The sequence below is a fragment of the Dendropsophus ebraccatus genome, chromosome 3, assembly GCF_027789765.1.
Source record: "Dendropsophus ebraccatus isolate aDenEbr1 chromosome 3, aDenEbr1.pat, whole genome shotgun sequence".
Classification (NCBI taxonomy): Eukaryota; Metazoa; Chordata; class Amphibia; order Anura; family Hylidae; genus Dendropsophus; species Dendropsophus ebraccatus.
In genome coordinates, this window is record NC_091456.1 from 80,201,740 (window position 1) to 80,323,635 (window position 121,896).

General features: G+C 42.2%; 1 protein-coding gene across 3 annotated transcripts; it reads right to left on the reverse strand.

Moving 5' to 3' along the window:
* Positions 1-23,197: 23,197 nt before the first annotated feature.
* LOC138785775 (atrial natriuretic peptide receptor 2-like) lies at positions 23,198-118,002 on the reverse strand. 3 transcript variants are annotated; one of them, XM_069962088.1, is made up of 25 exons: positions 117,673-118,002; positions 107,603-107,769; positions 103,586-103,603; positions 102,830-102,935; positions 100,665-100,797; positions 94,525-94,648; positions 94,329-94,433; positions 92,637-92,739; positions 91,184-91,329; positions 90,690-90,762; positions 85,204-85,333; positions 80,443-80,529; positions 80,141-80,284; positions 75,500-75,621; positions 71,396-71,525; positions 68,967-69,015; positions 60,507-60,608; positions 57,573-57,692; positions 43,661-43,754; positions 42,277-42,364; positions 34,809-34,948; positions 33,927-34,079; positions 32,542-32,640; positions 31,202-31,293; positions 23,198-23,820 (listed from the first exon to the last, which is right to left on the reverse strand). In XM_069962088.1, exons 1-25 carry the CDS (start codon positions 117,854-117,856, stop codon positions 23,659-23,661), a joined length of 2,871 nt encoding a protein of 956 aa, XP_069818189.1. In that variant the 5' UTR covers positions 117,857-118,002; the 3' UTR covers positions 23,198-23,658. The 3 variants fall into 3 exon arrangements, with proteins under 3 accessions (XP_069818189.1, XP_069818190.1, XP_069818191.1); XM_069962089.1 differs by lacking the exon at positions 103,586-103,603; XM_069962090.1 differs by lacking the exons at positions 102,830-102,935; positions 103,586-103,603; positions 107,603-107,769; positions 117,673-118,002 and adding an exon at positions 102,282-102,360.
* Positions 118,003-121,896: the final 3,894 nt, after the last annotated feature.

Consider the following 121,896-nt stretch of genomic DNA (forward strand, 5'->3'; position numbering starts at 1 on the left):
AGAGGAAGGACCGCCTGGAAAACTGGGATACAGCCTATGGCAACTCTCATTGCCGAGAGTTCGGGTTCTTACAAACCCGAACCTCGGCAGGTTTGGACCATCCCTAGCCATGATACGGTTGTGCCCTTAGGCTGGGTTCACACTACGTATATTTCAGTCAGTATTGTGGTCCTCATATTGGAACCAAAACCAGGAGTGGATTGAAAACACAGAAAGGCTCTGTTCACACAATGTTGTAATTGAGTGGATAGCCGCCATGTAATGGCAAATATTTGCTGTTATTTTAAAACAACGGCTGTTATATTGAAATAATGGCAGTTATTTACTGTTATATGGCGGCCATCCACTCAATTTCAACATTGTGTGAACAGATCCTTTCTGTGTTTTTAACCCCTTAGTGACCGCCGATACGGCTTTCTACGGCGGTCACTAATGGGCCTTATTCTGCTGCCATCAGCTTTTTACGGCGATGGCATAGAATAAGATTGCGGGGCCGGGACGGCCCCCACCCCATCCCCCCGGCTACCGGAGGTAGCTGAGGGGTTGGGGCAGTGTGTGGGGTCCGTCCCGGCCCCCCCCCTTACCGACGATCGCCGCTATTAACGTTATAGCGGCGGCCGTCGGTAAAGAGGATTACCGGTGCCGCCGCCGCCTTTCATCTCCCCCCGCTGTGAATCTACGGCGGGGGGAGATGAAATAAGTGTATATCAGACCCCAGACCCCCTAGTGCCCCGATAACTAACCCCCCTCCCCCGGCGGCCATCATTTCCAAGATGGCCGCCGCCATCGCTGTGAACCGACTAACGTCGGTTCACAGCGATTAAAAAGTTAAAATGAATGAAAGCCCCATGCTCTCCGCCACCGGAGGTAGCGGAGAGCATGGGGCAGTCATCGGGGACCCCCCTGTGGGGTCCCGGTACAAGCGATCAGCGGTATATACTATATACCGCTGATCGCTTGTACCATGTGCTCCTGGCACATTTTATCCCCTGTCACCATAAATGATTGGTGACAGGGGATAAAAAGTGATGTCCCCCCACCCCCCAAGTCGCCCCCCACCCCCCCTGTCACCCCCGTCCCCCAGTCACCCCCCCTTCCCCATATACTCACCGGAACCCACGGAGCTCCTTCCTCCTCGACGTCCTGGCTGGTTATGAAGTGCGCATGCGCTCCACAACCAGCCAAGCTCTGAAAATTTAAAGTGACAGAGACCAATTTGGTCTCTGTCACTGAACTATGATTACTGTGATAGAAAATATCACAGTAATCATAGTAATACAGTGAAAATGAATATGTAAAGTACAAAAAGTGACAAACATACAAAAAAATAAAACACACACTTTTTATTATAGTAATAATTACAGTTTACTCCCAAATTACCCCTAACCCCTCCCCAGATTACCCGTAACCACCGCACGTTGCCCGTAACCACCGCACGTTGCCCGTAACCACCGCACGTTGCCCGTAACCACCGCACGTTGCCCGTAACCACCGCAAATTGCCAGTGACCCCCTCCAGATTGCCCGTAACCACCCCAAATTACATGTACCCACCCCAGATTACCTATAAGCACTTCAGTTTATCAGTAACAATCCCAGATTGTCTGTAACCCTTCCAGGTTGCACATAACCCCCCCAGGTTCCCCGTAATCATGCCAGATTACATGTAACCCCCCCAGATTGCACGTAACCACCGCGCGTTGCCTCTGACCACGCCACGATGCCTCTGACCACCCCACGATGCCTCTGACCACCGCACGTCGCCTCTGACCACCGCACGTCGCCTCTGACCACCGCACGTCGCCTCTGACCACCACACGTCGCCTCTGACCACCACACGTCGCCTCTGACCACCACACGTCGCCTCTGACCACCCCAAATTGCCAATGACCCCCTCCAGATTGCAGTGCCCATGTCAGATTACAGGTACCCACCCCAGATTGCCTATAAGAACTTCAGTTTATCCGTAACCACCCCACATTGCCCGTAACCACCCCACGTTGCCCGTAAGCACCCCAGATTGTCAGTAAGCACTGCAGGTTGCGCGTAACCACCCCACGTTGCCTGTAACCACCCCAGATTGTCTGTAAGCATTGCAGGTTGCCCGTAACCAGCCCACGTTGCCCGTAACCACCCCAGATTGTCTGTAAGCACTGCAGGTTGCCCGTAACCACCCCACGTTGCCCGTATCCACCCCAGATTGTCTGTAAGCATTGCAGGTTGCCCGTAACCAGCCCAAGTTGCCCGTAACCACCCCAGATTGTCTGTAAGCACTGCAGGTTGCCCGTAACCACCCCACGTTGCCCGTATCCACCCCAGATTGTCTGTAAGCACTGCAGGTTGCCCGTAACCACCCCACGTTTCCCGTAACCATCCCAGATTGTCTGTAAGCACAGCAGGTTGCCCGTAACCAGCCCACGTTGCCCGTTACCAGCCCACGTTGCTTGTAACCAGCCCACGTTGCCTGTAACCAGCCCACGTTGCCTGTAACCAGCCCACGTTGCCGTAACCACAGCAGGTTGCCCGTGACCACCACACGTTGCCCATAACCACCACACGTTGCCCGTAACCACCCCGCGTTGCCTGTAACCACCCCACGTTGCCTGTAACCACAGCAGGTTGCCCGTGACCACCCCATGTTGTCCATAACCACCCCAGATTACCTGTAACCACCTCAGGTTGCCCGTAACCACCCCAGGTTGCCCGTAACCACCCCACATTACCTGTAATCTCATTTTTTTTATTTTATTTTAGTAACTGCGCTATTCTAATAACCATTACTAGCTGCGGTTTTGCTCCTGTAAATTGGCGCTCCTTCCCTTCTGAGCCCTGCTGTGTGCCCGTACAGTGGTTTATGCCCACATATGGGGTACCGTTTTACTCAGGAGAACCTGCGTTACAGATTTTGGGGTACGTTTTCTCTCCTGTTCCTCGTCAAATTGAGAAATTTCAAACTAAACCAACATATTATTGGAAAAATTCGAGTTTTTCATTTTTACTGGCCAATTTTGAATACTTTCCTCTAATACCTGTGGGGTAAAAATGGTCACCACACCCCAAGATGAATTCTTTGAGGGGTGCTCTTTCCAAAATGTGGTGACTTTTGGGGGGAATCTATTCTGCTGACACTACAGGGGCTCAGCAAACGCACCTGGCGCTCAGAAACTTCTTCAGAAAAATCTGCACTGGAAATGCTAATTGGCGCTCCTTCCCTTCTGAGCCCGGCTGTGTGCCCATGCAGTGGTTTATGCCCACATATGGGGTACCGTTCTACTCAGGAGAACCTGCTTTACATATATTGGGGTGACATTTCTCTCCTGTTCCTCGTGAAATTGAGAAATTTCAAACTAAAGGAACATATTATTGGAAAAATTCGAGTTTTTCATTTTTACTGTCTACTTTTGAATACTTTCCTCAAATACCTGTGGGGTCAAAATGCTCACCACACCCCAAAATAAATTCTATGAGGGGTGCACTTTCCAAAATGGAGTGACTTATTGGGAGATTTTACTCTGCGGACACTACAGGGGCTCTGCAAACGCACCTGGCACTCGGAAACTTCTTCAGCAAAATCTGCATTGAAAAAGCTAATTGGCGCTCCTTCCCTTTTGAGCCCTCCTGTGTGCCCATACAGTGGTTTACGCCCACATATGGGGTACCATTGTACTCCGGAGAACCTGCGTTACAAATTTTGTGGTACTTTTTTCCTCTTTTTCCTCGTGAAATTGAGAAATTTCAAACTAAAAGAACATAATATTGGAAAAATTTGAGTTTTTCATTTTTACTGTCTACTTTTGAATACTTTCCTCTAATACCTGTGGGGTCAAAATGGTCACCACACACCAAGATGAATACTTTGAGGGGTGCACTTTCCAAAATGGAGTGACTTATGGCGAGATTTTACTCCGCTGGCACTACAGGGGCTCTGCAAACGCACCTGGCGCTCGGAAACTTCTGCAGCAAAATCTGCATTGAAAAAGCTAATTGGCGCTCCTTCCCTTCTGAGCCCTCCTGTGTGCCCATACAGTGGTTTATGCCCACATATGGGGTACCATTGTACTCAGGAGAACCTGCGTTACAAATTTTGGGGTACTTTTTTCCTCTTGTTCCTCGTGAAATTGAGAAATTTCAAACTAAACGAACATATTATTGGAAGAATTTGAGTTTTTCATTTTTACTGTCTTCTTTTGAATACTTTCCTGTAATACCTGTGGGGTCAAAATGGTCACCACACACCAAGATGAATTCTTTGAGGGGTGTACTTTCCAAAATGGGGTGACTTATGGGGGGTTTTCTCTCTGCTGACACTACAGGGGCACTACAAACGCACCTGGCGCTCAGAAACTTCTTCAGCAAAATTTGCATTGGAAAAGCTAATTGGCGCTCCCTTCCTTCTGAGCCCTGCTGTGTGCCCATACAGTGGTTTACGCCCACATATGGGGTACCGTTGTACTCAAGAGAACCTGCATTACAAATTTTGGGGTGCTTTTTGTCTCATATTCCTTTTGAAAATGAGAAACTTTAATCTAAACGTATATATTATTGGAAAATTAAAATTTTCCATTTTTTTACTGCCTAATTGTGAATACTTTCCTCCAGCCCCTGTAGGGTTAAAATGCTCATTATACCCCTAGATTAATTCTTTAAGGTGTGTAGTTTCCAAAATGGGGTCACTTATGGGGGTTTTCAGGATACCAGACTTCTAAATCCATTTAAAAAAAGAACTGGTCCCTAAAAAAATCAGTTTCACGAAAATGTGATAATTTGCTGATACATTTCTAAGCCCCATAACACCCTAAAAAAGTAAAATATGTTTACCAAATTATGCCAGAATAAAGAAGACATATTGGTAATGTGACTTAGTAACTAATTTATGTGCTACGACTTTCTTTTTTTAGAAGCAGAGAATTTCAAAGTTCATAAAATGCAATTTTTTTTTATTTTTCATGATATTTTGATGTTTTTCACAAAAAACACACAAAGTAGTGACCAAATTTTGCCACTAACATAAAGTGCCATATGTCACGAAAAAACAATCTCAGAATCGCTAGCATACGTTAAAGCATCACTGAGCTATAAGAGCATAAAGTGAGACAGGTCAGATTTTGAAAAATTAGCCTGGTCATTAAGGCCAAAACTAGCTGCAGCACAAAGGGGTTAATCTACTCCTGGTTTTGGTTACAATATGAGGACCACAATACTGACTGAAATATACGTAGTGTGAACCCAGCCTTACAGTGTATTTGCAAGATTTATTTATGGAACAATAGTATTGATTTTTTTTCCTGACGGCCTATACTATGTTTAACCCTCCCTTATATGTTAAAACTGTAGAGTTCATATCTCTTCATGTCAATAGAAGATTTATCCATTTGATTTTATTAGGAATCTCTCTGGAAATGTTTGTAGCAGCTGATTTTACTTCTGCTCTGACCTCCTTAGATTCTTCACGGGTGACTTTGTTAAAGCGAAAAAGAATCATTACTCTGAAATGTCATTGTCACACGCCGGCTGACACTTCTGCTGACTGGATAGTCATCTATACAACAATATACACAGGATAGAGATTCAATTTACCAGAGAAAGACACTGATATTCACAGACAGACAATGCATGTGATAACATAAACTGGTTCAAAATGAAACCACATTCTGTATACTTTTCATAAATAATCTTTTAAAACACAATTGATTGTACAGAAAATATGATTTGGATACATATTTGCTATTTTTTTTTTACTGAATATGTGGAGTTCTCTCTTCGGAATCCCTATCAGCATTATAGCAGCTGATACATAGAAAATGCTGTGATCACTGGCCATTGGATGGATGAAGTCTTGGCGGTCTAGATTAAAAGGGGAAATATAGGAACTTCAGAGAAGATGTTGCCCTTTGAGTCTTTGATATCATTGTGTAAAAGTAAAATTAGACCAGATTGATGCCTTCTTTTATCCTCCACCCTATGCTGCAGACTAACCTCTATAAAAGTATTACACCCAACCTCCTCCATTATCCCTTACTAAAATTAATAAAATTGAAAAATAAAAAAGTATTGAGGTTGTTACAAAAGGAGTTCCGCTGAACCATCGCTAGCAGGAATCACAGGGAGGAATCTAGGGCAGGTGGGACCGCAGCTAAGGGATAGGGTCCATTTACACAGAAATTAAATTAAATAAATTAAATAATAAATACATTAAATAAATTAAATACATTAAATTAATAATTAAATTAATAATTTAAAAATAAATAAATAAAAATAAATACATTAAAATAATATTAGCCAATAAAGGGCGCGCTGGCCCTTTAACTGTAGCGCACGCGCCCAAGGAGGGATGCCTGTGCTGGGCAGAGGAACAGCGAACAGGATTGGGGCCAGGTGAGGTTCCGGGGGGTGGGGGTGAAGAGATGGTGGCGCCGGGCTCCTGATGTGGGTCTGATACTGGGGATGGGAGCACGGGATGCCGCCAGTGCTGTGACAGAGCTATGTATGTGGTGGTGGCATGGACGCCAAACTTAATCTTTCCCAGGGTGCAGAAGAAGCTAGCTATGCCCCTGGCCTAGCATGCGTATGTATGGGGGGAATTTTGAGACATAGCTGTCTGGAAAAGCAGCATTAGGCCAAAAGCCATCTGAAATAAATTTCTGGAGGTATACAATTTATAGCTTCAGCCACAAAGGAAGATTTAGATGTATTCTTTTTAAGAAACTTTAAAATAAGTCCGCAGAGATCATGATACAAGACAACATTCATTAGTGCTAGAGGCATCTCAGGTAGAAGGAGGCAGGTCAGTAGTTTACTGCAGCTGTAGACAATCCCACCTGGAATCTTGTTCCCATATGAAACATTGTGATCAATTCTGGGGAGCTTAGTTACAACATATACTGGCTTTAAATAATGTTTGTCCCTTTTCAAAGAATAGTGAATATAGAAGAAATCTTAAAGTAGCAAGAATAACAAATGTCAGTATTTTTTTTACAGTGTATTGGTAATAGTGAACAGGGTGCCTTCCTTACAAAAGCACTTATGCCGTAGACAGCTATAGAAGTATATGAGTAGATTTGTCTAATTGGTTTATGAAGTGGCCTCTTCCAATAGATTAGTATTTAATGCTCAAAAACCTAACCACACATAGAAGTATAGACTCAATGGACCTCCATCTAGTAACATTGTAACATAACAGTATTATAATGTTTCTCTGTACTGGGAGTCTGTGAAAAGCAGAGAAGTCCTGACTGATGCTTATGCACGTCTTCATACCCCTGTATCCTGTTGCCCTCATGCACATTGTTATAGAGTAGAAGAATGGCAATCTTCTTTTTGCTCAAATATCAGTGATGTAGATTGTAGACGTGGACGTTTGTAGAAGTAGACGTGCTCTGCAGTATCCTTCACTCCATGGCTTAATTCACACTATGGAATTTTTCGTCCATCATTGCCGACAGCTGTGAAAAAGACGTCAAATATTTGTTAATAATTATTAGTTAGATATTTGTTAATATCATTAGCAAATATCAGATGTTTTTGATAGCCGAAAAATCCTGTAGTGTAAACTTGGCCCATAGGAAAAAGAAAAGTCTAACCTTAGTTAGGCCCCTTTTCTAATGGACACCACAGTAGCTATATGATCTAGCAATGCTGTGTAAATGCATAATCACTACTCTAGGTTTTTTTTTTTTTGTAAACCCATCAATAAACCTATCAAATTGGGATTAAATCCAGACTGGGCCCCATTATTCTTGCATATGCGGCTGTCAGCAATTTTCATAAGTGTAAAGATTAAAAGGGATTCATTTACTAAGCAAACCTTTTCTGTTGATCCATGGTAACAGGGGAAGGACTGTCAAGCAGGTATTAACACTCATTTTTTATGTATTTCATCCTCTGATGCATTCTCAATGGGGTGTTGTATGTAAAAACAAGTCATAAGTGATTTTGGTTCATGGTGGGCCGAGTGTAATGAGGTTTTAATTCAATAAGACTGGGAATTACATTTTACCTTAATGATGTGCCGCTTACTACAGCTGGAAAGTTTCCTGAAGTGTGCCGGCATTGAGTACATTTCTGATGAGCTCCAGAGACAGCTAAGTGCATGGCTTATATCAGTTAGCACAAATAAATTGTTTTTTAAACCACATTTCATTGCAACATTTAAAGGAGCGGTGTTCTTCTTAATGGCTGCTGTCTGATTTTCTGCATTATTGCACATTCATTACAGGATATTCGGTTAACCGGATTTAATAAGCTGTAATGAATGTGAAGAACCCACAGGGAAAGATGTTTGGCTGTCTTCTGTGAAAATATTCCATATAGTTCACTCAGCTTCCAGTTATTATGTGTAATATAATGCTCGGAGCACAGTGGTTGTGTTTCCAACAGATCTGTGCCAGAAAAGTTAATAAAGCTATCATTTAAGTATAGAGCCCAGCTGAAGTTACAGTCAGACACCTACTGGGCAATTACCAGTGTATGAGAGGAAGGGCGACGTTAATCCTGGAGGAAAGCTCACAGTGAGAACACCAGGTTTGTCATCGGTGAGCACCAGGATCCTAGATGTAGGAGGTAAGGCTGTGCGCGCCTCATGGATCATGTTAATGAAAACAAATGCCTGACTATGGACTCCAGGACTGCATTCAAATGTATGGAAGTAAAAATCAACTTCCTCCGGTGGTTCTGTTAAAATGTCTTGAAAAGTTACACACACACACACACACACACACACACACACACACACACACACACACACATATATATATATATATATATATATATATATATATATATATATATTTCCATGTCTAAAGACCCCTCTCATATGAGGTAAAGTCACTGTGAAATAACCACTAGAGACATACTCAGCAAATGTGCCTTCTGTTTCCCGGCTCTGCTTCTGCTCTTACATGATGAGTGTGTCCCTGTGAGGGCCGATTTTGATGATACCACATAACCAACAGTCACAGAGATTTCAGCTCCAGTCCATGGATCAATCTAATACTGCCTGTGACTTAAAGAAATCCAAGGTACAGAGATGATAAAGTCCAGTACAGTCTAGAACACCTCGGTTATCGAACCACAATTTCCCCAAAAGTTTTTCTCAATATTCGAACTTTGCGGACAAAACTGGGGAAGGTAACTGTCAGTGCCTCTATTGATGGTCTTATGATCGTCATTTAAGGCTGCTGTGCACACAATTTCAGACTGGACCCAGGAAAAGTACGTTTTCTGCCCTAGACTGGAAAATCCTGCTTGTAGCTGGGATTCCACACTCCTGCAGTAAGGATCAGTGTGCAATGCACTGCTACTTACTGTATACATAGAGAAGGAAGGTAAGTGGTAATGCTATTGCATCACTACTTAACTATTTAAACTCTGTGGACCGGGCTCTCTGCACCTGACCCATGGAGTGTAAAAACAAGTAAATGTATGTCCATGATTTCCTATGGAAAAACTCTGTTTGGTTCTGGAACAGCCTTCCACAACAGATTATGGTCAAGGTATGACTGTATATGCTTATAGATACACTGAAAGGAGAATTTTCTGAATTTTCTAAGAAAGACATTTCTTTTACCAGTCTTAAGCAAACAGTTCATCTACAATTTGTGTCTGTCACACCCCCTTTGCTGCAAACCAAATGTCCTCTGCCTCAAGCCCTGCCCACTTGTTTGGAACAGCACAGATAGCAAGGGTTTTGCACAAAGATTTGTGACTTTTTCCCAGTCTGCACCAGAAAGATTAAATTCCCCCCAATGTTTGCAGGCATAGGCATCATCTGCTGTCATTGACTGGAGGTTATCTAAAAACTGCTTCCAAATAAAGGGGTTGTCTGGGGAGCAGAAGGCTTAAGCCATCTCCTGCTCCCTGGAGCTGAACCCTCCTCCCTTACGAGATGAAAAATGCCTGCATGCAATGTCCAATAGTTGTATAGTGTCTCTGCAATGATCGAGGCTTAGTTCTATGTAGAGGTGGCCTTTAACCCCTTCGCGTCAGTAATATGTGTATATACGCTGCTACTACACATACCTCATGCAGTAGGAATGTACAGTATATATACGCTCCCTGTACTGACGGGGTTATTGATGTGAGCAGGAGCGCTGCAGAGAGAGCGATCTCGCTCACATCAGTCTCCGGGGCTGCAGGTAATGAGAGTCAGCTGCGATTCCACAGCTGAGTCTCATTAACCCCTTAAATGCCACCATCTACAGCGATCGGGGTGTTTAAGGTGCTCCGTGACAGATCAAGCATCGGGATCGGGACCCAATCGCATGTGCCGACAGCTCCTTACCTACGTCCTGTCGGATCCACGATCTATGTATAGAGTCTACTCTCAGGCAGGCTCTATACATAGATCGCCGATCTACACTGATCTATGCTATGCTATGGCATAGCATAGAAAAAAATAAAAAAAATTGGTCAGCTCTCCTAGAACACCGTTCACACTAGGCAGGAGCATGTTGCCATGGCTGAAATTGCAAACACACAAAAACACAGAAAAATGCAACAGCTCACCGCAACATCAAGATACAGACCCACCACAGACATGAAAATAGTTAAAAGCAGCCCCCCCAACTGCCCAAAAAAATTCCCACAAAAATAATGAGTCTCTTGGTTACTATTTTCAAACAGAGTAAACTGCCTCACCACAATAAGGTGGACTCATATCGAGGCAGACCCTACACTGTAATGGCCTCTCCATGGCGTGCATAGCATAGATCAGTATATGCCATCTAATAATTGCATATTTTACAGTAAATAAAAAGTGTAATAAAAAAGTTTTTAAAAGTATTAGAAAACCCCATATAATTCCCCTCCCAATAAAAGTTTAAAATACCCCCTTGCCCATTATAAAATTATAAATATAAATAAATAAATAAACATTTTACATATCGTAGCATGCAGAATTGTCCGATCTATTAAAATATAACATTATTGTTCCCACACGGTGAACGGCATAAACGGAAAAAAAAACGCACCAGGATTGCTGATTTTATTAAATTATATATCACAAAAAAATTCATAAAGAGCAATCAAAATTTTTCTGCTACACCAATATGATATTACTAAAAACTAGAGATCATGGTGCAAAAAATTATACCCCAACCAGCCCTGTAGGTTGAAAAGTAAAAGTGCTATGGCTCTTAGAAGGTGGGGAGGAACATTGCGTTAATTTGACCCGGACTTTTGTGCATCAAAGGGCTCTGTCTTGAAGGGGTTAAATAGATGGATTATTTAGCCGGCCCCAACCATCACTCACGTAATCACTGTAGAAGGGAAAAAATGAAAGGGTGGGTTCCAAGAAGTAACAATTGCAGTCTTACAGTACTATGCTGCTACTGTGGACAGGATTTGGTGCGGGAAGGGCAATGATAGTGCCACAAAGTCTTTTTGGTGGCAGCATAGCACCCCCCGCACAATTAGTTTGCCACTAATTTGGTATGGTTAGTGGGGAGTCTAATGGTGCGTTTACACAGGCAGATTTATCTGACCAACTTTGGAAGCCAAAGTCAGGAGTGGACTTGAAAAGACAGGGAATCTCAGTCTTTCCTTTATGACCTGCACCCTGTTTATAGTCTGTTCCTGGCTTTGGCTTCAAAAATCTGTCAGATAAATCTCTCTGTGTAAACGCACCATAAGGGTCCTTTCAGACACACAGATTTTTCGAGAGCACCAATCAGCGAGATCGGTGCACATTTATGCCTTTATATGGCACAAGAAATCTAGCGGCTAGCCTGCACAAACAATCCATACATACAAATAGCAAAGTTCAAAAGTGTCATAACTTCACTTGAGTGCAAGGATCTGCCTTCGGTTATGTGCTGTAACATCCATAGAGAAAAGAAATTGATCCAGCACTTACAGTATTTCTATATTTTATTCCAATAAAGTTGAAACAGGACAAATCAAACCAATGTGCAACACACCTCTAGTCTCTGATTCTGAAAAGCAGCATTGCATTGGGGAGAGTTGACGTGTAAGCTTTATATAGACCACTTAAAGAGAGTAGGTTTATGCTGTCCTATCTAGCATTAACTAGTGAAAGAGACGCTGAACAGAATAATCCTCTTCTCCTGCATATTAGGAGAATGGCTAGACAAAATGTAAGTAATACACCGATCTGTTCAGCATTTCTGTCACTAGTTTATGCTGCCCTCATTTAAGGCCATCATTTAAGATTCCCTTTAAGAATATTACCCTTGAAAAATTATTTCACCCTTCTATAATTATAACATCCACATGACTGTACTATATTACAAGAGAAGCTAAGCATCTTACTAGGAATCCAAAAGTTAGTTGAAATTTCCTATGGTTGGGCTTGGATGTTCTGAAAAAAATATAACAAATGATTAAATGCACCTCTGATGTTGAGAGGGAAGAACATTACAACAATTGAGTTAGGGATTCTATAGTGGGAGACTGCTGGCATGCAATAGCTTTTGATTGATGACTTTTAGTTCCATGAAAGCCTCCTCATAGTAGGTGCTCTGTTACAATCCTGTACCTTTGGCCAGACACCTGCCTGTAGGCAGGGAGACTGATACAGATCTATTACTCTGTAACTGCTAATTATATTGATCATCTCACAACTAACTGTGTAGGTCAGCTGAAAAGTAACAGACGAGTAACTGTTTGACAGGTTGTATATTCCCAAAGTCACCTTAAACCCCTTTCCCAGAGGTCTGATTAAACAACGAGATTTTAAGGATAGAGAAGGATACCAAAATTCTAATTGACCTAATTTCTGACCTCCATATAGACATGCCGAAGTTACAAGACAATGTAACAAATTCATGGTCTATTTTTACTGTGGGTACAGAAGACAAATGTCAATAGATGATAAAATGCATGATGTAGCAACTATTTATAAGAGGCACAATGGTGACATTTTACATTGCCGTCGAAGGAAGCTATAATAATTCATGTAATAAGGTCTACATTACAACTGTAGAACAGATATAGAAAATGTACACCTTACAACTGGGTTCCAGTTATCAGTATGGCAAGTACATGTAGTTCTCATCATTACTATACATTACTGGAAGAGGGCTCCTTTACATAATTTGTCAGACTGACAGCAAGATCATTATAAAAATCATGTTCTGTTCTAGCATTATAATAGTGTCAGAGTCTTGTCAGAATAGTTCAAGCCTGATGGTGCCTAAACTTGCCCTATCCTGACATTGTATGGTTGTTTTTATATTTCCAGGTATCTAACATTCACCTACATGTATATAAATATCATTCTTCTATTTCAGTGACAGACGGCATCAAGCTAACACTGAGTACAGGAAAGTCTTCCTTTCTGCTGGTTTATGATGTATCCTTAAATGGAATCAAATACCGAGATAGAAAATAATAAAAAATTATTAAGGTTGGTTCTACTATGGAAAATAAACAATTTATTGGATCGTACAAGGCAACGCGTTTCAAGACCGTAACAGTCTCTTCGTCAGGTAAAAATGCTTCATACAGGTAGACAGATAAACATGTTAAATAGCCTCTAGATATAACATCACAACAACAGGTGGAGCCTTTTGGAAAAAGATTTGCAAACAATTAGTAATATAAATCATTATAAGGCTGCATTCACACTACGTATATTTCAGTCAGTATATTTCAGTCAGTATTGTGGTCCTCATATTGCAACCAAAACCAGGAGTGGATTAAAAACACAGAAAGGATCTGTTCACACAATGTTGAAATTGAGTGAATGGCCGCCATTTAATGGCAAATATTTGCTGTTATTTTAGAACAACGGCTGTTATATTGAAATAATGGCAGTTATTTACTGTTATATGGCGTCCATCCACTCAATTTCAACATTGTGTGAATAGATCCTTTCTGTGTATTTAATCCACTCCTGGTTTTGGTTGCAATACTGACTGAAATATACTGACTGAAATATACATATTGGAAGGATAAAATCCATTACTATACATATATATATATATATATATATATATATATATATATATATATATATACACACCACATGACTACATAATGGTATCCACAATTTCACTTCACCCTTTAGGAGAAGAGGTCTTTAAACGATACATCTAATAGACCTCATGGATTTTTAATATTTGAAACCTAATATCACAAACCCCAGTTTAGGGTGGGTTCACACATAACGTATCTGCAGCGGATATCACGCTGTGAGTTTGCAGGGTAATCCGCTGCGGATCCTTCCCTATAAATTTCAATGAGATTACATAATCACAGCGGAAATGTCATCCTGCTGCGAGTATGCAAAAGGCAGCTTTCTTCAACCCCCGCGGCCCAGTACATACATAACTGGTCCGCACTCGGGTCTCTTCGGGGGTTCCCATCGTCTGGACGTCCCGCTAAGCCAATCAGTGGCTGCCTTTTAGATACTCTAATTGGGATGACAATTCTGCTGTGTATGTAATCTCATTTAAGTAGCAGTGAAGTTATCCGCAGTGGTTACGTTATGTGTGAACCCACGCTTAATAGGTTTGTAATATTAAAAACCCATGAGGACTGTGGGATGTATTGTTTAAAGACTTTCACTCCTAAAGGGTTAAATGAATTTGTGGATACCATTATATCTTGAATAATGTGGTAAATATCTATCTATCTATATCGCTATTGTGGTGTCCCACCACCGGTGTTGCTATTGGTTACGCCCTTTGTAAAAGCCTGTACTTTTCAGAGTAAGTGGTAATGTAGTAGTACCAGAGTTTTGCCACACGATGTCATTACTACAAGTATGTATACCTAGATATTGCAAGGCTGTAGTACCCAAAGGGTTGTTGTTTGTGTACAACATTGATCTGCACACCAATGAAAGTTCTTTCTCCTCTTCACCTATCATCTCTCTCTTTACTTCTGTCTATGCACTTCTCACCAACTTACAGCAAACCTTACATGCGCTGTAGGAAGGAAGTCACATGGGTAGAGGAAGTGTGGGGTCTTTTGCCTTTAGACTCTGTAGAGGTAGGATGCTCCATATAGTTTTCTCTCAAGCAACCTCACTCCTTACTATGCAGTGTTAAGCTTCCACTAGAGAGGACAAGTCAGGGATTATCTCAACCCACGCCGTGGACAAGGAGGAGCACAGTGCAGGACAGTATTCACAATGAAGTAAGGAACTGATCCGGATAGAGCAAAGTTGATAGAAGCCTATGAACTCTATCTTGCAGCGCGGGTGTCAGCAGGGAACCCTCAGTATTCCGCTTATCCCAGGTAACAAGGTCTGGGGCTTGTGTTACCCTCTAGAACGGGTCACTCGACACTGGTGGGCAATATGTGGTGCAAAGACCAAAGAGTCAAAGCACAGGCACAATTATTCTCTCTACTCTCAAGTATTCTCCTATCTCTACCTCTGAAAGTTCTGGCAGAGCACAGTACTACTTGGGTTCGGACTCTCTCCACATCCTCCTCTCTACTCTTCTGATCCTCCTTTCTACTTCTCCTCACGCATCTACTCTCAGTGCAGATCTGAACTCTAAAGTATTAAGTAATCTATCGAGTGTAAAGTATCATATCAAGGTAAAGAAGTATTATCTGTTGCCTACCTCAAGTATCTTCAGAGTAAACAAGATTGTATTTATGCTAAAGAGACTCTGTGATTTCTCGTCAAGCACTGACAAAGCACACACACCTTCCTTGGGTCATCTCCCCTTTCTGTGGGTGGCAGCACCAATTGTCCGGGTGGGTCACTACTCCACTCCAGACCACCGTGATAAGTACCCAAGGAACCCCGCAACAGCCCTGCAGGTCACTGTACACAGGGAAACAAGGTAAAGCCAGCCCATTATAATAAAGGCAGGTGTGCGACCATACCTGTGTGCCCAACCGGCACTGGCATCATGACACAATACCGCCGGGCTTGGCTATATCCCGGCCAAACACTACAGGACTGGGGTCACACCTAACCATCTGGTAAGTGACCAGCCGCATCTCCACACTGGGGGTGAGCACCACACTGTGAGCTTTTCTCCTTTTATAATGGTTTACATTAGTATTGTTGTTTGTAATCCCTTTTCCGAAAGGCTTCGCCTATTGTTATGATGTCACTTCTAGAGTTTATCTGTCTACCTATAGGAAGCTTTTTTGCCTGACAAAGTGACCTTTATGGTCTTGAAACACGCTGCTTTGTATGCTCCAATAAATTGTTACATTTCCATAGAGTACCATCCCTGATAATTCTTTACATTATTTTCTATCTTTTACAGTGGCATCTATAGCTGAACCAGATCAGAGATTGCAGCTATCAAGTCCTATGTTATCCAGGACTCTCCATTCATGCTATTATAGGTGTTTAAGGTGCCCTGTGTAAAACCCTGCCAGTTAACAGTGTGTCTCTTTTCCTCGTCTGAACACTCTCCTCACCACCATCTCTCTGCACGAGTGCTTTCTTCTTCTTTTGCAAATACCTGCATAGGTATGCTTCACAAATACAATATTGTGTATTAGTATATCTGCTATAGACTAAAGGAGTATTATACTTACATGCGCACAGATATACACATCCCTGGACACGGCAACAATAAAATCATTCATTATTTAGATTCTGGTGGCTTGCAGAAAATTGAGCAATGGGATGTAATAGAAAACAGGTTGATAATACGATAAATTTACTGACTAAACAATTACTTGCTAAAGACTATTTCATATCTTACTGACCTATTGCCCTGACTGTTTTAAAATTAATAGACGTCCCTAGGCAAAATATTGGTAGGTGCTTCTCTCCTTTGCCTCATTCATTTATGGAAAAAAAAAGACACTATATTCCTAACAGAGAGAGCCGCAAGGTAAGGATAAACTGTTGGCGGAATGCCTTGATTGGTAATTTACCATGTTACCTTAAGAGGTAGCGTTACATTATAAATCTCACTATCTTATTCAATAGAATGAGAAATTATATTTTTCTAACCCTTTCATGACATGAACATTTTCATTTTGTTTATTTGTGTTTTTTCCTCCTCAAATGTAATTTTGCAAATTTAGAGGGTTTCAGTTCCAGACACATGCACTGGTGGCAGCATTTGCTGATTGCAGTGAATAAAAACATCAAAAAATGATTGCAAAGTTATATAACTTTATGAAAGAGATGTAAAAAAATACAATGTTATTTCTCCAGAATACCCTCTTAAACCCTTAACTACCCATGACGTACTTCGTACGTCATGGCGCTGTTAGAGGAGTTCAGAGAGTGTCTGAGCCGTGACCCCGCTCTGAACCGCAGCCATCCCGGCTGCTTTCTGCAGCCCCAGACCGCAGCTATTAGCGGGTGAGGCTGATTGTCATGCGTGCTAATAAAAACATTTAAATGCAGCTGTCAGGCATGATAGCTGCATTTAAATGCCTGCTGTAGTCCCTCCCTGGTGGTCTAGTGGGGGGATTACCACCCCCCTGCGATTTGATCATAAACCGAGATCCCTTTTTCTGAGCTGGTCGGGGCTCAACGTTGGAAAGATGCTGATCCAAGTTTGGCAATCGATGTTCTAATGATGATCAGTGCTCTATTGAGTATCCTACACTATATGAGAGATCAGTGTAGTTGTATCAGAAGAACTTCTAATTAATGTGAATGGGAAAAAAAAGTTTTTTTTTATTAATAAAAGAATCCCCTCCCTTAACAAAAGTTTGAATCACCTTTTCCCATTTAATAAATAAAAAAAAAATTAAAATAAACAAATTTGGTAATTGCCTGAACTATTGAATTATCCCAATCCTGATCTCGCACGGTGAACAGCGCAAGTGCAACAAAATTCCAAGGTCCAAAATTGCACATTTGTAGTTGCATCAAATCCCAAAAATTTGTAATAAAAAGTGATAAAAAAAAAATCACATATACGTAAGTAAGGTACTAATAGAAAGAACAGATCATGGCGCAAAAAGTGACACCTCACACAGCCCCATAGACCAAAGGATAACAACGTTATAAAGGAAGGGAATATTTAAGGAACATTTCGTTTTAAAAAAAAAAGATTTAAATTCTTTAAAAGCTGTCAAATAAAATAAAAGTTATGCCTATCATTGTAATCGTACCGACCTGAGGAACATAGATAAGAAGTCAGTTTTACCATAGGGTAAACAGCATAAACACAAAACAAAACCCCCCAAATAAAAAAAATGCGTTTTATTTTCAATTTCACCACGCATATAATTTTTTTTCTGGTTTAGCAGCATATTTTATGGAAAAAAAAAAGTCTGTCATTGCAAAGTACAATTAGTGACATGAAAAATAAGGGCTCACGTGGGTCTGTAGGTAAAAAAAATAATTGCTATGGCCTTTTAAACACAGTGTGGAAAAAACGAAAGTGCACAAATGAAAATTGGTTCAGACCTTAAGAGGTTAATGAAATGATTGCCTGTTGCTGAGCTGCTCCCTTTATACATTTATTCATCTTTCTGAGGGTGCGTTTACACAGACAGATTTATCTGACAGATTTTTTAAGTCAAAGCCAGGAACAGACTATAAACAGGGAACAGGTCATAAAGGAAAGACTGAGATTTCTCCTCTTTTGAAATCCATTCCTGGCTTTGGCTTCAAAAATCTGTCAGATAAATCTGTCTGTGTAAACGCAGCATAATAGTAACATGCCTTTCCTTCTCTTTTCCATTTAAATAATACTAAAGTTCACCAATGGTCCCGTGTAACGTGCTAACAACAATGGCAAGTGCACCCCCATGGATTTAATGTGTTTATTGTACCGATGCAGCCAGTGTAAGTTGAGTATTCTCTGCAGCTGGCTAAGAAGTATATGTTATCTGTTACCACCAATATCAGAGTATGAGATTGTCATCAACTGTGGGTCACAGATATATTTGTTTCACTACCCTTTGTTAAAGGGGTTATCCAGTGCTACAAAAACATGGCCACTTTCCTCCAGAGACAACCCCACTCCAGCTTGGGCAGGGTTTTGCTGCTCAGTTCCATTGAAGTGAATGAAGCTTAATTGCAAACTGCACCTGAATACAAGAGTCGTGTTGTCTCTAAAAGAAAGTGGCCATGTTTTTGTAGCACTGGATAACCCCTTTAAACGCACCATATTATTATATATAAAGGTATTTTATTATATTGTTACCCCAGCCAGGCCTGGTGTATACCCCAATTCATTACCACTATAGCAGTTGTGTCAAATCTGTGGCTGTCCAGGCATGTTGGGAATTGTAGTTTTGCAACAGTTGGAGGACTGCAGGTTCAAAATCTGTTCACTAGAGGTATAATTATACAATATTGTATATGTGCATCCAAAACACTAAGAGAGTGGATTCCACATATCCATCCAAGACTGAGAAAAACATAAGCGTTAAGTTCTGGATGTTGAGCTATTTGGTACTAAAAATACTGTGCCTACATCTTATCCGATTATCTTCTCCCAAATCCATCCCAGATAAGAGGAAGTCAAACATATCCACTGAACTCCATTTAATCAACATAGGCCAAAAGAGCAGTAGTTTAAAGGAGTTTTTGAGGTTAAGATGGACAGTCATCAGGATAAGCCATCAATATTTCACTTTTTTCTCTTTTATGATGGAATTGAAGAAGCCAAAGAAATAAGAGATGCACATAGCAAAATATATTGTTTATTTAACATTATAAATTGCACTTTATGACAGTTAAATTCTATACAACAAACAAAGGAAGTTAATAGATACTCATAAAATATGACCATTTCAGCAATATTTCTGTTTGTAGTTTCTCCATTATTAATCTCAGACACATTGTGCTCACTACAGCCTCAGATTTAGGTCACTCTATTGTTCGGCAGCAGTTGTAGGCATATTTGTTTTTCGTAGCAGTTACTTAATACTAAGCTTTAAAATGCTCTATCAGCATAAGGCATAATCCATCAGTAAATAGCCCCAGCACATCAATTTCTGCTCAAAACCCTTTAAAACGGTTATTAAATCTGGACCGATTTGTGGTAGCTTATTATATTGTACAATGTGACATTTCACCTCCTATGGCTGGAGGACACTTCAGAATTGTGTCCACTTTAAAGAGTCAGATGACTGAGCTTAGCTACTTGTATCAATGTATATGTCATTTATCATCACATTAATATATAATAACACCCTTCATATTTGCAATCATAGAAATTCAGCAAGTGCCCTTTAAGAACATGGCACAAATATTTAATGTTGCCTTTATCTATATAGTTATAGAATATTATGCAAGGCTGATTGTCTAAATGCAGTGGATTATTCAATGGGGAATGCACAGTCAAATCTAAAAGTGTTACCTGTGGATGTCACCCCAACTACATTGGAAAGTATGAAATCTACTGCGGTATTCTGGAGCAAAAACATTTTCTGCTCTGAATGTCAGTCCACAACTAGTGGATGAGATTTGTAAAATCCCAAATAAGAATTGTAAAGGCTCTGAAAAATAAGAACTGATTTGGAGCTTGTTTGCGACCATGAACCATGTAAAACAGCACTAAGTTTACAATGCAATTATAAATGGACATGTTCTCTATAGAAGTAAAGAATAATTTCCTAGAGCCTAAGTACCCTCAGTTTGACATTAAAGGGAAACTATAAGTAAATTAGAAGTATCGTACCTGCTAATAGCTCCCTATGAGGCACAGGCAGCTGAGAATGAAGGTAAGTTTCTCACCTCCATCCTCGGCACAGTTTCCTTGGCACATAATGCAATTATGTCATTTTGGTGCACTGGGGGTGGGACTACTGCCACCAGTGCACTGATCTGCCCCAGCCGTGCTGCCCCCTGGCTGGCCTGTTCTGATGATAATCATTAGCAGGGGCGGTAATCCCCCCCAGTGCACCAAAATGACTTATTGGCATTGGGATTGAACTATTAATAGAGGAAAATGCATGGGATGGAGGTAAGAAATTTACCTTCACCCTCAGTGGTCCGTGTCCTATAGGGAGCTATCAGCAGGTTAGATACTTCTGTCATGCATACAGTTTTCTGCCACTCTATGCAATGGAGGTGTATTGAGACTAACCAGCCCGCATGGAGCCTGACTCATTATTATAATGTGAACTAATAATGTAAAATAATTATGAATTTATAGCGTGTTTTTATTTTTATGCTATAGTACCTTGATAGTTTATGCATATCAGAACACGCCTGTATTTTTGCATATGTTATGCCATGGAAAACTACTTACTCATACCATTTCCTCAGCATATTAAACAGAATTTAATATCTGTCCTCAAATTTGCCATTGCAGCACTTTTTCTCATTTCCTTATATTGCTGTAGAGAAAGCTTACTAAACACACTGCAGACATACACATAATATGTCCCCATGATGATATACTTGTAGCATTTATGTAGGAAGCAGTGCTGACTTCATTATAAAATGTAGAATAGAAAAAAAAATGCTTGGAAATGTGTCAACTCTCTTCTCAAGCTATGTTTTTTTTTTTTTTTTTTTAATAAGGATCAATGAACTCGCTTCCTCTATTTTTTTGGTGCTTTTCCAATGCAGTTTAAAAAAAACCCTAAATAAATAAGATAAATTAAAACCTTGAAAAAGTTTTAAAATAGCAACTCATTAAAACTACCCAGAGGCAAAACCCATTTCGCCATGATGTACTTCTTCCATGCTCTATGGGCATTTCACATTCAGTCTTCAGTCTTTCATGCATAAACAAGTCATTTTCAAGAGCTTGTTAATAAAAGTCCTCACATTTCAGATCTCACATTGCTTTCTATATTACATTTTATTATTTTTAGCACTAATATCTTTCATCTGTTTCATTTTTAAGTAGATAATATATCTAAATCTAGGCCACCTACAGTTATTTTAATATGTAATATCTATTGCATTGGAGGGGATCCCAAATTTTTAAGCTTCCGATACTTGCAGGATAAAAGATGTAAGATAACTTTTCAGAAGACATAATACTAAAGTTAACACTGGATCCTATATGTTATGTTTACAGTGTCTTGGCTTGAAAACTGAGCTGTGCTTATGCCTTATCTTGCACTATCCCAGAGTGATCTAGTGTCTTTCTAGAACAGTTGGTTATCATCCTAGCATCATACTTTTGTGGCTGGGTCTACAACGGGGATGGGGAACCTGTAACCCTCTAGATGTTGCAAAACTACAATTACTATCATGTCCGGACTGCCAAGGCATGATGGATGTGGTAGTTTTGCAACAACTGGAGGGCCAAAGGAACCCCATTAGTGTTGAGCAAGCATGCTCTATTGAGCATACTGGTCGATGGAGCATTAGGCTGCTCGTCACTGTTCGATGCTCCATTGAGCACCCTGTGGTTCTCGGGTCAAGGTGCAAGTCTCCTCCCTGTATGTTTGGCAGGTTTAACTAACCAATTAACATGTGGGGAAGGCCTGGCACATCCTGTTATGCTTTAGCCATGTTGGCTACTGGCACAGCAGTGATTGGCCGGCCGCATGAGATGACCTGGATCTAGATAGACCCAGGTCACCTGATGCTCGACTCAGATATCATCATTTAGCGAGCAGGGAGAGATGCTGGAGTAGGGACAGTGTTAGTGTACAGAAAAGTTTAAACCCTTAACAACAATGGACGTAAATGTATGGCATGGAAGTCTGTGCCTTAACTTAACTGGCATTTATTTCCACCATTATCTGCTGGGACTGTATGGAGTGAGTTCAGAAGCTGAACTCACTCCATATTTGAAAATTACATATTAAAGTACAAATTCATCAGTACAGTACAGGGTCAATAAATACTATTACTGCTAGTAAACAGAGTTCCCTTACCTCTAACTGCTGTAGAAGGACATGTGTATAGACCAGTCCTGGGCCACATCAGGCCCGCTGACCTACTCTGCCCAGCCCATGTCCTCCTTTTTATTGTTAGAGACGGTGGTCACTTTATGTTGGTGTAATAGGACCCTAAAAGTCACTGAGCCATGGGAGCTAGAATTCATTCACAATGCTGTGCCTGATCTATGGCACAATCAAGTAAATATACAGAGAAATCAGAAAACACATTTTTCCTTAACATCCTAAATTATGGTGTTTTAATATAGTATATGAAAGGACATGTAAGTATAAAGATATATAGCTATGACTGGAGATCCCAGATCTCCAGTTCTCAGATACAACTCTACATTGAAATGTATTTGTTTCATAGTCATAGTCTGCATTGTCTGTGCTCTATATGAACTATTACAACTGACAGAATTATCTATACGACCTTTCTGGTGCGACCATATAGTAAGAACCATACATTAATCTGCCTAACAAAGAAAATGGCACAAGTTCATTTAAGTAAATAAGTTTTCAGTAAAATAAAAGCAAAATATAGCCATAAAATTAGGGAAAGGTGCACAGAAAGCTGTTTTTCCATAGATCATAATGTAGAATGTTGTATTTGTTATTTATTTTGTGGCCATTTTTTTGCTTTTATTATACTGTAATATATTATACCTAACCTTAATGTCATATTTTCATCTACCAAAAGTCTACAGCTTCTCTTACTGTGTTGCACAATATGCAATAAAAAATGTAAAGGATTTTCAACAGGGTTTTTGGCAGTAGGCAACCACAATTGATAAGCCATAATCGTTCAGTCATATTTCAGTTATTATCATGCACAAGATAAAGTGACACCCACTTTAACACTGTGTTGAACATTCCATGTTATATTGTTAGATATTTTACAGACGTAAATCTGTGAGGTGCCATCTACTTTCCAAGTCAAGACAAGGTTAACTGGCTCTCAAAATGAAGTTGACAGGGCATCAGTAGACAGCACTCCAGGTATCAGGTTGAATGACTCCCTTTCTTTTTCTTGCATGACTGCTGATGTATTAGGAATGATATTCTGTGTTGATGTGCCAGTCTTGCCCTCAAGCCAGTACGTTGTCATATCTCCTTTGCCCTGTGTGAAAAAATGTAGATTATACAGCTGCAAAGCAAATCATTGGTATTGGCTAAAGGAACTATCAAAACATGTAAAGAAATCCAGTGCTGTCATTAGAAGGCTAAATGTCTAACAAACTACGCGAAGGTTTGACTGCTGTACTGCTGCACAATTATTTTTTCACAAAAAAAACAAAAACCCTGCACATTATAAATATGAATTAACAAGTAGCTAACATAACCCCCCCTCCCCCATTGAGTGAAAAAAATACTGGTAAAACTGCTCAAAAATAATGCAAACTGCTTGATACAAGCTGTGAGAAAAATATACGCTGTCTGTAAAACACCTTTTTGACACAAGAAGAACGATACATATACCCCTTTATAGAAAACCAGTAAATGGTTCTAAAGTTGCACAGTGTCAGCTGAAAATATGAAATAAATGAAAGAGGCAGATTACATATACAGATAAAATAAGTGGGGAAGACTGCTGGAAGCCATATATTACTGAGGACAAGAGTTCTTCAGGATCCTGTCATCACATGGTGTTCAAAGGAACAGATCACAATTAGGTTACAAACCCACTTGCCGGATCTGCAGCGAGTCTCCTTGCTGCGTTTTTGCAGGGAGACTCGCTGCAGATCCCGGCCCTATACTTTCAATAGCAGAGAAACTCGCAGCAGGGATGTACATCCCTGCTGCGATTTTGTCTGCAGCCCGCCCCATTAACCCCCCGGCCGCCGGACATTATACATTACCCGGTCCCCGTTCCTGCTTGCTTCGGGGCTCCCGGGGTCTTCACGGCCCGCCCGGCCAATCAGTGCGCTGCGGCGGGGCAGCGCACTGATTGGCCAGGCGGAACGTGCCGGGAGCCGCTGAAGCAAGCAGGAGCCGGGATCAGGTAATGTATATCGCCCCCGGCCGCACGATCACCCCCAGCCCTGCAGCCCCCGGCCACATGATCGCCCCCGGCCGCACGATCGCCCCCAGCCCCGCAGCCCCCGGCCGCACGATCGCCTGCAGCCCTGCAGCCCCCGACCGCACGATTGCCCCCAGCGGGCGATCGTGCAGCCGGGGGCTGCGGGGCTGCGGGCGATCATGCGGCCGGGGGCTGCGGGGCTGCAGGCGATCGTGCGGCCGGGGGCTGCGGGGCTGGGGGCGATCGTGGCGGCCGGGGGCGATCGTGCGGCCGGGGGCTGTGGGCGATCGTGCGGCCGGGGGCGATCGGGGCTGCAGGGGGGCGGGCAGGATATACATTACCTGATCCCGGCTCCTGCTTGCTTCAGCGGCTCCCGGCACGTTCCGCCCGGCCAATCAGTGCGCTGCCCCGCCGCAGCGCACTGATTGGCCGGGCGGGCCGTGAAGACACCGGGGGCCCCGAAGCAAGCAGGAACGGGGACCGGGTAATGTATAATGTCCGGCGGCCGGGGGGTTAATGGGGCGGGCTGCAGACAAAATCGCAGCAGGGATGTACATCCCTGCTGCGAGTTTCTCTGCTATTGAAAAGTATAGGGCCGGGATCTGCAGCGAGTCTCCCTGCAAAAACGCAGCAAGGAGACTCGCTGCAGATCCGGCAAGTGGGTTTGTAACCTTAGGGTACATTACGGAATTCTGGTGGATCACCCATCGTGGATTCCGCAGCTCACCCCCGCTCACGGCGGTTCATTCTTCACGAGGGCAGCGGAATCTGCCTGTGCATAGAGTGGAGGATTCTGTTGTGTGGACATTTCCTTACAGAGCACGTAGCATGGTACTGTTCTTCAGAGGGGCACTACTAGTCAGCCAGTGCATGGACTGTAGTAATGTGGATATTGTCTATGCACTACATCCAAATACAGAGCCCATACTTCACTTCCTAACATTATGGGATTGGCGTGTTTTCCTTGTTTTCACCATGTTCACTAAGAGGGGGCATGGATTGTGATAGTCAAAGTTTACATGCAACCATTTTAGAAAACGGCACTTTGCTGCTGGACCTTTAAAAGAGAAAGTGTCTATGCCATTGTATATTTAACCATATTTCAAATTAAATGGCTAGAGAAAAATTGTGCACTTAAAATATTGTATAACATATTGTAACTTGAAGGAACACTTGTACTAAGAGGGTCCAAAATCGATTCCTATTGTACAATGCACTTAGAAAGTCTACAGACCTGTTCCCTTTTTTTTTACATTTTGTTGTGTTGCAGCTCTGTGCAAGAACTGGAAAATAAAACAAAATTTTAGAAATCTTTGCTAATTTACCGAAGAGGAAAAACTAAAATATTCCCTCTTCCAGTGGTGTTGGATCCTCATGTTTCTGAGCATAGGTGTGTTCCTGTGTTTGTTATTGGTATTTTATTCTGTGTATACTGTCTCTTGCCTGTTCTTTGGATTACGCTTGCTTGCCTGACTCTTTCTGTACTGCTCGCTTCTCACATTGCAGATGCTGATGGCCTGACCTGCTCTGATCCTGTGCCTGACTGACTATGCTTCTCTTGTTGATGACCCAGCTGGGTTGATGGTCCTTAAGAATATGGGCTGGTGATGAGCAGAGGTTGGTTTCCTTAAAACATGATTGGCTAATGGTGCGTTTACACAGACAGATTTATCTGACAGATCTTTCAAGCCAAAACCAGGAGCAGACTATAAACAGAGATAAGGTCATAAAGGAAAGACTGGGATCTATTCCCTTTTTAAATCCATTCCTGGCTCTGGCTTCCAAAATCTGTCATATAAATCTTTCTGTGTAAACGCACCCTTAGGGTCCATTTACACAAAAAGATTATCTGACAGATTCTGCCAAAGATTTGAAGCCAAAGCCAGAAACAGACTATAAACAGAGATCAGGTCATAAAGGAAAGCCTGAGATTTCTCCTCTTTTCAAATCCATTCTTGGCTTTGGCTTCAAATCTTTGGCAGCTAATCTGTCAGATAATCTTTCTGTGTAAATGGCCCCTAATGCTAAGTTTTTACGAGGCGATTATTGGCCCAATCGTACGATTAACGATTTCGAAGTAACGTTTTTTTTTAATAACGATCAGCGTTTAGACGGTACGATATATCGTATGGAAAAATCGTTTTGCGATCGTACGTCCGCAGCCCGGCCCGCCCGCAGCCCGTGCGCTGAAGAGGGGAGCCGGGGATGTCCGAAGACCTGCAGGGCGGAGCAGGTAACATATGTTCTTGGCCGCGGCGGTGGGGGCGATCAGAGCCGCGGCGGGTGGGGGTGGCGATCGTAGCGGCGGCAGGTGGGGGTGGCGATCGGAGCAACGGGGGTGGCGATCGGAGCGGCGGCGGGTGGGGGTGGCGATCGGAGCGGCGGCGTGGGAGGCGATCGAGCCGGCGCAGGGGGCTGCGGATGAGCGGGGGGCCGGGCTGCGAGCAGGGGGCCAGGCGGCGGGCGGGGCTGCGGGCGGCCGGACTATCGCGCGACGACTGTTTACACGGAACTATCGGCATATTTTTTGCCATCGGCTAACAACTATTTATGAACCTGTTAAAAGATCAAAATGAACGATTTTTCGATCGTTCGCCGCGTTTACACGTACAATTATCATCGAATTCGATCGTTATCGCGAAAATTCGCCCGATAATCGCTCCGTGTAAACCCAGCATTAGATGCTTAGATTTGAGGCCAGAGAGTACTGTCTTGGTTTCGTCAGACCAGAGAAACTTTTTTATTTATCACAGTCTGAGAGTCCTTTAGTTTTTTTTTTTGGTTTTTTTTTAAGGCTTCTTTCTGGCAACTCTGCCAAAAGGCCCAGATTGGTGGACTGCTGCAGTAATTGTTAACCTTCTGAAAGTTTCTCCCATCTGCACACAGGATCTTTGAAGCTTAGCCAGAATGACCACATTCTCCCCTGATTGCTTAGGGTGCCTTTACACAGACACATTTATCTGACAGATTTTTAAAGCCAAAGCCAGGAACAGACTATAAACAGAGGTCATAAAGGAAATACTGACATTTCTCCTTTTCTCAAATTCTTTCCTGGCTTTGGATTAAAAAATCTGCCAGATAAATCTCTCTGTGTAAAGGCACGCTTAGGGCCCCATTACACCAACAGATTATCTGACAGATTTTTTGAGCCAAAGCCAGGAATGGACTATAAACACAGAACAGGTAACAAAGGAAAGACTGAGATTCATTCCTGGCTTTGGCTTAAAAAAATCTGTCAGATAATCTGTTGGTGTAATAGGGCCCTTAGTTTGCTGGGCAGTTAGCTGAAGGACAGCTGGACTCCAATCGAGATGATCATTAATGTTGTGGTGTCCTACTAGGGGTGGTGTTACTATTCACACTCTTTGTAAAAGTCTGTACTTTTTGTGGTCTTATTGCAGCTACAGTATTGCTAAAGATGACCACAAGATGTCGCTGTATTGTATAACTGAAGTATGGAAGCCGCACAGCTGAGGTGTCCCAAAGGGTTATTGTATGGGTGTGTACCATATTCTGTGGACCAGAAGGATCTTTCCTTTCTTCTGTCCTATCACCTCTCTCCTATCCACTCTTTTATTGCACTCTTTCCACCCAACCACAGTGCACCTTACACGCTGGTTAAAAAGTTAGTCCCTTGGGTGAGGAGCAGTTTAGTTGAGCTTCAGTGGAGAAAGAACACAGCTCAGATAGCTCTCCGCCGTGGTTCTACCTGGGCCCTGGCCCTCTGCCAGGTCCCCTCTACGGAAGAGTAGTAGTCTTAGTCAGTACCCCGCATGGGAGGGACGCAGGACAGAGCAGGCTTACAAACTTCTTTCTTGAAGACCCACACGCTAAGTGATGCAGTGCTAAACCCTTCAGGAGAGGTCTAGCCAATAGATCACCTCAACCCACACCGAGGACTAGGAGTAACTACAGTGCAGGACAGTATCAAAAGAGCCAAAGAGCTAGAAACTGATCTGGGTGGAGCAAAGTTACTGAAAGTCAATGAACTCCATCTCCATCTCGCGGGTATAACCAGAAAATTCTGACCATTCCTCTCATCCCAGGTAACAAGGTCTGGGCCCTGTGTCACCTATTAGTATGGTTCAGCCAAAGCTAGTGGCCATAAGGTGGTGTGAAGACTATAGGAAAGGTCAATACACAGGCACAGGTTGTCTTTTTCTTCTACAAGTGCACTCCAATCTCCCAACAGAGCACATTACTACTTGGGTTGAGACTCTCACAGCACTCTCCTCTCCACTACGCTACCTCAGTACAACCTTATAAACTCTACTTCATCCTACTCAGCACTTATCACACAGATCTGGTGGTTCTATGTTCGTGTATTTATTGGAACTGTATCAAGTATACCTTAAGATTTGTTGTATTACCTGCTTCACAAGTATTTAACCCAGTCAACATTATCAACTGAGTCTGTGATTATTCACTACCACTTGCACAGCACTTCCACCGCAACCTTGGGACATCTCCCCTTTCTGTGGGTGGCGGGTCCTACTATTACTCGGGACGGTCATTACACCACTCTGGTCATCTGTGACAAGACTATCCCAAGGTACCCGGCAGCAACCCGACAGGACACCGACCACAGGGGAAAAGGGTACAACCGGCCTTACACTCTAAAAGCAGGCATAGCATCACACCTGTGTGCCCACCAGGCACTGGCGTCACATGAAAAAACCTTAAGGCCTGGCTGAATCTCAGCCATCCAACACAGTAGTGGTGTCACACTTCCATCTAGCAAGTGACCAGCCATCCCAACACTACAACACTATCCAGGGGCACACCACAATGAGAAATAGGAAGCCATCAGAGCTACACTTCAAGTGTCATACCAGAGAACCTGTATACTAATATCCATGTGAAAATATTTTTTTTCTTTTTAACCCCTTCATGACCGAGGTCATTTGTGCCAAGATGCCCAAGTCAAATGAATTCAATGTTCCTCCCCACCTTCTAAGAGCTATAGCTATATATACTTTTCCACCTACAGGGCTGGTTGGGGTGTCGTTTTTTGCGCCATGATCTCTAGTTTGTATTAATATCATATTGGTGTAAGAAAATTCGGATTGCTTTTTATAAATTTTTCCTGATACATAATTTTAAAAAATCAGCAATCCTAGTGTGTTTTTTTTTCTTTTCAGTTTACGTGGTTCAGCGTGCTGGAACAATAATGTTATACTAATAGATCAGACAATTCAGCATGCTACAACATGTAATATGTTTATTTATTTCTTTTTTTTCTACATATTTTTATTTTTATAATGGGCAAGGAGGTATATTAAACTTTTACTTTTGGGGGTTTTATAAGGGTTAAGGATTTTAAAAACTAAGTTTTTTCCATTACACTTTTTTACACTTGTATTTTACTGTAAAACATTCAATCATTAGATTGCATATACTGATCTATGCTATGCCATAGCATAGCATAGATCGGTGTTATCGGCGATCTGTACATAGCGTCTGCCTGAGAGCAGACTCTTTAGACAGAACACTGATTCGACAGGATGGAGGTAAGTGACTTACCCCTGCCCGTCGGTACAAGCGATCGGGATCCCTATCAGTCATTGACAGGGGCTTGTCCTGTTACTGACTACTAGAGATGCGCAGACCATCAGACTTTTGGTCTGACGGCATCTGCAGTCGATCGTGATGCCTGTGATCCCGGGTGCATAGTTGCGATCCTGGGAATATGCGGCCAGGATATTCCAGGGAATTCCAGATCGATTCCCTGGAATATCCTGCTCGCATATTCCCGGGATCGCAACTATGCAGCCGGCATCACAGGCATCACGATCGAGCGAACTGCTTTCGGACCAAAAGTCCGAAAGGGTCGCTCGTCTCTACTGACTACCCTACTTTAAGGAGTTAAAGACAGGCAGCTGCGGGATCGGCCCTAGGCACACTGGTGTGTGCGGGACCGCTCTTACTACAGTGGGCCCTTACACATCAAAAGCCCCATCACTTTTGGAACGTATATATACGTTACTGCTGCATTGGGCATGTGCAGCAGGAACGTATATATACGTTGTGTGGATGTGAAGGGGTTAATAAATGTACAAACATTTATAAGATTCTGTTTTTGTATTTCATTATGGGGTACTGGGTGCAGACTGAAGGGGAAAATTTGTATCTTATTTTAGCACAATCTTAATAAAAATATATATTGTATGTACCAAAATAAAAAAAAGTTGAAAGTCAAAAACCCTCACAGGTATTGTATCCATACAGTAAGAACACACATTTTAATTTTCGGGTACATGTACTTTCCGGTGTGGGTTCTATTTTTAAAATGCCCCAGAACTAATTTTAAAAAACCTAAATGGTATTGGTTGTAAATTATATAAATCCCAATATGAGAAAACATAGCAGGTGCTACAAAACACATAAGAGAATGGTAATACTTCCTAACTACTGACATGTAGCATATACTTGGTATTGGATACAGTATGTTTTGTTTGTTTAAAGTTTTTTATATAAATACCTTGATTGATAATGTCCCACGGCATACCAGTTTATATCCTCCAATCTGTTTCAATAAATCATGAGCACTGGAGCTACATTGGATTTTCAGCGCTAGAAAAAAAAAAATATATATAGTGAAATCTCTTTTAGATTAGCAACCAAAATTAAATAAAAAAATATATAGTTTTTTTGGTAGAGATGAGCAGAGCAGCTGGAAATTCATTAACAAATTTCAATAAAACAGCCAAACTATAGTAGCTACTGTACTGGGACTATTACAGAAGGACAAATTTGGTATTGTTTGTTTGGTATTGGTATTTGTGTGAAAGTGTAAAAAATTGTAAAATCACAATTTAAAAAAAAATGTCAATCAGCCAGTCAATCAGGTTAATCCCAGTTACAGTTACACTCCAGACAGTATGTGCAGCTGCCTTTTTTTTTTTTTTTTTTTGCAAATGAATGGCCCGATTCACATCAAATTTTGATTCGCTGGATTCTCTTCACTTATCTCTATTTATGGGTTTAGTCCTCTCAAAGAAAAATGCATACACATTGCTCAAAAAACTAAGGGAACGTCTAAGCATCAGCATATAACAAGACAACTATATGCCTGCTGTGTATCACTGTACCTGTGCTGTGCACCTCTTAAGGGTTACAGGTTGAGAACCACTGGCATATAGTATTGTACCCTATAACCTTATCAGACCCCTCTTCTCACAGTCCAGCATCGCTTGATTTCCCTCTGTCCTTAGCCTCTATTCTTATTCTGACCAATATGAGCATATCTTTTTTCTGTCAAAATAATTTCTCCTTCCTCACATTCTCACAATCTAACAATTTTGTCCAAAGTTGCAATATGATTTACAAATGATGGACCCTACTATACTATTTCCAATGGGACATAAATCAACTGGTCAAAGACAATTAAGAACATGTCTATCTCCTTCTTCTGTACTATTCTATATTTTTAAGTATTCTTTAGTGAAATACTATCTAGGACTCAACCCAATCCAACAATGAATAAACTATCCTTAAAATACAGTTACACAATCAATATTTTTGTAGTATTTGTACACAGTGAGACCACAATTCCTTGGAAGTCTATAGGTAACAGAATGCACTGTCAGTAGTCACTTGTCACTTTTTCTCACACCACTGATAACTTTGAAGTTATGTTTAGTCTGATGGTGTAAGAAAATGTCAAAGAATATGAAGTGTCTTTTATCTTTTCACCCTGTTACATATATTTCACCTACTTTAGCTTGAGTAAACAATCCTCTTAGGTTCTCCATAAATGTTTCTGCATTCAGCATAATAATTTCATTAAAATGTAACCCGTAATGGAGAAAAGAATGTCACCTTCACTGGTGGATTCCATTCTTGATGCAGTGTTGACTGTGTCTCCAAACAGGCAGTATCTGGGCATTTTTGTTCCAACAACACCGGCAACTACAGGACCTATAAATCATACAAGTCATTTAGTTATGAAGCAGCAATTATTCAGAATATTACAAAACAAAAAGTCCACAGCACTCGGAAAGGTGAGGGAGTGGGTGCCACCCCAGCACGTAGGAGATTAGTGCACAATATAGAAATCCAAAAAATGGGTACCGGCACTCCAATGTAAAGGTGAAGTTAGTGGTTTATTATCAGCTGACAGGAACAAAAAAGATAGCAACGTTTCAACGCTACAATAAGCGCTGTTTTCAAGCTTGATCAATAGCTTGAAAACGGCGCTTATTGTGGCGTTGAAACGTTGCTTCACCTTTACATTGGAGTGCCGGTACCCATTTTTTGGATTTCTATTTAGAATATTAAAGATGATGTAGCCGAGATAAGACTGTCATGAGAAGAAGACCAGGAGAACCTGTGAGTAAGATGTGGGTCGTTGCATAACTAAACTAACTTTTAGACATAAACTGAAGGGGAAAATGTATAATTTGCTAAATAATTTTTGCACTTGTGCACGTCTCACATGCTGCACAAAAATCTCCGATCCATGCACAAAAATATCATTAGGAACACAGGCCCTGATACATATTGTTTTTTTGCTAAAAATGGCTAACAAACTACACCAGGGTCTGACTGGAGTACTGCTGTGCAATATTTTTTGTGCAAAATAAAAAAAATACATGATAAATCTAGCTAAAAAAGTAGCTACTTAAACTACCCCCCCTCTGCGCAAGGTGTAACATTTATGAAACAATTTGTGCTATTTCTGAACATTTTACACTGTTTTAAAAACAGAAATGTTTTTAAAACAGCCTAAAATGCTCAGAAATAGCACAAATTGTTTCATAAATTTTACACCCTGCGCATAAAAACAAAATACGCCAGAATAATGATGCAAAAACAATAATACTTATGCCTCTTATTATAATCTTGGCCTGCTAGCCATATACAGTGTACAATGCTATGTAGCTTTTATAAGCCAGTTAACAAGCTTCAGAATAACATTTTTAGTTATCTCCAGATTTTGGAAACATCTTCGGAACGAGCATAAGTCTTCTAAAATTTGGGCAAACAACTATCTCTATGAAGAAGAATTACTGGTCACATATTTACACATATTGGTGAACAATAAGAGCAACATACTAATAAAAGGAAAGCATTGACTCCAAGCTATTTTATATGCAGTAGGAGATATAATCCATATTCCTTTATTCGCACACATTATACCTTAACTAGATTGTAATTGTACATGCCAGTCTTGGAAGATACGATTCAATGCAATATAGACATACCTGAATGAATTCCTGCACGTATCCTTAGCTGAGTGTTGGGCTTATGTGGTATACGAAAAGTCTTGCACACAGCAACTAAGTCTAATGCCATACTTGCAATTTCACTTGCATGGTAAATACCATTCTCTTTGGGGATTCCAGAGACAACCATATCTACATAGAACATAGAATGAACAAATAGTATTTTAAAATGGTTCTGCATACTATTAGAATGTCTACAAGATTGCAACAAAGGGGTTTCTACCTCTGATATAAAATTTAAGTATACTTTACCTGGCAGGCTTGCCAGGAACTTGTAAGTTTAAAGTGTACAGTACCTGTCGTTATAACTTATTACAAAATCTAAATCAACAGTAGATGTGATTTGAAGCAAGTTTGCAATTTACATTCATTATTTTATTTTTTTTTAGTTAAGATTGAAAACACAGCACTTTGCTGTTTTCTGACTCATTTTTGTTTCCCAAAAAACAGGAAACAGTCAGAAAACAGGAAGTCCTGTGTATCCCAGGCCATCTGAGCGCTCACAGAGAGAAGGCAGTCATGTGATTGATGGACACATTGAGCTGTGACTCTCTGTACTGGCCAGAAGTCCTTGAGCAACCTCTTTAAAACAATATATACATGTGAATTATAAACGTATATTTTACAGATCTGTTAGTGCCCACTGCTGTTTGCAATATTGTGCTTTTCATTTTACATAAAGGCGCACATAGCAGCTTTTTCTGGTTCTACAAAGGTTCTTCAAAGGTAAGCTCCATCCAAACATGACAGATTGTTGGTCCAACTAGCCTTCAGCTATTGGTGGAACTTTCCTTTCACCTATAATTGTCTTGAAGTATTATTAGCTACTGTGCTACCATGAGTATTATTAAGATTACTTACAGGCATCACCGATTGTCTCCACTTTATACACATCATAGTTGTCAATGATGTCATCAAATGTGGTGTAGAGTTTGTTTAGGAAATCTACTACCTGGTAAGGGGTACTGGTGCTGGACAAATGAGTGAACCCAACAATGTCACTAGAAAGAAACGCATAATACACATTTTTTTAAAATACTTAGCACTGGAATTTATATATGTCACTATATTGTAAATATTCTAATTGTCATTACTGTCAATAATAATAATAATAATAATAATAATAAGCTGTGATTTCAGTAAAAAATTGTAAGTTGTTTGCAGGGACTAAGGGGGCATTCACACGTTTGATGCACAGTTCCTTAATACAGATTTTGTGCTACAGAACGGAGTTCAGATAATAGAAGATCATGCCAAAAGCTACAAAACTGTTTAGAAGCTCCCGGCATCATTATTCATCATGATGCTGGGAGCTTCTAAGCAGTTTCAGAGCTTTTAGAATTCGTATCTGTAGCACATCGTCCCTGCATTGACTATCATTATGGAATGGGTGAATGCCCTCTTAGTAATTGATGGCCTATTCTTAAAGCGACTCTGGACCCACAATCTGACCCCCCCAAACCACTTGTACCTTCGGATAGCTGCTTTTAATCCACGATCTGTCCTGTGGTCCGTTCGGCAGGTGATGCAGTTATTGTCCTAAAAAAATACTTTTAAACTTGAAGCCTGTGCCAAATGGGAGTATCTGTGCCCTAACTTTGAACCATTGCTCTGTCCCTCCTCCCCACCCTCTTCAGCATTAGGAATGCTCCAGGCAGATTGCCTCCTATTCCCCACCTGTGGCAGCCTGGCACATGGGCTGGATCGTTAAGGACCTGAGCAATGTTCAGCATGGAGAAAATGTTTCAGTGGCATTCCTAATGATGAAGAGGGTGGGGAGGAGGTATAGAGGGGTGGTGCAAAGTTAGGGCACAGATACTCCCATTTGGCACAGGCTTCAAGTTTAAAAGTATTTTTTTAGTACAATAACTGCATCACCTGCCGAATGGACCACAGGACAGATCTTGGATTAAAAGCAGCTAAATGAAGGTACAAACAGTTTGGGGGGGGGGGGGGGGTGTCAGATTGTGGGTACAGGGTCGCTTTAAGGTACAAATGCCAAATGTATTCCTAAGGTAAGCCATCAATGTCTGATCAGTGGGGTGCTAAAACCCTGCAGATCAGCTGATCGGTGGATCTGCAGCACCCAGATGTATACAGTGACATTCAGGTACTGTGGCTTTGCCAAAGAACAAAAGATAGGACATCATTGCCTAAGCACTGGAAACCCCCTTTAAGCAAGTGTTCTGAAAGCAATGGGAGCTGTTATAACAAAAGAAAGTGTAGTGTCTGATTTAAGTTGAAAAGTCAGTTTAGCACAGGGCCAAAGGCCATTCAAATATAAAACATACGTAATTCTTAAAGAAGTTGTCTCATGAAGACAACTCGTGCACATGCCCCGCGAGGATATATGGACAGTCTAAGGGGGTTGCAGTGCTGAAATTCTCCCTCTATAGACCAGCGGGACTCCTGCTACTGTAGATTTCACATGTACAACCAATTTTAACCCCCCCCCCCCAAAAAAAAACAAAAAAAAAAACAAAAAAACAAACAAACAAACAAAAAAAACATGTAAAACAATATAAATAAATAAATAAATTAGCAGTTTTCTAGCAGCTGGCTAAAGGTTTGTGTAACCCACCTAATGTATTATTTCCTTGTCATGCTGAAAACACATTCTTTTGTGTCAACGACCAGACTGAATATCTATAGTAGTTAAGATTATTAATAGCCGGAATGATGAAATATCTCCATCCACCAAATATGTAATAAATCTTATAATATTCCCTGCTGAAGGGATGTGTCCTTGTAAAATGTACTTCTGTAACTTGGTTTAAATACATATACATCATTCTTTCCTTTATTTTATGTTGTTTTAATAGAAATGCCAAACAGAAAAAGAAACAAATACTAATCCATTAAATATTTGTAAAGGAGTTATGGATGCTCTTAATTAAATGGTCCTTGTTGTTTCAAACAGTTACCCTCCATTTAATAGCCTGTGTAATTCCTAACATATTTGTATATTGCTTTATTTACAAAACAATAATCCTTAGGCTACGTTCACACAGAGCAAAAGGAGCGGATTACGCAAGGAAATATTTCCGCCTGAAATCAACTGACGCTGAATTCCGAGCAGAATATAAGCAGAATGCAAGCAGAATCCCTGCGTATTCTGCTAGGAAAGTGTTCAGCTCGTAATCAGCTCTTGACAAATTCAGCGCGGAATACTCGAGGAATCCGCGCTGAATCCGCATGCATTCAGCGCTGAAATTCAGCGAGTATTTGGTGAGTAAACTAGACTATACCAGAACATATACTAGAATCCTCCTCCCCCCCTTTTCTCCATTTCCGCGCTGATTCAGCGAGTAATTTTCGCTTGTATTACGCTTGTATTCCGCGCTGAATCCGCGCTGAAACAGAAAATCAGAGCCCCATTGATTTGTATAGGCTTCCGCTAGCGGAAGAATGAACATGTTCATTCTTCTGGCGGAAAGCGGATTAGTTCAGTGCGGAAATTCCACTGTGTGAACTGCAGAGCAGAATTTCCATTCAACACAATGGAAATTAGCTCTGCACCTATTTTAACGGCTGAAATTTCAGCGCTATTTCAGCGCTGATTCAGCGCAGAAATTCAGCTGCTTTTGCTCAGTGGGAACGAGCCCTAACCCTAGAAAAATAGCCGTAAAGTCTTAGTCACTTGGTGACTCGCATCTCTGCAATCTGCTGTTCACTGCCTGTTGTTAGAGTAAATCTGTCTTTAGTAACAGCTAGCCCAGGATAAAACACAACACATGCTAAGCCAGGACCCCAATTCCCATGTGCTGAGTGAAAGCCTGAGGAACCCTGGGCTATGTACCTGCCAGCTGTGCCAGTCTGCTTACTGAAGATGATCCACACCGCCTAAGGCTAGATTCACACGTAATGGATTTGCAGCAGATTTCGCACTGTGCATTCACAGTGAAACCTGCTGCGGATCCATTGCCTTATATTTTCTATGAGAATACATAATCATAATGGGATTGACATCCCGCTGCGATTATGTAAGTAAACCCCCCGCCGACCAAAGCATACATCACCTCCTCCTCGCTCCGGCTTGCTTCAGAAGCTCAATCAGTGGCTGTGGCAGGGCAGCGCAATGATTGGCTATGCGGTACGTCCAGCTAGGAACCCCTGAAGCAAGCCAGATCGTGGAGCAGGTACAGTATGCTCCAGCCGGCAGAGCGTTAACTTACATACACATCTTGACATCCCGCTATCAGTATGTATTGTCATAGAAAATACAAGACAATGGATCTACAGCGGATTTCTCTGCAAATTTGCAGCATGAAATCCGCTGCAGAGCCATTATGTGTGAATCTTGCCTAAGTATACTTATACCACAAAGGTTACTCTGAGTCCCTATACTGTGACCCAGCTGTCCTCTAACAGGTGGCTAAAATATGTTTGTATACTAATTAGGCATCAAAAAGGAACAAAGAGAACCTCAGTTTAGAGAAATGATAGGAGTTGGCCACTTTATAGTAAAATTGTTCAGTGTATAGTATTAGTAGGTGTACTCAGTGCACTTACTGACAGCAGCTCCCTGTGTACCTCATAGAGCTAATATCAGAGGCGCGGAGAGTGGAGGCGCAAAAAGGCCTTCCATTGAAAGAGACAGCAGATGGGATTCAGCATCCGAGTCCGCTGGGGGGGGGGGGGTTAGGTGGGGGGATGCAGAGCTGAATTTGTGCGCTGATTCCATAAGAGAGAAAGTTTCTGATTTTATAGCATTTTATTTCATATAGAAAACAGGTGAAAAAATAAATGAAGTAAATTGCAAAGATATGGTTTATCATCTCCCCTGCTGATTTAACACTATTTATTGGTAACGACAGTGCCCATTTAAATCAATACTGCCATTACACTTATACCCACAGCTGGAATAGTTAAGCGGAACATTTATGAAGATATATATTATTTATTATTGATGTTCAGTTAGAAACTTAGGGCCTGGTCCACATCGTTTCTAAAATGCTCTCTTTGGCCTGTCTTTGTTAGAATGGTGTCTTTGCTTTTAATGCATCTATATCATAAAAATCAAAGTCTGTCTGTCTGTCCTTCTGTCTGTCTGTCTGTCTGTCTGTCTGTCCTTCTGTCTGTCTGTCTGTCTGTCCTCTATAGACTTCCAAACGCCTGAACCGTTTGACCCCAAATTTGGCACACAGATACATTGGGTGCCCGGGAAGGTTATTGCGAAGGTCCCTTCCCCGCCAGATGTACAGGAGGGCAGGGGGAGGGAAAAGAGAGGCGCCCCATAGAGATGAATGGGAAAATCTCCTCACTGCAAACACAGGTGATATAATTAGCTGCAGCAGACACGGCAGTTGGAGCCTTAGCAACCAATAGGATTACTGCTTTCATTTTCACAGGGAGCAATGGTTGCTAGGGAAGCTGCCTCACAACATCCACAGTAATAACTGGTAGACCCCCTACTCCATCTATACAGTACATGTATATACAGGACCCCCTACTCCATCTATACAGTACATGTATATACAGGACCCCCTACTCCATCTATACAGTACATGTATATACAGGACCCCCTACTCCATCTATACAGTACATGTATATACAGGACCCCCTACTCCATCCATACAGTACATGTATATACAGAACCCCCTACTCCATCCATACAGTACATGTATATACAGGACCCCCTACTCCATCCATACAGTACATGTATATACAGGGCACAACAGGTATACCAAACTGTGACTGGGTAACACTGCTACACCAGACCTGACCAATACCGCCATACTGTGCTGGATAACACTGTCATACCAGAGCTGACCAATACCGCCATACTTTGACTGGATAACACTGCCAGACCTGACCAATACCGCCATACTGTGACTGGATAACACCTCCATACCAGACCTGACCAATACCGCCATACTGTGACTGGATAACACCGCCATACCAGACCTGACCAATACCGCCATACTGTGACTGGATAACACCTCCATACCAGACCTGACCAATACTGCCATACTGTGACTGGGTAACACCGCCACACCAGACCTGACCAATACCGCCATACTGTGACTGGATAACACTGCCACACCAGACCTGACCAATACCGCCATACTGTGACTGGATAACACTGCCACACCAGACCTGACCAATACCGCTATACTGTGCTGGATAACACTGTCATACCAGACCTGACCAATACCGCCATACTGTGACTGGATAACACTGCCATACCAGACCTGACCAATACCACCATACTGTGCTGGATAACACTGTCATACCAGACCTGACCAATACCGCCATACTGTGACTGGATAACACTGCCATACCAGACCTGACCAATACCGGCAAACTGTGACTGGGTAACACCGCCACACCAGTCCTGACCAATAACACCATACTGTGACTGGATAACACCATCATATCAGACCTGACCAATACTGCCATACTGTGACTGGATAACACCGCTATACCAGACCTGACCAATACCACCATACCGTGACTGGACAACACCGCCACACCAGACCTGACCAATACCGCCATACTGTGACTGGATAACACCCCCATACCAGACATGACCAATACCGACACACTGTGACTGAATAACACTGCCATACGGGTAAATAAAACCCTGCAGGTATACAGGACACTAGAGGTATACAGGACCCCAAAACTATACACTACAAGTGCACGGGACCTCCACAAAACTATATACTACAGGTATATAGGACCCCAAACTTTACACTACAGGTATACAGGACCCCAAAACTATATACTACAGGTATACAGGACCTCCACCAACTATATACTACAGGTATACAGGACCCCAAACTATACACTACAGGTATACAGGACCCCAAAACTATACACTATAGGTATACAGGAACTCCACCAACTATATACTACAGGTATATAGGACCCCAAACTATACACTACAGGTATACAGGACCTCAAAACCACACACTAAAGGTATACAGGACCTACACCAACTCTATAATACAGGTATACAGCACCTTCACCAACTCTATACTACAAGTATACAGGACCCCAAATATACTACAGGTATACAGGAATTCCACCAGCTATATACTACAGGTATATAGGACCCCAAACTATACACTACAGGTATACAGGACCTCCACCAACTCTATACTATAGTTATACAGGACCCTCAAACTATTTACTACAGGTATACAGGACCCCCGAACTATATACTACAGGTATACAAGACCTCCACCAATTATACACTACAGGTATCCAGGACCCTCAAACTATAAACTACAGGTAAACAAGACCTCCACCAACTATACATTACAGGTATACAGCACCAACTATATACTACAGGTATACAGGACCCCCAAACTATACAGTACAGGTATACAGGACCTTCACCAACTGTACACTGCAAGTATACAGGACCTCCGTCAACTATACACTATAGGTATACAGCCCCCCCAACTATGCACTACAGATATGCGAGACCCCTAAAAACTATACATTGTGGGTATACAGAACCCCTCCAACTATGCACTACAGGTATACACTAATTCCACTGATTAACTCAGATGAAACAATACCTTTAGCTTGGCCTCCTGGGCACCTTAGAACAAATCTAATTAACACACTGACACTTTATACCTGGGCAGCGCCGGGTACATTTTCTAGTAATTAATAAAGTATCATTATTATTGGAGGCTCAAAGTCATTATGGTATATATATTTTAGGTCTGATGTGCACTTTCCTTCCTAGGATTGGACAGTGGTCACTAAGGGACAAATGCATGAAGGTCAGGAGCAAACCGCCAAAAAAATGGGGAATTTTTGTGCAAGGATCCCCCCCCTTACTCAAAAATTAATTGATTTTCTTTTAGGTTTTACACCCCCTATACCGTGTGGGCAGAGAGAAAGCGGTGAGAGTACACGGCATTGCTTACATCTTTGCTACAGTTACCCAAAAATTAGGCAAAAAAAATTTGAACTTGTGTGTGAACAAGGAGGAATTTAAAATTATAGTTGCACAGAAAAAAGGGGGCTCATAATGCATCTGCCCCTTTGTGTTTTGAGCCACACTGTCCCTCGAAGGTAAATTTGCATTCCAGAGTAGACACAGTGAATTAAGTATGAGTATACACCACTTCAGGCTGACAAGCTGACAGACGAGTCTAGGGAACCGCTAGTACTGTAAATTCTCTCATCCCTAATCCCAACTTATTTTTTATAATAGTATTGTTGTTAATAATAATAATAAATAATACTTATTTATACAGCTTCAACATCACATATAGAACACATATACAGGCAGAAAGTGCTTTACTCATGCAGTGGTCCAGTCATCTTTTATAAATAGGGTACACATTCCTTTGCAAATTCCTACCTGAAAAACACAGTTGCACTGCTATAACTTTGAGCCTGTGAAGGTTTTCCTTGTCTCAGATCATCGGCAACCTGCTTTGGTAGCATGCCTTGGAAAAAAATGTAATCTAGTCAGATGAAATGCTGCTACAAAAAACTGTATAACAAAAAAGTAACAAAAAGGAGTATTTTTAAAATTTATCAATATGTATGGATTAAAGGAAATGCCAATATGTTGCTATGTCTAATAAGTTAATATGTAATTGTAAGGACTTCTTGCAATCCTACTGATCGGCAGAATGAAAGGGTCATGTCTCCTTTATTGTTTACTAGAGATGAGCGAACCTCGAGCATGCTCGAGTCGATCCGAACCCGAACTTTCGGCATTTGATTAGCGGTGGCTGCTGAAGTTGGATAAAGCCCTAAGGCTATGTGGAAATCATGGATATAGTCATTGGCTGTATCCATGTTTTCCAGACAGCCTTAGAGCTTTATCCAAGTTCAGCAGCCCCTGCTAATCAAATGCCGAACGTTCGGGTTCGGATCGACTCGAACCCGGTTCGCTCATCTCTATTGCTTACCCAGGTTATGGTACAATGATGCACAAAATGTTGTGGCTGTGCCTGGTACTGCGGTTCACTGCCATTCATATGGCTCACCATGCACATTTTGTGTCCGTATAAAGCACACAAGCTCCGTTCTTAACCTGAGTCTAATGATCCAAACTTACAGATGTCAACTCAGGTTATTAGACCCATGGTCTGGGGCTTGCAGCTGTAATGCAGACAGAAAAATAGGTCTGTAACACTGCCATGTGAAAATGGATTTAGGCAGAAAGTCTGGAACATATCTGCAACATGTCTTCCTAGCCTTAGGGCCTGTTCACACTGAGCAAAAGGGGCAGAATCTCAAATAGAGCCTGCGCCATGGACACCACTTGAAATTCTGCCTGTCCCATTGTTTCAATGGGATTTCTCCTGCGCCTCTGCTCTCCACCCAAAAAATTAGTATGTCAATTCTTGGGGCGGAGTGCGAAAGTGCGTAAGAAATTCCATTGAATCAATGGAACAGGCAGAATTTTAAGTGGCGTCTGCGGCGCAGACTGCGCTTGAGATTGCACCACTTTTGCTTAGTGTGAACCGGCCCTTACAGAGAAAATCAAAGCTAAACAACAACTAATATATAAGCCCAGCACCCTCAAAAGCACATTTACTGCAGTTCTGCTGCTTAGTGCATTGGCCCACCACAATCACACATTAAAGGCCTAAAGGATTTGGCAATGTGTATTCAAAAACCTCTTTGTGTGTCCCAGAAAATCAGAAGAACAATATTGTAGTTGTTGTACTGTACTTTAGTAATCAGCATTGACGTCATATATGACTATCACAAGGAATATATACACTTACTGTATAGAAGACGGTCTGTTTTCTGTTTTTCATGCATTAGATCTTGTGTGCGTTCTGCAACTAATAGTTCCAGATGTTTACTATATTTTTCCATCTAATGTAAAGAATAATACTAATTATATTATTCATTCATCAACCGGTTAAACAATTGGTTGTATATATAGTACAGGCTCTGTAACATAATATTTGATGTGAAATCAACCAGGTTTCTTCAGCTCTAACAAAGAAGCTGACCATACAAAATATTCCAACGCAATTTCATAATGATGGATGCAAATAATGTTCTTAAATGGTGCATTTACACAGACAGATTTATCTGACAGATTTTTGAAGCCCAAGCCTTGGTTTTTCCCTAGTCATTACAATGACTTATAAGGCTACTTAATATGGTGGTTTTGGTGGTTTCCCTACAGGAGCCATTCCCTTGGCTGGCTCCTTCCCGGATATCTGGCCAGTCTTGTGTTTCGAGACTCTTAAATGAGGCTCCACGGGCTCTTCTTTTGCATATTCATGTTTCCGAGGGAGCAATGCACCTAGGATTTCACTGCATTGAGTGCTTTAACCGGCAGCGTTATCGTTTGGCTGGTCTCCCTGAGATCAGTTATCTGTTTCCTGTATGGCTCTACTAGGCATTGCTCCAACCTAGCCAGAATCCAGTTCCACACTGATGAGGGGCAACACCCTGAAACAGCTGTCTATGGATGGATACCTCTCCTTGATTTTTTCATTGTCATTACATTAACTTATAGGGCCAGTTAATATGGTGGTTTTGGTGGTTTCATTACAGGAATCACCCCTAGGCTGGGTCCTTTCCAGAGGGATATTTGGCTAGTCCTGTTTTGAGACTCCTTAATGAGGCTCCTCGAGCTCTTCTTTGCATATTCATGTTTCCCAGAAAGCAATGCACCTAGGATTTCCCTGCGCTTTAACTGGCAGCCGGCAGTGTTATTGTTTGGCTGGTCTCCCTGAGATCAGTAATCTGTTTCTCTTATAGGAATGGGTTTAAGAAGAGGAGAAATCTCAGTCTTTTCTTTATAACCTGTTCTCTGTTTATAGTCTGTTCCTGGCTTTGGCTTCAATTATCTGTCAGATAAATCTGTCTGTGTAAACACAGTCTTACAGCCATTAATAATATAAGATTGTAACCACAATAAATTTTTCAAAACCAATTGACTATGATATATAAGACTAAGTTCACACTACATATAAATTCATTAAACAATGGCTGTAATTGAATGAATTTACCTATCACATTCATTACTATGGAATCCCGGCCGGAGTGTATACACTCTGTATATACTCCTGCCAGGATTTATTGGGGTGGCAGCACCAAAAACTGATATGTCAGTTTTTTGCGGCTGCTGTTCATTGAATAGCAGCCGCACAAGACAGACAGAGCAGAAAATGTAAAGTGCAGCACCGGCCGCACTTTACAATGTTGGCTAGGGTTAGTTGAAATGCAGGCACACCCAAATGCGCCCGCATCCCATTTAAAAGAAAATAAAGGCCGGGATGAGCTTCAGTGACACCAGCCGTTCTTTGACACGTGTCATACTTTGGCTATGTTCACACAATGTCAAAAATATTGAAAAGGCGGCCGAGATTTAACTGACTGCAATGGCAGTGCATTGAAGTGTATGGGAAGACAGACGTCCAATGCATACAGTGTATTGAATAATCAACGTTTTTGCCGCGGGCATCAAAATAATGAACATGATCATTATTTTTGGACGTCTTTTGCAAACAGTGGACGTTTTTTATTAGTAGTTGACACACAGTTTTTCTTTTGTCATTGTTTTTTCTCCATTTTTACTATAAAATTCAATGGACTTTTCAATTAAGCCACACCCAAAGGCCAATTTGTAACCTCAAACTAGAATAATGTACAAACACCCGTCATTGCACTAAGGGGAGGCCAGGCTGCTAAATCACGTCCATTATTTTAGACTCAAAATAACGGATGTAATTTTAAACGGAGCTGAAAAAACCTGTGAACATAGTCATAGTGTGAACCTAGCCTTAAAGCAGGCATGTCCAAAGTCCGGCTGGAGGGCCATTTGCGGCCCGCGTTCCAAACTTTTACGGCCCCCCAGGTATCCAGCTTGCTATTATCTGCCTGTGTTATAAAGCATATAGCATGTAGCATGTAAAATGGTCGGCCCTCGCACATGTTCACTTCATCAAATTTGGCACTCTTCGAAAAAAGTTTGGACATGCCTGCCTTAAAGGGAACAAATCACGAAAAAACGTCCATAAAGCTAAGAAAAAGTCTCGTCTACCTTCGTACTGCGCATGTGCAGCGTCCTGAAGACGTCATCACGCCACCGACGTGGAACGCAGGCCCTGGCTGACGTAAGTGGAACACACGACTTTCAATCACGCCCCTGTGGGCGTGATTAAAGCGCTTCCTGCTGCCCAGGACAATGACTAAATCTGCCCACCGTGACTACTTGCATACTATTACTATTTACATACAGCGCGGGACTTAATCAAAGTACGAATACTGACTAATAGAGGGGATCACGGGGGTACAGGGAGATGTTTAGGAAGCGTGCTGGCTGATGTACCAGCACGTTTCCTTAGCTTTATGGACGTTTTTTTCGTGATTGGTTCCCTTTAAACAGTGAGGCTGGGTTCATACTACGTATATTTCAGTCAGTATTGTGGTCCTCATATTGCAACCAAAACCAGGAGTGGATTAAAAACACAGAAAGGATCTGTTCACACAATGTTGAAATTGAGTGGATGGCCGACATTTAATGGCAAATATTTTCTGTTATTTTAGAACAACGGCTGTTGTATTGAAATAATGGCAGTTATTTACTGTTATATGGCGGCCATCCACTCAATTTCATCATTGTGTGAACAGATCCTTTCTGTGTTTTTAATCCACTCCTGGTTTTGGTTGCAATATGAGGACCACAATACTGACTGAAATATACGTAGTGTGAACATAGCCTTTATGTGTAAAACACTGCATTATGGGACATTATTGCTATAATAGCTAAAATTAAAATACATTTTCCTATATAGTGTGTTACCATTATTGCTAAGTATTATTGAAATATTCGTTCTTTATTGTATATTCCCATGCAAGTTTCCATAGCACTAAATACGCTTTTACGTTAATGAGGCATAAAGAGCATGGAATAGTGCACAGTTTTCCTTGGTAAATGAAGCGATACTACCAGCAGTGCATATATCACCTACTCCACTATAAAGCTGGCGGTGATGATTTGCTTGTTTTTGAATATGGGCTTATTTTCTTACAGTCATATTTATTCATGCAAATTAAATAGGGATAAAGGTGACCTGTCTTTCTCAATGATCCCACTTAGCAGTGGAAATTAAATTGTATTGTGTATTAAGCAGTTCCACAATGCAGGGTCAGGACCAAACTATTAATCTTCTCACACCTTTTCCTAGGGGATGTAGTCACAAAGTGAAGATGCAATTCAGTCATATCTAAAAACTGCAAAGTAAGTCAAAATGTTTTTTAAAGTGCATTAGAAGAAAGACTTGAGCTCAGGTGAACTGGTGATGGGAATACTGCATAGACTAAAATGAAGCATTCAGCATTCAAGTAAGCTTCTCTACAAAGTACACTAATGTAGTAATAGAAGTATTTATAATTCAAAGGAAATAAGGGAAATCCATTATAGAAAACAATTATTGTCAGAATATTGACCTTTCATTAGGATGCATCATCTTCCTGGTATAAGAACTAGAAAGATTGGCACCACAAAGGCATTTGTACAGGTGAAAACAGACAGAAAATGGCTTCTTTGAGCGAGGTTAGTAATATAATTTTGATTCATTTAGTAAGGAGTGCAGAAATATAAAATCTGTAAATGATCCTTCCTCAGCTATGACAGTGATAGTTCTAATGTGAACCTAATAGGATAGAATCACTAAGAAATTTTGCCTCCATATTTTTCTAATGTGATGGTCAGTGGATCTGGACCTGCTGTGCTACTGAACTATAACATTTTGGATCCGCAGAGGATGGGCCCATTCTTTGGGTAAAGGAAAAGGGCTGTCCCTGTTAATATAGAGAGAGGAACTCCGCACAAGAATTCAAAGTTGCTTTTGATATTTATTTGGAAAAGCAAGCAAGGTATTACATATACTGTACATATAACGTTTTGGTCATGAAGACCTACACTAGATTCTGATTTCTGTGGTTGTAGTGTAGATCACTAAAGAAAGCCTGCCAACATAGAACACATCCTAGACAATGAGGGGAATTGCGTACAAAAATACATTTTTTGGATGTGCCTTATGCTGCCAAGACCACTTTAAAGTAATACTGTCACACCCCCCCTTACTCCATGTGTGGTTCTCCTCACCATCCACAAGTTTAGATGCCGCACTTTCCATATACCTGTATAACACTTGTCTGTGTCTTCTATTTGCTCTAAAATTGCTTCATCTCATCGGTGAACAGTGTCACCTAGACGGGGCTTTGGGCGAGTGAGTGTGGCCTCTTGTGACCCAGTAGACTTAAAGGGGTTTTACTATGAAGGAAATTTGCCATCTTACAACACTACTTATGAGCTATTCCCTTACTTCTCAATGGACAGTATTTGGCAGACCACAGAGAGCAACAAATCACTGTCTATCACAGTCTGCCTAAAATCTTGATTATCTCTATTCCTGCGTCACTCTTAGTGGTTTGGGTGATTTCACAATTTTATTTAAAAACAGTCTTAAAAAGTTCCTCTGCCACTAGCATTGTCATGACAGCCCTCACCAAGTAGGCAACAATAGTCACTAGGCCAGGCATATGAGAATATATATGAAATGCAGTTGTATGCCATCCGTCATGATCCATTTTCCACTGACTTACATTATAAAAAAAGATGGATTGAAACTGAGCTTTTCTTTTTTTTTCTTTCTTTTTTTTAATTAATTAATGTACACAAAAACATGATTTACCACATTTTTCAGTACATTAACCCCTTCCCTCCGCAGGACGTACCTGCGGGGGGGGGGGGTGTGTGGTTTCAGAGAGGGGCCGTGCTGCAACCCCACTCTGAACCGCTGCGATCCCGGCTGCTTTCTGCAGCCTGGGACCACGGCTATTAGCGGGTGCAGATGATCGCCTCACCCGCTAATTACGACACTTAAATGCAGCTGTCAAACATGACTTTTAAATATCCTGCGGTGCCCCCCATCCCTGGTGTCTAGTGGCAGATCTCCTCCCTGCAATGCGATCACGGGGGGGGGGGGAGGAGATCCATTGCACTGGCTGGGTCGGGGCTCAGCGTCTGTACTTAATGAATCTGGTCTGTAGCACACCAGTATAATAGAGCACTGATCTGATGGAAAAAGAGGGAAAAAAAAAGTTTTAATAATAAAAAATCCCCCCCATAAAAGTTTGAATCACCCCCCTTTTCCCATTTTATAAATAAAAATAAATAAATGTAAAAATTAACATAATTGGTTAATTGGTATTGCAACGCGCGTAATCGGCCGAACTAGTAAATTATCCCATTCCTGATCCTGCACGGTAAATGGCGTAAGCGACACAATCAAAAAGTCGCATATACGCAAGTAAGGTACCGATAGGAAGTACAGATCATGGAGCAAAAAATTACACTTCACACCAAACACCAAAGAATAAAAGCGGTATAATGATGGGAATAGAGCTATTTTAAGGAACATTTAGTTTTTTTTTAAAGTATTAATTTTTCAAAAGCCGTCAAATAAAATAAAAGTTAAGCAAGGTACTTATCCTTGTAATCGTACCAACTTGAGGAACATAGATAACATGTCAGTTTTACCATAGGGCGACTGGTGTAAACACAAAAACACCCCAAATAAAAAATATTGCATTTTATTTTCAATTTCACTGCGCATATAATTTTCTTCTGGTTTCGCAGCATATTTTATGCAACAATTAAGTCTGCTATCGCAAAGTACAATTAGTGGTGCACAAAATAAGGACTCATGTGGGTCTGTAGGTGAAAAAAATGCAACTGCTATGGCCTTTGAAACATGAGGAGGAAGAAACGAAAACGCAAAAAGGAAAATTGTCCTGGGAGTAAAGGGGTTAAAATTAAATGCTCAAAAATAGATACAGTGAAACAGATGCAAAAACCCAGCCATACAGAGTGAACCTAGCCATACAGAAAATTAAGTTATCTTGCTAAGTTGTATTGTTTATTGCTTATTATTATTTTCCTAAATGACATCTTCTTCTGGCATAGTTGGGTGAAAACTAATGTAAAACTCATTTCAACTTGTTAAAAATGAGGAATCACTACATGTAAAACTATTCAATCTAGTGAATTAAGTGACACAGTTTGGATACATTTCCCACAATGTCTTTTTTTGTCCATTTATTTCATAATAATGGCCCTTATTGTAGAAATGACTACTGTTACTGTGAAGTAGAGGGCGTTATTGGGCTTAAATGGCCAAAGAAAGACATTGAGGGAACATGGCCTTTCTGTGAAATGTGTGCTCAAAATTACCAACTGTGTTTGTTTATGACCGGATAATGTTTTTATGCATTTTTGTGAACAAGTCAGATTTGTCGGGGATATTTATATGGTGGAAATAAAACTGACAGTCATTCTGTACGGTTTTTCAGCAGTTCAGCAGAAGTGAAAACATTCATTTCCCCCCCCCCCCCACCATCCTGATAGATGGGGATTGCCGCAGTCTTGCTCTTACCCATGCCCCTGTCCCTAACTACTTAGATAATCTACCCTAAACAGCGACCATCAACTGGATGACAGTCCCTGCACAGGTATATTTGCACAGAAGAGCAAGACGGGTCAGACATTCTGGGTCAATACCAAAAGGGCACATTTGAGCAAAAACACTAGACTCTACTGTCTAGATAACCTTTCAATGGGTGAAACACCAGAAAGACAGACAGAGAAAACAGGTTAGGTGAGGTCAATAGCAGGAGGTCAAAGTCAGGTCCAAACAATTGGGCAAAAGTAAAGTTAAACACAAGCTGGAAATCAGGATGCCGGGAAAACTGGAAACAGAAGAAAGTAATGCGAGTAAAGCTCAAAGAGACCAATCACGGGAGCTTATGAACGCCAACACCAGACCTGATTGGCTTTAAGATCTGCACAGTGGGTGGACATGAGGCCTGATGTTGTCACATACCCTGTCACTCAGGGAGGCAGCCTTATGCTTGGAGGAAGGGCAAGGTTGGCAAAGGCATGGGATCAGGTGAATTCCTGACATATATCTTCCATTATAGATACCATAGAGACATCAACCTAATGTTATGGTAATATACTGGACTGTGGTATATACTGTTGTATAAGGGCTTATGTACATTAGACTTTTCCACAATGTTTGCAAAAACATTTATAACAAGTAAATATACCATTTGGATATGTTCACACAGAGTGGACATGCTGCAGATTTATTGCTACAGAAAACCTTCAGCATTTCTACACAAAAAAAACAAAAAAACAACCCTAATGTATTCAAAACCCAAATTGGTGGATTTAAAGGGGTTATCCAGCGCTACAAAAACATGGCCACTTTCCCCCTACTGTTGTCTCCAGATTGGGTGGCATTTTAAAACTCAGTTCCATTGAAGTAAAAGGAGCTTAATTGCAAACTGCACCTGAACTGGAGACAACAGTAGGGGGAAAAGTGGTCATGCTTTAGTAACGCTGGATAATCCCTTGAGGCTATGTTCACACTACGTATCTTTCCGGCCGTAGTGCGAACCGTGAATATACGCCCGTAGTTTTGAGGTTGATGCGTTCGCTTGAAAATGTATACGATATACGCCCGCACAATGCAGACTACGTATGAGCTTACGGCCGGATCGTATGCAGCACCGTGAAAAATGAACAAGACCATTGTTTGAGGACGGAAATGTTGAAACTCACGGCCGTGGATTTCCATGCGGTCCCGTACGAAGTACTTATTTCAGCCAAATTGAACTTGAATTTTAGATCCAAAAGGTTTTGTATGTTTTATTGGGCTGGGTGAAGATTTCCAAGTAAATGATCTGTTTCAGATCGCTTCAAAACAAGCTAGGGAAGCATAACTGTACTACGGGCGTATGTTCGCGGTTCGCCCGTATGTTTGCAATCCGGCCGCATGTCTATTTTTCCCACGGCCGTACTTTCAGCCGCACATGTACGGCTGCGTACGAACTACGGCCGGACTCATACGTAGTGTGAACATAGCCTGAATATGTATCTAGGTGTGAAAACCCTGCAGATTCTGTTGCAGAGAAGCTGCAGCATGTATGTTCTGTGTCAACATACAGTGAAGGAAATAATTATTTAATGCCTTGCTGATTTTGTAAGTTTGCCCACTGACAAAGACATGAGCAGTCTAGCATTTTAAGGGTAGGTTAATTTGTGAGAGATAGAAAATCAAAAATAATATTAAGAAAATTACATTGTATAATTTATGTAAATTTATTAGCATTTTGCAGAGAGAAATAAGTATTTGATCCCCTACAAACTATTACGAGTTCTGGCTCCTACAGACCAGTTAGATGCTCCTAATCAACCCATTACCTGCATTAATGACAGCTGTCTCACATTGTCACCTGAATAAAAGACTCCAGTCCACAGACTCAATTAATCAGTCAGACTCTAACCTCAATGACATGGTCAAGAGATTTCTAAGGATGTCAGGGACAAGATCATAGACCTGCACAAGGCTGGAATAAGCTACAAAACCATAAGTAAGATGAAGTAAGAAAATGGAAAAAATACAAAATGACCGTCAATCGACATCGATCTGGGGCTCTATGCAAATCTCACCTTGTGGGGTATTCTGGATCATGAGGAAGGTGAGAGATCAGCCTAAAACACACAGGTGGAACTTGTTAATGATTAGAGATGAGTGAATTTAGAGTAGAAACGAAGCAAAGTGCTTCATTATTTATGCAATCCGCTCATCGGCCTGCTGCCTTTTAACTGACCGCTCCGTGCCGCTCCTCCCCAGGAGCTGGGAAAGCTGGATTCAGTCCTGGGAAACCTCTCCCAGTTTTCCAGGACTGTGACCAGCTTTTCCAGGCACCCTCGGAGGAGTTTCAGTTAGTTAAAAGGCAGCAGACTGATGAGCAGATTGTAGTGATAATGGAGCACTTTGCTTTATTATTACTGTAAATTTGCTCATTTGTATTAATGATGTCAAGGCAGCTGGGACCAAGAAAACAATTGGCAACACATTATGTTGTAATGGATTAAAATCCTGCAGTGCCCGCTAAGTCCCACTGCTGAAGAAGGCAGATGTGCAGGCCTGTCTAAAGTTTTCCAGTGAACACCTGGATGATTCTGAGAGTGATTGGGAGAAGGTGCTGTGGTCAGATAAGACAAAAATTGAGCTCTTTGGCATTAACTCAACATGTTTGGGGACAGTGGAATACTGCCTATGACCCAAAGTTTGTCCGCTAAGGGCACATGACTACATCAGTGGGACATTGGATGGAGCCATGTAACATAAAGTGACAATTTCATTCCTTCCGTCAGGACATTAAAAATGGGTCATGGCTGGGTCTTCCAGCGCAATAATGACCCAAAACAAACAGCTAAGGCAACAAAGCAGTGGCTCAAAAAGAAGCAAATTAAGCTTATGGACAGTCTCTAGACCTTAATCCCATAGAAAACGTATGGAGGCAGCTGAAGCTCCAAGTTACCAAGTGATAGCCTCAAAATCTTAATGATATAAAGAACTGCAAAGAAGAGTGGACAAAACTTACTCCTGACATGTGCGCAAGCCAAAAAGGGTTTTCCCACCAAGTACTAAGGGGGAGATTTATCAGTCATGGTGAAAAGTGAAACTGGCTCAGTTGCCCCAAGCAACCAATCAGATTCCACCTTTCATTCCTCACAGACTCTTTGGAAAATGAAAGGTGGAATCTGATTGGTTGCCAGAGGCAACTGAGCCAGTTTCACTTTACACCATGTTTGATAAATATAAAAAATATTTGATGTTTAGGATTCTGGGGTACATAGTTAACAACCATATTGCCAGATCTAATGGCAAGTATATTAGCTGTGGCCCAGCTTTTCCAAACCCAGATATAAGTGTGCAACATCTCAACTGAACAGTTAGCTGTCTGTTAAGTGTGCTGAATTATAACTGTTTGTGAGATGTAAGTCTTTTAAGAAATAAATCAGCCTACATCTAATACAGACTAAAAGACTAAGCTGTATAATTCATGCAGTGTAATGTGACAGTGCCATCTGCTTTTCCCACATTTCATTGGTGTCATAAATACTACATTATAACTGGTACATAAATGCCATAAGACAATCAGCACCATCTGCGCTTCATAAAACAAAGGACTTGTTTGGTAAATTTTATGCTGTAAGTCTTTCAGCTTGGATCTAGAACTCTATCAAAGGAGAAAGTAAATTTTAACATGGAAATCAATTCTTATGGTAAAAAGTTTATAGCGCAATTAAGAACACTGTGTGCCATTGGTAAATAATATAATATGCTATATTACTGCTGTGTATTGATTATGTGGTGTAAAATAGTAAAAGGCTTTGAAATATTTTGTGTTTTCATATAATTACTTATACTTAATATACTTAATAGTTACTTGTATACGTGCATGCTTCATTGTGATTAAATGAAGGCAGCATAAACTGGTGAATTCTGAACAAAATGATGTATTATTTATATTGTTTCATTCAGCCGCTTTCCTGGTTGCAGGAGAATGGGCTTCATGCTGCACCACTTTCTCCGCCCTCCAGCTGCTGATTGACAGCTGTTTGCCTATACACAGTATATATACACAGTATAGGCAGGCAACTGCCAATCAGTGGCTGGTGAGTGGAGGGAGCTTGTGCTCATGAATATTGAGGACTACTTAGCATGCACACATGAAGGAGATGATGAGTGTGCAGAGTCGTCTTTATTCAGGAGGATATCTCTAAATCCGCTATACAGAATAATGCTGATTCTCGGTCACTTAGATACTGACAGAGTCAACAGACATTGGGTGTTGTTTATAACAGTTGCTAATTTGGTATTGATAAACCAGAGTTAATCAATCCATAGAGTTCTGTTCCTAGGTAAATCCTTGATTAGCAGTTCCCATTCTGAAATTTTGAATCTGGAACTTTGCAAACAAAAGCAATTGACAATAAGACCCCATGACCTGATATGGGACCCATTAGAAAAAAAAATCTTGGACTCTTTCATTGCATGCTGTATTACTTAGGAATTGTTATTATTACGTAGGTTTGCTCTACATTGTATATTAAATTGGTCAGTACTAGAGATGATAGAACAGCGGAAAATCTTAGGTTCTATAGAACTCGAACCTTGTCAAACCTTCCGCATTTGATTCCTGATGCTTTCCCGGTCCGTGGGGAAGGAGGAGACAGCCCAGGTACCACCTGGAATTCCGGGATTCAGTCTATTACCTAGGCTAAATCCCAGAATTCCAGGTGGTACCCGGGCTGTCTCCTCCTTGCCCACAGACCGGGAAGGCATCAGGAATCAAATGTGGAAGGTTTGACAAGGTTCGAATTCTATAGAACCTAAGATTTTCCGCTGCTCGATCATCTCTAGCCAGTACAGGTCACTTGTCTGTAACACAATTTTTCGGGACCTCTTCCAGTCCTGGAAGAGGTCCTGAAAGCTTATAATGAAACAATAATTACACCACTTTAATAGTGTAATGAGAAACATCCCTGAGCCATCAGGTAGAAGCATTGATATCCACTGAGTGCTTTTTCAAGGCTGTTGTTTAGAACAGAACAACTTGAGGAGTATGGCCTAATCATTAAAAATACCAGTCACATTTCCAGTACCTAGTGGTTGGTAGTTGGTAACTAAAGCCATCTACTTACACCAGTGTGACATAAATGGGCCTTAAGATGCCATCATTTGCAGATATGGGTCATTTTCATTTTAGTAGGCTATGTTCTAACATACAGTTTTCCGAGGGCCTTAACCTCATCCCTTTCAACCAACACTGTCACGGTGATGTCACAGTGCCCCAGAGGAGTATGAGACATGAGACTTTGCCTTCTTCCCCTAAATGGCAAATGCAGTTGTAACAGTATGAGCCATTTCCTTTATGCATCCATGGTCAAGCTCCATTAATACAGTATATTTAGGAGCCTGGTAGATATGCTACAAAAAAGAAATCTTTGGAAAACCCATTAAAGGGGTTATCCAGGCATTGAAAACATTGTCTCTTTCTACCAGAAACAGCATTATTCTTGTCCTCAGTTTGGGTGTGGTCTTGCAACTCCAGTGGCAATTGCAGTTTCATTAAAGTAAATGGAATTGAATAATACCACACACCTTAGGACAGGGTTTTTCCAAGAAAGTAATCTTTTGTTTCTCATTTTCACTATCCCCTTTAACTCTTTCTATACTGCAAATAATGATAAATATTGGGGTATTTGAGGTCCAGAAATCATACAGTAGTTAGCCTTACTTTCATAAACTAGAAAGCAGCTTTAGGCTGGGTTCACACTACGTATATTCCAGTCAGTATATTTCAGTCAGTATTGCAACCAAAACCAGGAGTGGATTAAAAACACAGAAAGGATCTGTTCACACAATGGTGAAATTGAGTGGATGGCCGCCATTTAATGGCAAATATTTGCTGTTATTTTAGAACAACGGCTGACTGAAATATACATAGTGTGAACCCAGCCCCCAAATGAAGAACAGATTTTGTCAACAAGAGGAGGAAACCTTTACTCTTCTGTCAAAATTCAAAACTACTTTTATTAGCCTCAAAGGTATATGTTTTTTTGCCTATCACTCTTTCTGACATTAGCTGAGAGTAATGCAAGGCCCTATAATAGAGTTAAAGAGGTACTCTGGCAAAATTTTTTTTTTTTTTTAATCAACTGGTTTCAGAAAGTTATATAGATTTGTAATTTACTTCTATTTAAAAATCTCTAGTCTTCCAGCACTTATCAGCTGCTGTATGTCGTACAGGAAGTGGAGTTTTATGCTCAGTCTGACAGTGCTTTCTGCAGTGCTCTCTGCTGCTGCCCCTGTCCGAGACATGAACTTTCCAGAGCAGTAGAGGTTTTCTATGGTGATTTGCTACTGCTCTGGACAGTTCCTGACATGGATAGAGATGAGCGAACCTCGAGAATGCTCGAGTCCATCCAAACCCGATCGTTCGGCATTTGATAAGCGGTGGCTGCTGAAGTTGGATAAAGCTCTAAGGTTGTCTGGAAAACATGGATACAGCCAATGACTATATCCATGTTTTCTACATAGCCTTAGGGCTTTATCCAACTTCAGCAGCCACCGCTAATCAAATGCCGAACGATCGGGTTCGGATGGACTCGAGCATGCTTGGGGTTTGCTCTTCTCTAGACATGGGCAAAGGTGGCAGCAGAGAGCACTGTGTCAGACTGGAAAGAATACACCACTTCCTGCAGGACATACAGCAACTGATAAGTACTGGAAGACTTGAGATTTTTAAATAGAAGTAAATTACAAATGTATTTATCTTTCTGAAACCAGTGAAAGATTTTTTTTTCTCGCCAAAGTACCACTTTAAGGGTCACATTTAAGGCCCCAAAGCTAATCATTACTGGTCTACAATATAACTTCATAGATTTACCCAAGAACGCACTGTACTCTAGAAGAAAACATGCGCCTCTTCCTTCTTTACTACCCCAACCAGATCATGAAATTAATACGTATTTAAAAGAAGTTGAAGTAATTTTAAGAAAAAGTTTAGTTCAGAAAAATTATCTCACAGGATCGAGTTGTTAAGGTATGATAAGGTATAATACCTTAGTGCCTTGCCTAAAAGTCTTCCCTTGATGTTATGGAAGATTCTAGAATGCACTTGACACACATAAAGAGATTACTCCAGTCGTCACATAGACAGTTAATGACACAATGACACAACTCTTTCATGTAACATAAAATGCCTTGAAATGATGTTAAGCTGCACAAAGTGTGAACTCACCAGAGTCATCATCATGTCCACCGGGCTTACTTTGTTTGGATTCATCTTGTACAGCAGTTTCTTTACTTGCTCGAATGTTGGCCTCTGTGCTGGGTTCTGACTTCGGCACTGTCTGATCAGCTGCAGTAAAAAATTACATAAGAGGAAATCCAGGGTCTTTTCCGTGCTAGAATTGTATCAATGACAAATCCACAAAACAGATACATTACAGCATCCATGTGTAGAGGGAACCGTCTGCTCTCATATCACTGAGACAGGTCACCTTGGATTAACTTAATACACAGGCATAAAGTGATCTACGTATTAGACAGCACAAGTGCTTCCCATCCGCAGCCTTCTGTTTTCCTATATCTTTCTTACATATTGCTATACATAGTCAATGCCCATTTGTCATTTGACCATAATACTGAAATTAACTGTATTAACATTAACATTGAGTATAACTGTCACATTTTTTTTTTGCCAATAGTACAAGCGATTTTAATAAACTCTGTAAAGGTTTTCTTTGGCAAAAAAGCAGTTTTATGGTGGTTCTTTTGGGGCGCTCCTGCCGACAGACAGCACATCTAACTTAGAGATTCCTATGTCTAAGTTAGATGTGCCTCCATAGGGAGGCGCTCCCTGGCCTCCCAAGCTTGCAAATTATTGTTCTGGGTATGTCCCGGTAAGCTCCGCCCACTGTCGACAAAGGGAGATAGCAACAGCCACATCCCTCAGTGTGCTTGAACAGACTATTGTCCATGCTATAAACCAAAGCCAGCAGCAGCAGCCTGTGCTCAGCACTGATGTACTACTGCCATATGCTGTGCCATTGCGCTAGTAACATTATATGGCATTTGTGATTAGCAATTATTTATTTAGCAATGATTTATCATAGTCAATATGATGGAGGTCACCAAGCTTTTCTATCATCCTGTAGTCAGTATGATGGAGGTCACCCAGCTTCCCCAGAATCTTTTAGTCAGTATGATGGACGTCACCCAGCTTTCCCAGTATCTTGTGTACTAGCCACACCCCTATGTACAAATGTCTGCAGGAGCGCCAATCAGGAAGGCCACAGACGGCCGCGGAGGCACCTGTGCGCTGTTAAGTACCTTTATCGGGGGTCGAGTGGTTTAGGTGGCTGGGGTTTAGGGGTAACGCTAGTTGTAGTAGGATTTAGTCTATCATGTCTAAATCCTACAGCCTCCCAACCCATGTGTGGTTTGATTGTGGGGGTTGTCTGTAGGGGTGGGAGGCTGTGAGATTTAGTCTATATCACTATTAGGTGGTATGAACAGAGGGGGGGGGGGGGGGCGCCAAAATAAAGTTTTGCACAGGGCGCCATCTACCCTAAGGCCCTGATTATATCCTATGGAGGGGGGAGGAGCCGAGGGAGATGAGTGAGCAGGAAGAAGAGACATGAAGGTCAGCTGTTTGTAGATTGTGTTGGCGCCTAAAATGCTGGATTCAGAGGTCAGAAAGGTCAGTGCTTAGCAAGGAACTTGCTGAGAGAAGATTGCAGGGTGTTGTGCTGGGCAAGACTGCTCAGTGCTTACTCACTCCTTTCAGCCCCTCCCCTCTCCATAGAGCATAATGGACACAGAAATCCTGCTTCTTCTGACGTCAGGGGGGAGGTAAAAATATATTTTTCAGTACAGAAGGAAACACTTTTGCTAAATAAAACCTATTACAGAGTTTCTTAAAATCCCTTGTACTATTGATATTTATTGTTTTCTGAAAAATGACCCTGAAATGACAGTTGCTGTCATTGAAAAATGACCCTGAAATGACGCTTTCATTACACTTTCAAGGGTGCATTCACACGTACAGGATCCGCAACAGATTTAATGGTGCAGATTTGATGCTATGTTGAGTTATTTAGATCAAATCTGCTGCAGATCTGCTGCAGAAAACCTGCTGCGATACAGAACGTGTGAAGCTACCTTACATGTGATTTATTAGCTGTACCAGATCAGGCCTTCTGCCCTGGAGGCATGCTTCACAGGTGGCCAGCTCTGTGGAACCAAGACCCACATTATAACGATAATTGGCTATTGCTGTGGAACCAAGACCCTGTGGAACCAAGACCCGCATTATAACCATAATTGGCTGTTGCTAACATTGTTTGTACCACTGCCTGTATTTGCATCTGCCCATTGTATATACATTATCTTCTAACATGTATATAATGACTTGTTAAGTGCGCCCTTAAGGCAATTAAATCTCAGGATATTCTTTTATCACGATCCAGGAATCCACACGTTCGTGTTCTTAGGCTAACACTACATGCTACAGGGCTGTCTCCTGCCCCTATATAACACTTATTACGGGTCTGGATTATATCTAAAGGAGGAGCTGGTGGCAGTACCACTGACCTGGTGTTAGTGATAGGTGTCACTCAGCCTCCCTCTATCCATGTGGACAGGGGTTGTCTATGTAAATCTGTATCTAACTGGCCTTATGTACTACTGGGTGAGTATTTGCTTTAGGGCCACCAGAGACTGAAACAGAGGAGAGGCTTACACTGGACCACCAACAACTGGCTGCTAAGCTAGACTATAGACTTCATATTACCTATTCAGGTATGTGTTGGCATAGGTTTAGGGCTGTTGAATGTCCACATGGGGGATTAACAAGAGACCTAAAGGTTACTGTATGAGAGAAAGAATGAAACTAATACTGGCTGTGTATCAAGTAAGTGGAACTAGGTTACCATACCAAACATGGCCATTTGGCCATTTGCTCTTAAAATAAGCAACCTTTTTTATATCCATTTTAAAATCACACCATATTGTATGTAACATCCATTCATACCATTCTATGAGGTAAAGTAAGGGAGAAATTGGCTTGGGATGTTTAATGTATTTTACACGACTTTCATTATACCAAACAGATACGTTTAAGTGGTTGAGCTTGTGCTTACTGTAGTTTTTTATTATTTTGGTGACTTACATCAACATATTCAGATGGGCATGGACAGGCGTTGTCAGCTTTGCCTTTAATTAACTCAGGTAAAGGGAGGCAGCAGTACTCTGCTGAACTGGCATCATCTTTCTATAGAACAAAATAAGAAAGATCACAGATTACAAGCAGGGCATAACAAACCTGGTCAACATTTATCCTCTTCTTTATTTTACATGAGCAAGTGAAATAAATGATAAATTAGAATGGAATAAAATAAATTTGAATCTCAATGACTGCCATGAATCCCCCTTCAAATAATTTATTGTGAACATACTGTACTTGAATAAAGATATGCAGACATTTTGTACAATTGCAATTCAATACTTTCCTATTCATCCAATTGCTTAATGATGGTAATTATTGATTGGGTAGCAGTCTGTGAAAGAACAGGGGACATAGGGATCAGTCTGTAAGGAAGAAGGTGGCTATATAAAAATGCCTGTGAGGGTGGTGGGAACATGGGAAGTAGTCTGTATGAGAGAAGAGGTAATATGGAGCAGTCTGTAAGAGACACAACAGGGAGCTATGTAAAAGAGGAGGGTGTATGGAGAGCAGTCTGTGATGGAGGGTGCATGGAGAGAAGTCTGTGAGATGGGGCATTGTTAGAGAAAGAGGTGTCCACAGGGAGTGTTATGTAAGAAAGGGAGCCATATTGTGCAATCTGTAAGCCTGTAATGTGTAAGCATTAAATTTTGCTGTTGGGAAAAGGAGTGATCATAGTGGTCTGGAGCAGATGAAGAAAGAAAAGAGCACATTTGCAGAGAAGACAACGCCTGTGACTCATTGGATATAATGTGTAACCACCTATACCATCTTCAAAGCTCCTGTGTAGAACTGGCATCCAGTACTATATGGTTCCTGTATGGTTGTACTATGCAGTACCTTACCAAAGTTACAGGTGTATGCGCAAAATATGATGTAAACCAGAATTATCGTACCCCCATGGCTAGCTCGCCTATGGAGGCTTGGACATATAAAATTTTTTGTACACAGGGTCTGTACTTCTGTATTTAGCTTGGAATAATAATATCCTAACTGTTCATCATTTTTAACAACTCGATAATAAATTGTAAATACTGTAGTTTGCAGTGTATTTATACACTACAACAACATCAATTATCTGCAAAGAAATGCTTCCCAAACAAAACTGACAAAACATTTGACAATTCTCTCAATACTACACACATTTATTATGTACCCATATGCCTTTCTTAAATTAGCCCCCACCCCCTTCCCCTGGACGGATTCACGCCTCTTAGTGAATCCGGCCAGCCGGGCACCCGAACCTGCATCCGGCGTACCAAATCTACATCAGCTTCCAGCAGGTGTAGATTTGGATCATGGTTTACGCCTGGGAGCATAAGTGAGGCGTGGGAGGAGGCCATGCCTCCTCCATGCCTTATCGCGTCCCCCGAGCCCCCCCTGCCCACCCATGGGGTGAAAGGGGGATATGGCAGGCGTACGCCAGGGAGAAGGGGAAATCTGCGCATTTTCCCTGGCGTACGCCCTGCCAGAACATTCAAAAATGTCCTCCATTATGTTTAGATTTTTTTTACTGGCCTGATAAAAAAACATCTACAGGAGAAGTCCCGCGAAAATTTTTATTAAAGTATTGTATTGCTCCCCAAAAGTTATACAAATACACTTATTACGGGAAATGCTTATAAAGTGCTTTTTCCCCTGCAGTTACTACTGCATCAAGGCTTCACTTCCTGAATAAAATGGTGATGTCACGACCCGACTCCTAGGTCAATAAATTACTTTATTAAAATTTTTTGCCTGACTTCTCCTTTAATTTAACTTTTTAACTCTTTAATTATAGGAACTTGGATGAAGTAGATATTAGACCAGGGGCTTGGCTAGGCAAAAAGATAAGGGACATGTTGTCCAAATAAAATGATTATGGGCTTGAATCTTTTACCTAGCACCATACATCTCTTGGAACAGAGAAAGTAATACACTATTTATTTCTTGGTCCCCTTGCCTGACAGCCAGTAGCGGATTATAATAGGTCCTTTTCAGGGGGTAGCCCTTGTCTGCTGGCTACAGTTCTGGCATGATTTGCAAAAAATTGCTGCTTTTTTTACCGCAATTTTGCACAATTCAGGGCATCATGACATTATATTTCCTGTACAATGCACACCACACTAGTGCTGCCAAAGTTACAGTGGGGTGGGGGTGGGGGCCAGGCTTGGTTAACAGCCCAGGGCCTATGGTAAAGTTAATCCGCCCCTGCTGACAGCTTATTATGCGTTGCATTAGTGAGTAGTGATTAGACATCCCGATGTTCGGTTCGGATCCTGAACATGAACATAAAAAAAAATAAACGTGATCGGTTTGTGTCTGCAAAACAATCATGAACAAATAAAGCGTACATTTTGGTCTACACACATGTGTACAGATTATCAGGTGCAGATTGCATACATTTCGGTCTAGAGTTACACACATGTTTACAGATTATAAAATGCAAAGCGCAAATTATACAATTGGGTACGTGCGCAATTTCGAATATGTTTGAAAATAATGTTATGACCATTACGATCATCAAACAAATTGTTCATGATCAGCGAATACGAACAATTAGCGTCATGTTCGTACGAACATACGAACATGTTCGCTAATCACTACTAGTGAGTCAGACAGAGGCAAGAGAGAGTAAGGTACAGAGCATTTCTTCCTGCTACCCTGTGCATTGTGAGATGCATGCAGTTCCTTCCTCTCACACAGATGCGCATTCACAACCAGAGTTCAGAAGCTTTTCTTTGTGCATTTAAACACAGCACGGTGCAGAATGACTTGATTTTTTTTATCTTTGGGAGCGGGACCTACCACCAGGATAAAATTAGCTATAGAGGGAGCACCTACCAACTAGGGGAATCTAGCTACTTGGGGGACCTACCAATTTGGGCAAACTAGCTACAAAGAGGAACAACCAATATTATATATTGGTGAACTGTTTAAAACCGTCCTAATTATTGGAACTGTGGTGTGAACTTGTCAGGACAGGGGAGGCAGGGACAAGACACGACAGTGAGCCCTGATGCTGAACCCACCAACTGTCCCTACCTGCTTGCCGTGGACAAACACGAAGACGTTCCCTATACTGAGTACGTGCAACACAGAACAAGACAGACATACAAACACAATATAGAATAGTCGAACAGGCAAAGTCAAAAACCAAGCAGGCAGCGCAGTACAAAACAAGTAGCAGTCGGATAGTCAAAAGTCAAAGCCAGAGGTCAGGTAACACAGACAAGCAAGCAGAGGGAGTTAGGATGGGGAGCGCAGGAATAGACAAGGGATAGCTGGGATCCGGATGTTAATCAAAATAGCCAGCGCTGGGACGCTGACTAAGAGCCCGGTCTGGATCCCCATTGGACCAGCGCTCTGATCTTCCAGGTTACAGACAGGCAAAGAGACCTATCAATCACAGAGACCAGACAGGTGCAAAATCAAGTCCAGAAGCTTCTCAGCTTAACTCCTGCATTGCCGGAAGCTGAGAAGCAATCGGGTGTGGCACACAAAAGCAAAACACCAGGCAGGCCCAGTTCAGACCAGGCTACTGCATATTCCTGACAGTACCCCCCTCTTATGAGGGGCCCCAGGACCCTTATTGAACGGACCTGGCTTAGACAGATTACGTGCGTGAAATTGTCGAACTAGGCGAAGAGCATGCATGTCCCTAGCAGCAACCCACGTACGCTCCTCTGGTCCGAAGCCCTTCCAGTGGACCAGATACTGTAAAGAGCCTTGTACCCAACGAGAGTTTAGAATTTTCTCTACCTCATACTCCAACTCCCCCTGGACAATAAGTGGAACAGGAGGAGGCAACGGGGACACCGGTGGCACATACCTTTTCAGTAGAGCTTTATGAAACACATTATGAATGCGAAACGACGCAGGCAATTTCAATCTAAATGTAACACGATTTATGATCTCCACAACAGTGTACGGACCGATATACTTGGGTGCCAGCTTGCCAGACTGTACCCATAACCTTAGGTTCTTAGTAGAGAGCCAAACCTTTTCCCCTACTACGTATTGATGGCCAGGTATGCGTCTTTTATTGGCATGTTTCTGAAAAAGCTCTTGGGCTTTAACCAGGTTCTGATGAGCCTGGGCCCAAACTGTGCACAGTTTTGAAAAAATAGCTTCTGCTGAGGGGTTAACTGACTCTGTGGCATGAGTAGACGAGTACCTCAGATTAAAACCATAGTTGCAGAAGAACGGTGACATCTTTAATGAGCTGTGCTCATGGTTGTTTAAGGCAAACTCTGCTAAGGATATAAAGTCTCTCCATTTATCTTGGGCATCAGCCACGAAACACCTCAGAAATTGTTCCAGAGATTGATTTATCCTTTCCGTTTGCCCGTTCGACTGCGGATGGAAGGCAGATGAGAAGGACAAGAAGACACCCAATCGACCACAGAATTCTCTCCAGAATTTAGCAACAAACTGAACACTTCGGTCAGACACAATGTTCTCTGGAATACCATGCAGGCGCAGAATATGATTAATGAATAGTGTGGCCAGGGTGCGAGCATTAGGTAGTTTGCATAAAGGGTTAAGATGGCACATCTTAGAAAACCTATCCACAACCACCCATTACAGTCTTTCCCTTAGACAGAGGCAAGTCAGTAATAAAATCCATAGATATATGGGTCAACGGTCTCGTAGGCACAGGTAGAGGGTGCAATAACCCTTCAGGTGGCCTCCGAGGGACCTTGGACCTAGCACAGGTCTCACATGCATTCAAGAAGGCCTTCACGTCTCGGGCCCAGGAAGGCCACCAGTAGTGTCGTGAGCGCAAGTATTTTGTTCCTGCCACCCCTGGGTGCCCAGCTAACACAGAGCTGTGAACCTCCTTCAAGACTCGGAGACGGAGATTAGAAGGCACAAACAGCAGCGACCCTGGAGTGTTCTGGGGTGCCAGGGACTGAGACTCCGTGATTTGAGACACCAGATCCGGCTGTAAAATGGCCACTACCACACCAGGGGACAAGATGGTATCGGGTTGTACCCTGGGCGTGGTCTCAATGTCAATGCTGCAAGACATTCTTGGAACCAGGACGGTAGGTTATCACGAAATTGAACCTTGTGAAAAACGAGGCCCATCTAGCCTGGCGTGGTGTGAGACGTTTGGCTTTATCTAGATATTGAAGATTCTTATGATCAGTAAGAACCATGATCTTATGTTTTGCACCCTCTAGAAAGTGTCTCCATTCCTCAAAAGCCATTTTGATCGCTAGCAACTCCCTGTTACCTATATCGTAGTTGCACTCAGCCTTGGAGAACTTCCTAGAGAAGAACTCAGATCCTTGGGATAGAACCGCTTCTACCCCCACCTCAGATGCATCCACCTCAACAATAAAAGGACGCTCAAAGTCCGGCTGTATTAAACACTGGAGCCTCTGAGAAATACTGCCTAAGTCTGTCAAATGCCATGATAGCGTCTGAGGACCAATTAACCAGATCGGCTCCCTTTTTGGTCATATCAGTAAGGGGTTTGGCTATGAGTGAGAACCCCTTAATGAATTTCCTGTAGTAATTGGCAAAACCCAAGAACCTTTGCAAAGCCTTAAGGCTATTGGGTCGCTCCCAGTTTTCAATGGCTTGGACCTTTAGAGGGTCCATACTGAACGAGTTTGAGGTTATTTTATACCCCAAGAATGAGACCTCCTGTATGCCAAATTGCCATTTTGACAGCTTGGCACACAAATGATTTACTCTCAGAATCTCCATGACAGTACGGACATGCAAAATGTGAGAAGACCAATTGGGGGAAAAGATCAAAATGTTGTCAAGATAAACTACCAGAAAATGACCAAGATATTCACGGAAGACATCATTGACAAAATGCTGGAAGACTGCCGGAGCATTGCCTAACCCAAAAGGCATGAGCAAATATTCGAAATGGCCTTCTGGGGTATTAAAGGCAGTCTTCCACTCATCGCCCTCCTTAATTCTAATCAGATTGTAAGCTCCCCTCAAATCTATCTTAGAGAACCATCTAGCACCCACAATCTGATTGAAAAGGTCAGGGATGAGAGGCAGCGGGTGCTGGTTCTTGACCGAGATCTTGTTAAGCTCACGATAGTCAATACAGGGTCTAAGTCCACCGTCTTTTTTGCCCACAAAAAAGAATACTGCCCCCAAAGGAGAAGAGGAGGGGCGGATATGGCCCTTACGTAAACTCTCCTTTATATACTCCCGCATGGCCTCTCTTTCTGGACAGGACAGGTTAAATATTCGCCCCTTGGGATATTAAGTCCCTGGAATGAGATCAATAGAGCAATCATAAGGTCGATGGGGGGGCAACCCCTCCACCGAACTCTCGTCGAACACATCCGCATAATCTGCCAAAAACTCTGAAATCTCCCCTTCTTTGGGGGAACATTTCGCAAGTGATATAGCAATACAGTGGGGAGCACACTTAGGCCCCCATTAAATAAGTTCCCTGCTGGACCAATCGAACACCGGATTGTGTGCTTCCAGCCAGGGTAACCCCAAGATTACATCAGAGGACAAATCCTGCATAAGAAGGAAATCGAGGGTCTTGACATGAACAGACCCCACCTTAACTTCAAGGCGGGGGGTAATATACCGTACATTCCCTTGGGCAAAGGGGGCTGAGTCTGCTCCAGTGACATTCACTGGACACCTGAGCTGAAGTGGAAATGCCTTCAAACCAGACCAAAACACAGGATTGAGGAAATTCGCTGATGACCCAGAATCTACCTGGGCATACCCAGAAATGCATCTAACCCCTAAGACCAAAGATACAGGCAGTAACAGTTTGTTCCTTTGAGCGAAGGTTACCTGTGCGCCTGAGTGACCCCCTCGATAGTCGCTCAGGCGCCTGGAGCTTTCTGGCGGTGGTTCCGGCCTAGAAAGACATTGCCGTACTCTATATTCCGCGTTCCCACAGTACAGGCAGAGGTTGTACTGTAAGCGATGTGCTCGTCTGGCCTAGGCATCGGTGGCGTCTTCCCGAGAGGGTGAGACAGGTGGGGAAGGTTTAGAGAAAGAGGTTGGAGACAAAGAGAGTCTAGTCAGATCTGGGGAACCCCTCTCCCTTTGTCGGTCCCTCAACCGTCGATCCACCCTTATGGCCAAAGTCATACACTCCTCTATGGTGTCAGGAGTCGGGTAGGCCACTAACATGTCCTTTAGTTGGTCGCTCAGCCCGGCCCGGAATTGGAACCAAAGAGCAGAGTCGTTCCAGGTGGAAGGGCCGCTCCACTGTCGGAATTCTGAACAATAGTCCTCTACTGGACGTACACCTTGCCGTAACCTGGTTAACCCGGGTCATCATACAGCAGGCCCAATGCGGAGAAAAAACGGTCAACTGTTTGCAGGTCGGGGGAGTCAGGTGACATGGAGAAGGCCCATTCCTGAGGTGGTCCTTGGAGGAGGGACAAAACAATGCCCACCCTCTTCGACTCGTCTCCAGAGGAATGAGGACACAGTCGAAAGAACAGCTTACAACCCTCCCGGAAAGTGCAGAAGCATCTCCTGTCCCCCTTAAATTTCTCTGGGAGCTGGATAGGAGGCTCAGGAGGTATCGGGGAGGTCACGGTAAGCTGTCTGGGGGCCATCTCCTGCACTTGGACCCTGTCAGCCAGCTCTTGCACCATGGTGTTGAGCTGCTGCATGTGGTCCACTATTGTGGTCATGGCGTCCATGGTGTCCGTGAAGCAAAACCAGTAGGCTGGCTATTCTGTCAGGACAGGGGAGGCAGGGACAAGACATGACAGTGAGCCCTGATGCTGAACCCACCAACTGTCCCTACCTGCTTGCCTCAATCGGCCCTAGCTGGCCGTGGACAAACACGAAGACGTTCCCTATACTGAGTACGAGCAACACAGAACAAGACAGACATACAAAACACAATATAGAATAGTCAAACAGGCAAAGTCAAAAACCAAGCAGGTAGCGCAGTACAAAACAAGTAGCAGTCGAATAGTCAAAAGTCAAAGGCAAAGGTCAGGTAACACAGACGAGCAAGCAGAGGGAGTTAGGATGGGGAGTGCAGGAATAGACAAGGGGTAGCTGGGATCCGGATGTTAATCAAAATAGCCAGCGCTGGGACGCAGTCCCAGCTTTGATTTATGCTGACCAAGAGCCCGGTCTGGATCCCCATTGGACCAGCGCTCTGATCTTCCAGGTTACAGGGTAAGAGACCCATCAATCACAGAGACCAGACAGGTGCAAAATCAAGTCCAGAAGCTTCTCAGCTTAACTCCTGCATTGCCGGAAGCTGAGAAGCAATCGGGTGTGGCACACAAAAGCAAAACACCAGGCCCAGTTCAGACCAGGCTACTGCATATTCCTGACAGAACTGACTAGTAAAACCATTTCTTCTAGTACAACTATCTGATTTCAAATGATAGTACTTAATACCTTAAATATATTTTCATTGGTATTATAAAAGAATGCATCACTTACCGAAGCAGGATCATTTCTGATTGCTATTTCCAGTAAAATAATGGCATAACTGAAAAGTAATACAAAAATAATATTATTTATATACAGTATTGTCCTTTTTAAGTTTGCTTGAGGTTAAACATTTGGGAACTGCCTTGTGACCAGCTTCCCAATATATGTTAATTAGCCAATTTGGAAGTCTTCTCTGTTTTGCCATTTTAGCTTTTCAGCAAACTATGAACCACCTTTCTCTAGGTTCAATTATTATAAGAAAGTTTTACACTATTGAAAATATATTATAAAATATCCTTAACATGTTTGCCTTCACTAGAAGTGATAATAAATTGAGAGTTATCAGGTTAATCCTTTTAAAGGGAACCAATCAATACAGTTTTGAGCAGTGCCTAATGGACATTGTAATGAGCACCCCTACAATGTTCTTCTGTAGGTGACTTCACATCCTGGCAAAATGTCTTTTATGCCAACGTGCAAGGCAGGGAGAGAGCCAGAAACTAGTCATCTGAGCCGACAGGCAAAGAGTCAAGACTATTCAAATCCCAGATGACTAGTTCCGCTTCTCCCTGCCTTGTGTGCCAGAATAAAAAATGTTTTGTTGGAATGTGAAGTCACTGACAGGGAAACCCCAGACATGGTGGTGGTGGTGTTTACAATATCCATTAGGCGCTGCTGGGAACTTAATCAGGAAATGTGCTGATTGGTTCCCTTTAAATGTCACAGAGACATGTCAAAAGTTTTCATCAGACAAGGTCTTATTGTTCAAACCCCAACAATGTCTGAAACTGAGAAGTGCATGTGGGTATGTGGACTGAGGCCTTCCCTTACAACAAACTGTTGAAGATGCAATAAATCACAACATGCTAACAGAGACAAAGAAGATCTGCCTGTTCTATTTCAACCATATTATACAACATTTAAAGGAGTTTTACCATCTTGGCAAACCAGAAGGCCATTCCCCACTACTAGGGTCACTTGGCCCCACTAAAACTACCTACCTTTAATTTTCTCCCCAAGATAGCTAGGGCATGTTTGTGCCTCATGTTTAAAAACTATACCTTATCAACCTTTCTGCCGTCTACAGAAACCAGCCCACTGCAACTTGTTCATACTACGGATATGAACAGAGCCTGTTCATACTACGGATATGGCGCGGAGATTCCGTCTGGAATCTCCTCCCCGTCCCCCTCATCATTAGGAATGCTCCAGCCAGGTATTCTCCTATTCCTCACTTGTCTGAACCTTGCACAGGTGCCCTAACGATCCAGCCCATGTGCAGTGCTCAAACAAGTGATGAATAGTAGAAAATCTGCCTGGAGCATTCCTAATGATGAGGAGGGTGGGGAGGAGGAACAGAGAGGTTGTGCCAGACTAATGCACAGACACTCTAGGCCACGGCAGTTTGGCACAGGGCTGCAAGTTTAAAGTTGTTTTTCAAGACAATACCCGCATCACCTGCCAAACGGATCCCAGGACAGATCATGGATTAAAAGCAGCTATCCGAAGGTACAAGCGGTTTGGGGTGGGCAGATTGTGGGTACACAGTCACTTTAAGGCTCTTTCCTCTCTTTCCATGATTGGTGCCAAGAGACCTGATTTTTAACACCTCACAAGGCTTCTCTGCCTCAGAAAGGTGGTGCTCACCAAATATTTCACTTTGTGTAATAGGGTCCCTACCTTGCACAATTCTGTGCTAGGCCCCCCTCCATTTGATTAGCAGCCCAGGAGGCTTTAATCCCTATTGTCACAGCCTGCCATGACTACAGCCTGCCATCCTACAGAACTTGCAATAAATATAGAACAAACATCTGCAAAGCTTTATAACATCATACATAAGTTTAATAACAGTTAACAGTTTAATCTAGTTACCAAATATTACATTGCAATTTAAAGTGACAGGCTGCTATAATATAAATTATATATATATATATATATATATATATATATATATATATATATATATATATATATATATAAAAATATGTAGAGTTGCCAAACGGCACTGTGTGGCTCAAGGCTCAGATAGGGTGCTCTGCCCCACGGTTCCAGACCCAGGTCCCGGAGGTAACTCAAAGAAGAAGGCAAGAGGCGGCACTCCAAGATTATAGTGAACAAAACGTGGTTTAAGTTTATTCACCCAGTATGCAACGTTTCAATCTACTCAATGAGATCTTTGTCAAGCACTTGACAAAGATCTCATTGAGTAGATTGAAACGTTGCATACTGGGTGAATAAACTTAAACCACGTTTTGTTCACTATAATCTTGGAGTGCCGCCTCTTGCCTTCTTCTTTTATATATATATATAGTCCTGCAAGGGAGAACTAACAGTTCTCCTCCCCTCAAGTAAAATCTGCCTGCTTGTAAGGTATATCTGAAATGGGAGGTACAAGTTTCCACCAACCTCTCACATTTCATAGGATGCTATAACTGTACCTGCACATGTCAGCGGATGCAGATTTCTCATAAGAGGACACAGACTCTGGATATGCCTGAGCAGAGTGATCTTGATAGGCTTCATAATCATCCACTGAAACTGGTTTGCGGAAGACATCCAAACCATAATCTGAAAGGAAATAATGTATAGATGGATGCATATGAAGTAAATGAATTAATGGAGTGTATTAATGGAATCCTTTATTGTTTGAACATATAACATTCAGGTTATGTTCACACAATGTCTGTTTTGTGGCTGTCTTTTGGATGGTCGTAACTTTGAGGCAAAAATTACAGCTGCAAATAATGAACATGATTATTATCAAAATGACAACCATGCAAAAAGATGGCTGCAATACGATAAGATGGTCATCTAAGCAAATATGGAATCAACATTCAGAAAAGGAAACTTTATGGCACATTTCTACACACACACACACACACACACAAAAAGTTATTTTGGCCTTCATTTATTAATTTGGCCTCATTTATTAACTGGTTTATATAAGAAGTGGATTTCTCAAGCCCCCATTGGCTATATTCCCATATGAATATTGGTCCTTTCCATAGGCTTTTATGGGCTTTCCGCTCATTCATGCACACGGCAGAATTTTCGGACGGAAAATTCCATTGCAGAGCTGCGTTCTGCCAGAAGAATTGACATGTCTTTGGAAAGATTTGGAAAGATTTCGCTAGGGGAATCCTATAGAAGTTAATGGGGCTTGAATTCCGCTTGCATTCTGTTCCTATTCTGCCAGAGCTGAATAGGTGAGGAATTTCAAGCAGAAAACTTTACTCTTACATTCCTTGCGAAATCCACGCAAATTCCATAGTGTACATTCATGTTTTCAAAGCTATTTAAGGTTACAGCTGCACAGTCACTTTTGCTCACATAACGTGAACATTTCTAATACAACATGATATCTTATATTAGTCAGTGTGGTCACTATGACCCCTAGCCCAATGTGACTGTGACAGGACTGTAGAAAAAAATCCAAACCACCTGGATGCAGGTTTTATGTCACAGATGACTTTGCTAGCTAAACCTTAATGCAAATTGTGTAAAACAGTGGGCAAGTCATAAACAAATTGTGGCAATATTTAGGTTGCACGGTGTGATTTGATGTTGCATAATCCATTATGCTATATAGCCTTTAACTGAATAATAATACAATTTGCAGTGTAACTAGTTGTTTTTAGCAGACAAGTAAAAGTAAACAGGCAGATTTACTTTCAACGTTGGACCTATTAGGATGTCGGCCAAGTTTGTAAGAAACTATCCAAGTAAGAGATGACTGTATAGCACTTTTACAACTCATCAGAGAAGTCATGTACTCAAAAATGTAATGTCACAAAAAAAAATGCTAACAATTCTAAACAAAAATTGCAAGCTTCCTGTTTAGTAAATCTGGTATCACAATGAATTCTTCTATTTAGTTTTTTCTACTATTTAAGCAATTGAGAGACCAGTTCTTCTATCCTTCATTGTATCTTCACATTGGAAGAACAGATTTGTTTGCTGGCACAAATTGTTTAATTGCTCTTGTTTTCTATGGAATCAAGTCTGACATTGAATGTATTCTGCTAAATAAAATGATGAAAATATAATGTATGCTCCAGTGTATCCAGTCCAAAGTATCCCTAGACCCTATTTATCTGGCAGAGGATAGCTATCTTTCTTCATGTGAGCCACCTAAAGGGTTAATAGAGTTCCTAAATCATGTTGTGAATTGTTTAAGAGATGCAGTTTTTAAAGGGGTGCTCCAGCATGGGGGCACCGGGGAGGAGGTGGCTGAAATAAAAGACGTCCACTCACCTCCCCGGTTCCAGCGGCGGGTCACTCATCGCAGCGCTCCGGTCCCTGGTTCCCGGCCGCTTCCTGGTGTCTGACGCCGCCCGAGACGCTACGTCTCAGAGCCGCTCAGCCACTCAGTGAAGGAGGCGGGATCCGAGCGGACTTCTAACGGATCCCGCCTCCTTTACTGAGTGGCTGAGCGGCCCTGAGACGTAGCGTCTCGGGCAGCGTCAAGACACCAGGAAGTGGCCAAAAATAAAATAAAAAATTCCAACAGCACCTTGGAGACACTCCGATTATGACCACAAAGTAGAAAATTGGAATGCACGCAGAAGGGCTCACAATCCTTGGTATGAGCACTGTCTGAGATCAGAAAAAAGGATTCCCACAGCATCCAAAATGCAGAAAAGAGTGTGCTTTATTCACACATCAGGGCACAAAAATGCAACGTTTCGGCCTATTGGCCTTTGTCAAGCAAACTAGTACAGCGCTAGCAGGATATATATATGTGAAAGCATTGGAAATGCCAACCCAAGAGGAGGGACAGAAAGGGGGGGGGGGTGGAGGACATAAGGAGGGAAGGTGAAAAGGAAAATCCGGGATGGCACAGCAGCAAATACAGGCAGTAAAAATGATAATAGACACTTATGTGATACATAATAAATATCAGGTACGTAATCAGATCAACGCATCAACGGATGCGGTACCGAAATTCAATATCGAATAGTCAGATTGTATAATGCGTACTTCTGATGATATCATACGTATATCCTGATAGAGTACATATTACCTGGTTTTGGAAGCAGCCGGCTCGATAGAAGACTCTGCACGCTAACGCGCTGACAGCTTCCAGACGCCAGAGTAGGCTGACTCGTGCTCTTGCGCGCGTGCATGGTCATGTGACCGGCAAGGTGACGTGGACCAATAGAGAAGGAGAGGGGGTGGAGCTAGTCCCCGGTTGTCATGGTGCGCTACAAAACATAAACATAAGGCTGTCAAGCGCAGCCCAGTGTTTATGTCAGCAGGCGATGGGAGCAGCGTTATGTAGGCTGGGAAGGGGCTAGAGATATAAAGGGAATAAATAGTGAATAAGAGTAACGAGCATCAACATGGGTAGACCTGGTATATGGAAAGGGAGAAATTACCTAACATCGTAGGTCTGCACTGATGAGTGCATGAGACATACATAGAGTGGCTAGGTGACCAGGGGGGTAATGACCTGACATTGCAGGTCTGCGCTGTGTATAGCAGCGCTGTGGGACTACAAAGTTGCCAGATGGCCGCCGGGAACCGGGGACCGGAGCGCCGCGATGAGTGACCTGCCGCTGGAACCGGGGAGGTGAGTGGACGTCTTTTATTTCAGCCACCTCCTCCCCGATCCCCCCAAAAAGTGCCCCCACACTGGATAACCCCTTTAAATATTGTGATTTATGAGGGTTTCTAGCATATGGGTCTCTTAAATCCACTTCAGAAATATATTATTCCCCAAAAAAGGGTGATTTTGAAATTTTCATGAACACTATATAATTTCTGTGCTCTGTAACATTCTAAATAGATATAAAGACACTTGCCAAATGATGCCAACAGAAAATAGACATATTGTAAATGGAAATTATTAACTAATTTATGTGGCATGACCAATGGTAGAAAATGTATGGGGATCTCCCAAGCCTCCACTGACAAATGACGTTGGGGGATATAGGGGTTGTGCATGATGGAATTTCATTGCTTGACCCCTTTAGTCTTGGAGTGATAAGCCACCGCTCGGCTATGCTAAGGATTCCTGTGTATGGGTGTATGGGATGGACAGAAGAGATAACTGTCATCTGAATAACAACAGTTGTTGAAGGTGTGTGGCCAGTTGTACAAGCTAAGAATATGACATTTCAAAAGCTTCACTAACATAAAGTACAAAATTTCATGAAAAACAAGTCTCAGAGTCGCAAGCATAAGTTAAAACATCACAAAGTTATTGCCACATGAAGTGATAAAGATTTGAAAGCATGGGTCTGAGCCCTAAGGCCCAAACTGGCTTCATCCTTAAAGGGTTAAAGTAACAGTGACACCTTAAAGGGTCCAGAATTATCCAAGCATGTAAAACATACACTGATGTAAACTGCCCACAGCAACCAATCACAGCTTAGCTTTCAGCTCTGGTAACATGAAAAGTGAGCTGTGATTGGTTACTATGAGCAGTTTACACCACTTTCTATTTTGCACACTTTGATAAACCTGGGCCTTTAAATTATCCACAGGTAACTAAAAAAAACACATTTGTCATGTCGATTATCTACATACATGAACTTTACCTGTAATTTTGCAAACCCATCGGTCGTCAATTACACAATTTGAGGATTTAAGCCGTGGATGGTATATTTTATGCTGATGCAGATAGGCCATGCCATGTGCTATGTCAGTAGCAAAAGAAAACCTGAAGACAGGTGACATCAAGACACAAAAAGATCCAAATATGAAGTTATACATACAGAAAAAAAAACAATTCACTAAGAATATAAATATCTGCAAAACACCTTATTAAAGTGGAGTCACATACAGTATGAATATAACCGACAAACATGTGAGTGCAAGAATTTACCAATTTATTACAAGAAAGCCTCTCACACCTTTTGCTATGCAAAGCATTACTGTAAGGCTCCCTTTGAAGCATAGGTCATTAATGGACCCCTAAGTAAGCAATTGCAAACTCTCTGTAGAGACAGTGGTATGATGTGTCAACACAAAGTGCCTGGACAAGTAGATTTTGATGTATTACTTTCTTTACCTTTGTAACTTATCTGAAACTTTCCTATATTTTGTATTTGCCAGGTAAAGGTATTGGAAAGATACAATATTCCATATATTATATATTCCATATATTTCCATAGGAGTAACATGGCTGCTGAAATGACTTATGCAAAATGTTTGCCTTTTTCCGTCATTATTCATCTTATGCATAGTTGCAATTTTCTACTCCCTCATTGCTAAAATAAGCAGGTTTACCGAAGGAAGACCACAGGGGGTAGCCATTTTCCTTGATCTCATTAGATACTGCTTAAAATTTGTATATGCGAGTCTATTGCAAAGTCTGAAGTCTGCATAAATTAATGTGACTTGACTTACCTTTAATTAAATACATGCAATAAACAGCAACATTTAGATATGTAGCAGTCTGGGCAATTATATACCGCTGATACCTATGGCTCGTGACACAGCTCTTGACAGACTGTTATATCGAAGTAAAGTAATTGTGGATCCTATTGTCACCTCAGGCTTGTAGGGGTACTCAGCAAAAAATTTTTTGTCAAATCCACTGGTGTTAGAAAGGGCCAGAGATTTGTAATTTACTTCTAGTAAAACATCTTTATTTTTATTCTTCCAGCTGCTGTATGCCCTGCAGGAAGTGGTGTATTCTTTCCAGTCTGACACAGTGCTCACTGCTCCCACCTCTGTCTTTGACAGGAACTGTACAGATCAGTAGCAAATCACCACAGAAAATCTCTCCTGTTCTCCAGACTGGAAAGAATACATCACTTCCTGCAGGACATACAGCAGCTGATAAGTACTGGAAGACAAGTTTTGTTTTTTTTAAATAATTTCAAATCTCTGGCACTTTATGGTACCAGTTGATTTAAAAGAAAAAAAAATACCGGACTATCCATACTATCTACATCTGTACATCTAATACCAGATTAGATTTGCGTTTAGGCTTATGTGCATGCTACAAACCCTACTTGTCAAAGTCAGTGCAACCATGGCACTGCAAAAGTATAGTCATATATTTTGAACTACGATAAATTCATATGGAAAGATCTTTTCCAATTTGTGTTTAACATCTGTACGTCATTGTTTGAATTAGTCATGTGACCATTATTTGCATGTTATGCTCCATATATGAAAGCTGTTACCATTTAGCACTAGTGCTTTTGTCTGTTCCTCTGTACTATCCCGTTAGAAATAAAGGAAGCCGCAATGTTTTTACTCCATTCAGGGTGCTGGACTTTATTTTCCGTTATACTGATCCTGTTGCAGGCTTTTGAGCGCACTGTTTGGGGCGCAGGAGGCGGGGAGCTGACCGACAAGGGTTTGATTTGTTAAAGATCCAGCAGGGGGCACAGGAAAAGGCTGGTTTATATAGCGTCAGTTACATAAGAACATATAAGGGGAAATTTACTAAGGAGTCTAATGTGTGCAACTATTCTAATGGGGATTGGTGTGCATTTTGTTCCAATATCTTGTGACTGATATATTAACATGTAGCACTGCCATAGTAAATGTATCTAAGTAAAAAGTCGCACAGAAGGTCGCAAAATTGCAAAAATTGCGCAAGCATATTCACCTGGTACTGACCAGACGTACGCCTGCATCTGTTTGTGTGACTTTTTAAAAAGTCTCAACTTATAAATTGGGCGCTAATGGCGGATTATGCAAACTTTTGGGTGAATACTCAAAACAGGTTAAAAAAATAGTTGCATCTAAAAAATATTCGCCTATCGAATACTGGTTCATAAATAGAACCTAGACCAAAACTCAGGGAAAAACCCAATTATTCACCTAAAAATAGGCGCAAAGACCTTGATAAATTTCCCCTATAGGGTATATTCACACGGGCGGGCTCGCAGCGAGATTCTCGCTGCGAGCCCGGCAGGTCCTGGAAGTTCCCTACACTACATACTTGCTGCGGTCTAAACGACCGCAGCGAGTATGTAATTATACCGCCCTTAACCCCTTCTGCTCCCCCGCTGTGTATATACATTACCTTTCCTTGCTGCACGGGTCCGGCGTCCTGCTCTCCTGTCCGGCCAATTAGTGTGTTGCCGAGCCGCAGCCACTGATTGGCCGGGCGGGAGAGCAGGACGCCGGACCCGTGCAGCGAGGACAGGTAAAGTATATACACAGCCGGGGAGCAGAAGGGGTTAAGGGCGGTATAATTACATACTCGCTGCGGTCGTTTAGACCGCAGCAAGTATGTAGTGTAGGGAACTTCCAGGACCTGCCGGGCTCGCAGCGAGAATCTCGCTGCGAGCCCGTCCGTGTGAATATACCCATAGACTGTCTTTTTATGGCAGTTAAAAGAGAGGTGCAAATATAAAACCCTTTTTCTTAAAACTGTAGAACCTGACTGCATATTATTAGGCTACTGGAGTGGAGGGCTATATTCACAGCAAGCACAGGGACTGCTACTGGCTCTCTGGTACACCTCTTCTGTTCTTATCTTAGGAAGACTTGGGGAAGAAGCTTGATTGGTAGGAAAGGAAAGAGCACAATTTTTATCTGTTGAATGTTTTTACATAGTGTAACTAATCACAGCGCCATGTAGAGGTTAAAGGCACTTCAAATTGATTTTATTTATAAATGCAAATGAGCAGCAAGTGCCCAAAGGGTGCCAGGCAAAGGTTGCCCATATTGAGCTAGAAAGGATTATTGAACTGCTCAATGCAATCAGATGAGGACTGGTCCAATCTTGAGTGTCAGCTAGTCTCCCATCAGTGTACAGCCCACAAGCTAACAAAAAGAATTCAGAATAAAGGGTTCTCTGCAAAGGCTACCCATATAGTGTGTATAAATGTCAGCGAGGGTGGACCTGCAGTGCTACTCCAGCTTTGGGCCACACCATAGAGCGGATTCTAAATGCCCTCTAGGTCATAACCCTTAATCCTATCCAGAATGAGAAAGTTTAAATCTGCACCATCGAATCTGCTGCAGATCCTGTACGTGTGAACGCACCCTAAATTAAGGTCAGTTGGCTGCATGCGCACCCCTATTTGTCATTGTAGCTGAAGGAGGGAGAAGACGCTGGAAGACAGGACAGTGCCGCTGTAGTCTCATCTGGCAGTATTATAGTATGCAGGAGAAGGAGTCCATAATCCAAGTATAGCAATAAAGAGGTACTCTGCATTTGTAGGTGAACTGAAGTATGTAATTTACTAAGGGCAAAGATGTGACCTTCTAGTCTCAAAAAAAAAAAAAAGGACCTTGACACTGATCGCTCTAGGAAATGATAAAAAAGATTCAAGTGCATGGAAATAAAGGGGCACAGAAAAACATAAGGGGACATTAACCATCATGCACAGATGGCATTTTTTGCGAATAATTTATGCACATTAAATTAAAAGTTTTGCAGAGAGGCGGATAGCGGGCAGGCAGTGGGCGTGGCCCATGCGGACGCCGCATTTATGAAATTTTAAGCCAGTTTACTGGTGTAAATTGGTGTTTAAGTCTATGCCAGCTTTGGTCTTTCATAGATCTTAATGCATGCACATGAAATTTATGTAGATGCTCCCACCTCTACAGAATACCCTGCATGCTAGTGCATGGCTGGGGGGATTTGGCAGGGGAAATGCAGGTCTAAGATTAGCTCTGGATTACTATAGACTAGAGCTAAAGTGTAACTTGTTTTGTTTTGGGAACTGGAATTTACCTGCCCTTGTATCAGTAAGTATGATATTTTTTCAGGGATAGAAAGTGATTTTGATCCCATTTTCTGTTACTTTAAATGTATCAGATAATTGCAAAATACATATTTTTAAAGAGGATGTACCATCAGGTACATCCTCTTAGATCTGACCCAGGGATAGAACGGCGTCGTCACGGGGAAGCCAGTGCCGCTGTCCGTTTTTTGAACCTCAGCCTGGTTCCAGTGTACGGCGCCATTCTATCCACGGGTACTGGGCTGGGGGCTGAAGCACGGGAGGCGGGCCGGCCCGCCCCCAGTGGGAGGGAATTCCCTCCCCTTTATTGATTCTTCATAAAAATCAATGGAGCCGCGTCATACAGGGGCGGGGGATTCCGCCCACTGGGGGCGGGCCGGCGCGCCTCCTGTGCTTGCTGGCGGAGCCATTCTATCCCTGGGTCAGATTAATGAGGATGTAACTGATGGTACATCCTCTTTAAATGATCTAATTCACCAGATATATAACCTTACCATATGCATAACACAACAATACCATTACCTGAAACCCCAGTTCAGAGGAATGTCTTCACTCAACAAAACATCATTCAAGCTCCCCTTGGGACAATACTCTGTAATTATAGCCACATCAGGAACTTCAATGCAGCCTCCAATGAATTTGCAAAGATTAGGATGATCAAGGTCCCTGCAGAAATGGTTTAAGAAGTTGGTGTCAGTGCAAGGCACATCTGGCAAATGTAAAAATCTTATAAAATTCCAAATATTTTAACAAGCAACACAGAACATAACAAGACCACTAGTGCAGTTATTTCTACTCTACTTCTTAAATACAGTAACATTTACCGTATTTGCTTCACTTCCCTCCGTATTGTTTTGGAAAGTGTAAATGTCTTCTTTGGGATTTTCTTTATAGCCACTATCCTGCCATCACTAAGAAATATGACATTTATAACTTAATGATAAACACCAAGAAGATTAAACATTCATCCTAAAACATAAAAAATGCCCCAAAACTGGTAGCAAGAAGTAGCGCCCCCCCCCCCCCCCCCCATATAAAACCCATTTTGCTTTCTCCTCCCACAACAAAGCACATGACCGCATGCTTCATTCCCTGGCTTCCAGCTAGATCCAACTGATCAAAGGGGTCATGCTGTATAGACTTATAATAGAGCCTGACTCCTGCTCATGATGGATTAAGTGTACCATAGGCCCCAGACCCTTTGCCTCCCCACCCCCACTGTACCAGCACAAAAGTGGCATCCACTGTACATGATAATCAACGTTTTTTTAAAAATGTGCCTGTAACGTCTTATTGTGCACATCTAAATACTTAAATAGGTGCGCCCTGTTACTTGTAAAGAAAAACAAAAGCTTGTGCATTAGGAGGAGCTTCCTAGCTCTGATGTGAGACCCTACACCTTAGAATCACATTACCCTAGTTCTCTCGCTTGAAATGGATGCTATGGAGCAAGAAGCTCCACCCCTTAATACACAGTTACATGGAGCTGGGACAACTGTGCATCTGCTAAGGTATTAAGGCACCAAATACAAAATATAAATAACCTAGAAACAATCAAGCAGGTAAGGTTTTTTTTTAACTTAAAAAAGACCTATCAGACCTCACCCAACCTAACCACAGAATGGTAGCCTGCCAACCCCCCCCCCCCAACACCACCATTACCCCCCACTCTGACCCCAACATTTTTACCAGCCCCCTCCACAACTCCATACTCCAAACACTAGTCTCCTTGTCCCTTTTTCTTTCTCACATACCTACAGCTAATATCATCTCTTTCTTTATAGAACACTGCTGGACCTGTTGAATCTGTGTGACATTATAGTCTCATTTAGGGTCCTTCCGAGTATGCAGAAACATTCGTGTATGGCCTCCCTGCTGCAGAGCTGCTGTGATTTGTGCAAAGTCACAGTAAAATGCATTGGTTTTGGAGTCAATTTGCACAAATTATGGCAGAACTGCAGCAGAGCGGTCATACAGCACATAAAGTATACAGTATGTCCGTTTTGGGTGACCATGAGTTCCCAAGAGCTCAGACTTGTGTAAATCCTATTCATTTCACTGATGAGGTACTACAGGTACAGCTATTTTTTGACTGAATCAGGATATGTCATGAAAGAGATAATGGTGGAGGTAATGAAGGTCTGGGTATCTGTTGTGTACAGTTGCTGATGTCTTTTAAATCTCTATCCCCTGCAAAGAAGAAAATGATGGTGCACACTGATACCATCTGTCTTAGGCATCTATGTATTGAAATGATAATTTAGCATGTGGGGAGATGGTTTTGCCAGACATCTGCTATTTTACATGATGAAAACAGTTATTTTCACTAATGAAATGTCTTAATTATTACTGGTGGTTGTCAAACCATCCCTTGTACCATTGTTATCACCCTTACAAAAATTAGAGCTTCCAAAAATATAACTGAAACAGTAGTTATCAACCAAAAAAAAACGGCTTCAGAGATGTTTCTCCAGCACTGACAAATCAGACTCTTATTTTTGCAACATCCATTTGCAGAATAATAGCTAGCAGCTATCTAAACGGTTGCTTTAGGCAAATCATCTATTTTTAAGAGCTCTATCTTTATATATACATAATACATGTTGTATTATGTGCATATTCTCACACACTGCACAGTGATGTACAAGTCCTGGCAAAAATAATGGAATCACCACACTTAGAGGATAGTTACCCTTCACAGCAAATACACACAAGATGTCACACTCAAGTAAATTATTTTAATAATACTTAAAGCGTAACTGTCATGTTTTTTTTTATTGCAGAAATCAGTAGTTTAAGCGATTTTAAGAAACTCTGTAATAGGTTTCATCAGCCAAAAAAGCCTCCTTCTGTACTCAAGAAGCAATTTCCCAGCCTCCCCCTCCTGAGATGAGGGAGCAGGAAGAGGTGACATAAAGGTCAGCTGTTTGTAGACTGTCTGGGCACCTAAACCGCTAAATTCAGGTGTCAGAAAGGTCAGTGCTTATCTATGAACTTACTGAGAGAAGATTGCAGGGTGTTGTGCTGTGCAGGACTGCTCCGTGCTCAGTCACTCCTAACAGCCCCTCCCCTCTCCATAGCCACATAATGGAGACAGAAATCCTGCTTCTTTTGAAGGGAGGGGGGAGGCTGGGAGATTGCTTTTTCAGTACAGAAGGAAACTCTTTTGGTTTATAAAACCTATTACAAAGTTTTTTTAAATCGCTTGTACTACTGATATTTAATGTTTTCAGAAAAATGACCCTGAAATGACAGTTACGCTTTAATGTTTCTGCAGAACAAATGGAGGAAAGGATGATCTTATTCAATGTTAGAAACAATTCTGGAATCATCTTGTTATTTGAACTTGTAGAACAAATACCAGCATGTATTTACAAGTCTAATGCTGCTGATTGGAGCGATAATTCACCCAATCCAATGATTAACAATTTTAAAGTAACTATGTGTATTTTATAACTATAAGCGTTTAGACGGAACGATATATCGTTTGGAAAATTAGTTATTTCGTTTTAAGATCACTTAAGCCCATCTCACACAGGGTGAATCTTTGAAAGACTGTTTACACAAAGCGGTCTGTGAAGTTTTAGCGAACAACCAACAAGGATTTGAGAACATGCTTAAAGATCAAAATGAACGATTTCTCGCTTGTCGCTTGATTGTTCGCTGTGTTTACACAAGCCGTTTATCGCTCAATTCGTGTAAACGCAGCATAAGGCTAGGTGCACACTAACATTTTTCTTATTTGGTAACAGACCCGTCCATATTAATTAAATTGATAAGCAAAAAACTGGTGAGCAGACTGATGCAAACTGGTTGCAAAATGTTTTTGTTATTGTCCGTTTGCATTTTGGCTTTAAAAAACTGACTTTTGTCCATCAGTTTGCATCAGTCAGCATCCGTTTGCATATAAGTTTATTTTCCTTCTCTGATTTCTCACTTCTTCTGCACATGCTTAGTGAAAAAACTGATGAAAACTGTTAACTTGCAAACAGATGTAAACGGAAATACCTTATGTTTAGATCCGTCCTCATTGACTACAATGTAAAAAAAAAACGAAGTGCCCTTTCCAACCATGTTCCGTTTTTTCAACCGGAGGAAAAAAGCTGCATGCAGGATTTTTTTTTCCATTCTCCTTATTCCGTTGATATGAAATTGGTTTGACGTTGGGCATGAAAAAAATTTTCAGGAAGATAACGTATAAACATTTTCTTTAGTAATCTGATACTAAGATAGGCGGGGAACATTCTGGACCTCAATCTACTTGAAAATTTTGAGTAAAAATTGAAGAAAAAAAAAAAAAGGTCTATGACAAGTACCACACTGCAAAGTTGAAGAAAGAAAGCTGATACCAGCTTGATGTAGAATATTGTAGTGAAAAACAAGCCTCAAATGATTCCTGCCAGTAGAAAAGCCAGAGGAGGAGTAATAACTGGGATTTTTTTTTTCCATTGACAATACCTTAATGTTTTCCTCGACTTGATCTGGGAAAACATATGACATGACTAAAATGTGTTTTTTTTAGTGCATTTGTGTATATAATATGTCAGTGTTACTTGTACATCAGAAGCCAACATTCTTGCTGCTATTACAGTATGTTAATGGATAAGCGTAGGTTCAAAACTTAGGGCCCTAATAAACCAACAGATTATCTGACAGATTTTTTTTGAACCAAAGCCAGGAACGGACTATAAACAGAGAAAAGGTAACAAAAGGAAAGACTGAGATTTCTCCTCTTTTCAATTTTATTCCTGGCTTTGGCTTAAAAAAATCTGTCAGATAACCTGTTGGTACAATAGGGCCATAAGGTTGACTTCTTAGTCCTTCCCCATAGGTGGTTTTCCTGACTTTTCCCCCTACACGGTGTAACACCTGTCCATGGATTGTGTCTTGACATTTGGACACATCTCACCGAAGGGCTCACTGCTCTTTTTATTAAAAGAGTTAAGAGCTAAGGGAGACAGACATTAGGTCACCTGTCCTGGAATTTGGGAATGTTCTGATACAGAGTAGTAACAGTAAAGTGTGTGACCTCTTGTTATATCCCACCCTTTTATTTATGCACACATATCTTAGTTCATTGGTTTAAATTACCACTGATATCTACTTTATTATTAAAAAGATGATCACAACATTAAACTTGTGACACTTCCCATGTTCTTTTCATGTTTTACCCCCGTTTATTAGGTACCCTATTGATGGTTTTGTAGCTATAATGCATATTTCTTATAAATGATTGATTAATAATTGATTGATATTATAAAGGATTTTAAAACTCAAAAAAAAAAAGTCTAGTCTATTATAGAAACTTTAAAACCGATCCTTTATATCTGTGCTGTATCCACATTGATGTCTCGCTATTTCTATTTAGAGACTGATTTTAGCTATGTAATGTGTAGTACATATTTTATTCCCAGTGTATGTTAATATAACCTAAACTGGATTATTATGATATTATTATGATAAATCTACAAGGGAGGAGAAGTAGATCAGATTTAATAAGATTGATGACTGCAGCAAAGACATGGATTCCAATTGAATTACAGGAAAGAATTAGAGAGAAGAAAATAAGATTGATAAAGACATACTATCTGCCAGTCTTGGTGAAGAATTGCTTTCTGGATGTGCTGACAGCCGCTGTGCAGGAGCTCAGGGTTGTGATACAACTGGTATTGGATGTGCTGGCAGCTTGAAGTGTGCTTCCTGTAAGATTCCCAGCTGTGAAACGATCTGAAGTTAGGAATCTAATCTTGTAACAGCATCACCAGGGTCACTTTAACACAATATATCCTTATTTTAATTCTGTAATCCCTTATTCAACAAGAGATACACAAACTACTGTTATATTAGTGGACATTACACACCAATGGAAATCATAAGTTCACTGATGTAGCAGTGCTGAGGATTTTTATTTTTTTGTAAACTCATCATGAGACTCCAATGTTGTGTTACACATGAATATATGATATGTGGCTGCCTTTATTTGTTATGTCATTCAGCCCATTGCTTTTGTCTAATATCCGTAAGGCTATGTGTTGCATTGAAGTCAATAGAAACAGCGGCCATTGTTTACATGGCTGTGGAAATAAGTGACATGTTGTTCTGCATTGAAATCAATGCAATTTTCAGTGCAGCAATGGCCGCTGTTCTTGCATTGAGTGCACCTAGGCTAATAGTGTATTTGTGTATACAATGGGTCAGTGTTGCTTGTACATCAGAAGCCAAGATCCTTGCTATTATGATGTTAATGGATAAGTGTAGGTTCAAAAGTAAGGTTGACTTCTTAGTCTTAGTGCAGAAAGTACAATACTGCTTTGGAACCGCAAAATCACAAGACTGGCAGGTGCACCAAAATAGAAAGATCAAGGCCGCTTTAAGTGGAGGGTTTAGTGTCTCTAGGAGGAGGTCAAGTAAGATTCTGTTAACTTTATGTATCATTATTTACATCTGGATATGTTTAGTTTTTTTCACTCAAGCCTAATATGAGGGTATTTCTGAGTCTTTATTACAATGTCCTGTCTGGCCTAAGTGCAAGTATAATGGCTCAAACAGACTGAATCATATCCAAATCAGTCCAGCTCATTAGATTTGCAATTAGGTACAGACCTAAAGCTGTAATATAGACACATTTAGGTGTGTGTATAATGCTTATGATAAGTTGGTCTACATGTTTCTCATGTTTTGTGATTTCCCCATATTACTTTGCAGACTCCAGTGATCATTTAGTGATCACTACCCTGTGAAGAAGGGACTCCTGTTATTTTGACAGGAGTACCTGTTTCTGTACTGTAAAGATAGATAGATAGATAGATAGATAGATAGATAGATAGATAGATAGATAGATAGATAGATAGATCGATAGATCGATAGATATAGAAAAAAAAATGCTGTGGCACTCCAATAGAAAATGCAAAAAGTGAAAGTTTATTTACCCATATACAAAGTGCGACGTTTCAGCTCAATCAGTATGAGCTTTTCTCTTTTTCTCTCTCTGCTTGAGAAAAGCTCATACTGATTGAGCTGAAACGTCGCACTTTGTATATGGGTAAATAAACTTTCACTTTTTGCATTTTCTATTGGAGTGCCACAGCATTTTTTTTATATATACGCATATACTCAGGATCCGGGTTAAGACTGCGGGCCCCCACTAACTTATCTGAGTGCTGCAAGGAATTTTTATTTTTCTAGATAGATATATAGATAGACAGTAGTTTTGCAGAATTTTTGCTTTCTTGTCCTGTTTTCAGAAAATATAATAGTATGATAACACAAAAACATTTTTTCCACTCATGGTTAGTGGTTGAGTGAAGCTATTTATTGTCAAACTACAGGGCCGGGACAAAGGGTAGGCCAGGGTTGGCGATGGCCTAGAGCACCATCTCCAGCTGAATTACAGGGGGGTGCAATGTATCCTCAAGTAAATCCCCCCCCAACCTCACCAGCGGCAGCATCAGTTCCCTGTTTTGCCCTGTAGCTGCTGAAGGCTTTAGCCCTGCAGAAGCAGGACCTGCTCTCCTCCTCTCTTCTGCTTGGCTCAGGAGTTGAAGAAAAGCTTCTGACCAATGTCACATGACATTCAGAGCCAATCAGGAGACAACCCCCCCCTCCCAACAGAGAGAGAGAAATGAGGAGTCTGATCCTCCACTGAGAAACAGTGTCATTCTCCACTGCTACTGCTTTGTGGGTGAGTAAATGTATGTATCTGTGTGTGTGTGTTAGTGGAATGTGTGTGCATTAGGTAGCAATACAGCTCCCAGCATGCTCCTGTGTGTGGCTGTGGTAATACTACAGCTTCCAGCACGATCCTGTGTGGCTGTGGTAATACTATAGCTCCCTGCATACTCCTGTGTGGCCGTGGTAATACTATAGCTTCCATCATGCTCCTGTGTGGCTGTGGTAGAACTACATCTCCCAGCTATCTCCTGTCTGGCCGAGGTAGGACTACAGCTCCCAGCATGCTGCTGTGTGGCTGTGGTGATACTACAGCTCTCAGCATGCTTCTGTGTGGCTGTGGTAGAACTACAACTCCACCATCCTAAGCCACCCCCAATGTTCCTTCCCCGGACCAGAGACAGATGAGCAGATGAGATCCTTCACTCCACCACCTCCTCATGGGCAGAGACAGTGTCATCCTCCAGCTACAACTGCTTCTCGCGGACCAAATATAGCAGCAGCATATAGTCCGGCCCTCCACCGCTCTGATGGACAGTCAACTGGCCCCCTGTATAAAAAGTTTGGGGACCCCTGCTATACACAATGTGGGGGCAGCCAGGAGGCTATACTGTATGTTGGGGCTATACACTGTGGGGGCTACACTATGTGGGGATGTGTGGAGACTATACACTATGTGCTGGCAGCTGGGGGGGTGCCATTTGCCTTCTGTGCCTAGGGCACCAAAACTCCTTGTCCTGGCCCTGCTACTGTCCTTTCTCCTTTTAAATAATTATAACCAAAAACATCAAAATGACCATGATCAAAAGTTTATACACCCCAGTTCTTAATACCGTGTATTGCCCCCTTTAACATCGAAGACAGCTTGAAGTCTTTTTTGGTAGTTATGAATGAGACTCTTTATTTTCTCAGATGGTGAAGCTGCGCATTCTTCTTGGCAAAAAGGCTTCAGTTTCTGTTAATTCCTGGGCTGTCTTACATGAACTGCATTCTTCAGATTTCCCCATTGTGACTATTTGAGGTCAGGAGGATGAGAAAGCCACTCCAGAACCTTCACTTTGTTCTGCTGTAGCAGAAACAACCAAAAACATCCAAATGACCCTGATAAAAAGTTTACATACCCTGGTGATAGTATGCACAGAAGTTGACACAAATTGACAAAAATTTTGCCCACAACTGCTAGATAAATTGTTTGAGATGCAAAGAAAAACCCACAATTAACATCAGCTAAATACAAGACTCTCTGAAAACTAGTGGTGTGGCTATTTCACAATGCACAATAAGGAGGCACTTAAAGAAAAATGGGCTGCATGGTCGAGCCATGGGCTGCATGGCTACTCAAATGCCACAAAGTATCTCACTTACAATATGCCAAACAGCACAGAGACAAGCCTCAAACCTTCTGGAACAAGGTGTGAGTGATAAGACCAAAATCAAACTTTTTGGCTACAACCATAGATATTACATTTGGAGAGGTGTCAACAAGGCCCATGAGGAAAGGAACGCCATTCCTCCTGTAAAGCATGGAGGTGGATGGCTGATGTTGTTTGGATGTGTGAGCTAAAAAGGTTAAGGAAACTTTGTCAAAGTTAAAGGAAAGATGAAAGCAGCAGGTTATCAGCACTCAGGCCAAGTTGACCTGTCATTGGTGAACAAACTGGTGAACAGCAAAACAAAGTGAAGGTTCTGAAGTGGGCATTCTGGAATGGGCAGCCTTACCATCTGAGAAAATAAAGAGCCTCATCCACAACTACCACAAAAGGCTTCAAGCTGTCATTGATTTTATGGGGGCAATACATGGTATTAAGAACTGGTGTAAGTAAACTTTTGATCAAGGTCATTTGGATGTTTTTTGTTGTCATTATGATTTAACCCCTAGACGACCCAGGATGTAGAGTTACGTCATGGAAGTCTGTCACCAGACGACCCTGGACGTAACTCTACGTCCTGGGTGTTTCTCCGGCTATGACGCTTCACAGCAGGTGGGGGCCGGCTCCAATCAGCAGCCGGGACCTCACCGGAAATGACACGCTGCAGCGATCGCGCTGCCGCGTGTCATTAACCCCTTAAACGCAGCGGTCGCGTGACAGGGGGAGTCCCCTGTCACTTACTGATCAGGACCCCCTCAGTGTGACTGCGGGGGTCCCGTTCGGTAAAACGGACCGCTGAAAGTCTCTCACCTGCCTCCGTGCGGTCCGATTGGCGATCTGCTACACAGAGCCTGCACAGGCAGGCTCAATGAGCAGAGCGCCGATAACACTGATCAATGCTATGCCTATGGCATAGCATTGTACAGTGTGAGCAATCAAAGTAGTAAATGTAAAAGTCCCCCAAAGGGACTTCAAATGTGTGAAAAAAAACCCTCCCCAATAAAAGTTTAAATCACCCCCCCTATCCCATTATATAAATAAAACATATAAAAACAAATAAATAAATAAACATATAATATACCGTAGTGTGCTTAATTGTCCGATCTATTAAAATATAACAAGCATCATTGTGAACGGCAAACGGCGTAGACAAAAAGAGGGGAAAAAGTGCGCGGATTACCCATTTTATGTTACATTATATATATAAAAAAATTAATAAAAAGTGATCAAAACGTCCGATCTTCACAAATATGGTATTAATAAAAACTAGAGATCATGGCGGAAAAAATGATGCCCCATACAGCCCCGTAGGTGAAAAAATAAAACCGTTATAAGCGTCACAATAGGGCCATTATATTATTAACTAATTGCCAAAAAAAAAGGATTTCATAAAAAAATATATATATAACATTAGAGAATCTGTGTAACCTGCATATGGTTGTGTTCGGGCTGACCTATAGAGTAATAGTATCATGTCGCTTTTACCATATAGCGCATTACGTAGACACAGGAACCCCCCAAACGTTACCATATTGCATTCTTTTTTACGATTTCACCTATTTATATCTTCATAAATAATATATTTGGAATTCCGTCATACATGTTATGGTAAAATGAAAGACGCCAATACAAAGTACAACTATTCCTGTAAAAATAGATAGAAAACTGAAAGTGCTAGAGCTCTTAGAAGGGGAGGAGGGAAAAACGAAAGCGCAAAGATCAAAATTTGCGCGGTCCACTGGGTCATTTTGGGCCTGGTCCTCAAAGGGTTAAAAAGAGAAAACACCGTAGTTTGAAAACAAATAGCTTCCCCCAACCACTAACCATGAGTGATAAGTGGCTTTTGTGTTATCATTCATATTCTGTGAAAAAAAGGAAAAGAAAGAAAAAATTCTGTAGAGGTATGTAAACTTTTTTGCACAACTGCACTTTGCAGTTCGGCCCTGGGCATTATTTCAAACAAAACCTGTAAGTTTTTTTTTTTAAACTACAGAATAACAAGGCTCTTTGCACTAGTTGCTCTTGTACAATACCTTCTTTAATATCACTATACTTGATGATCCAACTTTCATCCCAAAACATTTTTTGTCTTTGGTATTGAAATCCCTATAAGAAAAATCAATACAAAAATAAAAAATCATTCTCCATGGCTGGCAGTGTAGTACAAATAATTAACTAGCTACACTCACCCATCTCTGCTGAAGTCTCAGTGGTTCTATATTTATGGTCTTCTCCACTTATTCCTGGCTCCTGTGATTTCACAACCATTCAGGAACTACCTCCATTGGTCAGTCACTAACTGTGGTAGTGCACCACAGCTGCCACTGAAAGGCATAACAGTGCAGTTGTTGCATGGTCGCAATGTCACAAGAAGCAAGAAGAAGCTGAGAGGACCTGGGATCAGGATATACTGTGACTGCAGCTGTGGTGGTGTGAAACAGGTAAGAAGAGCTTGTTTATTATTTTTCATTATTTAAAATTAAGTCACATAAAAAACTGGAGACAAAAAAAAAAAATAGATATTTACCACAGCAAAGAGAATGAGGCCTGCTATAACAACCGCTACAGGAATTGCTATTGCCATTCGAATGTCAGATGGGAGACTGCACTCTCCACAGTCTGCAGGGCATGTAGTACATGCCTCTTCTTCTTCACATACACCATTACCACACACTGCAGAAAAAGTAAAAAAACGTATTTTATCAGTCAGATTTATATAGTAGAGTTGTGGTGTCCGTGTGATGAGTTAGTCCAGGGCAGCTGAGGTGGGTAGTCCCTCAAACTAAGTCTGTAGTGATGTCATGGGTGGCTTTTTTGATGACTTAGGGACAGTTCATACCGAGAAAAATGTTCAGGGCAGAAAGTGTTCTCGCGGAATTCAGGAAATTGAGGTAATTCATCACGGAATCCGTGCGGATTTGAAAAAAAAAGAATGAATTTTATTAAATGAAAAAATAATTTGCACGGAATTCCGCCAGAGGTGAAAAATTCACCTGGAATCACCTCTGGTGGAATTCCGTGCAAAATTAATTTTTTATTTAATGAAATTCATTCTTTTTTTCCAATTCTGCGTGGATTCCGCAAGTTAGATTTGATTGACAGCTGGGGAGAGACACGCACTTCTACACACTCCCCCAGGATGTATCTCGGGATCACAGCAGGTCACAGCTGGTCTCAGCAATGAGATCCGCTGTGACCAGTAACTTTTGACATGTCTCATGGCGTCAAAGTTACTAAAAATAATAGTAATTTTAAGTGCTACATTAAAAAAAAATCACAAATAAATCATGTATTATTCATACATGACTAGCTCATGGACCTGGCACCACATGTGTCTTTCGTTACCTGTTGGTTTTCTGTGTCTCTGTGTGTGGTTCACAATCTTTTTTTTTTTGCCACTAATATGAAGACAACATATCCACAAAAGACAACTTTTTTTTACAAACTACCAAAAATTATCCCCACATATATTTCCAGAAATTGTGATTTTCTTGCGATGACCAAATTTACAGTACAAGCAACGCCAAGCACTTTGTTAGGTTGGCAGTCGACTTACCTGCTGTCCGCCTTTGAACTCCATGCTGCTCCATGTCGCTCCGCTCCAGGTACCTGGAAAAACTGGATCCAGTGCTGGGAAACCTTTCCCAGTTTCCCGGGACTGGATTCAGCTTCTCCAGGCATCTGGAGTGACACAGAGCAACATGAAGTTCAAAAGCAGCCAACAGATAAGTCGACCACCAACCTAATGAAGTGCTTGGCTTCGCTTGTACTGTAAATTTATATGGCTTTTTTTTGGCCAATCTGTGCCTTGTCCACAATGTGGGCATGGCTTATTACATAGGGGTGTGGCTTCATTTACACTTGGTATGGTAGATTTTCCACACAGGCAGTCTCAGGTGTCTCTAGATTATCGGGAGGCCTCTTACTTACATTGCTTTCCTCAGTAACAGAAACATTGTGTATTTCAAGGTACATCATACCTACTGCAGGTACCACCAAAGTTTTCGCCTCAAGAGCAGCTTGCATTTTGCCGATCCTTATATGGGCTATTAAGGAAGTTACCCCAGCATGGACTAAAACAACCTGGTAATTGAAGAGCATAGTATTACAGGCTGTAAATAGGTGACAATTACCAATTTCATAAATAATCTAATAATAGGATACTAAAAAGAAACATGTACTAAAGAAGACGAAGAAGTTTATATGGATTGTATTAGCACAGACAGACCTTAACACTCCTACTTTTGGTATAGATAAAAAAAAATGTTCATAAAATTTGCCTTCTTAACATGGCATAGGATGAGACTTTTAAAAAGTTGTGTGAAAGCTTAGAAAATGATACTGGCAGCAGAAAATGTCGTAAAATAAGTAATCCTCCTAATTTTTCAGAGGCTTCAGTACATCAACAACTATACAGACACTTGATTTGTATACAGGGCGGTATGTGGAGTCCTGTATAAATTCTCTTTAATTATCATGTTACAACTGTACTAAAGAATACTTTGAGATGAAGACTGCTGCTGTCACTGCACAGAGAACGTCAACCAGTAGCTTTACATAAATTCTCTGAGAGAGAAAGAGAGAGAGAGAACCACAACCTGCAAAGTTTGGTAGTGTTAATAGTGCTGAAAGGGATCCTGTCACTAGTTCCGTTTTGCTCAGTGTGAACTGGGCCTTACTGTCTGAACCATGACTGCAATACCTTTCTTCTTCATCAACTGAGAAGATAATCCAGTCCAGGGGCATAACTATAAAGAAGAAAGGTGGAGAAGAAAAAGAGAGAGGTGCAGCAGGCCTAAAGCACAGATACTCTAGGTTCCGCCTCTTTGACTCTGTGCCTCTAGAATAAAAGATATTTTTCCTCTTATACCAGCATTGGGAGAGAAGCGGACCCCTGGACCAGGCATGAATTGACACAAGCTATAAAATGGTACCCATGGTTTAGGAGGGGTTGGTGTCATTAATAAATTTGTTTTAACTACTGTAGTTGAAAAACATTAAGTGACTTCTCTCTACAACTGATTGCTTGTCCAGTAGGGATTATAGCCATAAAGCTCAGGGGTTTAGTTTGTTTTCCTGAGTCACCTAAATTTGCAAAAAAGGAGTCCCTGGAGCCTCGTTGTGAGTCTTAAAACATGGGAATAGCCAGATATCCCTAGCCTGTTGCCAAGGGGTGCCTCCAGATAGGGAGAGCACCAACCCACCCCGATAGGTAACAGAGTTAGACTTTGACACTAAAGGAGCCACCCTGGTGTTTCGTTATTTAGGATCCAATACTCACAACCGAGTGGGACTTAAAGGGCTACCTATCAGGGTGGTTTGGTGCTTCTCAGACTACTTTTTTGCATATTTAAATTTTTAGGGGGCATTAATGGAGACTCTTAATTGAGTACTTAATTGGAATTTTTTCACTGATCTCCCTGAGCTCAGTGATTGCTGTGACCCGATTCACGTAAATTCATTTATAAAGACATTATATTTATGGAGATTGGCAGCTTCTATATTTAATATTTGTGGTAGTTTAAATTATTAGCATATATAGTATGCATAATTTATACAAAGCAGCAAATTAACTGTTCTACTTTGACACTGTCCCTATATATTTTATATGGCACAATCACTGTCCATTGTCATCTTAATGTAGTCAACATACGCAATGTACACCAGTCTACCTTTGCAGACCAGTTCCCTTGTGTCATTTTTCCAGAGGTAGATAAGGTGTGTGTGAATATCTGCCCATCATCCGGTATCCATGGACCACAAATTCCACCTTTGCCCTGAATAAAGGAAACAAACATTTTGAAGCTAAGTGAAAATGAAATTAGTGAACTTCAAGAATATTGGACCATCAAAGTAAGCTGCACTTACCATAAAAAACATAGGGCAGGAGTGGATATTAGCATGATGAATACAGCAGTTTTCCACATTTGCATCTTTCCAATTTGTTGGGCAATCTTGCTCTTCACAAAATCTTTTTGCAAATTCAGCATCCCTTTTTCATTTACAAAAAAGATTATCCCATTGTATTATATTGGGTTTAGAAGCTTAAAAGATTACTATTGTACTAAGAAAGCAGTTCTTTCTACACTAAATAATTCCTAAATTGTCAAATGTTGTCAAGCTAATAAAAACTCAGGGCATTCATTGACAATCACAACCAATACGTTCATCACTAGACGTTCCTCCATAGGTTGTCACTTGGCTCTACCCTATTTTTTTTTTAAAGAAGATTTGCTCAATTGAAGGCTTATACAAACATAGCTTTCTTCCAGAAACAGCAGCACACCTGTCCTCAGTTTGGGTGTAGTTTTGCATTTTAGTTCTATTGAAATGAATGGTGCTACATTGTAATACCACACACAACCTGAGGACAGGGGTGGTACTGTGTTATTCTATTCTTGTATAACCCCTTAAAATAGCCAAGTAACCTTACTGAGAGCTGGAATGGTGTGCTTATTGGTTGTTAGTAATCAAAATGAAAAACCCAACATATGGGTCATATTTAGCTCACCACCCAGCATGCAATCCAACATTGTTTAATCAATAGTGGAGTTACACACCTCACACAAAAGAATAAACTTAAAGAAGATGTACAATCAGGTACAGCCTCTATAATTTGACCCGTAGATAGAACGTCACCGTCACAGGGAAGCCAGGGCTGCGGTCCGTTTTTTGAACTGCTGCCCGGTTCCTGTGTTCGGCGCCGTTCTATCCTTGGGTACCGGGCCGGGGCTGAAGCACAGGAGGCAGGCCGGCACGTCCCCAGTGGAAGGAATCCCCTATCCCACTATGACGCGGCTCCATTGATTGTAATGTTGGGGGGGGGGGGGGGTATGTGTGATTAGCAGGGAGAGCAGGGGCATCAGCAGGGAGGGAGCCTACCTGATGTTTGTGCTCTGGCGGGTTAGGAGTTCAGCCAACAGTTATCTCCCCCAGCTTTGCTCGGATACAGAGTACCGAACAAGCCTTTGGGGGAAATTGTGGTTCAAGTACTGAATTATTCGAATACCAAGGTGTTTGAGAATGGAGTACCACTGTACATCATTCTGTTCAGCTTCTGTTCACCAGTTTCTGCTACCCTTACATACGGCAGCATAAACCTACTGACTTCAACCTTGAAAGTCATGCCCCCCTCCAACCTTCCCAATAATAGGGTTTTCCAGGCAAAACCGACTGATTGGGGTGTGCCAACACCCTGCACTCCCTGCTGATTGTCTATTCAGTGCCGGCACTATACAGTGAACAAGGCCAGAAGCAGATGTCTCCCTTTACTGTGTAGTGACTGGATCTGGTTACTGCAGCTCAGCTCCAGTAACTTGGGTCTCATAGGCTATAACTGTCCATATAATGCTATAATGTAGTATACAGGCAATTAGAGGATTGCAGCAAGATAATAAAAAAATAAAAAAAACAATGATTTTGAGTCAGCCTTGCCTCCAACAAAAAATAATCAAAAGGTCACATGTACAGTACCGCAAAAATAGAACCAATAGAAGCTGAAAAATAAAAACTTCATGGCTTTCAGAATATAATTAATTTTATTTATAAAAATTAATAAAACTATATAATAAAGAAAAAACAAGATTGGGGAGTGTTGTAATTGTAATGACATGCAGAATAAATATAACACATCAATTATACAGGGTGAATGCCATAAAAAATAAATTAAAAAAAGCATTATAATCTCTTCCCAGTTTTGGGTTTTTGGCCCTTTTTCTATGTCAGTTTTTCTTTGTCACATTTTCTAAAGGGGTGCAACACAACTCGACAAAACTTGATCCCCGTTTTTTTCTCATATTAATGTGCTCTGGATGTCTAAAACAATCTTCTCTGTATCCACTGACAACACTGAGCCCCCTCTTCCCCCATCCCTTTGTAGACACAGGACATGTTGTCTCCTCTCTGGGGGCTGGGTTAGCTGTCTATTGACATTATCTGGATCACCTCCATGCACCTGTTCACTGCTAGTGAATGTGCTGCTGTCCCTTAGCATAGGTTTCTGTAATATGAAAAGTTATAGTTCTATCTCTGATTGTTAGCGTGTTCTTATAGTCTGGATGGAACTAGAATGTTTTCACTCACAGTCAGTAAGCAGAGATCTAAACCTACACTACACCCCCCACCCCCTGGTAAACAGATGCGTGTTATGCAGCACATCGCTACACCATGCACTTGTGAGCTCTTCTACATCATCAGTTAGTATGGAATATATAGTGGGGTCATGTGATGCAAAATCCTGTCCTGTGTTTACTGTGCAATATTAATGACAACAGTGGGTAGGAAAGAAAGCTAAGGGGGAGTACGCAAATGGATGAATCAAGGAGATGCATGATGGGAAATATAGTTTCCCAACCGGCACTGTCTTGGATATAGATCCGCTTTTAGAAAAAACTTGTAACTAAGGAATCGCAGAAGCTAGAAAGACAGGAGACGGTTAAAAATACTCAGGGGGACTTGGTGAGTAAGACCAGCTAGCATTTCATTTAAGCTCTTAAGTGGATAACCCCTTTAAGCAAACCTGTTATTTTTTGACAGTTTTTTCCCCCCTAAAAAACAGCCACTTCTAGTGTGGCAAAATTGTTTAGTTTTAGTTTTGTCCTGTGAAAAAAGCTTGCAGATTTACTAAGGGCGTGTGCCACATAAATGAATTTGACAAAAAAAAAAAAAAAAAAAGACACAACTGACAGCATAATGGCATAAAATTTACGCATTGTTAGTAAATGAGGCCCATACAGTTTAAAATGAGCTGCAGTGCACATAAATGGTGAAGACTGTTTATTCATACAGGGGCACTTAGAACCCTTCTTCCTGTCCAGTCAGACACGCATCAACCCGTTCTTAAAATCACTTGGATATGTTACAACATCCCAAAGTTACACCCAGATAGAGTAAGACAGGTCAAATTTGAAATATTGGGCTTTGTTCTGAGGGATAAAAATTGACTGCATCCTTAAGGGGTTAATATTGAGGTTACAGATGGGCATGTTTCAAAGGGGAAGTGAGTAGTATCTATAGAAATATGCATTTAAACTTGTCAGACCGCTTTCATATGATTTTATTGAAGATCTTCGCCCCCCCCCCCCCCCCCTTTGATTTTGACCCCTTAACAATGGATGAGTTAAATGTATGTCATGCATTTACGCCATTATCTTCAGGGGCTCTATGAAACAAGTTCAGGAGCTAAGCTCACTTCATATATGGTGATGACCGGCTGTGACATTTGTGTGTAAGTAACAGGAACAGCTCCTGCCACTTACTGTTTGGGACCCCCCAATGTTACTATGCGGGGTCCTGATTGAATTGCCTAATGCTGCGTTTACATGGAACGATTATCGTGCGAATTTGCATGATAACGATCGAATTCGAACGATAATCGTACGTGTAAATGCAGTGATCGATCAAACGACGAGCGAGAAATCGTTCATTTTGATCTTTGAACATGTTCTTAAATTGTCGTTCGCAAAAAATTTGCATATCGTTCCGTGTAAACAGTTGTTCACCGATTTTACTTGTGTGCGAGATAGGCTTAAGCGATCGCAAAACAATCGCAAAACGATTTTTCCGTACAATATATTGTTCCATCTAAACGCTGATAGTTATAAAAAAAATTGTTACTTCGAAATCGTTAAACGTATGATCGGATGAATTATCGTTCCGTGTAAACGTAGAATAACACCTGGAGGTATACTGCTTACCTCGGTAAAGTTTGATTTTCGAAATTCTGGTAAAGGCTATGTTCACACAACGTTTTTTCAGCTTCATTTAAAATGACATCCGTTATTTTGAGTCTTAAATTTAGCTGTCTGGCCTCCCCTTAGTACAATGACTGGTGTTTGTACATTATTTTAGTTTGGGTTACTAATTGCTCTTTGGGTGTAGCTTAATTGAAAAGTCCATTGAATTTAATTGGAAAAACTGAGAAAGAACGGTGGAAAAAAAAAAAAAAAAAACGGGTGTGAACAACTAATAAAAAACGTCCAATGTTTGCAAAAGACGTCCGAAAATAATGATCATGTTCATTATTTTAACGTCTGTGGTAAATACGTCCAATATTCAATGCATTGTGTGCATTGGACATCAGTCTTTACATTGACTTCAATCTATTGCCATTGCAGTCAGTTAAATCTGGACAAAATGGACGTTTTTTCAAATATGAAAATCAGCCACCTTTTCTCTATTATTGTGAACATAGCCAAAGTCCGCTTCAGACAGGCTTTTTTTAGAAGATAGCAGATAACACTGATCAATATAATGCATCGACCAGTGTATGCAATCTAATGACTTCAGGTACTAGTCTCCTAGGGGGACTTAAAAAGTATAAAGGTTTAGCAGAAAACAGCACTCTGTCCAGTGAGTGGTGCTCGTGGTAGGAAGGAATCCCAGGCAATAGAGTAGATAAATCCCGGCACTCACAATTAGGTTATGCTTCTTTTATTAAAGTGATTCAAGCAGGTACAAAAAAGAGGACGTGTTTTGGCCTACGGCCTTCATTAGTGTTCCTTCCTAGGCTATCTTGCTGTGACTTATAGTACTCTAACCTTTTGCCTGTTTTCTGACCCTGCGCTTGTTTCCTGACTTCTCAGTTTCGCCGCCTGCCTTGCCTGTATTGCCTGACCCTTGACAATCCGAATGCATCTGTTTTTTGTACCTTTGTTGCCCGCCGTTACTGACCCGGACTGTTTACTACGCTTTATAGTGTTTGTTTGTCTGTCTGTGTTCTGTGTTCCACTTACACTAGTGCAGGGACTGCCTTCGTTGTTGTCTGCAGCCGCCTAGGGCTGACTGAGGCAAATAGGCAGGGACAGAGGGTGGAAACAGCCAGGGCTCACTGTCTGTCTATATATGTCTGACTGCCCTTGCCATACCTGGTGCTAACAATAAGCCTTTTTCTCTGTCTCTTCCTCCTCCCTCCCTTTTGAGACAGCTGATGTAAACAAGTCCCTGACTGGGTTTATCTTCAACATTGTAGCTTCTTTGTAATGCTGGGAGAGTTATTCTGCTGTCAATTTGCTGATGAACTCACTGTGATTATCCCTCCCAACATTCCAAAGAGGCTACAGTGTTGCAGATAAAGCCAGTCAGGGACTTGTTTACATCAGCTGTCTCAGAAGGGAGGTGGGAGGAGGGGGGACAGAGAGAAAAGCTCACACTCAGATTTATGTGTTTTCAGCAGACCAGCTGAGAACTGGGGGAAAGAGACTGAATAGATAATAAGCATCGAATTAATTGTTTGTCTGACTATGGGCAGCAACATATCAAAGGTTATGTTTGAGAGGAATACCCTTTTAGTGTGACCACAGCCCTGTACTATGGAGGTGCAGGGCTTCTATATCTGGTGCACAGCAGAACACTGCAACAAAGTGTATGCCTCCTAAGGAATACCACCAAATGTTTTGCAAACAAATATACTGTATGTACTAAAAGTCTTTATATTACGGCTTCTGCAGTTATAGTCATCATGCAGACATTTACTTTTACAAGCATCATCTAATTTTAATTTATTCTCTATTTAGTATTCAGTAATTTACAAAAAAATATAGCCATCTCTGCATAAACATAGTCATGTGAATATACATTTACTATTGAGTGAGAGTCCACATTTTCATACTAAACTAGAATGATCCATCCACGTAGTCTAGGGCAGCTGGGACCAAATTAACATGAAATATTTCATAATACTAACTCAGTTTTACTTGCCAACATTTTTTTTGCTGCTTGCTTGCTTTACCCATTAAAATAGACAGTTTAACTGTATTTCTCTGCCATGTAAAATAGTACTTCATTTAACTATTCCTTTAAATTATGTGGACACCAAACCTAAATCAACATATACATTTTATCTAAACAGCAGTGAAAAGTGTGTTTTATAGAGTGTGTGTCACATAAGAAATCCTAAATATTTGGTATTATTAAACAAATATTTATTAGTGAAAGGTTCAAAAGGTAAAACCCCTCAAATATTACATAATACTAAGGGAAATCTAGATACATATAATGAAGATGTCTACCTGTATGATAGAATCCCATTGGTCACCGCATACATATAAAAGTCATCAGATGCTGACACAGAGTAGATAACATCAAAAGGTTCACCAGTATACACTTTTGTAGGAGGACGGAGTACCCATGCCATCTCCAGACCTAAAGGAAGTATTAGGAAGGGTACAGATATGTCACTGTATGACAAATACTAAGCAAGAGAAGAAAGGCAGAATATTAATCCAGGTAGCAGTCACTTGGTAAGGTATGAAAAAATGTTAACAACCTCTGTCAAAGATGTCAAGACTATAAGGACTATAAGCACTAATGTGAGGTATGGGGGAAGGGGGTCTACACAGTATAGTGGTTTATTACTATTACAGCAGCCAGGATCTGGATGTAATTAAATACTAATGACTAGAGATGAGGGAACTTGGCGAAAGTTCACACACACCCAAATGATGAGAAGGTGGATGCAGCCTTAGCACTGCCTGAAAAACATAGACACAACCTAAGGGCCCTATTCCACAGGACGATTATCTTTCAGATTATTGTTAAATCGTTCGAATCTAAACGATAATCGTTCAGTTGAAATGCAGTTAACGATTAACGACCGAACGAGAAATCGTTGATTGCTTTATAAGACCGGGCCCTATTTTTATCGTTGCTGGTTCGCAAATCGTTCACATTGAATAAGACGTCGTTCGGTCGTTTGCAGTAGATACGAGCGCAATAGCGAAGAAATATCGAAGGAAAAACGATCGCAAATACGATCTTAAGTAGCGATTATCGTTCCATGGAAATGAGTGAACGTTTTCAGGTCTTTCGCAATAGCAGTCGTTTGAGATTGTTAATCGTTAACGGTTTTGCGAACAATAATCGTCCGGTGGAATAGGGCCCTAAGACATCTACCATCTTCAGGCAGCAGAATTTAAATATTGATTGTTTGGGTTTGTGCGAATCGGAATTTTCGACAAGTTTGCTCATGTCTACTAATGATGATCCCCCATGATACACTCTGGTAGGATGCAGACACTTCAGGCCTGCTGTTTGAAAGACTTGCCACTGCAATATTCATCAAACAAGGTTGCCCTTTTTAATAGCAATATGGTCTGGTTTAAATACTCACAAGGCTGCTTTTGATACTGCACAATGGTCAGCATGGACTCTCTGACTTGTGTGGGGACTAAGCTCCATACTGTGATGCATTTGGTGTTCTAACAGCTTTTGAAATTTGACCAGACTTGCTAGCTGTTGTTTCCCAAATGCATCACTGTTGGCACATGACTCACTAATGTCACTAATTCACAATTTTCTTAATCACTTTGGTAGGTACTGACCACCGTATACTGGGAAAACACAATAAGACCTGACATTTTAAAGTTGTTACCGGACAGTCATTTTCCCTTCTAATTTTGACCTTGTCAGGGTCAATCAAGTCTTTACACTTTTTGCATTTTTCCTATCTCCAACATATAAAAGAGGAACTATCAGTTAGTGCAAACAAATCTACTGTTATCCCCTTGCAGTTGCATACCTCATCTTTCTGATGCTGGTGTTCTTTTTTTTCTACGGTTTTGGAGAAGTATTATTAAAAACAGGAGATATCGGCGCCGGAAGCTGAGCGCGCGCTGTATGCTAATTACCTGAGATGAGTCCGATGCCCATAGAGAATGACTGGAGCCGTCATTCTCTATGGGGAGTCAGACTCATGTCTGAAGCGCGTGCGCACGGCTGCCGACGGAGAGATCTCCGTCCCAGGACTGGTTCCAGGAGTGGGACTTGCAGCAAAGGGTAAGTATCCGTGGCTCCACCGAGGGGGTCGGGCTGGCTCTGCGCCGCAATGCCAGGTGACAGGTTCCCTTTAAAGAGACTATGTCAGTAGGTTTATGCTGTCTTATATAAGTAGTATAAACTAGTGACAGAGAAGCTGAACAGAATGATGTTCATTGTTCTGTGCAGCTGATTCAGAGATATCCTGTATAACATGGACAGTAAGTAGTCCTCTCCATTATGTGGCAAGAATCCAATTCTCCTGCATATTATGAGAATGGTTAAACAAAATGATGTAAGTAATACACCTATCTGTTCAGCATTTCTGTCACTAATTTATTCTGCTCTCATTTAAGGCAGATGGCAGATTCCCTTTAATGTCACTGTCTTCCTAAAGTTACTATCTCTCTATAGTAACTACCTCCGCAGTCGATCATATTAACTTCATCAGGCTTTTCCAGTGGCCAGCAGTCATATTCTGTATTGTCCAGGTCATGCCATGCTTGAGTTATATCACAAATTATAACCTATTGTAGCAACAAAAAACAACAACTTTAATTTTAAAGTAAAATGTTACTCAGTATTTTACAAATGTAGCTAAATCTGCTTAGGAAATGTAACAAGAATCCAATATTTGCAGACATAGTAGTCTTTATTGCTAGCTTTGGAGTATTACAAGGTGATTTGTGGCAATAATCATGACAAAAAAGCTTGGGAAAATAGTTACAATTTATATGAAATAAAGTTATTTTTGTTATTTGTCAGTAAACTGCTAGTTCACCAAATCTATATTTTAATGACGCAAAGTGCTGTAAACAGCTTAAAAGTACAAACAATAAATACAACTGTGCAAGTAGCCAGTCCATAGTAAGCAGAATCAAAAGGTGAAAAATCTTAAAAAATGAAAAAATAAAAATAAAATAAAAAATAAATAAACATAATAATTTTTATTTATATAGCACAAACAGATTCCACAGCACTTTACAATTTATAATACAATGAGATATAATAATAAGTATTAACAATAAAATTAACAGTAATATTAATAAATATTAGTTTCACATAATACACCACCATATTTTCTGCTTGCCTGGATGAATTTAACTGTACATAGGTGTGTATAAATATTATAGTCTATATACAGCAAATAAAGTTTAGGCATAAAATATGAACCTACCATTAAACTCCCAATGAGCTGCAACAAAAAAAGAAATGATTTGAAGCCTTTCATAGCAGAGTAGATTATTACATCCAAGTTCTAGGTATTTACTTAATGGTCTCAGGGGAGCTCTTTAGAAATGGTGCTGTGCCTGCGATACACAACCAGATGTGATGCTGTTCTTGCTGTTGCTGCTGTAATTTCTCCCTTAGGACTGACTATTGGATGGTAAGGACGAGAAAGTCGGATGTGCTCAGCTGGAAAATCAATTTACTTCCAAGGAATCATTCCATTGTGTATATTATTCAACTTGATCTCCATCTAGTGGACATATGTGTAAATGCATGATAGTACAGTGGTACCTTGGTTTAAGAGTAACTTGGTTTAAGAGCGTTTTGGTTTAAGAGCTCATAGTTTTTTAAAATTGTGACTTGGTTTAAGAGCATTGATTTGGTGTAAGAGCTCCCTGTACTGGGTGGGAGCGCGAGTGGGGGAGGGGCATGATCTGCATAGTGTGGTCTACAGCCCTGTACTCTGACCCAGGAAGTCTCCCTCATCTTCCAAATCATAGCAGATCCACTTCAGGATGGGGCTTGCATCAGGGGACAGGACTGTGGAGGTAATCTCTTCATAGCTGTAACCCCTCTCTCCCCGGACAGAGAGCGCTGATATACTGTGCTCGCATCTGCCCTGCTCATTCCTTCATGCTCCCTGCAGTCTCTGTCAGCCCTTGTGTTTCCCATCCTCTCCATTACTGTACAGTAACTTATAATATCACATATTCTGCTGTTTATAAATGTTTGTTTCATTTGTTTTACATGTTATTCAGAATAAAAAATCATTATTTTTGGGGTGTGAAACCAATTATCTGCATTTCTATGATTTCTTACGGGAAAATTTGCTTTGGTTTAACCCCTTAAGGACAGAGCCAATTCGATTGCGTTTTCGTTTTTTCCTCCTTGTGCATAAAAGGCCATAGCAGTTGCATTTTTCCACCTAGAAACCCACATGAGCCCTTATTTTTTGCATCACTAATTGTACTTTGCAATGACAGGCTGAATTTTTGCATAAAGTACACTGCGAAACCAGAAAAAAATTCAAAGTGTGGTGAAATTGAAAAAAAAAAAAACGCATTTTGTTTATTTGGGGGAAATGTGTTTTTACGCCATTCGCCCTGGGGTAAAACTGACTTGTTATGCACGTTCCTCAAGTCGTTACGATTAAAACGATATGTATCATGTATAACTTATATTGTATCGGATGGCCTGTAAAAAATTCAACCCATTGTCAACAAATATACGTCACTTAAAACAGCTCCATTCCCAGGCTTATAGCGCTTTTATCCTTTGGTCTATGGGGCTGTGTCAGCTGTCATTCTTTGCGCCATGATGTGTTCTTTCTATCGGTACCTTGATTGCGCATATACGACTTTTTGATCGCTTTTTATTACAATTTTTCTGGATTTGATGCGACCAAAAATGCGCAATTTTGCACTTTGGGATTTTTCTGCGCTTATGCCGTTTACCGTACGAGATCAGAAATGTGATTAATTAATAGTTCGGGCGATTACGCACGCGGCGATAGCAAACATGTTTGTTTATTTATTTATTTACTTTTATTTATAACCTAGGAAAAGGGGGGTGATTCAGACTTTTATTAGGGGAGGGGGCTTTTTATTCACAACAACACTTTTCTTATTTTTTTTACACATATACTAGAAGCCCCCCTAGGGGACTTCTAGTATATACACTTTGATCTCTCATTGAGATCTCTGCAGCATAGATATGCTGCAGAGATCCATGAGATCGGCACTTGTTTGCTTTCGGCTGCTGCAGCCGGAAACAAACGAGTGCCGAGCCGGGGACGGCGCCATCTTGGAGCGATCCCCGGCCGGCTTCAGAAACGGAGATCGCTTCTCCGGGATAACATCCCGGAGGAGCGATCTCCGCCACTAGACACCAGGGAGATGCTGGATCCGGTAATCGGATGCAGCTGTCATGTTTGACAGCTGCATCTGATTACTGTATTAGCGGGCACGGCGATCGGACCGTGCCCGCTAATACCTACGGTCCCGGGCTACACGCGGCACCCGGGACCGCCGCGGTTCAGAGCGGGGTTGCCGCGCGGCCCCGCTCTGAACGCCCTTACCGGCAATAGGGCGTACCTATACGCCCTTTGTCGTTAAGGGGTTAAGAGTGGATTTGGATTACAAGCACAGTCCCGGAATGAATTATGCTCATAATCCAAGGTACCACTGTATTTATTTATGGGTACACTCACATCACATGAGTTTTTTTTGCTATGTTCCATGTTACAGAGGTGCTTGATTGTCCCTGCACTGCTGCCTGATCTTACATTTAATCAGAAATTATCTATTATTTAAATCAAGTTTTTATGTTAAAATTTTTTAAAAAATTTTTGGCGATTTTTTTTCAAATTTTCCATTTTACTCCACATTGTTACATAGTTAGTATGTCTATCAACTTGTCTATCAAGTTGAACCAAGAAGGAGGTGGATGAGGGGAAGGGGGATAGCAGATGGGTAGATTCTATATGTGGTATCCCACTGTTAGTGTTCTTTGCACCTGTCAACAAGCTTTCTCTCAGGTTAAGCGGTCGATGAGGTATTACTGGTTTCCCCACTTGGTGTCAGTTTTTTTTCTTACTTATATGTATTGTATGGCACAACTGAGGAAGGTCTTGGGTTAATGTTGTTGTTATACCATGTGTTTCATGCTGATCAATAGGAGGTGCTCTCTCTCTCTATATCAGCCTATTCTGACTCTCTACACACACTTCCGCCTGTAGGAGTAGTTAGTTAGCGCTGTGTAGGAGGAAGTTCGCAGTTCAGTTGAGTTGAGTCTAGCCACGAGTGTGAACAGATGCAGTTAGAGACCGACAGTTTTCTACCACTATATCTAATATGCACACCCTGACCCACATCAGGAACGCTTCTTAAAAGAGCAGGGCAGTATCCTGAACAAGATAGAAACTAGCCGCAGTAGGACAAAGCAGGGCAGGTAACCAGGACGACTTGAACACCTAGCTACACCCAGATAACCACGGCTGGGGCTCGTACTACCCTGCTGGGACGGGTTCTACACTACCAGAGGGCAGAAGGCTGTCAGACAGTGTCTATACATTATACCAGTATGACCTTACTCAAGATATACAGTATTTACTAAAAATTCAGGCAGAGTACACAGCTACACTGGGTTAGGGCTTCTCTGGCAAACTCCTCTCCTGTGCTCTACTCTTCGCTCTACAAGCACTGCTACAACTACCTCTCTTACTTCTCTCAAGCATCTCAAGCACTAAGGTCAAGCACTAAGGTCAAGCTTATGCCATTTACCATGCGAGATCAGGAATGTGATTAATTAATAGTTTGGGCGATTAAGCACGCGGCGATACCAAACATGTTTATTTATTTATTTTTATTTATAACATGGGAAAAGGGGGGTGATTAAAACTTTTATTAGGGGAGGTTTTTTTTTATTTATACCAACACTTTTATTTTTACTTTTACACTTATACTAGAAGCCCCCCTGGGGGACTTCTAGTATAAGCACTCTGATCTCTCATACAGATCTATGCTGCATAGATATGCAGCATAGATCGATGAGATAGGCACATTGATTGCTTCCAGCTGCTGCAGCCGGAAGCAATCAAGTGCCGAGCCGGGATCACCGGCATTACGGCGCTGACCCCGGATGGGGTAAGATGTGTGGATCGCTCGACAACGTCCCGGAGGAGCGATCCCCCCCTCTAGACACCAGAGAACGGCTGCATCAAGTAAGCGGATGTAGCTGTCAACTTTGACAGCTGCATCCGATTACTTTATTAGCGGGCACGGCGATCGGACCGTGCTGCTAATAGCCGCGGTCCCGGGCTACGAGCGGCACCCGGGACCACAGCGGTTCAGAGCCGCACGGCCCCGCTCTGAACACATGGAGGCGGCTCTGGACGTACAGGTACGTCCAGGGTCGCCAAGGGGTTATTCATAGAAACATCTTAAAGGAGCTCCTCTGAACTTACTTTGCCTTGAAAATCCTCCGATAGTTGGCTCAACCAGACCCGCAGTGCTTTGGCAACCGGGATTGTAGTGGAAGCCACCTTAGCCGCAGCAGCTGCTGTTGTGAAAGTCCGTTTTAGTATTGTATCCACCTTGCGTTCCATAGGGTCTGGAAGAAGGGAGGAAACATCTGCAGGGAAAACAGACTTTTCGATAAGCATGCTGCAGATAGATCAACCCTAGGGAACTGGTCCCATTCTTTATAGTATTCGGGTTCCAAGCTAAATCGACCTACATTTAGCTCCCTAATCAAATCTTCTTTCAGGTTTAGTCCAGTCCTTTAAGCCATTTCTTAAAGGGGTTATCCAGCAAAAATCTTTTTCTTTCAACTGGTTTCAGAAAGTTATATAGATCTGTAATTTTACTTCTATTTAAATATCTCCAGTCTTCCAGTACTTATCAGCTGCTGTATGTCCTGCAGGACATATGGTCTCTGCTGCCACCTCTGTTAATGTCAGGAACTGTCCAGAGCAGGAGATGTTTTATGTGGGGATTTGCTACTGCTCTGGACAGTTCCTGACATGGACAGAGGTGGCAGCAGAGAGCACTCTGTCAGACTGGAGAGAATACACCACTTACTGCAGGACATACAGCAGCTGATAAGTACCTGAAGACTTGACATTTTTTGATAGAAGTAAATTACAAATCTCTGGTACTTTCTGGCACCAGTTGATTTGAAAGAAAAAAAAATCTTGATGAACTACCTCTTTAATGATTGAATGTGAAGGAAGAGTCTTGTTCTTACTAGGGGCAAACCAGAATAACTGCTGTCTTTTAGAATGCCCTAAAACATCTGTCTCTGTGTCCAAGGTGTGTTTAACAGCAGAAATTTTCTTAAGCATTTTATCCTTACCGAAGAGTTACATATCACCATTCTTTTCTATTTCTTCATTATCAGTGTAAGAACCTGAGAGATCCTCCGCAGAGGAACCTGAAGACAATTGAAAGGGCTGACAATGGGAATGGTAAGCCTGTTTAAGAGACGATTTAACTAGTGATGAGCGAGTACTAAAATGCTCGGGTGCTTGTTACTCGAGACGAATATTTCCCGATATACTCTGGTTCTCGTTTCGAGTAACGAACCCCATTAAAGTCAATGGGAAACTCAAGCATTTTTTAAGGGGACCCAAGCTCGGCACAGGGAAGGCTGTGTGAAAATCTGTCAACCTCAAAAAATTATGGAAACACCACGGAAATGGACAGGAAACAGCAGGGGCAGCATACATTTATGCCTCTGAGGCTGACTAATCGCACCATTACGCCAAATTCTGGGCAACAGCATAGCAGTAAGCACACAGTGAACCATTAAAACAGAGGTAGCATATGAACCACCTCAAAATTTAGCCAGATACATCATGGCAGTGAGAACACAGGGAACCATTAAAACAGAGGTAGCATATGAACCACCCAAAAACTTAGCCTGACAAAGCATGGCGGTGAGAACACAGGGAACCATTAAAACAGAGGTAGCATATGAACCACCCCAAAATTTAGCCTGACATCATAGCAGTGATCACACAGTGAACCATTAAAACAGAGGTAGCATATAGTGATGAGCGAACATGCTCGTCCGAGCTTGGTACTCGTTCGAGTATTAGGGTACTCGATGGTACCCGCTTTTTCTCAGAAAATAAACATGCAGGACACTCTTTGATACATCCTGTGATCACAGAAACCCATACATGTCTATAGCAGCGATTGGTTGCCCAGATCAGATGACCCTGCCATATAAAAATCTTGGCCACCGAGGCTCAGCTCACATGCATGCTGGAAGAGAATGGAGACAGAGCTGCTGCTGGTCACTGAGAGCTTTAGGGAGGGAATTAGCATTCCAGCAGGCAGGGAATACTAGCAAAACAACCCTTGTAAGGGCTTTAAATCGTTTTTAAATTGTATTACTACAAACTGCTGACTGGGACTTGCAGTGCAGCTACCACGATTTCAGCAGTACACTGTGGTGATTGGCTGCTGGCAGAAAGGGGACATTAGGTGTTGCATACAGACCCCTAAGAAGTGCTCAGTACTAATTTATTGAGACCTCTACTATATTTTCGGATTTCTGTATTTCTTACGCAAGGCACTTCTAAGTTCACTACTGCTTGTTCAGTGTAAAGGGGGTGTCACAGAGTGTGTATAGGTGCAGCCACCAACAGATTGTATCCCACAGCCCCCTAAAAACTAGTGGGCCCTATACTATATTTTCTGATTTCTGTATTTCTTACGAAAGGCATATCTAAGTTCACTACTGCTTGCACAGTGTAAAGGGGGTGTCACAGAGTGTGTATAGGTGCAGCCATCACCAGAGACGGTGGTTCAGGGCAGGGTGACACAGCAGCACCTGCTGATGAGGGAGCAGTGGCCCACCACAGACGTTCACTCCCTAGCTTCTTCTCGCAACTTGCGGGGTCTCAGGGTACACCACTATGGAAACGAAACGTGAACACGTGATCACGTGGATAGCGGATAATGTGTCCAGTAACTTATCCACCACCCAGTCTTCCACGCAGTCCACCCACGATACCCAAGGGAGTGGAACCCTTGCTCCAGCAGCTCAGCCACCTTCCCCACAGCCTAGCCCCTCCAGGGAAAGAAGGGATTCAGATCCATCACCTCCACCATGCTCCCAGGAACTCTTTTCTGGACCCTTCCCTGAGTTTGAGCAACCAGAGCAGTCGATCTGTCCCGATGCCCAAACTATGCAGCTCACGCAGTCAGTGGGTGTTGAGAGTGGGGACTTGCAAGCGGGGTTGGAAGAGATGTCTGATGATGACGATGAGAGCCGGTTGTCAGACAGTGAGGTTGTTGTCATGGATGTAACTCAAAGTGGGGAACAGAGTGAGGAATTGGAGGAAAAGCTGGTGGATGAGGACGAGGTGACTGACCCGAGCTGGGTGGAATAGCCTAGTGAAGACAGTGCTTCACCCGCAGGATCGGTTGGAAGAAGAAGAGGGGTGGGCAGAGGGAGAAGAAGGGGCAGAGTGAGTAGATCAGCAACTGTTTCACAGAGTCAAACTCCCGTGGCCAGGCCTAGATGTTACCAAGTCTGGAGGTTTTTTAAAGAAAAGTGCGGATGACCGACGGACTGTAGTGTGCAGCATGTGCCACACAAGGATCGGCAGGGGAGCCACCACTACCAGCCTAACCACTACCAGCACGCGCAGGCATATGAGTGCTAAACACTGCACAGGCGGAACCTGGTGGCGGCTCTGCAACTCGGCAGCCTCACACATGTACCATGCCTGGCCCACGTGTTCAACCTAGAGGTGCAGCGGTTCCTTAAGACCTATCCCAATTTGGCAGACTTGCTCACCAAGGTGCGGTGCACCTGTCCGCAGATCAACAGCGGATGCTGCCACCCTTAGGACAGTGCAAAGGCGCTTGCAACTGCCGGCTCACAGACTGCTGTGGGACGTGCTCACGCTGTGGAATTCCACCTTCCAGATGGTAGCCAGGGTTTACCAGCAACGCAGAGCCATTGTGGAATGCCAGATGTCAACCTCGGTGAGAAGCGGAAGTCGTGTCAGTCAGCTACCTCAAATCTACAATGAGGAGTGGACGTGGATGTCTACTATCTGTCAGGTACTGGGCCTCTTTGAGGAGTCAACACAGATTGTCAGGGGCGATACTGCCAACATCAGCCTCACCATCCCGCTGCTGTGTCTGCTTCAAACCTCCCTGCTCAGCCTGAAGTCTGAGACTTTGCTTCGTCTCAGGACATGGGGGAAGAACAACCGCCGCTAGATAGCCAGACCACCCTGATGTCAGTTTTTCACCACGAAGTAGAGGATGAGGAGGATGAAGAAGAGGAGGAAGAGGAGCAGACTTCTGCCGCGACTGAAGAGGGTACCAATGCTCAATCCTTAGTTGTTGAACGTGTATGGCCTGAAGAGGAGGAATTGGTGGAGGAGGAGGAAGAGGAAATTGAGCCTATTGAGGAGGGAGTTCTTGCGTGTTGAGACCCTGGTGCACATGGCTGACTTTGTTAGGCTGTCTTTCCCGTGACCCTCGGGTAAAAATATTTTTTGGCAACACCGATTACCGGGTGTTCACCCTCCTGGACCCTCAGTACAAACAGAACTTTTCCACTCTCATTCCTGCCGAGGAACGCAGTATGAGAGTGAATCAATATCAATAGGCCCTGGTGCAGAAGCTGAAAATGTACTTCCCATCTGACCCCACTAGCGCCAAAGGACGTAGTTCTGTGGTCCAAAGAGCGGGGGAGAGCAGGGGTGGAGCAGGCAGCTTGTCAAGGGGCAGGGGAACACTCTCCAAGGCCTTTGACAGATTCATGGCACCCCAGCAAGACTATGTTAACCGTCCCCAGTCTAGACAGAGTAGAGGGAAGGCCTTTAGAAAGATGGTAAGGGAGTACCTTGCTGACCATACCAATGTCATTCCCGATCACTCTGCTACATACAACTACTGGGTTGCAAAAACGGATATGTGGCCCGAACTGGCGCTTTACGCCTTGGAGGAGCTGTGCTGCCCTGCCGCTAGCGTGTTGTCAGAGCGGGTCTTCAGTGCACCTGGTGCCATCATCACTGATAAGCGCACCCGCCTGTCAGCTGAAAATGAACAAAGCCTGGATTTCACCTGAATTCAACTGTCCACCCGGGGAAAGAAGCTCAACATGAAGATTCTTGGTATCTCCTCTCCGTCTCCTCCTCCTTCAATTCTCATTGTTACTCGAAACTGTGAGGGTCAAGGGAAAGACAACCTAACATAAAGTCAGCCATGTGCACTAGGGTCCCTAACATGCAAGAAATGCATGTTGCCGTGGCAACCAAGGTTGTTTACAACTAGCCTGCCAGGGAAAAATTGATGATGTCATCAAGGCTGTGATGACATATACAGTTGCATACATAGGCAAGCAGCTTAGTTGCAGCCAGTCAGGCAACTAGGTAGGTAGTATAGGTAGGTAGCTGCCAAAAGGGGGAAAAGCACCATATCACTGGGACAGGTGAGCATGTTGCATGGGCACCATACATTTATGGGCACCATACATTTTTTTAGCTATGGGGCCCCATGAATCCTAGTTACACCCCTGGTGTATGTTATACATGGTAGAGAATGCGCAGTGTGAATAGGGATGTTGTTACAAAAAAGGGGTCTGGTGTTGCTAGGTAGCGGAGACAGATGCAGGAATAGGCATTAAATATGCAGTGAGAAGATAAAGCTGCCCGCCTCCAAAAGGAAATGAAGCATGCCCACCGTGCGTTGTCTGGTGTGGCTTGCCCAGGAAATAAACCCCCTGCTGGGTGCGTGGCTGCTACCCCAAATATGTTACCCAAGAAATAAACCCCCTGCTGGGTGTGTGGCTGCGCCCCCAAATATGTTACTCAAGAAATAAACCCCCTGCTGGGTGCGTGCATAGGAAGCTGGGCATTTCCAATGCCCTTGCCATACAGCACTGTCCTGTCTCTGTTGCCGTGGCAACCAAGGTTGTTTACAACTAGCCTGCCAGGGAAACATTGATGATGTCATCAAGGCTGTGATGATATATAAAGCTGCATACATAGGCAAGCAGCTTAGTTGCAGCCAGGCAGGCAACCAGGTAGGTAGCATAGGTAGGAAGCTGGCAAGGAAAATGAAGGTAGGTGCAGTTGAAACCGTTTAATTTCGATATTTTGGGGGCTAATCTATGCCTCTGCATAACGCTAACATTGTGAGAAGTTACCATCGTTTTTATAAAAATAGTTAATAATTTGTAGCTATCTATATGGTTGGACATACAGACAGAGATAGATAGATAGATAGATACATAGACAGGCAGCTGCATGGTTATATTTTATCCATGGTAGAGAATGCGCAGTGTGAATAGGGGCGTGGTTACAAAAAAAGGGGGCTGGCGTTGCTAGATAGGGAAGACAGTCGCAGTAATAGGCATTAGATATGCAGTAAGAGAGAGCTGCCAGCCTCCAAAAGGAAATGAAGGGTGCCCACCATGCGTTGTCTGGTGTGGCTAGCCCAAGAAATAAACCCCCTGCTGGGTGGTGGTTGCGCCCCCAAATATGTTAACCAAAAACATACACCCCCTGCTGAGTGCGTAGCTACGCCCCAAATATGTTATCCAAGAAATAAACCCCCTGCTGGGTGCGTAGCTACGCCCCAAATATGTTATCCAAGAAATAAACCCCCTGCTGGGTGCGTAGCTGCGCCGCCAAATATGTTACCAAAGACATAATCCCCCTGCTGGGCAAGTAGCTGCGCCGCCAAATATGTTACCCAAGAAATAAACCCTCTGCAGGGTGTGTAAATAGGAAGCTGGGCATTTCCAATGCCCTTGCTATACAGCACTGTCCTTTCTCTGTTGCTGTGGAAACCAAGGTTGTTTACAACTAACCTGCCAGGGAAACATTGATGATGTCCTCAAGGCTGTGATGACATATACAGCTGCATACATAGGCAAGCAGCTTAGTTGCAGCCAGGCAGGCAGCCAGGTAGGTAGCATAGGTACTGAAAAACTAGAAACAAAGACAATTGTGTCGGCTCACCATTTCTCAGTAGTGTTCGTATCGCTGGCTCTCCTGAAATGAAGCACGCGAGACCTGTATTGCGGGCCGTGTCCTGTATGTATAGCTGAAAAAACAGACATTTCGGTCTCCAGCTTCTTAAAAAATTATCCAAGCTTTATTTTGACATCATCATCTAAAATCCAATAGTTAAAAACACGCGTGTTTTTAACTATTGGATTTTAGATGATTATGTCAAAATAAAGCTTGGATAATTTTTTAAGAAGCTGGAGACCGAAATTTCTGTTTTTTCAGGTAGCATAGGTAGGTAGCTGGCAAGGAAAATGCAGTTAGGTGCAGTTCAAACTGTTTGATTTTGATATTTTGGGGGCCAATCTATGCCTCTGCATAACGCTAACAATGTGAGAAGTTACCATCGGATTTATAAAAATAGTTACTAATTTGGAGCTGTCTATATGGATGGACATACAGCTAGATAGATAGATATAGATAGACAGACAGGCAGCTGCATGGGTGTATGTTATCCATGGTAGAGAATGCGCAGTGTGAATAGGGGCTTTGTTACAAAAAAGGGGGCTGGTGTTGCTAGGTAGGGGAGTGAGGCACAGTAATAGGCATTAGATATGCAGTGATTAGAGAGGGCTGCCCGCCTCCAAAAGGACATGAAGCGTGCCCGCTGTGCGTTGTCTGGTGTGGCTTGACCAAGAAATAAACCCCCTACTGGGTGAGTGGCTGCGCCCCCAAATATGTTACCCAAAAAAATATACCCCCTGCTGGGTGCGTAACTGCACCCTGCAATATGTTACCCAAGACAGAAACCCCCTGCTGGGTGCGTAGCCATATAGATAGCTAGACGTTAGTAACAAAACTATTTTTTTTTTAAATGATGGTAACTTCTCACAATGTTAGTGTTATGCAGAGGCATAGATTAGCCCCCAAAATATCGAAATTAAACGGTTTGAACTGCACCTACCTGCATTTTCCTTGTTAGCTACCTACCTGGTTGCCTGCCTGGTTGCAACTAAGCTGCTTACAGGGGCGTAGCTAGGATTCATAGGGCCTCATAGCAAAAAACTTGTTCTGTCCATGCACTGTATATAACTATAACAGCTGTATTAGGAGCCTTGTGGTTATATACATAGGTGCAGGAGCAGACTACCTTTTGCTTAACCCTTTATTTACTGCAGTGTGTAAGTGACCCAGTGTTCTCTTACATGCTGCAACACAAACAAAGGGTTAGTACAGAAGACAATTAGCTTTCTCTCATTCACTACTCCTGCACTGATAACCCCTGACCTCTGCAGGAGCTCAGAGAACAGAGGTCAGAGGTTATCAGGGTAGTGAGGCAGAGAGCTAATTGTTAACCCTTTTTTGCGTTGCAGCATGTAAGAGAACACTGGATCACTTACACACTGCAGTAAATAAAGGGTTAAGCAAAAGGACACAGGAGGCTCTAATCTTTCTTGAGCCCCCTCCCTCCACGGGCCCCATAGCAACCGCCTTCCCTGCCTCTATGGAAGCTACGCCACTGTTGGGCCCCATCCCACCCAATCAGGCACAGATAGAGGCTGTCCTACTGATTCAATGGGATTTCTTTTTTTCTTTTGCCTTCGTTTTCCGCTCAAAGAATTCTTTGAGAGGAGAGTGGACGCACATGAGAAATCCCATTGGATCAGTGTGACAGGTAGAATTTCAAGTGGCATCCTCGGCACAGGCGCAGCTTGGAATGCCGCCTCTTCTGCTCTCTGTAAACGGCCCCTTAAGGGGAACCAATCAGCCCAAATGGGCTGACATGGATCCCAGGAGCGCTGTATAAAGCCCCTGCAGCAGCCGTGGCACATACTGTGTGTGTATATGTGTGTCTGTATATATATGTATATATATGACACTGTGTATGGTTAGCTTTTCATACATAGAGCGAACTTGTCAAATGGAAAATGCCAAAAAAGCCAAGCATGGCAACCATTATTACCACCGTCTAATTATTTCATACCACCATAGCATAGAAATCACTTCTATGCTATGGTGGTATGAAATAATTAGACGGTGGTAATATGTGGTCAGAATTTGGTGATTGGGTTTGTCCCTTGTACAGTATTATTGGCCTTTATAAAGTGGGTTTTATGCTTTAAAATGGAACCAATCAGCTCAATTGGGCTGATATGGTTCCCTGGAGCAATGTATAAAGCTCCTGCAGCGGCTGCAACAGGAGCTTTATACTGGAGAAAAAAATGAGTTTTTTTCTCTGGGCGCGTGACATTTAGCTCTATGAAAAGTTGACCGTACACGGTGTCATATATATATATATATATATATATATATATATATATTATATATATACAGACACACATATACTGTACACAAATACACATATACATTCAGGCTCATACAGTATATGGCAATGTTCACACTACGTAAAGAAGACGGCCGTATTTCATAACAATGGCCGTATTTGCGGAGATATGGTCTTTAGAACGGGCGTTAGAATAATGTGCCTGTCAATTATTTCCTGACGCTGTTCACTGATCAGCATCCGCAGTGTCCGCAAATCAATTGAGAAAAAAGAACGCGCCTGCAGCCGATACGGAGGCTGCAGGAACGGACTGAGTGCAGCCCGACAGCCGTTGCGTGTACCTAGCCTATATGTGTGTGTGTATATTATATATAGAAAAAAAAGGAAAAAATTGGCCGCACATCTATGACTCTATTTACACTGCAGGTTGCACGCTGCTCGTGGCTTAAGTACAGACAAAAAAAACAGAAGGTGCAGCAGCAACCCACAGTTGCAAGGGCTTACCGTATATACTCCTCCAAGAGTACACACGGTAAACACCTGCTCTGTAGATATTAAATATCTACAGAGCAGGTGTTTACTGTGTGTACGCTGCGAGGAGTATATACGGTAAGCCCTCGCACCTGTGGGTGGCTGCGGCACCTTCTGTTTTTATATATATATATATATATATATATATATATACACTGTATACACACACACTGTATATACCCAGGCACATACATCCATAGGGATACATATACCAGGCACACACATACCCATGCAGAGACACACACACATATGCTCTACACTTAAGCACATACATGCAGTGACATACACACATAGGAGGAGATTTATCAAACATGGGGTAAAGTGAAACTGGCTCAGTTGCCCCTAGCAACCAATCAGATTCCATCTTTCATTTCCCAAAGAGTCTGTGAGGAATGAAAGGTGGAATCTGGTTGCTAGGGGCAACTGAGCCAGTTTCACTTTACACCATGTTTGATGAATCTCCCCCATACAATCACATGCATACATACAGACAGGAACATATATACTCATACAAACACATGCTTTACATAAAGGTACATACATACATTCCCATAAAGACATGCAGACATGAAAGTGCATAGAGAGACACATACAATTACATATTCACAGGCACATATAGTCAAGCACATATATACCAGAGACACACACTCACACACATACATGTACACATACAGGGACACATATATACCCATACAGGGACACATATACATAAACTGCTGTACACTGAGGTGCTTACATAGTCCTCCTCTCCTGTATGTTGCAGGGCAGTGTGTGGGCGGAGCTTCCTCCTGCAGGGGACAGGACTGCCCAGTAACCCCCTGTGTGCTGTCTCCTCGTCTCCACACTGATCCTCCTGGGACTGGCAGCCACAATAAGGTCATGTACAGCAGATCTCCTTCCTCCTCCTCCTCCTCCAGCATGTAATGGGGTCGGGCCGACAGCACTCGCTGCTGCACACAGTCAGTGCATTGTTTTGCCAGCTGAGACAGCAGCAGCTTTCAGTCTGGCTCTGGCCCCCAGCCCCAGCATCTACTTAGGAAGCATGGGGGCCTGGGAGGGAGGGTGTCCTCTGTGCTGCCTGAAAAAAAGTAGTAGTAGTGAAGGTGGTAAGAGGGAGGGGTCAACGGGCCCCCTTAGCTATGGGCCCGGTTGCCATGGCGACCGCTGCGACCCCTATAGCTACGCCACTGCATGCAGCTGCCTGTCTATCTATCTATCTCTGTCTGTATGTCTATCCATATAGATAGCTCCAAATTAGTAACTAACTGTTTTTTAAAAAAAACAATGGTAACTTCTCACAATGTTAGTGTTATGCAGAGGCATAGAATGGCCCCCAAAATATCGAAATGAAACGGTTTGAACTGCACCTACCAGCATTTTCCTTGCCAGATACCTACCTATGCTACCTACCTGGTTGCCTGACTGGCTGCAACTAAGCTGCTTGCCTATGTATGCAGCTGTATATGTCATCACAGCCTTGATAACATCATCCTATGCACTCACCCTGCAGGGGGGTTATTACTTGGGTAACATATTTTGGGGCGCAGCTACGCACCCAGCAGGGGGTTTATTATTTTTTTTATAACATATTTGGGGACGCAGCCAAGCACCCAGCAGGGGGTTTATTTCTTGGGTAACATATTTGGGGGTGCAGCCACGCACCCAGCAGGGGCTTTATTTCTTAGGCAAGCCACACCAGACAACGCACGGTGGTCACGCTTCATTACGTTTTAGAGGCGGGCAGCTCTCTCTTCTCACTGCATATCTAATGCCTATTACTACAACTGTCTTCCCTACCTAGCAACACCAGCCCCCTTTTTTGTAACCATGCCCCTATTCACACTGCGCATTCTCTACCATGGATAACATACACCCATGCATCTGCCTGTCTGTCTGTCTATCTATCTATCTAGAACAATCGTATATAGAGCAGCACAACCGCTGTAAATAGTATCAGGTGCCAGCGGAAAATCCAGACCACGGATTGAAGTAGTTAGTCCACTGAGAAATACTCCGCAGCACACTTGTTGTAGTGAAAAAAATCTTGAACGTTTATTCCATAATTAGTGCAAAAATACAAAATGACATATGGCAAGACGCGACTTTTCGATGGCCTCTGCCTTGAGGATGATGGCAGAGGCCATCGAAACGTCGCGTCTTGCCATATGTCGTTTTGTATTTTTGCACTAATTAGGGAATAAACGTTCAAGATTTTTTTCACTGCAACAAGTGTGCTGCGGAGTATTTCTCAGTGGACTATCTATTTATCCATCTATCTATCTCTGTATGTCCATCTCTCTTTTCACTGCATATCTAATGCCTATTACTACGACTGTCTTCCCTATCTAGCAACACCAGCCCCCTTTTTTGTAACCATGCCCCTATTCACACTGCGCATTCTCTACCATGGATAACACACACCCATGCAGCTGCCTGTCTGTCTGTCTATCTATCAGGGCAGTTTCTAGGCCATTTTGGCAACAGGGCGACTCTGAGAAAAGCGCCCCCCCCCACCTCCTATTAATGGGGGGGCCGCTATCAATCACTGTAGAGTGAGGTGCGAGGTCTGGGTGGGACACACACTGCAGAGTGCCCCTATATGGAACATGTGTCCTGGACTCCTGGGAGGGCTGATACTGGGGGACACCTACAGAAGGAACCAGTGAGAAGAGACACCACAGCTTCATTAAATAACAACTACAACTCTCAGAATGCCTTACACTTATGAAGCTCTCAGGGTATGCTGGAAGTTATAGCTTGTGAGATGACAACACCTTGAGGTGTCTGTTCATTTTTTTTTTTTTTTTTTTTTAATAAACAATTTATTCAGTTTTGTAATACAGCAAAAGGAAAATACAGATCAGCAGGTACAAAAGACTGTCAGGTACGCAACTGAAATCATAAAAGGGGGGAAAACAGCAGGGGAGCGGGAACGTTTAATCTAAGAAGGTATATGCTTAGGCATTATGCATTGGGTCTGCATAGGACCTCCCATGGAAAGGATCAGGCTAGGGCTGGGCGGTATACCGCAAAAATACCGATACCGTCACTGGCGTCGGTTAACCGACCTCAACTGAGCCAGGACGGTATCTGCGGTATTTTTGTGTTTCCAAAAGAGCTTCTGCACGCAGTCGCGGCGGCGTGAGCGCTGCACGTTATGTGCAGGGACGCCGGAATCAGAGCGGGAGGTGGAGGAGCAGCAGGGCCCAGGTGAGAATGCCCGCCCCCGGCACCCGTCCAGTGTGAGCGCCCGCCCTCCCCCTGTCCCGTCCGGCGTCCCTGCACACACAGGACATTAACGTGCAGCGCTCGCCGGGAGGGGGAGTTGGGGGAGCGGCACCAGTCCTGTCCGAGCGCCCTTCTCCTCCGGCCGGCGAGCGCTGCACGTTAATGTCCTGTGTGTGCAGGGACGCCGGTGTGCGCGCGGGAAGTGGAGGAGCAGCAGGGTCCAGGGGAGAATGTTCCTGAGTGATCCTGTCCTGTCCGGCGTCCCTGCACACACAGGACATTAACATGTGCAGCGCTCGCCGGCCGGAGGAGAAGGGCGCTCGGACAGGACTGGTGCCGGTCCCCCCCCCTCCTCCCTGCGAGCGCTGCACATTAATGTCATGTGTGTGCAGGGACGCCGGTCAGATCTCAAGGTGGAGGAGCATATGCATGCAGCTCCCTGTGTACCCAGCCACCCCTGCCCGCCCCCCTGTGTACCCATCCACCCCTGCCCGCCCCCCTGTGTACCCAGCCACCCCTGCCCGCCCCCCTGTGTACCCAGCCACCCCTGCCCGCCCCCCTGTGTACCCATCCACCCCTGCCCGCCCCCCTGTGTACCCATCCACCCCTGCCCGCCCCCCTGTGTACCCAGCCACCCCTGCCCGCCCCCTGTGTACCCATACACCCCTGCCCGCTCCCCTGTGTACCCAGCCACCCCTGCCCGCCCCCCTGTGTACCCAGCCACCCCTGCCCCCCCCCCTGTGTACCCATCCACCCCTGCCCGCCCCCCTGTGTACCCATCCACCCCTGCCCGCCCCCCTGTGTACCCATCCACCCCTGCGGGCCCACCTGTGTACCCATCCACCCCTACCCGCCCACCTGTGTACCCATACACCCCTGCCCGCTCCCCTGTGTACCCATCCACCCTTGCCGGACCCCCTGTGTACCCATCCACCCCTGCCGGCCCCCCTGTGTACCCATCCACCCCTGCTGCCCCACTGTGTACCCATCCACCCCTGCCGGCCCCCCTGTGTACCCATCCACCTCTGCCCGCTCCCCTGTGTACCCATACACCCCTCCCCCCCCCCCCCCCCCCCCCCCCGTACACCCCTGCCCACCTCCCCGTAGAGAAGATAGATAGATAGGAGATAGATAGATAGGAGATAGGAGATAGATAGATAGATAGATAGATAGGAGATAGATAGATAGATAGATAGATAGATAGATAGATAGATAGATAGATAGATAGATAGATAGATAGGAGATAGATAGATAGATAGGAGATAGATAGATAGATAGATAGATAGATAGGAGATATAGGAGATAGATAGATAGGAGATATAGGAGATAGATAGATAGAAGATAGGAGATAGATAGATAGATAGATAGATAGATAGATAGATAGATACATAGATAGATAGGAGATAGATGATAGATAGATAGATAGATAGATAGATAGATAGATAGATAGATAGATAGATAGATAGGAAATAGATGATAGATAGATAGATAGAAGATAGATAGATAGATAGATAGGAGATAGATAGATAGATAGAGAATAGATAGATATAGATAAAGCAGCAAGAGTCCGCAGCACACCAGCATGTAGTGAAGAGTGGTTCATTCCATCAAATAAGGTGCAGGATACGACGTTTCAATTCACTCCAGAATCATTTTCAAGCATGCTTATCTCTTCACTATATGCTGGTGTGCTGCGGACTCTTGCTGCTTTGTATTTTGGGACCCCCTGCCA

Coding starts and splice junctions, on each gene's coding strand:
- LOC138785775 (XM_069962088.1), bottom strand. CDS start 117,856: ATGCTGGAGGAGGAGGAGGAGGAAGGAGATCTGCTGTACATGACCTTA. Junction 94,649..100,664: donor AATGGGATTCTATCATACAG/GTAGACATCTTC, acceptor TAAATGAAAAAG/GGATGCTGAATTTGCAAAAA. Junction 92,740..94,328: donor AAGGGAACTGGTCTGCAAAG/GTAGACTGGTGT, acceptor TTCAATTACCAG/GTTGTTTTAGTCCATGCTGG.